Source organism: Neolamprologus multifasciatus, chromosome 9 (assembly GCF_963576455.1).
Source record: "Neolamprologus multifasciatus chromosome 9, fNeoMul1.2, whole genome shotgun sequence".
Classification (NCBI taxonomy): Eukaryota; Metazoa; Chordata; class Actinopteri; order Cichliformes; family Cichlidae; genus Neolamprologus; species Neolamprologus multifasciatus.
Genome location: NC_140447.1, coordinates 23,334,703 through 23,478,881, shown reverse-complemented (window position 1 = coordinate 23,478,881; position 144,179 = coordinate 23,334,703). Strand labels below are relative to the sequence as shown.

General features: G+C 39.3%; 1 protein-coding gene across 1 annotated transcript; it reads left to right on the top strand.

Moving 5' to 3' along the window:
* The first annotated feature begins 23,381 nt into the window (after positions 1-23,381).
* On the top strand, positions 23,382-140,133 carry LOC146511598 (cadherin-7). Its single transcript, XM_085172530.1, has 12 exons — positions 23,382-23,860; positions 28,948-29,523; positions 65,873-66,167; positions 74,223-74,342; positions 92,071-92,238; positions 94,106-94,293; positions 96,135-96,388; positions 97,413-97,549; positions 99,434-99,555; positions 118,751-118,868; positions 125,534-125,782; positions 136,046-140,133. The coding sequence occupies exons 2-12, from the start codon at positions 29,287-29,289 to the stop codon at positions 136,558-136,560; spliced, it is 2,403 nt and encodes an 800-aa protein (XP_085028656.1). The 5' UTR covers positions 23,382-23,860; positions 28,948-29,286; the 3' UTR covers positions 136,561-140,133.
* Positions 140,134-144,179: the final 4,046 nt, after the last annotated feature.

The window sequence follows — 144,179 nt, the reverse complement described above, 5'->3', positions numbered from 1 at the left end:
CTGCTTCCTGATTATGTTCCCAGTCCAGGTAGTGCAATTGATACGGGACGGGGGCCATAGCTTTGTTCAGGCCCCCGAAGGGAGGCTGGAGCAGACTCAAGCTGCCTTTTCCCTTGTCGCAAGTTTCCATGTTGCAGTTGATGAGGCAGGCAGTGAAGTCAGTCCCATTTTTTATACGGCGCAGGAACAGTATATATACTGACACTGTTTCACATGAACTGGAAAAAATGAGGTTTAACATAGATATTGTCTATTTTGATATTCATATGTGTGGTGTTACACCAAATCAGTGATTTCAATGTGGTGTAAATCTTTTGCTTATTCCTAAGAAATAAATAAAAAAGTTTGAGTAATAAAAAAGGAAAGAAAAAAAAATCAAAAATACAGAATGAATAAAAAACATATATTTTTCTTATTTTGGGCTATAGAGGTTTAAAACCGGTGAAAATTAGCTTATTGGATGGAATAGTATTTTGACCATGGGCTGTCTTTCATTCTTGTGTAATAAAGAGGCCATGTGCTTTAAACCACTTTGACAACAAAGCTTTTTGGAACTTTATTTAAACTGGCCTTGGAATATTGATGCTTTTCCTTTGTGTCACATCATCACAATAAGCATCTAGATTTTTAGAAATTCAGGGTGAAGCAGCTGCACAATACAATGTTTCTCTACTAACAATAGATCATTGAGCTGTTCGTCTTGCAGCATCTTTCAGAATTTTATTTTGGGGCTCCAATTTTATTGATTGGTTTTATCCTTCATCCTTCATCCGTTTTTTTTTTTTTTTTTTTTTTTTTTGACTGGTTTCATCCAGTGGATTGCAAAACAGTTGGAAGCATTGCTGTTAGCTGCTTATAACCATGAAGCAGGAAGCAAAGAGGTGAATGTAGAACTTTTAACAACTAAAATCCCCAAGAAAAAACAAAATTTACCAAACATCCATCTATCCATTTTCTTATCCAATTTCAGGACACAGGCAGGTGGGCTGGATCCTATCACAGTTGTCATAGGGTGAACTTTGGGATACAACTAGGACAGGCTGCCACTCTGTCACAGATAGACTGAAAACCATGCACATTAACAAGTGTTTACATCCACACCTAAGGCTAATTTAGAATCATCAATTAACCTAACAAGTATGTCTGTAGACTTTTGGAAACAGGAGTAGAGAGTGTTTAGTATCATTGCCTCACAGCAAGTACTCCGGCTTCTTCCCATAATCCAAAAACAAGCATATTTGATTAATTGGTGATTTTAAATTTCTTGTGAATGTGAGCATGAATGGTTGTCTATTAGCCCTGCATGGGGAACTGTCTACTCTCCCCCTGTGACATCACTTTAAGAAATATATTTATGTTAGGTTAAAATACAGAGACCATTCTTATCTATTTCTGAAAGTTACTACAAGCATTTAATTAGTATCTACTTGTTAAGTGATGATATATCAGCCCTAGTGTGTCTGCTCCGTTGATTGAGGCTATTGTTTTGTTGTAATCCTTTGTGTCTTGTTTGATTTAAACAAAACCCCTTGAAAAATAATCAGTGGTCATTCTTAGCATCTCCAGCTTTTAATAGCATTAGTTATGTGCAGCACATTTTAAAGCTTAGTTTTAAAAACACTCAAACCCATGGGCTCACGGTTTCACTCTCAAAGAATCACTCGACTGAAGATTTTCACTGAGGACATTTTTGAGTAATCCAAACAAGGCAGCAACATATTAATGACTAATCTCATGCTGTGGATGGGCTCATCTCAGATGTTCTCTTAAGTCTGGCACATTGTTGGTGTCATATTTCTGTCATATGATTATGTTGGTCTCCATCGGCGTAACTTTGTGCTAAACATTGGGAGGGTCAAGATCTCTGTCTAAATAAATAAATCTGGGTAAATTCCCAGATGATTAAACATGCAACTATTTTGCTGGTAATGCCTAAAATTAGAAATGAAAATCAACAGCCTATTTATGCAAGATAATTCATAATTTTATTGGGGGGGTTATATTGGATGGGTCTGATTATTGGGGGGGGGGGGGGGGTCATAACCCCCCCTGGAAATTACGCCCCTGTTTGTCTCTGCTGATGGGGACCCTTCAGCATGAACTTTTACTTTTATTTGACCCCATTCTCCATCTTGGCTGTGCTATTTTCTTCATATTAGCCTAGCCACGGCTCTGCAGCGACCCATGGGGTAAGACATCATTAAATGTCAACTAATCCAACTTCACTAACAATCCAAATGTTGCTGCTATTTAGATTTTCATCTTTGCTGGCATTCAGAGTTACAGCAGAAGCTGTGTTTCAGATTTTAGAAATCTTGTACCATCTAGATGGAAGTTAACTTAGCTAACTTCCTGCTAACTTTTAACTGCTAAACCCGGTAAGTTCTATTTTTCACAGATGCCTGGAGATTACAGTTGTTTCAAGACAAGCTGCTATATCCTCTGCAAAATGCATTGTGTAGATGAGTTAGTGAAATCATACAGAAGAATTGGTTTTAGTTACAAGGAAATTATTTCTCTTTTAGGACATTTACCACACAGTGTGGTGATAACTTTAAGGACGTTAAAAAGATGGTACAAAAGCTGCCTCTCATCAGAAGGAGAAAACACAGTTTGGAAGAGCTGGATTTGTACAAAGTTAAATGGCTGGCTGTGGACATATGCAAGGATACCAGTGATTACACTCTCTTGCAGTAAAGAAGATGTATGTTCTATCACAAGACACGATGAGACAGCTGATCAATTTCTTTCACTAAATCATCTACACAAGGCTCCCAATAATTTTGACTTCAATCTCAAAATGGACACAATTTTTTTTCCTAATGCGGCCCTAATACTCCGTAGGACACCGATTCCTTGGGGGCAAAAGAATCTGGACTATTTTAAATTTTCATTGTTGCTTCACTGTTTGTTTGATTTTGGTAATTGAACCAGCATTTGTACCCAAAAAATGCTTAACAGGTGGCTCAGTCACAAGGTCATATCCATCAAGTGCCAGCTGACATTTTTATTTTGATAAAATAAATAAATTGCTTCATTATAAAAACATAAAGTTTTATGGATCAAAGGCTGGAATTTATTGACCTTTCACCTTTCCTACTAATCTAAGCAAAGCGTTTCCTGACAATACTTCTATACAAATACAAATACTACTACATATACTGACAAAACTTCAAATAGCATGTGTATGTATACAAAGACAAAATATCACTGAGACTATTACAAGCTGGTTTGGAGCATAGAATCGCAGCATGTGTAATTTAGTGTATGGTGGGCATTAGATTGCTCTTTTCATAAATCTATTTAAACAGAGTAAGGAATGAAAAATATAAAAGCAGGGCAGTGTCTGCAGTAGCTCAAATCTGCATTCTGTCTCAATAATGAAATTTGAAAGAAAGCCCTTGAGAGATTAGGGATTCCCCTTTGCCAGCAGATGTTTGCAAAATGAAAGAGTTTCAAAGAGAAGAGACTCGGGGGAGGGGTGGAGAGGCAGGGCAAGGAAACAGCCCAAGTGTAATCTTGAGATGGGGGTAAAATGTTTGGGTTCTTTCAGCATATTTGCGCAATGAGGCTAAGAGGACAATGGATGAGGCTGATTTCTACATTGTAAATGTATTAGAGTGCAATCCCACAGCAGAGGAGTGCTGCATCAGGATCAAGACTTAAACAATGTTGCCTTTCCTTTATCTCTCCGCCACACTCTCCGACAGACCTGCTGGAATTGACTCGCAGTGTGTTTTTCCCAAAAGCCTGAATCCCAAACAGCTCCCTCTTGTTCGAGTGCGACTTCATTATTGCTCGCAATATGCTCAGAATCGAGTATACATTGCTCTTATATTCTCTGGCTTGTGTGACATTTGCATCATAATTCAGTTTACATAGTGCTGTGGTAGTTTTTATATCTCTTTCTGTGGCAATAAAATCCTTGTAAAGTTAACTTTATGATAACCCTGAGTACAAACTCTGACCTTCAGCTATGAAAAACCATCAAACTGCACAGAAACCTGAAAAAGAAATTGCTTCAAGATGGGAGATGCAATCTTCCATCGCCACTCTGTACAAATTCAACTAAAAGAACACTTGTTAAAGACCTCCACTTTATTGGGCCGGAGCTGTCACATCTGATAAAGCTCACTGTAACCGAGTGGGCGACCTGGGGACAGCAGGGAGATTGGGAGATTGGTTGGTATCAAGATCGTGTGACACTGAAATACGCCTTTCACTCTATTTTCACCAGATGATCATTTCAAGCAGCTGAAATACAAAAAAAAAAAAAAAAAAAAGAATCACAGTCTCAGAGGCAGCTGACCCCCAACTTAAACAATGTTATATCTGCTAAAAATCCTCTCTGGATGACAGACTTCATTCCAACCTCCTCATGACATTTGTTGGAACACCTTGGGATTTGATGATGACCATGAAACCACAACGAACAGGAGAAGATTTCCAGTGTGGAATCACGAATGAACACATTAGTGTGTGTGCTGACAGATGAGTCTTAATTGTTACCTCTGGCAAATGGGACTTCACACAAGTGAACAAAAGCTCCCTTCCCAGCGCCCTGTTTGATGCAATGTGACGATGACCTTGCTGCAATGCACCTTCCGCAAGATCCTTAAGACTTTATCTTGACAGACTCCCAAAGACTGTCTCTCAGGTGTCGCGCTGATAGACCAATTCATTTAACTCTGTCACGATCCGAGGCTTTAGAGGGTGCTGCTTGATGAATCCCTATTGTTCTTCTCCTTGTCTGGCTGTTTGCACTCCTTGAGGCGAGCTACATTACTGTTTCAATAGCCTTTAGACTATTACCGCATGAAAAATTGGGCTCTTTTCAATAAGCATTGTCCTCTCTGTCCTGTATGTGATTCCATGGTAACAACAAAAATATTCACTGCAGGATAAATGGGACTGGGTTTGCTTAACATATTCACAGTTAAGTACAGTAACTTCAGTGCCCACGTTCACGTCACCAAGTCGCACTGCCTTAAGTCTGTTTTTATGATTAAATTGTATTAAAATGCAGCGTTCATCATTTTTAGAGTATATGCCTATTTGTTTATGCAAGCATTCCTGTTAAATTAGAGAAACAATACTACTCCCATGTCTGCTAAATATAATCAGGAGGGAGCAGTGGCGATGCCACGAGCATTCTGCAACTGTCTCAGCTGACATGTGATGAAAAACCTTTACTTATGAACAAATGAATTGGTTTGAATTCAGACCTGCGTTGATTCTTTGTGACACAGATTCGCCAAGGTGATGGAAACATTCCTCAGACATTTTGGTCCATGTTGGGATGATCGCGTCACATAGATTTGCCAGCTGCACATCCTCCATGAGAATCTCCCGTTCCACCGCATCCCAGAGGCGCAGGTTGAGATGACGCGAGCTCTGTGACATGGTGCATTATCCATGCCTTCAAGTTATTTACACCAAGTTCTGACCCTACTATCAGAATGTTGCAGCAGAAATCAAGACTCATCAGATCAGACAACATTGTTTTATTTTATTGTGAGCACATGCTAATTATAGCCTCAGTTTCATATTCTGACAGGAGTGACACCCAAGTCTTCTGCTGCTGTAGCTCCCGAGATTCAATTTGTTGTGCGTTCAGCGATGCTCTTCTGCTTACCTCGATTATGAAAAGTGGTTAGTTGAGTTAGTTTCCTGCCTCTCAGCTCAAAGCAGTTTTGCCATTCCTCGCTGACCTTTGACATCAAGAAGGCATTTGCACACAGAGAACTGATGATCACATTCTCTGTACACTCTATGGATACTTGTGTGGGTAATTTTATTCGATTAGCAGTTTCTGAAATATTCAGACCAACTGATCAGGAACCAACAACCATGCAACATTCAAAGTTACTTAAATCATGTTTCTCATTCTAAAAAATATTACAAAGGCACAATACATCCCTCTCACTTTGGAGACACACATATGGATCCTACTGCTGTGAAAAGCTGCTGTTGCAAGTCCCATTAACCATCTGTGACAGGGTAGATTAATGAGTGTCACCAAACTTTCATTGACATGCACAAACTCAGTATATATGGACATGAAAGGTGTTTGGTGATTTTGGAAAGATTCTGTCAGACAAGGCCAGAAAAAACAAGACTTAAATAGGGGAAGAGGAGAGTTTCAGCTAGAGTTCCTCAAAACTGTATTCTTACATGTACACATTTTGTCCTTGTAGGTTCTTTGCTAATAGCCTCTTATCTTTTATGCTTCTAATACACTTTTCTGTTTTGAATGCAAAAAGTTAACTACCAGTGTTTAGGCCTTGGAGTTGTTTAACGGCACCTTGCAAGAATCTGAAGGGAGTAATGAGAGTAACAAATGATGTAACACATTACTTTGGTTGCTGAGTAGTGAAGTAATGTAATGCCAGCGATTAATACTGGCTGACTGTGCCGGTCTTTGCTAATGTCAAGCGTTTCTTTAAAGACTTAATCGATCTTTTGACTTGCTTTAATCATCATAACCTTACTATTGCAAATCTGCACTGTGGGGATGTGTAGGGAATACAGGGAATTGACAGAAAGGAACAATTAAGCAGAAATCCTGCCTTTGAAAGATGAATTCTGTGGGAGAAGACATTAACCGATAAGAATGATTTATTATCCATATATAAAGGTCAAACACAAATACAAGTTTACATATTTGAATTCTGCCTGAAAAGCAATTTTGCTCCGGTTTTATGTTAGGTTCTTGCTGCTTTTCCTTTTCACAGTTCTTTGCAGAACTATGATGAGGGGACAGTTTTTCAGCTTTACATTTCTTTTTTCATTAAGGACGTGTCCTACAATCACCGTCCTTGAATGCAGCAGCATCGTGAGTTCAATAAAAGTTTCCTTTTCTATGGCTGGCACTTGAGCTGAACTAGATTCAGTGAAGTAAATAAATCATTAGCTAATTTCTGCTCACACGGAGACAGCACGATTGGCATCCTTGTAGTGATAACTTAATATTTATAAATGGGTCTTCAAGGAAGGTTTTCTTTAAAGTTTATTTTGAATGTGAATGGATACATATCACTAACTATATTACAAAAGTAAGCTTAGTATGGCATTGATCCATATAAAAGGAGACCATAGGAAATAAATGAGTGAAGACTGATATGTCCAGCATTCCCTGGTTTATCCACTGCCTCTCTGCTGTGCCTGCATCTATTTTGATTTTTTGTCTTAATCTGCAGCTTGTTTTTATTAAACAAAAAAAAACAAGACAGATCATTTTAATTTGAATACACAGAAGGGATGTGATAACACAAAGCCAACTTTCCTCATTTTATCGCCACCCTTGCTTTTAATACATCAACAAACTACAACAACTGGTTGCCTCTGACTGTGCAAACTCATCTCTGAGCAGCTGGTTTACCTCATTGCCAGGCAGGGAGTGTGTGAGGGCTATGAGTAGTCTTGCCTGGTTCAGCAGTGGGCATGCGGGTGTTAGATGAGCCATTGATCCTTCCCAGCATGCTCTTCCACTAGGCGATTCCTCCTCTTTGCACCACCCCTCACCCACGCCATTGACTTTCTGCCATGACGTTCTGCTGCCACGCCAGGACCTGACATTTAATGATCCTGTGATGGAGTAACGTCACATTTATCATCTGCCATCACATGTGACTGGGAGGAATCTGAGGGGCATAGGGCAAAGCAAAACAAACAAACAATATAAGCCAGGGAGAAGAGCTGCACTGTGACTGACAGCACAAGTACATTAGGATAAAGTCTCTGAAATGACTGTGCAGAAGTGTCCTCTGTACCCAGAATGTACAATCAGGGACTGCACTCTGAGCAGAAAATTTCAGCAGACTGTTAACCTTTTTGAATCTCTTTTTAAAACCTTTCTATTGATGCAGCCTCAACTGAACAATCACCAAGCATCTCATAAGAAGCCTTGAGCCGTCGTCTAGTAACAATGACAGGCAGGTATGACAAAGATTTCACATTTGAATTGTGGTGTAATTAAGCTTTTGCAAAACTCCTGACTTTATGACATAAGTAAGCTTATGGTACACTGATTTTTTGTGTTATTTATAATACTGTGATCTCACTGTGTTTTGTCAATCATTTCCTGGGGAAGATGCTTAGTTTTTGTCTTAAAGCAGTTTCAGCCTTAGTCTAAAATAAAGCTTCTCTTCACTGCGCAAACAGTGCTGTGCAGAAGTCTTGAGCCAGAACTCATTTCTAAGTTCCAAGGAGCTACATTTTCTTGTAATTTTTGAAAGTGGCCTTGAGCTATAAGGCTTTCTGAATGATTTTCAAAGCTTTTCTTTGGACAATAGCTGGTTTTCACTCATTTTAGCTTAGTCCTTGTACCTGACCATTTGGATTTGTTAAACCACTTGACACTGACCGATGAATCATTTAAAGATTAAAAAGTTACCCAACACAAAAGGATGAACCAGTGTTGTATCTGTACCTATACATAAAAGATAACTTAGCCCAGAACCTAGAAGTTTTAAATTGTATCTTAATACACTTTCCTACTAGTAGTAAAATTCATAGTTCGTTGACCATTTGAGAGGCATAAAACTGTATTGGACCAATGGGGTGATTCCCAAGACCCATTCGCTATATATATATATATATATATATATATATATATATATATATATATATATATATATATTAGCGTGTGCAGCTTGTTCTGGAGTCTTCTGGAGGACAAGGATCTGAGTGTGTTGTCCTTAAGACATAGGGAAAATATACAGTAGACCTTACACAGAACGTGAGAGATGCCTGTGGCAGTTTCAGTGATACATCTATTGTTCACTGATGATTCATCAGAAATGATGTCAGTGTTAGGAAGCCACGCTTAAGGAAGGATAACAGGGAGAAAAGGCTGAGTTGTGCAAAATTACACAACAATTGGACTGAAATTCCAGATTTTAGGTTTTTGGTTCAAGTCATTGTCAGTATGTACAATGGATGTCAGGAGAATGGTAAAATGGTGAGTGCCATCTGGAAACCACGGTTCTGTCATGGTTTGGGGCTTCAATTCAGCCAGTGGTGTTGGCAAAATTGATGTACTACAGATTTTGATCATACCTGCATACCTGGATAAAAAAACACAACATGAAACACTATCAGTATTGAATTGTGTAGTAGTGTAGCAGTGTGGAATCATCTTAACAAAAAACAGAACAAAAGCAGGCAAAAATACAAAGAAGGGCTTTGTATGTCCTTCAAGAGGCTTGAAGAACTGACTGTGAAGAGTACTTAACAAAATGAAAGCTTACCTGAGAGAGTTCAGGCTGTGTTAAAGAATAAAGGCGATCATACCGAATATTGACTTTAGAATTGTACTTATTCTATACTCTTTATTTCCATGTATGTTTGCAATGTTTAAATTGCTGCACATATTTCCCATTTTCCTAGCAGCATATAGAAAAGGAGAGCTGGCTCAAGACTTTTGCACAGTACTTTAAGTGAACACGAGCTTGGATCACCCAGATATGTTACATCCTGATAAAACCTGTCAGTGTTGTCAGCTGTCATTCCATACACCAGCCACATATAAGGAAAGCCTCTGCTTTCCTGAAATCAAGCAGCGATTGTTTCGTAGGTGGCGTTTTTGCGGCTGGTCGATCGCATTTGAAATTAGACCATTTTAAAATTCGCAGAGTTTTCACTGCTGCTTTGACAGTTCAAGACCAAAGATGAAAGCACCTACAGCTTGGGCCTTTCACCTAACTGCTGTCTGTTGGAATACTAAAAGAGAAAATATTCAATAATAGATCAGGTGAGCTCTTTTTGGGAAGATATCTGTGACTCCGTACAAGAAGGCTCAAAATACACAAAGAAATAGTCATAGGATACAAGACAGCAGTCGAGACAGCTGAGACGAGCATGTGTCTTATTCCTATACCAAAGTACTGAACTGTCCAAAATGTAGTCCTAGTTTGGCCTGCGGTATTCTGAATATCATAAACGAGAGTCTTATATTCAGAAGTGATCCGCATACTATTTGGTAAGTAGAAAAAACATCCCAAGTGAGCTTTCGCCTCAAGCAAGCGGTCTGAGCTACATCTAAAGAAAAAATCTGCACTGTAAGTTAAAATAGTGACTCTAAGGTCGAATAATTATGCGTCCCTCCATGTGGCACATTGCTGCATTACAAAGCCGCCTAACTAATTTTGACTGGAAAAAAGAAGAAGAAGAAGAAATAGAAGAGAATGTGGGAGAAAAAAGAAAAACAATGTCGAAGGACACTGAAAGAGATGTGTTAATTTACAAAAGGCTTCAGGAAGAGTTAATTAAGCCAGTTGCAGGAATGAGAGAAAGTGCTGAGTCCTGGAGACACACAATATTTATTCATCAGCCCATTAATGTTTAATTCCCTCCCCCCCCCCCCCCCCCATTTCTAAAATGGAGGGAGAATGGAAGAAAGCTTTGAACATTTGACCTTATATGTAAAAGTGTAGGGTGAGTCTGAAGAGCCTCGGGGGTTGTCTTAATCATTAAGAACCAGCAAGTTAAAAAAAATAATAAAAAGAAGTACTAGCTCAGTGTGCTGTTGGAGCGGGCGGATATATATTTAAAATCAGATTATTGCAGCAACTGATTGTCCTCTTTGTTTTGTTCCGCGACCGTCGCACACGACACTCAAGGGTGAAAGCGGAGCAGTATTAAAGCCTTTGGACCTCGTGCAAAAACGCCTGTTCAAATTCCACACCAAATATCCATCGTGTCACACATGACGCTCCACTGTACCGATGGTAGCGCTCCTCCAATCCCGCCAGACGTTTCTGATGAAGGGATGGGGCCCCATCTGAGGAGGAAACAGTCATGTGCTTGATTTGTCTGCAGCCTAATTATATGGCAACAAACGGGTTGCCAATCATGAGAATATATTGTCTGGTTTTATCTCAGGAACTCATCAAGTCAACCCAATTAAAAGCTGCAATGAGAAAGACATCGGCAGTGAACAGGGCTCTCATTCAGTTAATTCATGATTGCCAATTAAAATAGAATAGCGTGCAAAGTTGTAAAGCTGTCAGGAGGGCCAAGCTAAATTACCCTTTTCCACTTTGAATGATGGATGCGTTCATTGCTCTCCCTTATCTTATTTATTCTCTGGGCAGAAAGGGGTGGGTGTTTTTATTTTTTCTTTTTGGATGTGGGGGGTGAGGGGTGGGTGGGGGGCTGGAACAGTTTAAAGAATGTGTCGCTAATGAAGACGGTCCCTCATTTCAAAAAACTCAAATCGGTTGGCGGAAGATTGTTCTGCTTTTCAAGAAGAAAACTTAATTAAATTACATTCAGTATCCTAGATCCATGCAGACAGTCCAATTCGCTCTCGCAATCACTTATAAAATTAAATCCAAAGACTGAGATCACGTTGCAAACTCAGTATTGATATTGATATTCCTCGGCTATAGCTGCAGGAGCATTAATATGCATATGCTTTACCGTCAGAAAGCACACGTTGGCAGCGCAAATTATTTTTTCAGAAGCAGTACAAAAAAAAAAAGAAAAGAAAAGTACTAACAATGCCATTTAAATGTGTCCACAACAGTTAAAGTGAAGGCAACTTATCCTGGTTGTGTCTCCTGGGCCATTAGCCACTGTTGCCATGCTATTGATGGCCTAATTAAGATGTGTCACACTGAAATATGTCACATTTTTTAAAGGCTGAAATTGATAGCTCACATTAATTTTCACTTTCTCAAAATGACCTTTAATTTCGCTCGCCAAATGCAGGCTTCTGTCTACGCCGGCACACCCTCTCGTTCTCGCTCCTGGAACAATACGTCAAAACGCTTTGACAACACACGGAGGGAGGCGGGCCTTTACAAGACAAGACCATCGAAAAGTTCAAATTGAAGTCACTCTTAGATTTCAAATACTAGTGGTGTGTGTTTCTCTTGTTTTGTCTCTTGTTTTTTTTTTAATCACCACTAACAACATTCACAACGTGCACCATTCCAGCCCACTACCTTTTGTAAAATTCCCCCTCCCTCTTGAGATTTTCTCTTGGGGAAGAAAACAAGATCCAGATCAGGGGATGTCACTGTGGTGAGGTCTTCCCGGGACAAAAAGTGATAGTTTCCATTTGGGCTCTGGTAGCCATGAGTTTGTTCTTATCCTCGGGAGACGGGCTCCGCAGGTCAAGCTCTTTGCAACAGATTAAAAGACAGTGTCACTAATGTCACCCAGCAAGGGGATCAGTGGCATAGTGTGGGAAATGAAAGCTGTGACGGACGCGCACGACCACATCAGCTCCTGTCAGTGTGTGTCTACGCGGAGCATTCTCTTCATCCTGGCAGCCACTGGGGCCTGAGGGGGGCCCTGTCAGCTGAAGCCAGCACGGCCCCAGCGCATTCCTGAACCAGGGAAAACCCATGGGGGGCTTTCTTGAAAAGGCTTGGAGGCCTTCAGAAACTCAGACCATCAGCTCAATCAGCTGCTGCCACTCTGCACCGATCTCTGCTGCAGCACCACTGGAGAACTTTTCCAATTTCAGATGTGGGTTTGTCCTCACATGAGAAATCAAAGTGTTAAAAGTTAGAAACAGACAGGGGAAAAAAAAATCTCTGACAGTGGGAAATGGTGGAGGAACAGAGCGCAGTTAATTTGTGACGTGCAGTATAAGGCTTTGTTTTTCGATCACACTGATAATCAGCTGAGCTCATTCTTACTTGATCTTTATTTCATATACTGATTGCACACAATGGATTTAATCACCATTTGTCATCCTCCCTCTTTTAGTTTTTATTTCCCTTTTTGTCTCCCTGAGCAGGAAATTTCCTACATTTAGATATCCGCTTACAAGAATATCTTGATAGCTGTTTCCATTCATGATTGGGGAAATGTATCTAAAGTGAAAGAGTGATGCTTTTTACCTTACCCTCTTGAATATTTCATTCAAAATAATGACAAAGTATAACAACAACAACAAAAAGATTCAAACAATGTCTGATCCCTTCTTGAGACACAGTGGAGAAAAGCATGTTTCATTTTTAGTTGGCAACCTCAAGTTACTCAGCTTGATAATTATGCAAATCAGGTTAGTGTGATAACAACAAACAAACAAACAAACAGAAACGTGACAAAAGATGTAGACTGTACACCTGGCAAAAAAAAATCAAATTTTTGTCCAAACAATGGTCGATAATGGCGTGATGATAGACTCATGTAGCTCTGCCATAACATTTAATAATTCATATGCAACACTGTAAAAAGTAGTCCCAGGGGTAAACTAGCTTGGCCTCTGAAAAGCTTCATGGGGTTGAAAAGAAAAAGAAACTATTGCACATTTTTCAGGGGGGCAAAATTGGAGAAATGTGTTCAACATTCAGGGTGATAAACTTGGGAAATCCTTTTTGTTTTAGCACCATTAATCAATTATCACTTCAATATGTGAGGTGGTATCTTAATCTCGTCAGTGCTGAGTGTGATGACTGATTTAGCTTTCTGCAGTGAGTCTCAGTAAAGCCTACAACATAACCTAAAGAAGTGACCAATGCCACCAGTATTCGTGCTCACGCATGGTGTTTTATGTGGTAATAACTTTGTGGTCATGTCCCAGTGTTTTATATGGAGTGCTGCTGCAAATCAAATGCTGGGATCCTCTCCCTCCTAGGTCCTCTTTGTCATGATCAGAATTTTTTTTTCTATGCACATTCCTTAAATTCCAATAGTTAAGACAATCTGCCTCTAGGAATTTGCTGGCATACGTAAGTCCTTTAAATGAGGCTATGATTGTTGATAACTGTGGTGAAAAAAGTAGTCAGAAATGCACAGGAGGAATTAACAGCACTGACCAGGCCAGTCAGAGTCACGTGTAGCCCACTTCCAGGAAGGTGTACATAAGTGTACATGAGTGCATGCTAACCCAAACCCATTAGTTAGAGCTTGAACATCTTAACAAATGCAGTGATGAGAAGCAGTTTGTTGCATTTTAGCTTCTGAAGTCATTTTAAAACATTTTGTATTCATTTTATGAGCTTCAAGAAAAACTTGTAAAAATGATTGTTATTGTTTTGGTTCTGTTTGGCCTCCACCCACTGGCTCAGCAAGTGCTCTTGGCTCATACAGTCCCATTCACATAAAGATGGAAAGAAAATTTAATGGGCAGAAAAGAAACTCTTGGAGTTAACGAGAAATCTTTGAAATATGCTCAATAAGAGGAAGAAGACTTGTTATACTTCTCTCGGCTTCATTATCCAGCGTATTCAGTCAACCCAGCCGCTCACCCGCGTCTGTGTGTATTCCCATTTGACACTTGTTGGTTGACCGATTCCATTAGATTATCACTGCTCATTTCCTTGTTTTGAGATTGGGGACTCACATTTGTCACCAGCAGGACATTTCAAGCACGGCGGGAGCAGCGGATTTGGTTTGATGGGAGAGCATTTGATTTTCAGGATCAGGAAGCTTTTGCTTGACGCAAACACCACCTGGGCTGCTGGCTGTGCTGCTTGTCTTCACCTGTGTCTTTGCAAGAAAAATAAAAAAAGGTGCTGCTTGTTTCCTTGTTACACGGTGGCCAGGAAAAGCGGAGGGGGCTTGTTGAAGCAAACAGAATGCAGATGCTTGGGGTGTGAGAAAAAGGGATGTGGAAAGAAGAGGCGCATGCAGATGAAGGAGTAGGGGGATAACAAGCTCTTTGCCAACCAGGCAACCATGAGTGCTCCTGCACTGCTCGAGTGAATGCAACAGGCCTGGGTTTTTCAACCTGACTACTGGAGCATGTGAACACACATCTTCCCCGCCATGGGAGAGGAGACTGTCATGACAAAGCCAGTGTCTCTGCCTTTTTTTTTTTTACTGTCCCTTCCTGTTCCTCATCTATACCTCTGCCTCATCCAGTCCTCATTTATTTTATTTTATTTGTGCTTGTTAGTTGCTCTTTCTTTCTCTTTTTCTCATTGTATGCAACACAAGGTGACAATATTTGTTCTCCTTTTTTTTTTCTTCAAAATGAAAGAAAAACATCCGGGTGACGTGCCGGCAAGGCTGGCTGTCAAAAGCTTGCGATATTTGTCACTTTTCAAAAATGCAAAACGAAAAGCCTGGTGCTGGAGGCACAACAAATGAAGTAGAAACTGATAAACTGATGTAACCTCAAGCAGTTTCCTTAAATGATTACGTGCGTCAAGGTAAAAGAGCAATTCCGCATGAGGATGGAGAGGCACCTTTACAGTAAGATTTATTAGTTAGCATCAAGTATGCACCACTTGTAGCTATAAAGGTTTAAGTTCCAGATTCCTTCAGATGCTGGCAGCTGGGGTGACTCTGATTTTGAATCATTTACGAAAAAAAGAGAATAAATTTTATAAAGTATCAAAACACTTCTGGAACTCCGTCTGCAGTTCATCTAAATATTGTCCCATTTTTTGTTTTTAATACCCAAATTCACACGTGTACATTTCAGGTGTGATTGAAACTTTTGTGACTCTTACCTTAGGGCAAATATTCGGTTTTGACAGTCTGACACGGGGGGAACAAATTCTCAGTATTCATGTGAAATCCTTAAGTGAGCCAGAAACATCACTTTCAGGCTTGGACAACGTGCCCTCTCCACTGAAATCTGCTGTTTAATTCTCAGCGTGTAGGTGTAGGTTGGGTCGGGTTGGTTTGACATGAAAGTTGATGTTTGCTCTTTCCAAAAGAGAGGTCTGTGGTGAAATCGCATATAGGTGCATGCAAGTGGACCTTCAGGGAGAGAGCCAAACATAGAAGAAACACTGGAACTCAATTCGTACACGTTTGTACAAAATGTGTTCCAATTTGTTCAATTTCTGTTTGTTTGTTTACACCAAGACAATTTTTCGCTCACCAACTGCCTTGCGTGCGAGAATTTAAACCTTTCAAATGTTGAGCTCATCCTCAGTATAAGATTTAAATTTAAAGGTGGATGTTTGTGGAGGAGATCTGGTTGTTAATTGGTCACAGCAGCACTTTCAGGGAACAAATAAAACACTGAGGGGATTCTGGGAATAGACGATAAACCAAATTTCAATCTGATGAAGGTTTTGTTGATGTCCCTTTAAGCATTCATTAGGCTTTGCTTTCTGAATCTTTGCTAACTCTGGCGACCCTTCATTAGTGAAAAATGAGTGCCTGCCTCTAACAGTGAGTCAATAACCATGTTACACCATATTAAATGGACAACTTTGCAGCACAACCAAGCGTGCTGGTACACAAAATGTCTTTGGTCTCTATAGCTAATTCATACTATCAGGTAGAGAGTGCAAAGTTGGCACATATAAGCAGAGATGGGCTGTAATCTGATTACCTTTTTTCAAGTAATGAGTAAAGTAAGAGATTACTATTGCAAAAAAGGTAATTAGATTACTGTACGCTGGGTTACTAAACTGTGATTTTGTTTGTGAGAGTGTCTCATGACAATGACGTACGAGCGTGCGACATGACGTGTGTAGATCAACAATGGATAGCATGGAGTGCGGGAGAGAGTACGACCGTGCAGCGTTTAAAGCTTGGACGTACTGACATTACTTTGAGTTTGATTCCATAAAAAGTGGCAAAAGCATTAGCGTACACTCTGCGTGGGAGGAAAACTTCTTTCTACAGCGAAAAATTTAACTTCAGATCTGAGCAAGTACCTAGCACGCTGCCACAGGAATGTGAAATTCACAGAGTAACTCCCCGGATCCCCCCACTGACATGACCGGCCCCACTCCTGCTAAACAGGTGGCAATAGATTTAAGAGCGACAGGACTCAGTGCTGCTGAATCTTTGATTTTATTGTTTTTTTTGCTGAGTTTTACCTGCATCTATTTGAAAGAGTGAGTGTAAACACAAAAAATTATTTTATTTTATATGCTGGAATAGGCAGAAAATAGGTTTAAATGGTAAACAAATTTCTTCAAGTCAAAGACTGTTACATATAATTAAAGTTTTGCTTGATGCAATGTGCATAAAGTTAAAAGATTAAAACTATTAAACAATTTTAAGAAAGAGACTCTTTTCATTTGATTCAATTTTATATGATAGATTATGCAAAAAAACAGAATTTGGCTGAAACGTCTATTGCTTTATTACATATTCAGGTTGTGTATCATGTTTTCAGTTACACGTAACTAAGTAATAAAGCAACTAATTACTTTTGAAAATGAGTATTCAGTAAAGTAATGGGATTACTTTCTTGGAGAAGTAATCAGTAATTAGTAACTAATTACTTTTTTTAAGTAACTTGACCAACAGTGCATATAACCAAAATATCCATAGCAATGCCGAGGGTGAAATAAGCCAGACGTTATTTAGATTTGTCCTGCACAGATTTAATAAAGCCATCAACCAGTTTTTCTACTTGTGATATCACAGTTATGCTTAAATCTGCATAATCAGAATTTTTCCTTCAAAACAGAATATCATAAATAATAAAGTTATTTCTGCTAACCAAGCAGTCACACATCAACTGGGAGTAATGTTTTGGGACTTGTAGAATATGTATTCACTCACTTTTGGAAAAATAGTTGATATATCTGAGTCAAGTTTTTTTTTAAAAAAGCAATGAAAAGAGGAAAAAAGCATCTATCTGCCTGCAACACCTCTGGAATAAAATTCAGAGTTGAAATTAGTGGTTGTACAGCTTAAACAGTAAGTGAGAATTTTTAAACAGCTGAGCTCCAGGGAGTAAAAGCAGCAAGTTGGCTAGAAAAAATTCTCTGTGGGTCATTAAAGAAAACTTTGTGTAGTCATTTGATCTTTGCAAATCAGCTAACTACCAAACGGCTTTCGATTCAGATAGGGATTAATAGCAAAGGTAGATCCCTGTCAACCCTTTTTTCCCTCATTTGCAGAGATTTTGTAGTTGCAGGCTGGAGTGTGAATTGAGAGCACACCCTAAGCTGCCATGGCTCTTCTGCTCTGTGACACACAGACCACTGAATGCAAGCAAGTGGGTGCGTGATTAGGATTCGGATCAGGATGCTGTCTCAGTCGACACAAACCGAGGTGAATGAACATGTCTGTCTGCAGCGAGACATTTCTCTTTCAGAACCTGCTGTGACGTGTCTGGAGGGAAATTGTTGAGAATGACCTCTGTACTTGTCTGTTATCTACACCCCTTCTCAATCTCGAGTATTTACCTTGATTTTTCTCCTCCTCTTTTAGGGATTCTCTATCATCTTAAGCGAGTAGTCCCTTTAATCCTAGATGTGCTTTGCAGAAGCGATATTGCCCAATGCTACGTGAAAGATGCTACAAGTCCATGATAAACTCTCAGTAACATTGATTATTCACACAGATGCAGAAGATTGTCCTTGAAGAATGACTGTCTCTGCAGTGTTGGCAGCCAGTGTCACCAACCACCAAGTCATAATTTTGCCTGCGTGCAAAATTGCATCTGCAAGCATGACAACATTTTCAACACACTGTATATCAATGAGGATTAAGACAATTTATGTATGGTGGATGCAAGAAGAGGAACTGAGCGCTGCAGAATCTCCCGGAGAGGAAATATGAGAAAAAAATATCGAAAAAGGGAGTAGGATTGATAAAAACTTGTTACGGTAAATTATTGGAAGTCTAACCCTCCGCAACACAAGTTCTAAGCTGCAACTCAGCAAGATTGACATTCTTACCCTGTAATCTATTTAACCCTCAGGGAAACAGGAGAGGCACGGGCTAAATTAGTGTAATCTGAATGAGGTTTTCTTGAATATGGTAGTTTCAGCCAATAAGAAAACGTATCCGCCGCAAGCCTCTGCGGCATGACAGACAATGAGGATATGGCCATCTGAATCGATACAGCCAATCCCCCATGATTAGGTCATCCATTAGTTCACTTGATCTTTCAGCCCTCTTACATTGCATCTGATGAAAATGTAATCGTTCAATACTTGCTGGATGATTAGTCTAAATCCTCGCTTCTCATAGAGTAGCAGCGAGGATGTTTTGATGCAGCATATGTAAATAAGCTCAGCTTTGTATTTTGGTCATGGTGCCAGAGTCAGGGGGACAACAACTCCCCGGTCTCATCCCTTGAACATCAAGGCCCCTCTGCTGTCTCTGATCCCCAACTCTCTGCAGCCTTGTGAACTCGAAATGCACCGCGATGCATGTCTGCGTATAGTTTGCTATGCAAAACCCATGCTGCCTGACCCTCACTGTGCGAAACACTGGCCCTGATGTGTCTGAGCTTAAAAGAAGAAAAAAAAATCAATCAACAGAAGAATTAAAATGAAATAAAGAACAATTAAGAGGGCATTTTAACTTGCGTGCAAATGTCTTGATTCAATTATGGAGATGGGCAGAAGTCAGAGATGAATTAGAACAACCACTAAATGGAATTGAGCTCGATGATAAATCAGGGCCCAGCTGTCAAGATCACGGTGTGAAAAGGTTACTTGCTTTGAATCATTGCTCTGCCAGAGCTTAAGAATGCGAAGGCCTGCACAGTGTAGTGGATTTCATAAACTCAAACATTTGCACATATCACTGCGGATCTTCTTAGCAGTGTCTACGCAGTGAGAGCCTCCAGATCACTTCACGTAAAGTTCCTCCTTATTCTGCTGTCTGCTGTGCTTTCTGCTCTGGCTGTTTTAAGCACGAGGTTTGGGCACCAGTGTTTTAAAAAGCTGACATCTGTTAGGACATCGCTTTAGATGTGCACAGAGCAACACCTTTTTTTTCTTTAAATGTCCACTGGGGAAATCAATACCTTGTTTAGAGGTGAAATTGGCCAGTCAGTGGTACAATCATCTCTTTTCAATGACTGTAAAAGGCAGTTACTGGAATTATAACGTCAACTATCTGAATTAGGTCAGAGACTAATCAGCAATTAACAGTCAATTATCCAATTTCTTTGCTGGTATAAGTATCAGCTAATGTACTTTATATCCATGCATTATGCATTATCAGTTAGAGCAGCGATTCTACCCCAACAACAAGGGACTTCTATCCCAGGATCCCAGGAGAATGTGAAAATGTTGTAGTGCAGCTCAACTAAAAAAAAAGAAAATAGTATGTGCACGTATATATTCTTGTTCAGTTAGCATTAATAGTGCTGTATATTTTGATGGAAACTGCAAATGTAAATGTGAAGTGAGTTCACTTAATTCACTTTGGGTCATTTCTGTTTTATTTGTATAACCCAATATTACATAGAGAGGGCTCAAAAGGTCTTCACAGGCATAAAAATACATTAAAATACAAGGTCACTTACATAGTAAAACAGGCATTTAAGCAAACAAACAAGCCATCACAAATACACACGCACACAGACATACAAATACATAATCCATACATGAGATCCAAACATGGAAACATGACAAAAGAAACAATCTTGGGAGTAACAAAAGCAGAAAGTATCTGTGATATTGATAAAGGAGATATGCATAAAGGTCTTATCCACCTGATTCCTAAATATGGCTGAACTCAGTGGGTACGACTGTACAGTGGTCCTGTTATTATTCTTATTATGAAGTGGAAGCACTAGTTCAGATGCCAGATGTTAAAGGTGTGTTTTTAAGAGTTTCCTGACATTATCTGTAGAGTTCATGAACAGGTAGAAACAGAGGCTTCAAGCCTGACTGCTCACCACTGTTTATGTTTGTCAGGTTTATCGTCGCTCCGGGTTCTTGGCTAGATCTGTGTTCAGATGATGTCTGTGCAGTGGTTACAACGAGCCGATGTTGTGTTTGCAGTATAATGCAGTTGTTTCTGTCTTGGACTCAGTTTCCACTTTAGGGTTGCACTCTTGTCCTTTTGTGCAATAAAAAGAAAATATCCACATCTCCACTCCTCAAAAGCGAGGTTTTTGAGTGAGGTTGTACCACTCCACCATTTTCCTCCTCCTCCCAGTATAGGAATGAAGTCACTTGAGTAAGTGACAAGGCAAGAATGAAAACAAAGTCACAAGTTTTTACTTTATGTCCACCTGACGGACAGACAACTGAAGAATCTTTGTAATGCCAGTAACGACATAATTGTAATTGATTTTAGTACTGTCATGTGTTACATTATTGCATTGCTGAAAAATGTAATGTGATTACAGTAATCTGATACTTCATAACAAGTTACTCCCACCACGGTGAGGAGTACTGTGTATCTAAAAGGGTTAACGGTGGAGGATCTAAGAGTGTGAACTGGGACATAGAGAAACCGACTGGTAGTGTATGAATGGTGAATACAAGACTAATGGATACCTTTGAGGGTGTTCTGTGATATCAAGCAACAAGACATTAGTAGCAGATCCTTAAGTCCTGTATGTCATTAGGTGGTTTTAAGTTTTCAGCACATACCAAAGAGGTTTGAGATTGAGAGCTGGGTAATTTAAAGGTGAACACTGTCTCACAAGTTCGTTTCTATGCCTTAGGATTTTTTTGCAGCCTGTTGAAAGAGGCAACGTCCACCAGGATTTACTGATTCCATGAAGCTGTGTATCTGGCCTGCGACAATGACAGTACAGTAAGTAGCATTCACATGAATACAGGGATCCAAGATTTCCCAGGAGAAAATACACAGACCTTTGCCCCCCATCCTCTGGCATCCTGCTGTCATCTTTTCCTGGATAAAAAAGTCTCATGCATTCCCAAACAAAGGTGGCATGATTGTGTAGTCATTAGCACTGTGGCCTCATTGCAGGATGGTCCTTGATTTGAGTCCACTGGGCACTAAAAAGCAGGAACACCTCTCTACACCCCCCCCCCCTTTTTTTTTTTTTTGCTTTCAGAACACACACTTTAAGAACTGACTGTAGATATGCTGCCTCTTCAATCCCACCTCTTTACGGGTTTAGCTGCACTGAAATACTGTCACTCACTTCAGCTATCAACGGTTTTATTGTTGCATTGTGACACATATTACTCGAAAATCAAACTCTGTCCTTGGAGGTCATATTTTAGTGCTCCACAAGCTGCTACAGTATCCCTTCAGTGTTTTTCTTGTTAGTCGGTGAACAAAAAGACACATCAAGGAGCGTGTCACAGGGGAGCAGATTACTGTAGGCCAGGTGAGCAGAGGTCAGAGCATCCTGATGGGGCGATGGAGCACCGAGGGTGTAGGATATGTAATAGAGGCATGGCGGTTAAACGCCGGGGTGGGCCGTGAGATCTAGAGGGAGTAGGACGTGGGCCACATCACCTCAGGCATCTCCTGAACGCGCGTGATTGATGGGGAAGAGCTGACGAGCCAAGCTCCCAATGTCACTCTCCAATTAAATAACTCTCACCGCTGAACTACTCCCCCGCGCCCCCCTCCTCCTGCGATAAACCTCCCTTTTCTCCTCCCTTTCACCTCTTCCTCTATTATCACACCCCCCCTCTCCCGCTGCACTCTGTCCCTCTACATCCTTTAAGTTGACTTCTTGATCAGTTCAGCTATTTCCTCTTCTTGGTATTATCCAACCTTAAATTCCCTTCCTTTTCTGCCTTTCCATTTGTCTCCAACAACATTAGTCTTCATCGTTTCCCAGCACACTTTATAGTAACTTATTTATATATCTTTTTTTTTTACTTGTTCTGTCTCAGATTTAGACTTTGCAAACTGCTCTTCCAGGTATGACAGACAGAGGCTGCTCTTTCTATTAGTTTGGGTCAGTGCTCCCTTCCTAAATGACTGAGCAGATAAGACAAAAGAGGGTGCACCATGGTAATGTGCCGTCCCAAAAATGCAAATAGCATGGATAAAAATGCAAAGAGTGTAATCCATTTGTTACTAATGTCCAATCTCTGTTTATAATTCGAAATGCAACGTGAAAACTGGCGCACAATCTTTTGAAAAAAGAAAAGAGTAAGTGTAAACCACCTGCTTCAAAACAAATACCAAAGTCCAAACACTGCCTAGGCTCGAGGAGAATTTGTTTTGCAAATGCATGCGTTATTATCTGGAAGGGCTGGCACATATAGTGTGTTTACTGTCACTAATTAGGATTGTAACTAATACTGGTTGGTCTCAGAGTTCTGTGACTGTAGAGGTGCCGTAGTTTAAGAGAGGCCAGCCTTATGCTGCATTCTTCTGTCACCACAGGAGCTCAGTTTGCTGCTAATTGGGCGAAAAACAAAACTCCGGGAGCACAAATGTGGAACTTCTGAAAAAGAAAAAGCTTACTGAATAAACATTGTGTTTTAAAAGTGTGAATTATTCTGGGGGAAAAAGAGAAATACGCACATGTGCCTAAGTGCAAAATTTCCCAAAATTAAAAATGAGAGAGTTCTTTTAAACATGTGGTAGCTCGCAAGATTTAATTAATTCTCAAGGTGAGGGGAGATGCTAAATTCCTCTCGCTGGTTGAAGGTGTCAATAATTTTGTATTGATTTTCCTTTCACTAGCAAGGCAATCATTTCACAGTACGCATGCCATCTGCTGCCAAAAACTTGGCAGGTTTGAATTTTGGTTCTTCGTCCGGTTTGCCAAAAACGCTGCGTGTGTCTCTGGCTCCCTCCTTGCCAACTTATTTTGGTCAAACTCTTTCGATAGGCTCCCTCCACTCCAGTCAGCGAGCATTTGGCTCAGATGAGAGCGTTTCCTGTCTCGCCCGGTGTTCCGATTCCGTCGTTGCCTTATGTTAAGAGAAATATAGATACGTACCCAAAACCCTGCAGCTGGGGTTCCCTGCACAGAGTCAGCACTGCGCAGGAGAGAGAGAGAGTGAGAGAGTGAGTGAGAGTAAAAGAGGGGGAGAGAGAGAGTTGGAGAGCGAGAGAGAAAGAATCAGACTTGCCACATCCCTGCCAAGGGTGAGCATTTACGCGCGATCCGGTAGCCGATCTCCAGCAGCCGTGCACCGCCATCAGGACTAATTTCATCATGAAAACTTTCAAACTCTTTATTTTGACATAAGCCGTTTTTTTCTGCGTGTGCTGGAGAGAAGAAGCCCAACTTCTACCACGGCACACCATCCGTGTCGCGGTGAAGTTATTCCATCTTCTTTGGGTGAGTAATTTTAATAGATTTCACAGCTGCAATCATGTTTCGAGTTTTTTCTTTCTTTCATTCCCACATTTTTTTTGTTAATGTATGCGCTACTAGGGCTTTGCTTTGCATTTTTTTGTCCCGTCGCTTATTCTGTGATTAGTATTCCGTGGACACGGATTTCCTGCGGCGGTCGCTCACAGAGATGTTTACTGTCGGCGCTTTCGTGCTGCCCGGTTCCCATCATGTGCTCATTTACCACCACTCTCCGTCCTCTCCTGCTTGATTTCTCCAAACCCTGAAGTTGTCAAGATGTTCACTCGATCTTTTCCTTTTTCTTCTTCTTTAAATTATCAAAACGCCGCTAGGTCGATTAGGGAACAGGTGCGCCGTGCGAACTTTTTCTGCATCTTGCAGGTGTTGGCAGCCAATGCGCAATTATTGATACTTAACAGCAGGGTCAAAGAAACCAGGTCGCCTGACTGTGCAAACCCGACCAGAACAAAAGGTCTCTATAGACAGGGATACCTGCTGATTTACACTGCAAAGGGTCACTCAGTATAGAAATGAGCTGCAAAATCTCATTTCCCCCCTCCATCAACCTACATAAAGGAAAAAAATGCCTGAAGCTTTAAAAATGAACTTATTTTCAATCATATTAGGAATTAAGACTTTTCTAAAATGAAAAGATTTGCCCTATTTGAGGCTGAGATACCCCCACATGCTTCGAGGAAATTCATGAAACTAATAACTGCAGTGGGAATAAGCGGAACCATACCAGAAATTGGCACAGCGTTCCACTTATTTAAGGACAAAAATGACATTTTGAATCAATATACATTAAAATGACTCACTGAGATGGTACTTTCCCCCCCCAAGTGTCTGTTTAGTTTCCAACAAAATGCCTCAAACTATCTGTGCAAATTGGTTCACTCGTGTTACTTTTATTTTTGTCCTGCATGCCACATAGTCGCCATAGTGAGAGGAATGAATATACAGTTCATCAGCTGCTTGATTTATTATGTTTATTAATTCGGTGCAAGCAATTAAAGATATGATTGTTTTGTGGGTGTGGAACTGAAGGTCAGCATTTTCACTTCTTTTAGAACACTGTCCTAGAAATACCTACACAAACCTTAATAAAAAAAAAAAAAACAGGTGGCTTTGCTTTCTTACAGGGAAATGAATAACAGAGAGTTTTGATTTAACATTGTTCCACTTGCTGTTTGGTAGACAAACAGTGATTCATTCTGCAAGTCTGACATTATTTTCAGAAGTGCTTTAATATAGGTGAAAAAGGCGATTGTCTTATTCCTGGCCCTGAGCACATCCATCTACATCTTGACATCTTTTTCCGTGCAGCGTATGAAGCATACAATGTCAGTCAGCTTCTTCCAGTGCAGGATGCCAGGTGAATTTAAATGAATGCGAGATGAGATGTTAGAAATCAGCGTGAGGGATGACCACCTTTCAACCGGAGAGCTCGGGTTCAAGCTCCTGCGTCAGCAAGAGTCTGATCTGTGTGCACTGTAAATATCCTTGAAGACCCGTCAGGTATATGGCCACTGTTGCTCTGCAGCTGACCCTGTGCTCTGATTTCTTTATAAAAAGACAAGCAAGGAGAGAAGGTCTAAGAAAAATCAATGAAATGTCATGATACTGTTATTTATATGAAAACTGCTCACATACAGCTCCTTTTTTATTACAAACAGACCTTTAAATGTCACAAAACACACAAAAAGGCTAGATCTTTAAGTTCTCCAGCGAATATACTGTACACCTATCAACCACAGCATTAAAATCACCTTCTCAATATTATGTAGGTTCAACTCATGCTGCCAAAAAGAAAAAAAGAAACTGCTCTGACCCATCCCACCATGTGCATAAAACCTCTGGGGGCGTCCTCTTATGTCTGGCACCATGATGTTGGCAGCAGATGCTTTGTGGGTTTTGGTGTGTGGTCCAAATGGTTCCTAATTTATATATTTTTTTCCTTTCTTGTAGTTTCTTGATATTGGGATCTGTGGAAACTGAAATATGAGTTTAAAACCGTCATCTTCAGCTGCTGTTGAGAGCCTGCTGTTGTTGGGTGGTACCATTGCCATCGTGGGGGGTGGGATGGAGGTGGGAGTCTGCAAAATTGTTTAGCTGATGGGGTGGTGTACAAGCCAGACATACACATGAATCACAGGACCCAAGGATTCCTAGAAGTCAAATGGATCGATCTTATTAAATTTACCTATCCAGTAGTTTTAATTGCGGCCGTATGCTTGTATGACACGGGAATCTGTCTTTGTGAAGTGTCCCAAACCATAATTGACTTAGGTTCACAGAAGTTTGTGTAGCGTGATCTGCCCCCCGGGGAGAAGACACTGCACGTTCCCAATGATGGAGGAGAATATGGATCAGGGGAAGCGTGTGACTGGTTACTGAGCGCTGTAGCACTGGTAATCCTGTTGTGAGACTGGCAAATGGGATTAGAGGACTGTGTGTAAGAGAAACAGAAGCGAGGGATGACCGGGAGGCTTTACATTCATGGCTTTATCTCACATTTTCACTTCATTTAAAGTCATCGCGTTGACAACGGCCAACCAAGAGTCGGCTTCTTCACAGGCAATCCTGTGTGTGCTTTGGCCATTTTGAAAGCCTGATGTTGCTAGACTGAGTGAGTCAACTTTGTGATTATATCTGAATATTTTTAAAGCAAAAGAAAGAGTTTTTTTTTCTGCATCGTTGAAAACTAACTGAAGCATTTAAGGGATATGGCACCAAACATTGTGAGGGCTTTCAAGCAGGATGACCCACCGTGTTTTTTTCGAAAAGAAGAAAAAAATGCTTTTAAATGAATAATAATGGGCAGCCTGCTATACTGAAGGTAAAGTGCCTGTGTGGTTTCCCAACTGTGCCAGTCTCTGTGTCCCTTTGCTTTATAGTATTCCTCCAGTGTTTGGTTCCACCAGCTTACTTACCAGGAGACAAAGCATTTGGCAGTTTTTTCTCTGTTGTTATACCATCATTGACCCCCCCCCTCCCCCCCTACAAAACTTAAAGCCAACTTGACATCAGCAGAAAAAAAAGAAAGAAACACCAGTCTCACAAAACGCTCTTGTTATGTTCGTCTCTGTTTGCCAGTAGTGAATTAATTTCAATCATTTTCAATTGATATAATACGCTTTAATTCTTTAAAATGATGAACAGCTTAACTGCATTGGGAAAAAATTGATTTCTCCTACTGCATGAGTTGGCTAATAACTTAAAATCAAACAGACAGTAAATCAACAGAAACTCATTAACTAAAAAGCCAATATCTGCTTTACTGAATCCACAGTTGCACCCACAGCTGCATCAGTGTTATCTCCAGCTTCCCGTCTTTTCGTGTTCGGGATTTCGCAAAATGAGAAGCATTAACTTGGCCGCTCGGCTCACACTGACCCTGTGCCGATATTCTCTCCTACAATACCACGGCTGCAACCTGTCTTCACAACTCGTGCTGCCCTGCAGCCAGATCTGCTCCACTTTCCACCTCTACCATTAAATTGTCATGTAGAGGCAGTGACTTTGAATCTGTGTATTAATGCATATGCACACATTACAGATTTAGTATACGTGGGTTTTTTTTGTTGTTGTGTGGTTTATTTCACATTAAAAGCAATAGCAGATCAGAATGTTATCATAGTGTTCTGGATAAAGCTGTGCCCTGTAGTGGTTTATGTGCTTCTTGCACTTTGACCAGAAATATTTATATAATATGCATTTTAAAAAAAAAGAAACCGTTTCAGATGCTTTTAGAAAAATAAAAGAACGTGTTGATGATGCTCCTCACATACAGCATACATATATGTGTCTGCAGAGGTGACAATCATGCTGTTGTCATTTCAGTATTAATTATTAGCGCTGGCTAATGACTTTGCTGTGGTGAGGTACAGCAAACGACTTCCACAGGATGTGTGGTGTGCTGTTTTTATTTTGCTTGGGGGGGCAGAGAGGAAGTAAAATGAGAACTGGAGAATCTGTGTGGGAAGACAGAGGTCACTGTATGCCAAAGCAATTACCTTCCTCATCCAGGGCCCTGCCAATGCGCTTGTAGAGGAGAGAGAAAGAGAGGTCAGTGAGGAAATAAATACATGTATGGTCAAACACTCAGTCTTCTGCACGTCTGCTTTAGAGCACCTGCTGAAGTTTAAATGGCATTCGTATCGCGCCAAGTTCATACAAATGTGCCCGAAAGCGTCGCTCCCGTGAGCCTCCTTCGCAAATGTTTATTGAGGGAATTTGTTGAAGTCCTAGTTAGGTGTCAAATTAGACAGACAAAAGCAGCAATATTACGAAGTTTATATAATTGCTCAACCGCCAGGATGTGTTGTGACATGAAGAACATTATCTGTCAGGAGCCGATGCTTTTCTCTGCTCTGACAAGTCTTCATGTTCTGGCATCTTGGGGGATCTGTCACAGAGCGAGGATGGCAGCGAGATAGATCCCCTTGCATGTGCTCGGACCGGGCAACAGAGTGCTCGGAGTAGAGGTCAGGAGAGCCCGGGCCATCATGCTGCTGACAGCTCAGATTTATTTTTAATCCAGGCGATGAGAGCTAGCCACACAGATCATGTGGCTTGTTAGTGTTGAACGGCGAGCCCCTCCGCCATTACACTGCGATTTTACACAAAGAAAATGTGACAAAATAATGACCTTGGTGAGGGAAAAACCCAGATAATTGAGAGCCAGCTGAATGGCGTTTGATTGTTATTCCACGCAGCGGCCGTTGTTTCTTTCGGTGTGAAATCTCTTGAAAAGCCAGGTCATTTTCCCTCCATCAAAGCCTTATTAACATTTTGACCTCAACCAATTGTTCGTTGTTGTGTGTGTAGGTTACAGTGTGTACATGAAGGGCGTTACATTGATTGCGTTTAACATATTTACTGTCTGCTCATTTTTGACCAATTTCTTCATGATTGGTGAAAAATGTCATTATCATTGCATCAGCAGCCACGTTACTTGCTGCCCAAAGTGGCTGCGGTCACAAAGCAATTTTGCTGACAGTCCTTCCTCTCTCCTCTCCTCTCTGTCTTTGTCTCTTTCTTTTTTTTCTCCTCTCTCTGTGTTCTGATAGGTGCCAATTATAAAGGCCCAGCATTGAAGCCTCTCCAGCCGCCAGTGACCCTGTTAGCTGGCTTTAATGTCAACGATCTGGCTCCAAAGTGGAGGGAATTACCTCACTTTTAGTCTCCAATCAGGCAAAAAAGAAGAGCAATACAGCAAAATGCAGAGCTTGACTCTTTTTCAACCCTTGTGCTCTTTTGAGGGTCTGACTGCTCTTGCTTTCTGGTGAAACACAGGGTCAGGACTGTGTGGATAAAACCCTGAGGGTTTTGACATTTCAGCTTTTCTGTCTTTTTTTTTTTAATTTTTGCTCCTCTTCTGGCCTCAGTGCTTTTTGGAAAGGGCCCAAATGATCTGGTGGTGTTGCTCAGGCATATGCAGAGCCCTGGCTCTTCTGGCGCTCCTGTTTCCCTTGCAGGAGAAGAGCTGCTGGGGTCTCAATCCCAGCTCTGGGGATCTGGAGAAGTCTCCACACTCTGATCCAGACCCCTGGGATGTCCCGCACAGAAACAGACGCAGCTGGGTATGGAACCAGTTCTTCGTATTAGAAGAGTACACAGGAAATGAACCTCTCTACGTTGGCAAGGTAAGCGATCCATTAGCACAGTTTAGTGTGTTGTCATATGTGCAAGAAATGTGACTGAGCTGCTGTTCAAATCAGCACCTACTTGTGTTTTTTATTTATTTATCATTGTTTTGCACGTCTGCTGCACCTGCACAGTAATATACATATCAATAACTCCTTACCACAATGACCTGCAAAATCTGGGACACAGCAGGGTTTCAGAGAGTTGTACATATTCCTATTGTCCTATATAAAATGCTGAACAAATGAAAACACCAAATGCAGACAGTGTGGGAGGACATTCTGCATTTTATTGCGACAAGGTTGAAGCATGTGCTTATGGAAACACACAGTTTTAGTTTGGAGATTGACAAGGTAATTTGCATTGTAATCAGTCCACAGAAAAAGGTATATATATTACTCAAATGTGTCTGTTTACAGTAGGTGTTTTGCCGAGGTCCAAGCAGATAGATCAAAGTAATGCCTGTTTTGGCAGGTAAATAAGTACAAAAACCTCCCAATGACATTTAAAGCAAGGCACAAATGGCATAGTTAACGCGAGGGTACACTGACAAAGTGACTAATCATGCTTTTATGAGATGTGACAACACTGCTGGTAGCATTTCCTTAGGTAAAGACCAATAGTGGCCGCTTAACTGAGTAATATAGCATTAAAATACGCCTTTATAAGAAATTTTCCAGCGTTCACATTTTAAGTGCGAGACAAAACAACGCAGTGTACATAATTATGTGCAATTACAATGCAGGAAGTTATTTAGAGAACTTTAAAATTCAGTTTGTAGTTCATTCATCTTTAAACGGTGTGGAACTAGCCAGTAAAGGCTTTTAAAGGCACTCTGAGGACATGTTTATATGTGTAATCACACACCTATAGTTTTTGCTTAGACACAAGTAATTGTACTTCAATTACTGACATATCCATTAGTAAAAGCTTGATGTTTCAACTGTAATACTTTAAATTAGTTTAATACATTGCAGCATTACTGTGAATATTGAACAGGCTAATCCCTTCGAAAGGGGATGTTTAAAAAGACTTACCAAAGTATCTATGCGAGGCCTTTTCTAACTTGGCAGGGAATAGGAAGATTATCTACAAAGCACATTTTATACACAGAGGCAATTTTGAGTTTTTGACATGCATTGCTCTGAAAGAAATTCAGTGCAAAAAAAGTACAATATCCCCTGTAAGTGCAGTAGATAATAAGTAGAAGAATTAGTTTGAAAAAGAGATGTAAAATACAGTGAAAGTAGCATAAAATCAACTTATTTCTGTTGAATGGAATCACTATAGCTGAAAATGAATCATTCAAAGAGATGCAGTCAATGAAAAAGTAACATTCAAATCAACTTTAAGGGAAAGCCCCTCATAATGTATTTTATTAAGAATTTTTCATCGAGGTGTAAAGAAGTAAATATACTGTATACTCTATAGGTAAAAGTTCCTGACATCTGTAGTGTAATACATTAATAAGTATCCACAGGTATTTTTAATCAAATACTAATGCTGAAGTAGCCTTCTGCAGAACCGTTAGTTTGCAGTGTGCAGAAGCATTGCTCCCCAGCTTTCAGCGCTACAGGATAAATGGACAGCTCCTGTTGGAAAATGGCTCTAGCGTGTGCAGTGCAAGCCAGATGGGTCTTGGATTGGTCTCCAGATCCCTGTTATCTTGGAGAATTTTCTGGTCTTATTATTAAATTAGTTTTCATCTTTCCGCTCGTCTGTAGGATAATCATTCTCATCTGCATGTATTTGCTAGTTCTGCTCTCACAAGCCCATTTCCTCGCTGTCTCTGAACTGGATTAGCGTCTCCAGCTGGAATTAGGATACATTTGACTGTCCTATTGTTCTCCGCTGTATTTTTTTTTTTTTTTTTGCCAGAAGGCTGCTAGAGGAAAGCATCTAAATCAGAATGAGCTTATTTGTGACACTGCTGGAGTTCAGATAAAGGTCATTTCTTGTCCGCAGTCATCTTAAATGCAGTTTTGTCTGATCTGTGTGTCCCCAGATATCTGTTACATCTGACTACTGAGGAGAGCGTTTTTGCTTGTGAACATCTGTGCCGTGTCCTTGTCCTGCGTTGCCCATTTGAAAGTTAAAAAGGAGAGGTCAGCGGCGCAGTCAGGAATTTCTAGTGCCTGTTCTCTTTTACACATTCTTGTGTCTGATTGCTTTTCTTGTTAGTAAATCCCAAAGGACACGAACAGACTGATTACTTATTCATAGATGTGTTGAGATCCGCTTATTCACATGGAATATACACAAACTCATTTGCAAGTAAGCTCCTGACTAAGAGGTCCTTTTATTTTTCCATTCAAACAGTGATTCATCCTTTATGCCTTTTTTTTTCTTTTCATTTTGTAGTTTTGTAGTAGTTCTTCTACCAATCCGGTGTAAAGACAACATAGCAGCAGGCATGTAAAAAATCAGACTGGTTACATCTTTGCATCTGACCTCATGCCCGAGCCCGAACCCTTTGAGAAATATCAAAAATCTGATTCATTGACTCCCTGCGGGCAGAACAGGCTGCCTGGGAGCTTGAGAAGCTGTCACATTATTTGTTCCCTGAGATCATAGTTGTCACGTAGTGTGTGTTTGTTTGATGTCGCAAGGGCACACTGCTGCTGTAAAAAAGCGTGGGTGGGACACCCTGACCTTGTGACTCAGTGTGAGTGACATGGAAGGTCCTGCCATGTCAAGAAAATGACCTTACTGGAAATGAATTCTTCATAAATAAAAAAAGAATAAAGTTACAGCACTAACACATGCAGCCCTAATATTCCCGGCAGGTTATAAGCAACAACACCAGAGTGGCACAACCAGTAATTGCTTTTGTCAGAAGTATCCGGATATCTAATATGACGAACAATAGGAATCCACGTCCAAACAATGATCCAGTCACAGCACAATTTGGCCATTTGTTTGGCTGGAAGCAAAGGCAAAAATGATATAGTCAGTAGGAAATAGGAAGTTATCACTTTGGCCTGGCTGCTCCCCGTATCTGCAGTCTTTTTGGCTTTAATGCATTCTGTCAGATTCTGAATTTCACAACCAAATGTCTCATTATGCCTTGGCACTCAGCCTCGGGTAAGTGTGCTGGCCTGGAATCAGCGGCAGTCAAATCAAGCCAGTGGAAATATACATTAAAGAACCTCAAACTACACAGCCTCCACCGCAAATTGTCAACACACTTATTTAAACAAGTGAAAACGCTGGAACAAGTCATCCACTTAACAAACGCTTACTGGTAAACATGATGTGATGCGCATTTCCTGCGGGGTGTTCATGTGGCTAAATATTTGCCTGTGTTGAAACAGCACTGTATGGCATTTGCTGAGTAAGCGATGTTAGGAGGTGTGAAATTTTTTTTAGATCTTTGTTTTTGTTAATGCATGAACATCACTCGCCTCGCAATTCGGAACACTTTCTCCATGTTCAATAACTTTTCTAAATCCACTCCCACATGCTATTTTTCATGGATCTGTTTGTGTTCGAGGAGCGAGAGAAATTTGCAGCCTTTGAGGCAGAGTGCTGCTTCACATCACAGGAGGTACAAGCGCACAGAAGCAGCCCTTATGCTGAACCGCACTTATTTATAGAGATGTCTTCAAAATTAGCCATCTAACTAACCATCCGAGTAATGGATGGACCAATTTCACCTTATAATTCAAGCGGCATTTGGGCAGCAGTAGCCGGGGCTCTTCGGCTACACTCAAAAGCATTTCTTTCAACACAAATAAAAGAACCGTTACAAAGAGCAAAAGACTAGAAGCCGTCTCTTGATGGAAACATCTCTGCCGCTGAGCTATCAAATGTACAAAGTGCCATAAATTCAACAAAAGAAACAGAATTTTCCGTTTGTTGTGCTTTTCATTTTTGCAACTTCCACTAGACATTTTTTCATGTGCGTGCATTATGAGTTATTTGTGACCCGACATCGAGAACTCAGTGTTCGGAATGACAGTAATTCAGCTTAATAATCAAACAATATGCATCGTGGGCAGCAGGGACAGTCCCACAGATAATTACACCAGAGTGAACATAATGGGTTACTACTCAAGCCACTTCATTAGCATTCTTTGGAGTGTTCACTGTCAAATGGGTTAGAATCATAGAGCACAGGCAACTTGCAAAGGTCAGCCTCACTAGCGTCTACTCACACTTGCTGGTGCCACAAACACCGCACAGCTGGGGAGTGGTGAGAGCAGCCTGTTGAGTCGGAGAGGAGGGTGATTCAAGCTGACAGGGGGGACATCATACACACTAGGGACAAGAGCTCACATAGTTGGGAGCTCGAGAGGCATCCTGGGGCCATCTGGGATAGTGGGAAAGCCATTATTCAAGCCAGAGAATCAAAGAGGATAAAAACAGCAGTGTAAACCAGACAATAGGGTAGTTATCAGCAGGTTAGGGGGAAAGACAGGATGGGAACATTGTTTACTCTTGGACTCTCTCACACATATAGGGCTGAAGTCAATATCAGCAGGGCAATTTTTAAAGCAAATTTGGTGAAGTTTGACTTAAAGTCTAGAAGGAGGTTGGGACAAAGTCAGGGCAAAGCCGTTTATATGAGGTCAAAACAGACGACAAGCTGCACATCCAAATCATCAAAGAACGCAGCTAATAATTTAAAGTAAGCTAAGTTGACTTTAGTGGCTGGGGTCTGACCAAAGATCTAGACATGAATTTTAGCAGCAAGGTTGCAGAGTTTCATATAGTTAATTTGCCAAACAAGGTAATTGACCCTTAAACCAAACACAGGCTGGCTGTGAATGGCAACAGGTTGGATGTCTGCAAACATATGATTACACATGGACAGGGGTTCAGTTTTATGCCCTAATTTGCTTTCTGGAGAGAACTTTTTGGTTTCACTTAAATATGAAGCTGCGGTCACCAGAATGTTTGCTTTGCGTAGCATAAACACTGGGAACAGAGTGTAACAGCTAGCTTGGTAGCCAGGTAACAAATTCCATTTACCAACACCCCTAAGGCTCACTAATTAACAGCTTATATCTAGTTTGTTTAATTTGTGTAAAAACTGAACTGTATAAACGACGGTTAGACAGAGGGTGATGTGCCAGGGTATTTCTTGGCTGTTAGCAGTTGCTTGGCAACCAAGGGAGGCTCTAGGAAGTTACCATGACTGGCCAAGGCCTATTCTGGTGAAAAAGTACATTCACCAAAATAGCATATTATTCATTTGCCACGAATAACCACACAGGTTCCAAATCAGAGACAGACAATGACGTGTCAGTTTTAGAGTAATACAATAATCAGTGCAGACTGTGCTGTAAAAAAATGTGTTTCTGTAAAGCTGAAGTTACTTTGCATGTCTTTGCATCCATTTTTGTTTGGGAGGAGGGGTGGGAAGGATTAGGATCTTGTTTCAACAAGCTGAAGTAGTACAAGGTTCTGCACTACGCTATGAGAGGTAGTCTAGTTCATTTATTTATTTAACTTTTGTCGATTCCGACCTGAAAACAAGTCAGATCAAGCTTTAAAATTAGGGAAATTAAGTAAGATGTCATTAAGTTTACACACACACTTGTGGACAGGTTTATTTGACTTACTTTAGCTGGTTACACCTCCAATCAGGTGCAATTTAGAGAATTGTTAATTCTGTGGTGTCCAACAAACTATACTAAATGAATTAAACGGTTTAAAGTAATGAAATCGATTAACTGTAATCACACAACAGATTAGGCTTCATTTAAATTTGATCTTTGATATTTGACTTCATGCAAATATAGACAATCTCTGCACAAAGGCTTTAATGCATAACATGGAAGAGCCAGGGCATTTTTAAAAAGGTGGCCAGCCCCATACCATTACTTACAGTACACTGCAGTAGCCTTAAAAGTGATGTCTTGCTCTTTTTATTTATTTATGTATTTATTATTTTGCTATAAGGTAGATCCTGCCAAACTGTCGTTCTTTAGGTACCTACTCTTATTAACATGTTGACATATCCTATTAGCATAATTTCCTCTGGGATTAATAAATTACTCTGATTCTGATTTTGATAATTGCTTATGGAGGCATGACGGCAATTTGCACCATGTACATTGCGAAGTACACCGTGAGGATTCTTTTGGAGGTTGTTAAAGTTGTTTTTTATCGAGCTGTTTATAAAGCTTACAGGATAATTGAGTTTAAAACAGGTGGCTGCGCTGTCTCTGAGGGAAAACCACAGTGAAAGGGTTCTATGAATATTTGTGCAGCCTATGATGGGCTTCACAGCTTATTGTTTGGTGTGGTCAGGGTTTTATGGTGTGGCCACCTCTACAGTTCACATAGACTATTAGAATATCTTTTACTTCTAACCTGCAGGACAAATGTTACGATTTGTTATGAAGCACACAATTTGGATCTGAGGATATTTAGAATAACATCTGATGTGAAGCCCTAAATGATCAATAGTGAGTTTTTTCCTCTTTGTGCATCTTGGCTGTTAATTTATGTTTTGGACATGCTTATTTTTCAGAGGGAGAACTCCAGAAATTGCTGGGCATGGAGACTGGTTTGATAACATTTTCTGAAGTCGGGATTAGAGTTTAACAAGATGCAAATGTTTTTGTTCCTGCTGAGACTGTGAAAGCTGTTGCAATCTGTCCATTTGACTTCAGCTTTTGAAACTGGTGCTTTTCACATACAGTGCATCAAATGAACCACAGGATTTAAAACACGGTATATTTTATTCATATTTATAAAAAAAAAAAAAGGGAGAGAGAAAGAAAATCAAGATGTTAAAACGTTGTTGGCTTTATTCAGAGTTTACTTGAACATTTACACAAGCTGTTTGTATTAGATGTTTGCCTTTTAGGTGTTGTATTTAAAGCCTTGATTTACTCATTCTCCTCTCGTCTCATCTTTCAGCAGTATTTTTCGGTTTGATGGTGAGTAAAAAAAGACGTATGTAATTTCCACATTAGGTCACTGCTGGTTATGTTTTAACCCAGTTAAATATTAGAGGATATTGTAGGCGGAGGGAAGTTGTTGTGTATTTTCTTTCTGTATCTTTTTATGTGCATTTTTTTTTGTCTGAATACAGTCTAGCTGAAGTTTCCTGAAGTGCTGATGTATTGAATTTTCGACATCCCCAACAGGTTTGATCTTGAATAATTCAAGAGAGGTCCTCAGCCTGCGCTCAGAGTATAGATGTATTATGAAAACCTACAAAAGTTAAGTTTTAGTTCTCTCTATTTTTCCTCTACTAAGTGGATAACAAGTGGCCTGGAGACTTTTGCAATTGGTAGAATAGGGTTATCAAGAATTCTGCTCTACTTCAGTGACTAACGCAAGCATAAACTTCATACAGGTAGTTCATGTATTACAAAAAAAGTTGGTTAACTTATGGTCTCTTGTTCCTTATAAAAGAGCTTGAGGAGTATGCATGGGAAGGTAATTCACCCGCCATGAAATATATAGATATACTGTTTTTATTCAGTTGGAAAGTGAAGCAGTCAGTAGGTGGACGTGTTAGTCAGCTATGCACAGAGCCTACTTGACTATTCTCCTCATAATGTAATGAAACTGTGCATCATTTTTATTTATTTTTTATTGACTGATCCATAGCTTTTGATACTGTGTAAAATAAAAGCATTTTTTTCTGCTTTGTATCTGGAGTTAGTCTGAAGGGCTACTAGGCAGAATCCATGAGGTCTTACAAATGTTTCCTTAAAGTGAGATTGTATATCGATATTGAGTTTTCCCATCTTTATCATATCTTCTGTACTCCAGATACCTTCAGAGAATTGTTCATTGTGTCAAGTGTATTTTGAGATTAATTCATTATGTATTAGCCCCACTTCCAGAAGAAGTCTAATTTCGGAAACAACATATCTGAGTCAAAAAACAGGTTTCTTGTTTTGGGTTAAGAGAGGAAGAATAATTAAGTTAACACTGCAAGATTTCTAAAGATGAAAGCCAATTACATGTACAGTGGAACCTTATCTGGGTGAGTGAGAGTTGCTGCGTGTAACGTCATGTTTGAAAGTACCACCTAAGGAGTACTACAAGGGGTACTTGTACCTCGGGGGCTACATAAAGTTCAGTATTAGCTTAGCTCAACAGAAAGTCTTGGCTGAAATCATTGTTGTCTCCTACTGATAATGATAGCCTGATAGGCTACCAGACAGAGTAGAATAAAGAGTTTGTATTTAGAGAGTTCTCCCTCCACTCTAAAACAACTCCGCTGTTAACAACATGTTTAAGCTCCAAATGTCCGTTGTAAAATAATTCTAGCAGTCTCGTCCAAGCATCTGTCTTACTTGTGAAACATCTTTCTTTACAGCATGTTGCTCAATATTTATCTTTGCCATTATTTTAGCCTAGAGTTTGCTTTGATGCGGCTGTTAGACACATTGTAAGCTGGCTACTAGGGTTCGTCTCCAGTAATTAAAGCTTTTATTGTGTTTTTGTCATATACCTTCATTTTTGGATTTTCTATGAATTTATTTAACAAAGAATTATAGCTTGCAGTACATTTTTTGTACTTGAAAGTATTGTATTTACATAATACTTTACACTAATTAACAGGTAGCTAAATTTGTTTGCTAAATTTTCTAATTTTCTAAAGGTGCAACTCTAGCTTTGGTGCGCTGAATTATATCGTACTTCTTCATCCAAGCCAACAAAGAGATGGGCAGATTTTATACATTGCTCTGGGAACATCGACTGTTGAAGAATAAACTTAAACCTGTCAATATACATTTGCATTACTGTATAATGAGAAATCTGTAATTTCTCATTATACAACTTCAACAACTGTGAATTAATTATACTTTGTACGTGACAACCTAGCTTACTTTTCCTCTCCTCTAAATATAATGATAATTGCCCCCCAAAAATGCTAAAATTGAGGACTTTAATGACCCAGGGGTTAATGTCACATTAGCTAAATCCATATTTTAGTCTATACGGTTAACACTAGAGCTAATGTAAAAATGTTACTTTTACAAATCACACCAACCACATTAAGCATTGCTATGTACAGTAGCAGATTATGAGAGCCAATTTAAATTTGAGTATCACAAAACTGTGATTAATACTGAAAGTCCTCTTACATCAGGCTTCTTTCTCTTTGTAAATGGCTGAAGGGATAAAAATAAACAACTTACATTACTTTCTCACCTTAACCTGATTACTCTCAGTAATCTGCTTTTTATCTCCCTTGTGTCTCTGTGTGTGTCCAAGTATGTGTGTTGAAACCGCAGCTCTGCCAGAGTAACTTGAAGTCCTCCACCTCCTCCCATTCTCTCCACACACTCAGTTTTTTCCCTACCCTGCCCCCACACCCTCCACTAGACATTTCCCATCCAATAGATGAAGGGACCCTAATATGCTAAAACCGGGGATGCATTGGCCACCTCTCGGTGTAATTAAATTCAGTCATAATGAATCATAGCCCTTAATCCTAAAACAGGCTATATTTCCACTGGGAGGAGAAATGACCTACATGTACTGGAAAAGCTCTTGGTATAGCGTTTCTATGTCTTCCTTTCTTGGCGTCCTTTCTGAAAGCATGACAAATGCTCACAAACCTTACTTTGAACTGTGTTAAAAGTAAATGACAAGTGGAAGCATGCCTATTTCCATATCAGTGCTGTTCATTTATATACATATGGCACAGGGCATACTTAACAAAATCAGGTAGCAGCTTCAAACACTTCATAACAAGTTATGCCACACTGCAGGTTTTTCTAAAAAATGTAGCCAAATCTTCTTTCGTGCATTCTTTATGTTCAGCTGATGGTATGTGACTTGTGTAGCAATTTGATGTCCAACAGCCCTTTAGCTTTATATAGAAGAATTTGTGCATAGTAACATGAGGCAATTAGGGTATTGTATGAGCCATCAGACTAATGTCGATGATTCACAATGGAGCCTGTATACCTTTGCTCTAAAAGGCGTATTTTATCATTTGCAGACCGTGTTGGTTGCGGCCCAAGATACTGTCAGTACACTGTGTAAAATATGCACTTGGTAGCGGGAGACCAGAAATAGAATGCGTACTTTGTTTGCCTACAGATAAGAAAGAAATGCTGAATTTGGTTGCAATGGAGAGAAATCCATTAATTATGAATTGCGTCTTTGTTTTTGTGGTTGAATCACCGTGTTCAAGTCATTAGTCGTTCTTTTTTAATTGCACATTGTCACTAATTGCATCACAGAATGTCAAATTTCACCTTTTAAATTCAGATTTTATTTTGCCTAATAATAGGGTTGCACTATCATTCATGTAGAACTGAGAGCTGAAAAAACTGGTCGTTTTTCATCTGTACAGATTGCATGGTGTTGTTGAGGAATCATATACTAAGACTAAGGCCCAATTTACACCTGGTGTTAACATGTGGTGGATTAATGACATCCGTGCACGCTTGTGCATTGACACCTGGCAGGAAAATGCTTTCTCATTATCTTGATTCTGTCTGCATTGTAATCAAAGATCACTTGCGAAATGAGGCAGAGTTAGCAGCAGTGCCACTTGCTGCTATAATTTATTTTGAATTCATTTTTTGTAAGGAAAGACTTGCGGTGACTAATAGGAAGGAAGCAGAAAGCAACAAGAGCTGGAATTATGTGACCTTTCAACTAGTTTCAACTTTAGTTGGTTTAAGAATGTGGTCACACTGCAATAATTGCCTTTACACCTGGGTAAAATACCATCACAGTGGAAACCATGCCACCTCCACATGTATTCTGAATTGTCCCACCTTGCATAGACACGATTGAATGAAAAAGAGTTGTGTGCAAGTCCAAGAGAATAAAGAGTCTGTATTTAGAGATCTGTACTTAGAGTACAATGCTAATACTTTGCTGCTTTGCTGGTATGAGAATCCATCAATGTTCAGCATTTTAGCATCAATTATATTTACAAAAAAAGCTGATTAGAAATAATTTGATAATATATTTACTCAGAATAATTTTTTTAAAATATTTATTTTTAGTTTTTAGCCTTTATTGGCAGGAAAGCAAGAGTAACTGGGACACAGCCCAGGACAGTCTCAAACACAGGCCTCTGCAGTAGACCTCTACGCCAGCGGTCCCCAACCCCCGGGCCGCGGACCGGTACTGGTCCGTGTCATTTGGTACCGGGCTGCAAGAGTTGAGGCTTGGGTGTGAAATTGATGGTTTTCAGGGTTTTTATCGTTAACTCGGTTTTCCTGGGTCTTTTCCCATGTTGTAGTTGTGTCTTATTTTGAAAGAAATGTTTGCACGTTACCATAGTGATCAGAGAGCATTAAGGGGCAGAGAGGAGGATGTTACTCTCAATGTTGTTGGCGCATTTTCAGGAGGACGCTGCTAATAAAGTTACTCAATTACACAGTGAATTTGGGTTTATTATTATATTTACAAAATACCACAGTTTTTGTCTTGGTCGTATCATTTTATTTTGTTGTATTTATCCACGACACCTTAAAGGCCGGTCCGGGAAAATATTGTCTGGCATTAAACCGCTCCGTGGCACAAAAAAGGTTGGTGACCGCTGACCTACACAACCAAGTGAGCTATACCAGCGCCTTAAGATAAATAGGAATTTTATTGCAATCCACCTTTATCCTACTAAAAACATACCCAACATACACTAAGACAATAAGCTGTATCCTTTTTTCCCCCAAAGGTATTTAATTTAAAGTCTAATCATAATCACCATGTTCCTTGCAATCTCCTTATCTAAGATGAAAATAAAACACAAAAACCTGCGTAGCATTTAGCACTCGGGTACTTTAGTGAAGAAAATGAACGCTCGTCATTACTGACTCCACATGACTTATTTTGGAAATTTGATGCTGTTAGGATCACACTTTCACAACCCACGGCTAATTTATAAAACCATAACAACAACAACAGCACTGAAAAGTGCTGTGGTTGAATCAATTCTCTTTCAATTTCAGGGACAACGGGGATAAGTGGATCTTAGCTGGTGCAGATAATGTTTAGTCGCAGTGTTTCTTCTTTGCATTTTTGGAAGTTTTTTTAATGCTGATACAAACCAAGGACATTGACTGTGTGTCAATTTGCTTTTAAATGACGTCTCTTGTGAGCGATCTCTTTCTTCTTTTTCCTTTTCCTTTTCTTCTTTTTATATAAATGTGAGTCTACGGTAAAAAAAATGTACCTTTACATAAAAAAGTCAACTGCTTTTATGACTGTATCAGAACTATGTGTATTAAATGGCTTTCGTTCAAAAGAACATCAGCCTTATGCTGGCAATTTGCTGTGGCCTATGGACAATGAAAGGTAAAGGTGCTAGACACATTATTTCCCTTCTTTTCAGATCAAATTCCATCCCTTTCAGTTCCTTTTTGCTTCCATTTTAACACACACAGCTGAAATTCTGTTAAATTTAGCTGCTCCATAGAAGTTTGAGGGATTTCTGTGAAGATATCCTGTTCTTGGAACCAAGCCCATTCATTTTCTATGGTGGAGATGAGTTCATAGTCTGACAGTGTTAAATTATGCTGCAGGGCTAAGGCTATGCAAAGACTATGGGGTGATTCAGAGATGGATTGGGCTATGATCTAAGGTTGTTATTGAATTTGGCTCCTGATATCCCTCAGAATGAAGAATGGAGTCAGGAGAGTGATTTGCTCCTTTTTTTTCTTGGTGCGAGACTAAATATATTCACTACTGGAGGGATTGTGTACACATCAAAAGTCTTCCTTCCCAAAGGCCCTCTCATGTTGGGGTTTAATAAGGTATTTTATTGTTTGAAGTAGTACTGCTTGTTTGAGTTGTTTATAATCCCTTTGGATCGTAGCAGCACAGTCGGTAGTGTAAAAGAGATGGCATTATTCTTGTTTTCTTTTCTTTTTCCACAGCACTGGGCTTTCGTTACATTTTATAAAGCACGTAGGCTTTTTTTTAATTCTTTCTCCAAAGAACTGGGGAAAGCTGGGGTCACGGGGCACATGCTGTACTTCAATGCCAGTTGCAGGTGATGGACATTATGCCTGACTATTGCATATAGGTGCTGCAGAGAAGAGAAGGTAAAGAAGCTCACGTAACAGTAACAGTAACAGTCCTTGAATGTATTATAGTGAATGCATTGTGTCTGGTCTCTCCACCTGGTTGAGGCACTGGAATCGTGCCTGTCCCATTTATGTCGTTCTAGCATTTAGCAGTCTTTTGTACTGCTGTGTATTCTCCTGCTTGAGCAAAGTTTCCACTCCTGAGCTTTGGGGGAAAAAAGCTTACCAATTTCTGTGTTAAAAATAGCATTAATTACAATCTTTTAAAACAGTATCAAACACAATTAGACATTGCATTATATCTAGTATTGTGAATTCTTTGATACAACTAAGCGTAAATTTTGTGACATTTTTCTGGCAAAACTATCTAGAGTTGCTAAGACAAGCAATCTTAGATTAGATAGAATAGAACAACAAAAAATTCATTGAGGCAGACTTACTCTCTGACTACACCTTCTCTCCTCTGGCAGCAGCTGATTATGTATTGCACGTATCAAGCACAGCATTATCAAAACTGAAGCATCCAGCGTCTTACCTGTTCCCAAGTCATATCCAGGGAGTGGAGACTGGTTTAGATTCTGTGCTTCATTACATTAAAATGTGGCTTTGCCACGTGTTTCTGGTATGTCACAGGTCTATACAGGTTTTCCAGGAAGGAAAAAAAATGCTCAAAAGGCATCAAATAAAAAAAAAATCAATTAAAAAGAAAAATCTGTGGTTTACTTGCAACTTCCATGCAAATATATATGGATAACAAAGAGCTCTTCTTTCAAGGAAGATCCAATTTTCTTGCATGATTAGTTGTAAATTAGATGCTTCTTTCTGAAGCAACAGATTCTTAATGAGTTCTTAATCACGCCAAATTTTAAAGCAATTGATTACAAAATATTACAAAATGCTTCTATGCTGCTAACATTTCCAACTGTCATTTAAAGACATGCAGTGTTTAATAATACAGAGCGAGAAATCTGTTCCTTTAGGTTTAAATCATGCAGAGGACAAGCTGTAGCACATACCTAGATGAGTGAGAAGTACAACTCCATTGTGGCCATCTGACAAGAAAGAAAAATTGGCACTCTGTGTGATACAGTATACGAGCACAGTTTGACTTTAAACTCAAGCAGAGAGATGTGTCATAGATTTGAAATAGACTGAGAACATACATATATTATACTTGACTCTGTTCCTGAGCTGAAAATTGGTTCACTTTTCAGTTGACAGCAGCAGTACAATTTTCTGTGCAAAAGCTTAGAGCTGCAGCGATTAGAAAGAAAGCGAAATAATGCAATATTATCTAGTCTGATTATCTATTAATCACACACACCAAAAAAAAAGCTCTTTCAGCCTCGCAAATACATCGTTTACCAGCCGTGTTTTTAGTGTTTTCCCCGTGAACAAAACAAGTCACCTGAAGACATTACAACAAAGAAACATTTTCATTTTTCTTTGGCATTTTCAAATTAAAACAAAGTGTTTGCAGATTAGCTGATTAGGTGCAGAGCTACCCAGGTTCACACTAACCTGAATTACAAATAAGAGTCATGTCTTGGAAATGAATCTGTATTGATTGCAAGAGCTTTGGCAGAAGAAAAAGGGTAGTCCTTAAACAAAAACCTGCCCCTATTCCAAAACGTACTTCAATCACGTTTATCAGTGTTGCATGTGTAGGTATGAAAGCACAATGTGATATAGTGTGTGTGTCGTAGTTATTTAACAGACGGGAACAAGCATACACAAATATGATATAGTGTGGTCATTGCTGACTGCGAGCTGTAGGCTTTCATGATAATTAGCCGGTGACTGTAATGCAGCTACGTAAATGCGCTGTGGGATCATTTGTGTCTGGTTTATTTGCTGTAGATGATCAGATCTACTTTACATGGCATCCCATTAATGTAAGTACATTATTTAAAGTACATGATTAACATGGCGTTCAGCCTATTCAATATACACATTTAAATGATACATGGGGCGTTTGAGTAAATCATTTGGTGTTTCTAGTCTTGTTAATTTTACTTTCTGACCTGAGACAAAATAGGCTGATTTTATTAGGTGTAAATTAAATTCTTTGTCTTCACCTTCCAAATTAGCACACTGGGTTAAAAGTTTGTCTGAAGCTGTTATGAGGTCGAACTTCTCTATCTATAATCTTGACAGATATTAATACTGACAGAATTTTCAAGCTACCATCAGTGGATTTAATTTACGACAAGGAAAATCAAGATCTCGACTTTCCCCAAGACTCTTGCTCTGTCCTTTTTTGATCTCCTTTTTTGTTTGTTGGGCTCCCCATCTATACATAAAATCAGCTGCTTTCCAGCCTCAGGTATGTTGTCTGTGCATTCAGGGAAATCAATTAGTGAAGCAGACCAGAAGACAAAGTCAGCCAAAATTAAACAGCGAAAACTCTTTGTACAGTGCTCGCACTGAGGATTAATAATGGATGGTAGACATGGTTTGACCTCTGTACTGAAAAAAAAATGAGCATAAGTAAATATATCTCATCCGAGTGAGTTACAAATGTGGTGCTCTTTCACCCGGAATCCTTTGTATGTCTCAGAGAGGATGAATTGACACATTTGAAGTGATTTATTAAAGAAAAGCCTGTTACAGTTACTCGCGTGGCACCGAGTGCTTAGAACGGTGCATTTTTCTGGCTGTTTAATGGATCATATTTGGGCTGTTGTTGCAAATTCATTGTACTTATCTCAACGGGAGGAAGTTACTTTTTCCAAATTAAATGGTAAATGGCCTGTATTTGTATAGCGTCTTTACTAGTCCCTAAGGACCCCAAAGCGCTTTACACATCCAGTCATCCACCCATTCACACTACATTGTAGCCACAGCCACCCTGGGGCGCACTGACCGAGGCGAGGCTGCTGGACACTGGCGCCACGGGGCCCTCTGACCACCACCAGTAGGCAACGGGTGAAGCGTCGCCCTAAGACAGCTGGGATAACCCCCTGTGACCCTGATAAACGGCAGAGAATGGATGGATGAAAATGTTGTGTAGATTTAAGACTTTTTCTGTCTAAAGAGCTTTGGCTCTAGGATATTACTGACAGAAAATGCCTCTGAAATTTGGCCTGTTTGTTAATTACTATATATTTTAGGTCTTTAATTTTGAAAACATACACTATCAATGATTTATAATACCTGGTGATACCTATTATAGTCCAATCAATACATGATTTGAAGCATGATGTTGATATTGATTGATTGATTTTTTTTCTTTAATTTTATGGTTTTATCCCACAAATACTGGCAACAAATATTTAACAAAGCCAAGTTTTATCAGCAGAAACTTCTATCCTAAGGGCGTATTCAGTTTGAAATGAATAGGAAATGCTTAGTTGAAAGAAAAATTCACATAAGACAGAAGTTCGTAGGGTAAAATGTGTAGTGCCTCAAGCAGCTGAAGAAGATTGAAGGGTTACATTTGATGTATATTCTTGTTAGCATGGGTAAGTTAGAGTCATCATGTTTTGAATAAACTGATGAGATGAAAAATAGGTAATTCTTGCCAAGTCATGCAGTTCTGGTTTGATTTCGAATCACAGCCCATGAAGAGTCATGACTTCCGCGCTCTCTCCCCAAACTTCTGCTGACTCCTCATCTCTTGGCCTCGGGGTCTTGTCAGTAGACGGTGGCATACACAGCAGAGTTGTCACGCTCATTCTTGTGCTGTCTGGGACTCTTAAGGCAATGGCACGGCGACAGGAACAACACATTGGTTTCCCAAAAGTGGCAGCTGAAATCAAAGTTAACTTGTTCTTGAGTACCAGATTCCCAGATGTCATGTGGGCAATAGATGGAATACAAGAACTGATAGTACAACATTTACACAAAGAGGAGGCACATCTACTCCACGGATGTCCAAGGTGTCTGTACTGTGAAGCTTTTCTTTCAAATGTAGTTTTCAGGTTCAACTCCATTTTACTCATTCAGACCGCATCAGATAATTTGAATAAATCTATGTAATCCCTGTAATCTCCTAGTCTCAGATGGTTTAATAGCTTACGAGGTTCAGCCTACAGAGATATTAACGAATTGTGTGTGGGGGGGATTAAAATATGGTGCATTGACTATATAACACAATATCCATTATTTTGGTTTCATGGCTCTAAATTACAGGCTTTAGCTAATCTGTTTGTTTCAGACTTTTATGCATTAGTTAGTTACAAGTTGGAATATAAGTTTCTTATAAGTAGTGACTGGAAAGTTTGGGTGAAAGCTGTATAGAAACTGGAAACTCAGTTACAACAAATCCAACGTGGCATGAATTCTGCATTAGGCCCTCAGCTAAATAGTCATGGACATAAATCTCCCACAAGCACTTGTAATTGACAACTTTCTGAAATTGTCTTAAGCCCTAAATAGCTTCCCCAGCTGATTCTAAATTTGCCGTGCTGCTGATTTGCACATGTCTAAATAAATACTTATACAAGTGTTTGGAAGTTCAGTCCTCAGAGGGCGAGTGTTTCTTAGCTGATGTGACTGATATATTGCTCTATGAACAAGCCAGCTGTCTTATTGGCCCAGACGATGGAGAAACTTCACAGGCTCATCAGAAAACCTCTTCACGCTTTAGCTATGACTTTTACTAAAGGCCACTTTCAATAAATGTCAGGCTCCAAACATTGGTAAACAGTTTTAGCTCTGATCAAATTCCAGAGGGGTGCTATACACGGTGAGGTTGCCATGTCTGCAGGATTACAAGGGTACCACTTCGGAAATGGCACATTAAACAAATGGAGCATTTCCCACTGGTGACGGCAGTATTTATTCCCACCACTGAGGAGGCCTGCCCTTTCACTTCACGTCCTGCTCAACCAAACTTTAAACCCCTCCCCATTCCTACGCTTTACTGATATGGACTTGCTTCATTCTAGTTACAAACTGCAGATTTGTGAGTGCCTGCAAGCCTGTCTGCCTTATCCGTGATATATTTCTGTGTTGTAGTAAGACACACAGGAATAGGCCATAAGTATAGTTTGACATTAAGGACATGCCAGGCCAAGGTGCTTTCAATCCACACGCTTTCTCAGACCATCATAGTTTGCCATTCAACATATCTATCGTCATACTACTTCCTCATTCATACATACATAACCTTATTACTGATTTATTACTATCTTTCACATTTCACTGATCTTTTTTGTTCATTTTATTTGTCTTTTATTCTTTGTTTAAATAAATTGGTTATTAATTGGCCTTCACCTCGCGTCTTATCTTTCTGTCACAGCGTACGAGCCCGGCTGTGTGACAGCTTGCACCAAGTTATCGGTACATTTTGTCTCCGTGATTTTTCCCATTTCTCACAAAGGCAAGTTTTACTTAAACATTGATACAGAGAATTTGAAATAAAAAAAAAAAAGATTGCATCAATGTTTCTCCTGCTCTTTCTTTTGATGTGTACCTGTGATCTCGCTGATGTTTTTCCCTGCAGTTCTGCAAAAACCTCCAACATAACTCCCATAAAGAAAGCAATGAACATGACTGTCAGCCTAACTTCACTTCTCAGTGATTGCCAACTTAATACGCAGTACTTAAAATTAAATCACCCATTATACAATGTTGTTATTATATCATCCATTTAAACGTTTGAGTTAAAGGATGCGGGGATTTTGTCATTGCCAATTATGCACTGATTGCTCAAAAGAAATATGAAATCCAAGTAACACTTAAGAAAAAAGTCATGCCTTTGTTACAAAGACATACAATATAAAACATTTTCTTTGTGCGCTGTAAAATAAAATACATATTTCATTAAAAACACTTTGAAATAACCCAGCTGCTGTAAAGTCCAAACATGGTAAAAGACGCCTGATGAATTAACATTCCATAATAATATGTTGGATTATGTTATATTTTAAAGGAATACCAAAATATAATTACTTATTTAAAATGTTGTTATTTATTTATAGAGCATGAGTCTCTACATGAGAGGATTTAAGAGACATGGTTTAAAATATCCTTCACCGATGGAGAACTATGAAGAAAATAGAGAGAAAATTGCTCTCATAGCTCTCATAGTATGTACCGTAAGCTTTTGGTAGCTAGTAGACAGCTGAGCGCTAAGATCCACAAATGAGCTGAAAGCAAAAGACAGGTAATTACAGAGTCTATAGGCCATGGAGGCCAGGATGCCCTGAAGACACAGTTTATCAGCTAGAGGCTTACATGACTAAGTAATAGTCTCTGCTTCTGGAAACTGTGTGATTTATGGCTAATAATAAGTTAGTTAATGTCCTCCTGATCCACATCTCCAATATTTTGATTGTTCATTGTCCTTGTCGGTCATCGTCATCTGCGTATTGGGGGTGACTAGCCTCTGAGAAGAGATTATTGATGTTACTGTCATCAGGCGGTCACCTCGGAGTGCTCAGAGCGATGAGTACTCTTCACTGAATTGGTTTTTAATCAAAAAATTGTGTGTTAAAAACCACTGAAGCCTGTTTGCTGTGAAGAGCCTGAGTGCATGTAAAAAACAGGAAAAGCAAAATGAGCAAACAAACATAAGCAATTATGTTTCTCCAAACATTAAAAAAATGAATGGCATGAAAATTGTGTCGAAATAAAAAAAAGGGGGAAGTAAATGAATAGAAATGAATTCACAGCTATTTATATTTTGATTGTGTCCCTTCATGTTATCTGAATACTGTACCTTATCAAATAATGGGACATTATTACATTTCATCTTTCATAGACGTGTGTTATGTCAGCCCAGCTGGATATTTATTGGCTGCACTCCATCAAATATGCACATATACTATAGGAGGCATGACTGAATATTAGCACAACAATGGCGAAGATAAATAAGAGGATGAAACTTTTATGAAGGATATTAAACCACCCTTATTTACCTTCTGTCACATTCCAATCAAGTTTCAAGTTTCCGTGACTTGTAGACTAGCAAAGGTCACCAATATTGATTGCATAACAACATCACTTTTGCCTTTATGAAAACACAAACACGTGTGTTAATATATCATGCTATTCTTTGTTTGTTCATCATATTACTTTACGTAGTGAGCGGGTAAAAATGGTTGTTCATAAATACCAAACAAATTAACTCTCCACCATTTGACCTTAGAACTGAAGAAGCTTCTCGGATGAGAGGTGAAACGTCTTCAAGCAACTTAAAGAAGTCTAGACGCTTTTCTTTGCAAGCTCCTTTGACTACAATGACCTGGATGACTGAGAACCTTCACAGACCAACAAATTAAGAATAAAACCATATGTTTATTTACTGTTCTTCTTTCTTGCAAGCTACTATACCAGTGGTTCTTAACCTTGTTGGAGATACCGAACCCCACCAGTTTCATATGCGCATTCACTGAACCCCTCTTTAGTGAAAAATAAAATATGATTTTTTTTCAAATTCAAGACATAGATATGTTTTTTATTGGTGCACAAAATGAGCCGTGCATGTCACGGTGGAGGCTCTGCCAAACCCCTGAGACTGACCCACCGAACCCCTAGGGTTCGATCGAACCCAGGTTAAGAACCACTGTACTATTCATATTCCTTGGATACAGGCGTGTATAAGTGTTTGATGAACATTTATGTAGAGATATGCATGACAACTAATTCCAGTGACACGTACCGTACACGTAATGTAAACAACTTTGTCAGTTTGTTACTTGTTGATCTTTAGGCTTTGGCTCCTGTGCCAGGATCTGCATACGCTCGGCTGTGTCATCAGTCTGGGTTCTTGGCTAACTTTGCGTTGGCATGCTTGCAAAATAAAATCAGCTGATAGTCGCAGTGTGTGCAGATGAAAACCTTTCTAACACAATGCATAATACATGTAATTATAAGGTGCAGTTAGAAAATGTAGATGCTAATAATCCAGGTACCCTAGGCTGTTTTTATAGGAAGTGTAATCCAGATTGATGAATGTGTTTAGGAAGAGTTAAGAGACATACATGCATACATTTGCTGCGATCATCATAGTTGAGTTCTTTGGAGGAAAACTCAATAATCCTGAACATGATCACTGGTTTCATGATTCGTCCTCTGGGGATCATGGAAGTCTAAAACTTTTATGACATTCCATTGAGAAGTTTTTGAAAAACTTTCTGGACTCAAAGGTGGTTGAATGATGGCTGAGTGACAGCCAAAACTGCCATGCACAAGCCGAGCTTCTATAGGGTTTGGGCTGTAATAATATATTATACACCTAATATATTAGGTGGAAGAATTATCGTCACGCAGAGGAGGAACCTTGACTATCATCTTGTGGATTGCGGTCCCCCTTCCCAGGCATCTCCACTCGACAATTTAATTAATGTGACTCTGCTGACTCCATGCGACCTCATATGTGCGATCTGAACTACCCCAAAACCAACTGTGATGATTTAAATGTCTGCAAACCTTCTGGCATTAGAACACATTATGTTGAAGACAAGCTTCCAGATTTATGAAATGGATTACAAAACCCACATTATTACGGCAGCTTTAACGTTATCTGTATACAAGGGGCAGATCTGTTGTTTCTGCTTTCGGAAAATACCGCTTTAATTTGTTTTAGCAAATTCCTAGGGCCTTTTTCACATGACAGCCAATGGAGAGCGGCTGCAAGACAGATGGAAGCAGCCACTTTGGAAGGGCCTGGCATCTTTGTTGGCGGAGGGGAGCACTTTCTAAAGTTGCAGAACATTTTAACTTTTTTAGAGTAGACAAACTGTTTTTGTTATTTAAATAATCACAAAGAATATGTGTAGGAGGTTTCACCTTACACAGCTGACACATTATAGCTGAAAGCATGGCGGTAGAGTTAAGCTAGAGTGCTCGAGTCTTTGTTTGAACGCTGCACACCTTTTGTCTACACTTTCTTTTTTTAACAAAATTTTAACATGGATAAAAGAAAAAAAAATCTTCAGAGAAACACATGAAGGTTTAGCCAATTCACGGTAACACACTGCCTAGCATTACTTTGGTTATGCATGATATATTATGGCTTTATCACGATGCCTAGCAACTGCTAAAATGACCCATTCGTAGCATTTATTATGTGCTTGCAACATCTTATAAAAGTATGGTGTGAAATTAATTTCATAATTGATTTCCACAAAACTTGAATTATGTATGATATAGTCTGACTTGCCTAGCGACCACTTGCCAACAAGCTAAAATGATCCATTTGTAGGGTTTACGCACCCACAACACCTTACAAAAGCACCATATCATTTCAATTTCACAACGAAAATATCTCACTTATGTCAGCAAAACTTAAATTATGTGTGATATATGTGTGATATAGTATTATATACTATCACCTCATTGCCTAGCAACTACTTAACAACAGACTAAAACCATAATACTGTAGATTCGAATATAAATAGTAGGTAAAAAAGCAAAAAATACACTTAAGCTAACTTGAAAGTGAAGGGAAGAATAAATTTGAACTATAACACACTTGAAATTTGTCTGTGTTATAAAAAGTCTACTTACATATCATAGATTTATATAAAATGTATTTAATTTTTTAGGATAGACTGGTGTTCCCTGCTTTGCATTTTAGTTCACATCTTATATGATCATAGAAGCTTGATATTTCTATAATTGCCGCGTACCGTCTTTGGTTTAACTTTTTCCTTTCTTTTTTTAACTTGAAAGTCAAATTCTACTGAAAGGCGTACAGTAACTGCTTCAATTAATTATGATATTCTTGCACTTCTAAAAGGAACTAAGTTGGCTATGCAAATGTAACTGAGTGTTATGGGCTTTACATTTTAAGCAGGCAGTCATAATGTCAAAATAGTACATGTCAGTTTGTGATAAATTAATAAAAAATATTCATGATTAATGACCCAGGGCTATAGTCAATATGAATTTTGAACGAACACAGTGTTGGAGTGAAGTCAGAGGGCTTTTTCTTCTACTGTAGATGAACAGAGTTGGAGCAGAAAAACCATGAGTCTAGGACCATAGCTTCAGAACAGTGTGTCAAGTGATATTTATAGCTCGCCGTAGCTCATACTTTGCTGTATATCCTGCATGTGTCCTTTGCTGTAAAAATGAGGTCTTTTGTCACTTTAACAGGTATGCATGTGTTATTTTTTTCATTATGTGAGTGGATGCCTGCAGCAGTGTCACCTAAACTTTCTTTTATCTGAAAACACTTTTCCGAGCAGTCATTAAAATTCTGAGCTGGACTTGAGGGCTACACACAAACAGACTGATCCAATATTTCACTGCCAGTAATACATAGAGCTGTATAAACAATGTGCATGCATAAAAACCTTGCAAATGCCTGTTCCCCAGTCGTAAGAAATTATGGCAAGGATGTGCATACCCCATGCTTACTTCAGATCATTTTAGCTAAGTAAAGAAAAATAAGAAGTGACACAATTTTGCATAAACCAAAACAGAGTGTGCATTGCTTATTGTCATTATATACTTCCTGTTTACACAATCAGACCTATGCAACACTTGACTATTGACTTTATAAATTTATAGTACAACTTTTTATTCATATATACTTTTTGGCAATTGCTGGTGATATAAAAAGCCTGTTCTTCAGCCTGATTTAATAGGCTCTGAACTAGTCTCTCATTTCTTTTTTTCATTATGTTTTTTTGTTTTTGTTTGTGATTCCAGAACAGAATCTAACATCTTTAAATACTTCATTGTTTCTTTCTTCACAAGTTTGATATTGTCTTCATAATCAACTCTAATTACTTCTTTTAAAATAGATTTTATATACAAACAATGAAATAAAGAATAGTTTCCAGCCAGTAAATGTAGAGTGTTTTTTCTATGTACAAAAAGAATATGTATATGCACAGTTTGCCAGTGTTATTAGAAACAGTCTCTACATAAAGGTTTAGACATGGTTCTCATAAACAAAATGAGCTGTCGTGGTTATTTTCAATGCTACGTTTGCACACAGCTACATTGTTGCCAAATTGTCTACAGATCTATGATCTATATGTCACATGTAGAAGCTTATGATCAATACAACTCTGAACACAGTTAAAACCAAGTAGAATGTAACTGCTGTTGCAAAGCAACATATTCTGTGCATTAATTTGTAGTTTCATATTGCTGATCCTTGGCATGTTGTAATTTCAGTCAAATCTGGAGACAGAGTTAAAATATTCTTTTCATTTTATCTTCCCCGTCACTGTAACAAATTTGGAGCATGAGTTTGTGGTTTGATAATGCTTCCTTTCACCGAAAATAACTTAGTAACCAGTCATTTCTTCACAAGTAGTGTAAACACATTAGACTGGGTGGGTTTTTTTTATACACAGATCTTCTAATTTATATGTACAAGTGTATGGTCATGGTAAAAAAGAAAGTGCACTCTCAAGGAAAACACACTGTCACAGAAGCTAAAATAACAGTTTGCAGTCTGGCACATTCAGGTGTTTGGCAACAAAGTGCCAATAATGAGGAAAATCAGTAATGATAATATATATATATGTATATATATATGTGTGTGTTTGTATATATATATGGCAGCAAAGTTGCATCATATCGAACCACAAAGACTTTTGCCATTATTCACAGCACCACATTCAGTGAAAACCAAGTACAACTCTGAAGCATGGTAGCGGAGTAGTGATGATTTGGGCTTGTTTTGCAGCCACACTGGGCACCTTGCAGTCACTGTCTCTACCATGAACTGCTCTAAATATACTCTAGAATCAATTGTGAGGCCATCAGCTTCACTGCGAGGCCATGCAACAGGACAATGATCCCCCAAATAGCAACAAATCTGCAACAGAATGGCTGAAAAAGAAAAGAAACAAGGTGTTGCAACGGCTCAGTCAAATTTAAAACCTCAACCTGACTTAAACACTGTAGCAGGACCTTAGGAGAGCCGTTAATAAAAATATCTGCAAAACTCAATGAACTGAACAAATGTTATAGAGGAGAGTGGGCCAGGATTTCTTCCTTCAGATTTAGCTTTTGCTTTTATTAAATAAATAATGACAGAGTATATTATATGTCTAAAGGTTGCAGTTACCTTTAGACATCTTAATTATTTATAATCTTCCTCATGTGTGAAACCTTACAACGCACATACTTTCTTTTTACTGTTACTATATATATGTGCATTTATTCAATATGCTCTTTTTTACTATTATACTATTGTAGGCCACTGACAACTACAGTATACAGCCAGGAAGGTTGTTCATACAGTCTAATTTCAGTTCATATTCTGTCAGTTCTTGTCAGTTTCAATAAAATCCTCACACATGTCATAAATTAACTGGATTTCTGTTCTTTGAGGTACTCTAATACTTGGCAGCATTCTATTAAAACACAATTGGCAGCAGCTTTTTTCTATGTAAACCTAAATTCTATAATCTGTGCATAAAGACATGTTAAATGCAGCTCTAATCTCCCTAATCACATCTAATAAATCTCTATTCAACCACTTGTAGCTATTTTTGAAAAATTAATTGTGCACTGTATGGATACATGAAACTAATGAAACACCTTAGGATAATAAAAACGTATTGAAAGGTTAGATGCAGATTGCGTCTCCACCATCTTTTAATAATGCTGCATTCATATTGATACTGGCCTCAACCTCAATGTTAAAATGGTTACCTTTATCGCATCAGGACTTTGATGTTTTCTTTTGAAACAGTGTCCAGTTTATTGGCCTCTCTTTTTTCTCTTTTTGCCTCAGATAACCTGCAGACGAGATGAATAATAAAGTCCAGCATGCCACGGTGATTCCTTATATCGACACCACCTGATATGGAAATACACTTTTCTTCTCACCTTTTCTCCTTTTCATTTAATCCATCAATAGGCTGTCAGTTATAGGCTGTACTCACTTGCACATGAAAAAAAAAGGAAAAAAAATGCTGCAACGATAGCATCTAAGAAGCCTTTTTGTGACAAAAGAGCTTTGATTCCCTCCCCCATAATACTTTGAAAAGGATGCCTATTCCTGTCTTCCATTTACGTGCATCACTGTGATGAGGGCAGCTGAATGCCACACACACATACACACACGTAAAATAAAAAAATAAAATAAAGTGAAAGCTTGCCATGATTGCTGGCTTGATTACTTTCATTGATGTGGATGACAAATCGGCATGGTGGCAAGACTGGCAAAGCAGAAAAGGCAGCAGGGCACCAGACTGAAAGGCCCTGGAAGCACTCCTGCATGTCTTTAATTAACATGTGCGTGTCAAGGGATCGTCCAAAAATGGCCTCATTGTGCTCAAGTAAATTAAGAAAATCTCTATCCCTGCATCTCTTTCTGTGAAAGGAGTCTAGTTTTTCATTCCTGTGCCGCTGCGTGTAAATGTATCTGTCTGCTTATTTATGTTTCGCATTTTCTTTTGAAGGGACTAGAGATTTGTTACATTCACATTAGCACTGACACAGCTGCTTAGTACTTCTGTTCAACAATCAAAATTTAATTTGTACGTTTTCTAATGCACAGCTTGCAGTGTTGATGTCTGTAGTATACTGAGTGCACTCCAGTGAAGCTGCGTTTCACTATAGCGAGCGAGCGAGCTTAGATTTTGCAAAGGCGCTTAATTTGGGATATCAAATTTACAAAGCTATAATTACATTGTCTAGTAACCTTTTAGCTGCTTGGATAATCTCATGAGACGTGAGGATATGCTAAGTTAAAGATACCTTCAAGCAAAAGGATTGTTCAAAACTAAATAGCAGATGGGGCGATCGTGGCTGAAGAGTTGGGTGTTCGTCTTGTAATCGGAAGGTTCGAGCCCCGGCTCGGACAGTCTCGGTCGTTGCGTCCTTGGGCAAGACACTTCACCTGCCGCCTACTGGTGATGGCCAGAGGGGCCGATGGCGCAATATGGCAGCCTCACTTCTGTCAATCTGCCCCAGGGCAGCTGTGGCTACAACTGTAGCTGCCTTCACCAGTGTATGAATGTGAGAGTGAATGAATAGTGGTGTTGTAAAGCGATTTGAGGGGTCCCGAAAAGCGCTATAAAAATGCAATCCATTATTATTATAAACTGAGTTTTGACTTTTGATAATTCAAATAGGCACGAGTCTAAACCAAAAGCAAAATAAATCCTTTGTCTTGTCATTCAGTGAATTAATGTTTTGTGTAAATTTATAAAATTATCAAAAAAATATCCGTTCTTGCTATATCAATATGATGCCATTTACTACTTTTTGATAAAGCAGGTGCTTTTTTGCTTTTTTTGATAACTTTCCCTTACACGACACAGACGGCTCCATCGTTTCCTGTCAGAACTGATTGTTTCATTTCGTCAAATGCAATGCTTCTTGTGCACCGCAGGCAATGAGTGCATTGTGCCTCAGGGTATTATTGTATTGTATTGTATTGTATTAGGCACAGACTAATGTGTGATTAAACGTAACAAAACCCGCCACTCATGTTAGTTTTTGATTTACTGCTTATTTATTCACAGAAACACGAATGACTGATCTAATAAGAATCCAGATAAGAAGCTGGATTTGAGACAAACAGAAAAAAAACAATGTGTGTATACGTTTTCTTTTTGCATTAGCGATCTTGACTGTAGCTGTTAAGGTCTATTTTTCAGAAAATCCCAATTCAATTTCCCCACACCGAAACAGAGCCATTATCTCTTTTGTGTCATGACTCAGCCAGCAGGTGCAGATATGAGCCACCGCTGTCTGATGGAAACAGAACGCATAAATGGCAGTCAGAATTCTGAAAATCATTTTTCTGACTTTGACTGAAAGCCGATTCTCTTATGAGAACAATCGCCACATCTGAGAGAAAGCAGCGAATCCTGCCGTATCCCTGAAAACTGCTTCTCAGCTTTTTTATATTTATCCTCTAAAAGAACTGTCTGCACTTGCTTTGTACCTGCTGTCAAGCCATCACATGCATCTGTTTGTACAGACAGAGTCTATTAAACAGCATTCTTGTACCATTTTGAATCAGCTTATTTGAAAATAGAATGAATGAAAAAAAGAGAAATTCTCCTAAATTACAAAAACGTGTATTGGGTTTTTTTCACGGAAAATAAACTGACACTTCAGTTACTTCAGCTTATATTTCAACTGCTGCCACTGCCAACATACACACTTCAGCTTTCCCCTTCAACTGACAGTGCAACTGCTTTTATCTCTTACACAGCTGGCAACTCAAACATCTTAAAAGTGTGTTCAGACAGAAAGTGAAGGAAATGTTTTTGCCTTTTGCCCTTCTTATAAATTGTATCTGATTGTGACGCCACTACGTATTTACTACAAACAGCCAATAGACCACCTTTATGCTAGCTGTGTTGTAACTAGCGAAACACAAGTGTACAAAAGAGAAAGAAATGCTAGCTTCTTCCATGAATCCAAAACTGATCCAACTACGAAAGCTGCGTGGCATTCTGTCTGAGTACGCAGGTATATTTCAACAAATGCTCCCATCATCTCAGCATATTATGTCAGTTTTTCTAATATTCTTCCTGAAAAGAATTTATTTTAGAGTTGAGTCATTACAGAATAGGATTAGAGTCATGACTTTTAACGTACTTTTTGCTCAGAATTTGAAAAAAAGAGAATTCTGAGATTTAAAAAAGTCAACATTTTGATTTTAATCTCAGCATTTGAAGGTTGTTTTTTTTTCTCAGAATCATAAAAAAGTGAGAATTTTGATAAAAAATCAAGGCATTTATCTTGAGTGGTGAGTCATACAGAACACATGTTACTGTCAGATTTTATCTTAGGTTTTTAGTCATCGATTTTTTTCTGCTGATTTATCAACAATTTTCTAATAATGAAAAGAGACTAATTAAAAAAAAAAGCTACATTTCTTTGCACGACTAACACTCACACAAATATGGTCTATGCACATGATAAGATGTGACATTTATTATATTCTTTCCAAGAGCCTTTCAGCTTGGCAAAATCAAATAAAACACTCATAAACTTGAAAACAGCACTAAGAGAATAAACCAAACTAATCAGAAATTATGTTAATAATGGAAATGTGTTAAACTTACACTAATATGAAGACACCATTTATTATACTTAAGCACAATAAGGAAACAACTTCAGGGGTGCAGATCCCATGCATCTGTACGCCACTGTGTGATAGCTAACAGTCTCTCCATGGCGATCGCTAATTCCCCACCTCGCAACGTGAAATGAAAGAAGGGAGGCTGCGCTACTGAACCTCTCTCAAAGTGCAGCACCATGGCTACTCATCAGAACATGGCCGAGTGAATAGATGAAAAGCCAAGCATGTCGAGAGCTGATGTCAGTGACAGCTACACTGAAGCCTCTGTCTACATTTTTAGCTTTTTTCCCTCCCAGAAAGGCCCTTTGTCCCGTCTGTGTACTTATTTTGAGTTTCACGTATGCTTTCATTAATGACTCTGAGCTCCTGTTAGTTTCACATATAGCATGTGTTTAGTGTCCAGACATAATGCTAATTTAATGGCAATTCCTGTTTTTAATTATGCTATTGTGTAGAATATGATTTGTAGTGGGTTAAGGCTTCATGTGCACCATCAGTTTCTCAACAGGAAACAATGTCAGAGCGCACCGTTTTCAGTGTTTCATATTTCTACTGTACTACCTTGCTAGAAGACAACCTGTTGAGCCCTGATCTTCAAGCAGCTCTGTGAAATATCTTGAGGGCGATGCCTGATTAAGGGCTCTTGAGCAACAGCTGAGGCTGTTTAAGTGTACAGGATTGAGTATTGCTCACAGGCTGCCTGTAGGTATTGATGTTTATATCCATTTTAGGTTGTTCAGTCCACTGAATAGAAGAAACACCTTCTGAAAAAACATCCAAAGCTTGAAACATGCATCTTTTTATTTGCATTTTCTTTTACGAGACTTTATATTTGTATTCTTTTCGTATCGCACACAGCTAAGCAAAACAGAAGAAGGAGGGGGGACAACAGGATTAAACATTATTGAAGCACTACATGCATTTTTTTTGTTTGACTCAATGGTGAAAATGAAAATTCAATAAATAATAAATAATTTGAAAATGTTGTGCAATAGTTTTAGTAAAAGGACAAGTGTGAATCAGTGGGTTGTTATGGGTTCTTTCATGCTTTTTACCCTTCTCCCTCGCTACAAGGTAAACAAGCAAACACAAAGCTAACAGGCTGGTCCCTGGAGAACTGCCTGCATACAAAGTGATGATAAGTGTCAGCAATGATTTCAGAAGGGTTCGTGTTCAGATCCCACCCCTCCTTCACAATCCCTGGGAGCGCCTTTGAGCTACGCTGCCGCGCAGCACCGTGCCGCATGCTGTGTTACACTCACCTCGGGGGAAGCGAAGAAAAGAATAACAGGAGTTTACATTTTAGCAAATATGGTGCTGAGGGAAAGGAACAAGAGTTGAAACTTCAAAAAGCACCTGAAAATTAGCAGCAAAATGGATTCAATTAATGATAGTGAAAAATGATTTGACTTGGCTGTACTTTTAAAAAACCTCACCAAAGTAATACATATTTTATGCAGTCTGCAGCTTTGGACTGAGTGTGTGGAGCCAAACGCTGGACTCTTCTGTCTTCTTTTGTAAACAGAGCTGGAAGGAAATGTTGCAAACCAAACAGTGCACTGAAAAGACCATATACTGCGCTTGACCCCCGACCCTGCTTGCATACTTTGTGGCCTGTCTGCTTTGTCCTTCTTGTCCATGGCATTTACCGGAAACAAACTGCTACGGATGGCTTCCTCGAGATTAAATGTTGACTCTCCCCAAGACTGACAATTTACCTTAGGTTTGTTCCTGACAGCAGGAGACGGTGAATAAACACAGTGGGCTCCATAAGAGGGGTGACATATGCATGCTTAGGCCTGAGGACACAGCCACTGCAATCATCATGGCCTCAGTGCTGAATCCATCAGCAGGCTGATGGATTCCATTAATAAAAGACCTTTGGTGTTATATCCTCTCTTAAGCTTATACTCCGTCAGCACCAGCAAAATAATATTGACCTAATCATTCTCTACCCTTGTGTGCTGAAATACCATTGTTATTTATACCGTAATGAGATGTTGACATTTACAGATAAATTGAAAGACGAGTTTCATTATTGTCTACTCAACTACGCTTATCTCTCTCTCTCTCTCTCTATATATATATATATATATAGATATATTAATATATCTATATCTATATATCTATATATATATATATAGATATATATAGATAGATAGATAGATATATAGATATAGATATATTAAGATAGATATAGATATATTAAGATAGATATAGATATAGATATATTAAGATAGATATAGATATAGATATATTAATATATCTATATATATAGATATATTAATATATATATAGATATATTAATATATCTATATATATATTAATATATCTATATATATATAGATATATATATAGAGAGAGAGAGAAATATAAGCGTAGTTGAGTAGACAATAATGAAACTCGTCTTTCAATTTATCTGTAAATGTCAACATCTCATTACGGTATAAATAACAATGGTATTTCAGCACACAAGGGTAGAGAATGATTAGATATATATAGATATAGAGATATATAGATATATATAGATATATTAATATATAAAAGTGCTGAAAAACATTTTTCTCTGTTGCTGCAGGGGAAAGTACAGTAACTGTACTTTTTCTGGTCTTAAGCTCTGGGTCAGGTGCAGTAAGGATATTAAAAGTTTTGTAGCATCAAAGAAGTTCTGGCGAACCATCAGACGGCTCTAGAAGGTAGAGGCCAGGCCTTTGCCCTGACTTTTTTCATCATTGATAGTTAGCTGCTGATCTCAGCTGGGGATCATACAAGGGAAGAATTCCTCAACCTACATGTCACGTTATCTAAGAGGAAGATATGCCGGGAAACTATTTTTGAAGCTTACTCATTTCTCTGGTGGAGTTTATGAAACTAGTAAAGAAGCACCGCAGGGGAATTTTGCTAAGCATGGAGAAAATTTCCTCAGGGATGCAAAGTGCTCTAGCTGTTTTCTGGCTGTCATTGGGAAGGTGCATTTTCAGTATCACTTTAAGGTCAGGCTCCTGGAGGAAACAGACCAGTCTGACAAGGATGCTGACAAGGAGATTTCACGTGATGTATCTCAGATTGAGGAGGAGCAGAAGTTGATCAGGTCATTGCTACCAAAAGTCACTGCAAGGAGTTTCTCTTTGGAGTTTGCACAGCCACTTTGTGAGAGATTTATATTGGTGTTCACTACATTTTTGGAGGTATTGCTGAATTTGCAACAAGCAGCTGTAAAGCTATTTAAATAAAGATTTAGTTCAATTTTATCCTTAAAATGAGGACAAAAGCTATGTCTTACTTCCAATTGGACAACAAGGTCTTAAAAGATACCAGTGTTCTGACATGAACAGCAAATCTGAAACCTGCTATATGTCTCTAGGAATTGACTAACACTGAAATAGAAATAGACAATGCTGAATAGTCCTTTTCTTGCACAAATTAACAGTCTTTTTTAATTTACTTTGATAGAGTTTTACCTGACATGAGATGTTTATGTCCAGGTTTCATTAACAGCAGATGGTGTACTTTTCAGTACCTGAAGATAAAACTGAAGCAAAAGAGACCTGCAAGTAAGCAACAGCTGAAGTTGGCTGCAGTAAAGACCTGGCAGGAGGAAACCAGCATTTAGTGATGTTGACAGCCTGCAAATGATTTTCATCCAAATATCAAAAATAATCCTTGTATTTGAAATTATGTTAGTTCCTTCATATTATTTTGAGCCTCTAATGGAGGAATGACATGAAAATTGCTGTGGACTCTTAATAAAATACTTTTTTTCCCACCCCCTTAAATTAAACATTCAAGTCTGCACTTCAATCACATCTTGGTTGCTTGATTTAAAAGCACTCTGCCAGTGTACAGAAACAAAATTTCACTGTCCATATACTTTTAGACCTAACTGTAGAAGGAGAAGGTCAGCACAGTAAAACGTGATGATGTGGTATATTGCCAAGAAGTCAAGTGAACAGCTGTTCTATCTCATGTCACAATTTTGATATTCTGTCATTTCAATACGGCTTTGGCTCTGGCTGTAAGAATCCAAAGTTTACTTCTTCCAAGAAAACCAACTCTACAGTATCTCTGATATATCCTGTAGCTCTGAAAGTAAATCTGATGTTATAGAAATACCATCAAGGTGGTCTGATCATATGCTACAAATTAGGGTGTGGAGTTTAAACGAAGTGAGCATTTCAAAGACCAGAGACATTAATGAAAGATACAGGACAGCTACATTAAGAGCTCTTGTGTTTTCAAAGCTCGAGTCCTTCAATTTTATATAAGTGCAGTACTCGCTGACAAAAGCAGCCGTTTATCTTGGCGAAGTTTATCTTGCAATCATTGCCGGTGTTTACCTAACACTTATCAGTTTGTCTCCAGTCTTTTGCAGGGGAAGGAAGCCGGAACAAAAACACAGACAGACAAAACCCAGACGTAGCTGATATTATTGTTTTCAAGATTTAGGTTGAGACTTGAAGTGCGTTCATTACTGCCACAACTTTTTCGTATACACTTTTAAACACTGAATGCTAAGAATCAGATGTTCTGTCATGTCAAAGATGATGAAGTAAAGGCAGAAATATCCACTGTCCTAAATACTTATAGCAAAAAAGGTCAGTCTGCCCATAACTAAACTCCAGCTAACTACTGCCTTCCCCTAAGATACACATCAGTGCTGTGTGGATGTGGAGTGGATGTCACACAGCTCTAACTTCAAACAGGATTATTCAGGACTGGTTACTTGTCCTGATAATTTGAATTTCTTTCTCCAGAAGTGTTTAAGGAATATTTTGTTGGAGTTGTACTTTGAGAAAGGGTCTTTAAGTCATCTTTAAAGTCTCGACTTGCTCTTCGGAGATTAAAACGCTGTCATAAGCAGAATGTTGCCGCGGTAACTACAAAGGTACCTTGATAAAACATGTAGTTTGTCTATCTTCTCTGTAAAGGTGTACAGTATTCTGTCTATGCAACGTCACAAAAAGTCCTATTAATACCCATTCTAGCTACTCCACCAATCAAACTTTCTTTTAGCCCACATGCTGTGAGGTGAACAATGCTTTGATTTAAAAGTATCGTCCTCAATGTTTGGTGCACGACTAGATTTAAACACGGATGGTTTATATGATCATTAAACAGGATGGATCTGACAGCACGACTCTTGGTACATGACCTCAGCTCTTGCTATTTATCCTCAGAAGACATAATCCTGTCAAATCCTTTTTGCTAGTGGATAAACTTAAAGCCACACTTTGTATGCTTTAAATGGCAACGAGAGGAACCTGCAAACGTGATCTAAGGTTGAACATCCAGATATCTCGTCACCAATTCCACTTAGAACAGTCACGTCTATAAAATCATCTGTCTTTGTTTTATGTCAAAAAGGAAAAAAAGATAGAAAGAAGCGCATAATGGAAACCCTGAGTCCTAATTTCACTCCATATAACTTTAACACGCTGTTGTTTGAGCACTGGAATTCTGGCATCTCTTCACCTGACATACATAAAAAGGGATTCGATTGGAGCGTCACAATTCCCCGTGCAGTTTCGTGAACCCCGTTTAGAGAGCTTTGTATATGTCTTTGCCAAAAAAAAAATGAGATGATTAATGTTTCCAGTGGAGCCATTCATCTCAGCCCTAATGACAGATTTTTGGTCAGAAAGTGTGTGAAAAACACAAATCCATTTGGTGCATCATTGTTGTTTTATTGATTCAACACACATTCAATGAACACATTTTGTAACCACTGTAGTACATTTTTGATGTCAGATGAGCTTGTTATTGCTGGGGTTTTAATGGAAAATTGCTAGTTTTGTTTGTAAGGACCATTACATTAGTTAGGAAGTCACACTGTCATTACAGTAAAAGGCAGCGTTTCATTTCGTTCCATTATTTGCAGCGGAATGCAAATCATGGTGGGATTTGGTACCATAATTCATGCATAAATGGTGCATGTTTTGATCTTTTGATCTGATTTGAATGTTTATCCAATAAACATGATGTGTTTGCTTGCGCTGTTTGTACATATTTGTAGCAACATGACAGTGAATATTTGTACGGATTAAATACTGAATGTTTTAAAGACATTTTATAGCTGCATTTGTTGTTTGTAAAGTCTAATAGAGGAGCATATTATGTGATTTCCACTTTTTAATTTTCTTTGAACATAATTAAGAATCCCAGACGTGTCTAAAAATGTACACGGTATATATTTATTTCCCTTCTCTACATATTATAAAGTGCGTCTCTGAATGAGCGCTCTGTGATGTCAAAAGGGACAAGAACCAGTCTTCACTCGTGGCTTAGAGACTCAGCCTTTTAAATACCAAACAACCAGCAGCAGCCTGCCTCTCTTACTCTAACTTTAGCGATGTCTCGGCCACAAGCAAAGCAAGCTATATGTTCTGTTGTTGGCTACAAGGACAAAAACAAGAGTTTCCATGCACTTGCAGCATCCGAGGAACTGAAAACCCAGTAGATTTATTTTGGGGTTTAAAGGCAGCATTATCAAATCTACAGGAATATCATTAGTATTTGTATGTTGTGTGGCTAAAGTTATCATTAGCTTTGACAGAAAGCCCAGATTTATGTGATAATAAAAGCGGTGACCAGAGGCAAACAGACCAATGTTTAGACTGATTTAAAACCATTAAAGAACTGGGAGTGATTTACTGTGCTTTCATGTCGCTGTTTGAACCTCAGTGCAACCTAAGCTCTGTTTGGTTCTCTCCTATTATCTGTGTTCACTGCACAGCTGTATTTAAATAAATAAATAAAAAAACCAAATTAAAAAACTGCTATCTACATTTCCACTTTTTCTGTTCCTGGTGCCAAACAATGTAATGAGTATGAAATTGTGATTGACACGCTGCACATTAACTACATGTTAACCACCAATTAACTTTCAAGCCACTTTTCAAGCTGTCAATCTGCACTGGAACAATGATGATTTTAAAGCCACGATGTAATCTGACAAAATCTCTTCGCACAAAGGGTTAAAGACGGTGGCTGTGTTGTGATTCTGGCTATTTTTACTCTTTAAAGGATCAAACGAGGAGATACTGTATCACTGTCTGTGTTAGCTGCCCTTTGATCAAATGCGTCTCCTGCTGCTATTAACTGCTATTTACTGGAGGTGGTTTGCATTTGAAACTATGGAAAGGGGAATGGGACATTTGTAAAAGGGCACAGGAACAAGGGAGTTTCAGAAAAGCTTAAAAGAAGAATGTTTCTATTTTAGGGAAATAAAATACTTGCTAAAAATGGAGAATGAAGCATCATCCTCACTTGTTTAATAATTATTGAATTAAAGATTTTATGTATCATTTAAACCAGAAGCGCTCACATCATTCTTCAGTTCGGCATCACCACTCAAACGTTTACAGTCTGGTGTGGCTGCATTTAAGCTCTGCTTCTTTTTCCTTTCGACAGCTACACTCAGATGTGGACAAAGGAGATGGCAAGGTGAAGTACGTGCTCTCTGGTGAGGGTGCCACCTCCATCTTCACCATTGATGAGAACACGGGAGACATCCATGCCACAAAGCGGCTTGATCGAGAGGCTCAGGCTTACTACACCCTTCAAGCTCAAGCTGTAGACCGACTCACCAATTTGCCTGTGGAACCCAAATCTGAATTTGTGGTCAAAGTCCAGGACATCAATGACAATGAGCCCAAATTTCCTGATGGACCGTACCTGGCAGGAGTACCAGAGATGTCACCCTTAGGTAAGTTCTTTTACACATAATCGATTGAAGGTTAATAACCAAAGTGTTAAAAGTGAAATAACATTGTGAGTAAGAATTGTAAAGTAAGTTAAAAGTGGTCACCTATTAATGCAGTACACAGTGCTTTTCTTTGTGAACAGTGTGATAGTTTTGGTTCTCCACGAAGACCCACAAGAGCTAATTATCCGTACACCTGTGTGGAGTCTATGAAAAATTCACACCATGTGGAAAAGAAAAACCTGTATATTGGATGAACTATTATTCGTCCCTGCAATACCGTAACCAAACAAGTCATTTCCGCCCCCTCTCCGCACACTCTTCAAGTCTCTCTCTCTTACTCTTGCTTTCTCTTTGACTTGTCCTTGCTCCAACATCTGCCTTTGATAATTTTCCACCTCACTGAATTCGTCTTCATCTCTCCCAGTGTTTAGGTCGTGAGGAGTGGGCGGAGGGGGGGGGGATTTGGAACGTGTGCAATATTAATTTGAGTCCAGCATGTTCAGTTTGTAAGACTGACTACATACCAATCATACTGAATATAATTTAACCAGTATGAAGCCCTTCTTGTTCATGGGCTCCACATCAAATGAGATCCAGGTTAAATTACCTTGATTTGGGAATACCTTGGCCACAGCGCACAGGTCTGTTGGCTTCCTTCTCCTTTTCTGCTGTGATCCTGACGAATAAGGTCATGGATGCCTCGCTGTATTTTTTTAAAGCTTCAAAAAGCGGGATGATGCACAAAGACTAAGAAACTAAAACCATTTCTCTTAGGCCACTCATTAAAGCTTGCCTTTATTTTTATATATTCCATAGGTATCACGTAGCGCTAAAACCAGCAGGTTTTAGCATAAACAAAATTTTAACTTGATGATTGCACAAGAGAAAAAGTCAACTCGTCACAAACGTTTATATGTAGAACCTGACAGTCATGATATCATGTTAATTAATCAGTGAAAACATTTTGATTAAAACCAAAAATGAAAAAACTCATCAATCCATCAGCATAAATCTTCTGGGAACCAAGGATCTCTGTACTAATCTGTGTCGCACATTAAGACAATTTTTGCTGATTTGTGACGCATCAGAGAGTAACCACTGCTGATATCACCGATCCTTCTGGGATTTAGGAATGTCTTGAGCAGGTTTTATTGAAATACAACTAATAACTATTGATGCTAGAAGCACAAGATTTTAAAAGCTAGAAAAAGGCTGCACATACTATCAAGCCCCCTCCCCACTCCCGATCCATTACCTTTTTCTTCTTCAGTGCTGACTTTTTTTCCCAGTCCTGTACATTTACAAGTCGAATAGTAATTGAGAATTGACTCCCTTGAATCTCATGGGAATACCCCAGAATTCCTGTAACCCCCACAGGATATCTGAAAAAAAAGTGTGCTTCTGCAGAACAGCTGACCAACTACAGTAGTCTGCAGATTAACAGACCAGCATTGCTAAATCTCAAGCAAGCACAGGTAAAAACATTATACTGCACAATAATACCTCTCCTAAGGACTCAGCAATTGATATTCTATTGATCACATTAGCATTTATTGCAACAGGTTTTCCTTTTATCTGTTTAAAAAACACTACTTGAGGGCGCTATCATATCAGCCCCTGTCTGTAAGCTGTGTGGTCAAGATTTCCTTCAAGGTTTCAGACAGGTCCTACTCAGGTTCAAAATGCAAGTAAATGCAAATGAGTGGCAACAACATCCTGAGGCCATTCATCTTAGCAGGTGTGTTAGGAATGCAGTAAGAAAAAGTGACCTCCATATATCTAATGTCTAGAGCATGTCTGATTTATACTGACCTAAAATTTAAAAGAATAATAAAATAAATAACAATAAATAAAAATAACATTTGGGATATTTAGGATTTAGAATATTTTTAGAGCTTGTTTTATTTCAGATATTCACATATTCACATATGCCAAAGCAGACCTCTAGGCTTAGAAATGTTGATGAGTGACTCATGTTTGAAAGCTAACTCAGGCAAACTTAAGGTCTGAATCAGGCTTGAAGGCCATAGGCATTTTTTCCACAAATTGGACTCAGAGTTCATTGCAGCCAGTACCTCCCAGTACCTTCCTGCTGAACATGTCTCTGAAAAACATCTGATCCTGATGAATACATTTCTGCCCAGCCATTACTTTGGCAATTCACTGTGGCAACACGGCACGCTTGGCAGCACAGTCACCCTTAACTTCCTCCAGCTTCACCTAGGGGTTCCCAAGGCACTCCAAGGCATGCTGGGAGCTGTGGTCTAATCACAAGTGAGCTGTGAGTGCTGAGATGGAGACAGAAATGAACCTGGGTGTCAGAAGACTGAAAACGGTGACCTGAGCTTTTCAGTTGATTAAAAATTACAAATACAAAGTTTGACATGATTTTATGACTAAAGTGTAAAAAGTCATTTTATGTCAAATTAATTACACAACCTGTACCTGCTTGAGAATGTGTTGGCCAAAGACTATCAACTTTTTTCAGTCAGTAAATTAAATGCAAAATTTGCAATAAAACACCATAAACCCATTTTAGTATCATTGCTACCAAAAGGGTAATATGGAGTGGCGGTTTGTGACCTTTTTTCCCCAGAGAAAATTGAGGAAATTCTGTATGTAATTAAAAAGAGTGAGCATCACACACTGGGTAGCATCACTGAAACGCTGTCAAGGCGGTAAGTAGGAGTGTTATTGTGCAAGCTGTAACTGCAGGCAGGTGGGCGAGAAAGCTCTGGGTTTTAATGCATTGTTTTTTAATATGTAGCGGACATGTTTCAGTTAAAACATGGGGTTAGATGGTTCATTAAATCTGCAATGAATTGTGCTTTTGGCCACTCAGGGGCACTTTTTACACCGATATGATTGGATACTTATACACTGCTGTACTGCTTTATGTCTGTTATCAGCTTGTGCTAGCATTTGTGCACAGTCGTTTTTAGAGTGTTTTCTTTTCTTTTTTCTCTTTTTGGAAGTTCAAAGTGTACAAATGATGCAATGAAAACTCTGAGAATGAAGCGCAGCAGTGAGCTTGTAGGCCAGATAAGCAAAATAATGAGCTGAAAGAAGCTAAACAGGAACATGGAGCTGTGGGGAGCTCTGGTGATAGCACTTTGTGGATTGATCACTTGGTTCGAGAACCCTTTCCCGTATGCTTTGCTGTATGTGATTGATATGTGATGGAGATTTTTATAGTTTTTACCTCGAGCAGTACATAGACAGATGAGCAAACTCATTGCTGGTTAGGATCACCTCAGTGCTTCAAACGTGCTTGTTGCCATGCAAATGTAAATTAGAAAAAAAAAACAAAGGCTATTTCCAGAGTGTTCAAAGTCAAAATGGAAATTTCAGAAGGCATACAGTGGCACCGGGAGCCGTTCCAAGGGAGGCTCTGCTTTGCTTACAGCACAGGCACAGAGATCTCCAAAGGATTACACAGCTGACTGTCAATGGGGGGTACAGAGCTCAGGCTTAAGGAACCAGAGGATTAGAGTACGAGGGCTTTGAGTCTCGTGTCCAACCGGTGATAACAGCAACTTACTAGAAGGATGTATTCACACCAGAATTGGTGAGCTGCACGTTCCACCCGAGCACTTTATTTACTCTGCCAGTTCCCGTGAAGGTCTTCATCACGAGTTGCGAGAACAACAGGAGAATAATGCTTTGCCTCCCTTTTGTAAATATCTGCTCAAAGCAATTATCAATGCAGTAAAGAACGGGAAAGGGCGAAGCACCTCCTGTCTTCAATAATTCCTTTATAGATGTCTTTAAATCATTAATGGTCACAGCTTTGCACCGCTGATGAATGGGTTCAATTTAGAGGAAATCATGAATTTAATTAATTAAAGTAATTAGAAGCAGTGCTCGTCCATGCACAGTGTGACCCTGTGGCCTGAGGATCTCTCAGGGCTTTTGTCTTAATCATGGCTGGGATGTCAAATAAAAGACAAGAGAGCTTGAGGACAGTTGGAGGTGTGACAATCGTGAGGCCTGGCTCTCTCCCGCTGCACAGCGAAAGGCCAAAGGAGCCGTTTGAGGGCTCATTACAAGCATAGAGAATGTAATGTCACCCCAAGGCCACAGCTCTTGAATTTACTACTCACCAGTCCTATATCCAGCTGTCACAGTTCCTGCCGAATTCACGAGAGCAGAGATCATGGATGGAATAGTCATTTTAATTCTTGAAATGAAAAAGGTGCTGCGGTTTAGGGAAAGTTGATTTTTTTTTCTTTCTTCTTTTTGTCACTGCAAGTGGAAGTGCTTAATTGCGTGGTGAAAATATTCACTGAGGTACACACGCTTAATCTTTGTTAACTACAATGCATCATATCTGTCATAATAACAGTTTTTACAAAGCTCTTAATGTTCATTTTTACTTGACAGTGACAATGTGTAAATTTGACACTATGTTAATTATTTAACTGTGAAGTGTATCACATTGTTTTTTTTGTTCTCTCCAGCAACACATATTAAGCAGGCAAAATATCAGAAACACCTCTAAATATAACACAGTCTCGTAAAATATAATAAAACAGTGATGAAAACTGGACACGTTGCAAATATGGTCGATATTATGGTAGTACAGCTGTAGAGGGAATGTAGGGGATGTATTTGCTTCCTAACAATGTTAAAACATGCATAGAAATCAGCAGGCACTCGGTAACTTTTAAAGTCTTGTACCTCATTTTTGCTTTTGCAGTTAGGAATAAATGTGAACCGAACTCTAATCAATAGTCCCTGCTCATCTGAAACAGTGGGGAGCAGGTGTGAATGTGCATGAATACAATCAACTTAATCAACTGCGGCAGCTTTGAGCACTCATGGAGGCATTGCAGAACGACTGGGCTTTAATGAAACATTTTAATATTGATTCTTCTAATGTCCTGTATGTACTTCCACATCGCAGAATTGGTTCTGATGGGTTTTTTTCACCTTTTCGAGTTAAATAAAAGTATATTTATATTCCTAAGACGGTCCTTCATTTGTACTAATGCAAAAGTTTCAGCACACGTTTTGGGTCACTGTCAAACCTTTGCATTGTGTGCGTGCAATCGGAAAGTGGATATTGCACTTGACAGTTGCTTGCAACCCGTACATGCAAGTGTCTGAAGAATATTGGTCTCCGCTGCAGATTAAGCACGCCGCATTTATTTTCATTACTGGCAGATGACAGTTGCTCACCGAGAATACGGAATTGATTAGGAAACTTGTTTTGTACACAGCTGCAGGGGATAAATAACAAGGGTGAAGATCTGATCCATCACGTCGATGAAGATGGACAAATATTGAAAGGACACTGACAGGGGAAAATTGAGTAGCAGACGACAGCCTGGTGGAGCTGAAAGAATCTGTTAAAATTTTCAGGGTGTTCATCAGGTTTTTTTTCTCCTTCTCTCTGACATCCAGCTCACCCAGATGATATTACCTTTCATACTGACATTATTGTTAGAACAGGATGTTTGGTGGACTCGCAGGGCAAACAAGCTGTGGAAAACATCTGAAAAAAAAGAGAGGAAACTTTAAAAGCGCTCCTTGCGAGTCCATATTGAAAGTTAATTTACGGCGGCGTCCACCATACCCTCTGTGAAGTGTTTTTAACTATCATCCTGTAATAAAGATTCAGACGTTGCCTGAGTTCTCTTTCATACAGTCATCCTTTGACCTTGGTGCTTTAAACTACCTGTAATATAACCTGTCATGACTAAGAGGTGATGATATAATCTAGGTGTCCTTCTACAACCAGCCTGGTGATAACTTCTCCAGCTTCACCAAGCTTTTTTTTTTTTTTTACTGTTATATTGTTCACATCCAGGGCCAGAGCCTGTTAATTCAGCTTTATGGCCAGAATGGAGGACTCTAATCTTCAATTTCCGTGATCACTTCATTCTGTAAAAGCCTGTAAAATACATCTCATGTTAGAAAGTGAGATTTTTATTAGGATGTTTGCTTCGAAGTAAAATATCACCAACTTGTAAGACAGCACTTTCTGTTTGCTACAATACAGGCTTTGCCAGATATGTTCAGCTAGCCATTAAAGTGAAATATTCAAGCATCAACCAGCTATTCATGTGACAAACTGAAAAAAGAGCTGCACTTGTGGAGAATGGTGTTTTTTCAAGGTTATTTTAACAATTTCTATTCTTGATGATTTCACCACTGCCAAGTGTGAGACTGCTGTAGGCGTCAGCTTTAAGACCAACACTGACGTACAGTCTAACAGCGAAAAATAGCCTGAACCGTAAAAGTTGTTTTTGGTAATTTCACAATTTATTAAATGCCTTTTCCTCTCCATTATCAAATGGATATCAATTTTTCAGCATAAAATGACTTTGCCTGAAAAAAAACAAAAACCTGCGCCCATTTAATGAGCCCAGTTGGAACAACAGGGTTCATTTATACCATAATGAATGACCTATTGAAATTGATTGGCACTGATTGTCGCTGATTATGTTTTCTCTGTGAAATCTTCAGACACTTTTCTGCTTTACCTCCCGAGCCACGGCTGTCAGCTCAAGTCACATCAACCTCGTTCAGTGGGCACATTTAAAGAAAAGTGCACAAGGAGTCGTGTGTGATGTCTTCTCGTTTGCCTTAGAGGAAGTGTGGGAGAGGACAATACTGTACTGCACGCAGAAACAACAGTTGTCAGTTGTCAGCAGAGTTCACAGTTGAGTTTGAAAACAAATGTCCTTCTTGTAGGCTGAACGGAAGTTTGGGGATTTGAGGAGGGCGAATTCTGGGCTCTGTTACAAAGTGAGGCTTTATGTCTGGGTGTTTATAACTTTATCTGCAAAACTCCACTGGATAATGTAAGGTTTTTTGTTGTGTTTTTAAGAATCACAGTCAAAAAATGCAACTTTTATAACACGCCGAGTTAAGATTCTCTACCCATATCAAACCTTAGCCACAGTTTTTACACAAAGTGAATGCAATAGGATTCACGACAATAAAAAAATAACAAGAAAACTCGTAAATATTGCACATGACTGCGAATAAATTGTGGGGTTATTGTGCAGGAGCATAATCACATATTGCATATGCATGCTGCAGCATGTAGGTCTAAGCACAGATGTGCAAAGTCAGTCAAATTTCAAATGAGAAGTGTAACTTATTTTTTGAATAACTTTTGGCAGTTGCATTGCTCAAACCTGGGGATTTACAGATAAACAAGCATCTGTTACTCAACATTCGAGTCTTAGCCAAACAGGTTCACATAATGCTGATTGAGCCTGTCAGCTACAGGTTAATCTCTCTGTATTTCACTGTATGTCAGAGCTTTAAATCTCGGTCATGAAATTTCAGCGGTGACATAGCGATAGCCACCATGCAACAAGGTCACCTCTCGCATGTGTCCTCTAGGCAGACTGCAAAGTAGTATATTAAGAAAAACTTCATGTCCATTATGTCCACAACCGGTCTTGAATGGAGCATAGGAATTTGACATAAATCCTCCAGAAATTGTTGTAAAATTCTTTAATGTACTAGGTGTCATTGAATCCTAATTAGTACCACAGAGAGGTACAGTGCCTTCCAATGACATTGCTGCAGGACAACTTTAAACTCCTTTCTAAAGCAAAAAAAAAAAAAAAGTTGCAGTTTTTGGATTGCTGTGGGATGATGTGAATAGCAATTTAGCTTTGTCTTTTTTTGATGGGGTGAAGTGCCTCTTTAACATGCACAGATGAGTTGCAGACCCCATTTGGCTGATGAATTAGAACAGATTGAAGTTACCAGGAAAGATGCTGCTAACTGAGCTGCAGCAGGCAAACTGAGAAAAAAAATGGCACTGAAATGATCTCTACAGGCTTGGAGTTACACTTTAATCTTGCTGCAGCATCCCTGCAAATTATGGAAATAATTAAGAGTGTCAGTTGTTTTGCAAGAGCCAGTCAGATCAGGACCCTCTCACCACCATTACCACCAACCCCCCACAACTCCCTTCAAACTGAGTTGGTCACAGGGCTGTTGATATGATGACTGTTTCCACATTTAGCTCTGTTTGTCTTGGCTTCTTGATGTTGTCTTGGAAACTAATGAAGGGCTGTCTGCTCACAGGAACCATGGTAGTGCAAGTGGTAGCCACAGACGCAGATGACCCAACATACGGGAACAGTGCCAGGGTGGTTTACAGCATCGAACATGGACATCCGTATTTCTCAGTGGAGCCAAAGACAGGTAGGAACAGACAAAATCCGTGAATTTATCCTGCTGGTTTGCATTTGTTTTACAGATATTGCTACCGTGCATCATTTAATGAAGCTTTTTCTCTTAATATATAAAATAATCTGTCAAAGTTGAAACTGTTTTCATATTTCTGTAGGCAATGTCATGCTCTATGCATCATGTCTTTAACTGCATTTATATCAAAAGTGAGGGAAGAGTTGGTGAGCTGTTTGCCTACACAGCTCAGCCACTGTCAGTCAAATGTGAGCAAACAACAACCACACAAACCTGATAACCAAATGTATTTTTATATTCAACTCCAGTTTTTATTTATTTATCCATGAATAATTCTGTACTAACAATAATACTTCACTCATGTGGCTTTGAACTCCTACAACGCTGTCAGAGTCAAGACTGACAATTTAAAAACCTAATCAGAATTAATGATGTAAAATAAGAGATGTGTTGTCTTTTTTTAGTTAATGCATTCTTCTTTCCTGTCAAAACCTGAATTTGGTGTTCATGTGTGTTATGCTGTAGTGGCTAATGAAGCCTTACCCTCAAGTGAGTTTTTATTTATTTATTGTGTTGTTGTTGTTGTTTTTTTGCTTTCTCATTTTTTTGTTTTTCCTTGATGAATGTACTTTTAAAATCTAAATTTAGTTTTCAAAGTCTGTGTTATGTAAAGCACAATGATTCTGTCACGAAATCGGATGCACTTATTTTTGTAATTTTCACAAAACAGTGGCTACTTTGCCCACATGAAACGTTCGCTTTTCCAAAGCTCTGTCTCTCTTTAGAGAAAATTTGACTGAAAGCTAATTGATGAAGATCAAGAGCATCAAATTTGTCTTTTGGTGGTGATTTGCTAAGTTTGCTCCTTATAAATTATTGAAAAAACTTTAAATAAACTTTCAGGACATATTTGTAATTATTAGCAAACAGGGGCAGAGAACATGTGTGGAGAGATAGCAGGTAGCAGTTATTGTTATACTTACTTTACTATACTTAAATGTTGAGACACCCTTTATTTTGTTTCATATTTTGCCAGAAAAGTGCTAAATGGGTTTATTGAAGTGCAAATATAAAACAAACAATATAAGGCACAAACAGAGTTTATACAACTCTAATGAGCTTCAGCACAGTCTGCACTCTTTTAGTTTACTTGTAGTTTCTTTAAGTAGTTTTCAGGAATAGTGCTCCAGGCTTCTTGAAGGACATTCGGAGCTCTTCTTTTAAAGTTGGCTGCCTTTTGTTCCGTTCTCTGTACAGATGATCTCATATTTCTTTAGTAATGTTGACGTCCAGGCTCTGGGGAGACCAGTCCATGACTAATCGTGTTCCATTATCAGTACGCGTTTACTGCGCTGATATTGTCATTGCTAGTCTGAAAAATGAAGCTGTTGTCGATTAAATGCTTTCCAGATGGTATTACGTCACAGTAATACAGTATTATATGTAATACCATACCCGATGATACCTTTCTGTATTCATAATTTAATCAGTTTTGGCAAGATCTCCTAACACCACTGGCTGAACTGCAGCCCCAAACCATAAAAGAGCATCTACTATGATGGCTATAGACACTGACTGTTGTGCACTCACTCTCCTGACCTGATCTGTATATATTTGCAAAAAGGTGAACTAAAAATTTGAATTCATAACTCCAAAGACCCGTTACCACAGATTTTCAGTCCAGTTCTTGACAGTCACCTTTCCACTGAGACCATTTCTGATGAGTAAGTAGGTGGATCAATCAAAGGGTCACATGTATCTCTCAAGTCTTTGCTTCTTTTTGTTCCCAATTTCTAAGGACATGAGATCCAGTTTATACTGTTTATCTGCTGTAAATAGTTTTTTAGATGTGCCACTTTTTTGGTACTCCACTAGTCCAGTTTCCGCAAATTGTTTAATGAGAATTTCACTCCATGCCGAGATATGCCAAGTTTTCAGCTAATAGCTCTTGGGAAATAGCGTGTTGGTGCAAAAATGTTGTTTTTTAGCACGTCAAGGCATTTTTTTTGTAGATTCAACCTGAGAAATGAGAACAAATTATGTGTTTTTGCGACAGGCTTGCTGGTAACAAAGTGCCTAAAGATACAATTTAAAAGTTGTCTGTTATGTGAAGCATTAAAACCCCAGAGTGTGTTGTATAACGGTGTGTGTTATTTCTCCTGAATTCCACTTTTCATTTATATAAAGAAAATGAGTGTTGAAGGATATATACACCTGATTTTAGCACCTAGATGCATGTTTGAAAGTTTTGCCACCTGTTATTATAAAAGTAACAGCACTCAAAATAAAAAGAAACCATTTAAAAATTCGGAGAAAATGGATAACGTAGCTTGAACCATAAGATGTGAGATAGCATGGTGACTTGTGGGGCATTTTATCCTGGGAAAGTGCAGCGGCAGCCCTCGCTACATCTTCATCGCTGGCTCATTAGCCACTGCCCTGCCGAGGCTCAGCTACTTCATGCAAAGCACTCTTGCAAGAAAACAGGAAAATATGGGCCATCCAGTAATACAGGCCTCATCCTCTGCTTCAAGAGCAACACATACACACATGCTACAATTTTATGAATGTAGTTCTAATTCATGAACTGCTGAGAGCCACTGCAATGCAGAGATTTCTGTCACTTATTTTTCACACTCGGTCAGACACAGAAATAAGAGGGATGCTCAACAAAACAAACTCCGCTGTGACCTGTAAGGTTCACTGTAAACATTCAATAAACCTAACCACCGGAAGAAAATGGAACGCTCCAGAAAAAACGAATGCATATCGCAAAAAAGGAAATCACTTCACACTGTGTTGGCATTATTGATGTGATGTCTTTGGAGGAAAATATGTTGGGTGCATCAAAATTCATCAGCACATTTAGCTGTGAAGCCTGCACAGTATCGCAGAATATCCATGTTGTTTTTCACTTTCTGGAGACCTTCAACTAATGAAGCCTCCTGCTGAAGCTTTCATTAGAGAATATTTCCATGTTACCATGTTTTGGGGTGAACATTTACATGTTTTATACAATCCAAATGAAAAAAGGAAAAAGAAAAAGTGCCTCATTGATACTCTAAGCTCCAGCAGTTTCTCTGGGACTACTCTGAAGCTGCAAATCTTTGATTATAAGTGGATTTTCTCATGTTGCTTCGAAGATAAAACTTCTGTGAGCTAATTAATCTGTTAAAATGCTGTGATCACCTTCCCTCTAGATGAGTTTTTTTAAGAACTTCTTGAATATATATTTAAGTATTTTCTTAGTTCCTTACTGGTGGCATCCATAAATATGCTGTGTGTTTTGAATGCAAGATTTCAAATGTAGTAGTGAGTGGCACAGCTTTCAATTTTAATAGGCACTTTAAAGTAGTTAACACAGTGTAAGTAACCCTCAGGTATAGTCTCAACATTAAAAATGTTTTGATGAATTGCAACAACCTCATTGTCTCATTCAGTTTCATTGACACGTTGCCAAAAATAAGTTTAGTTATGATTTCTGGCTCAAACAAGCATGTAAAGCTATAAGAATAAAAATGTAAGTTAAATCAATCTAAAATTAATATTGAATATTGATTATTGCCAATCTATCCATGTTCTTACAGAATTTAGGGTCACGGGGGAGGGGATGCATGCTTACGTTTACACCTATAGCTGATTTAGAATCACGAATCAACCTAACGTACAGGTCTCTGCACTGTAGGAGAAAGTCAGGGTACATTAAGAGAACAAGTGCAAGAACATGGGACAACATGCAAACTCAGTCAGCTGATAGTTTGAAAATAGAAGCAAGGCAACAGCACTAACCACTGGTACACCATACTGGCAGCACTGATTATTGTTTCTTGAATAATCATAAAGCCTACATTAAATATTACCTTCTTTTATATCTGATTTAAGAAGTTTGATGTAGCTAATATGTCTTCTCAACTTTTATTTTAAGCCAGATGTTACAATAAAACCTTGCCTAGCTAGCTTTGTTAGCATGCTGCATCTTTAAATGACTGTAACATTGAATGCTATGCTAATTTTGGCTAGCAAGAAAGTTGAAATAAAACACCCTTACTAGAAACGTTAAACCTGCCTGTGGACCAAGTGATCCTTAACTCTGTAACATTTTAAACCAACAAATGAAACAAATGAATTACATAAATATTGATTAACAACTATTATGCATAAAACCTGTAGCTAATAAATTCCCCAGAAAATCTGTAGCTGTGGTCTCTCGAGCAGAGTAATTTTCCTAGCTTAATTCATAGTGATTTCATATTAATGGTCAATTTAAGTCCAGTATTAATCTGTGAATTACCTCCGTTTTATGTCCTCTAACTCCTGACAAAAATGCCAAGGCTAATGCCAGTGTTGCTCAGCTACTTGCTGACACTGGCTTTCTGTGTGTATTCGTATTGCAGGTTTTTAAAGCTTTTTCACTAAAACATCTGAACTGTGAAGTTGTCTGACTCTGAACTCCAAACTGCTGTTAGGACAACATAAATAAAGAAGAAAGCTATATTCACAAGTACCTGCCAAGTGATTTTTAGGTTTAAGCATGAAAAGTTGCTTATTGCAGCTTTAAGCATAAAACTTAAAGAACAAAAAGCACACAGATAAATCCCAGGTTGGTACTCTTTCTGTAGGACAATGGCTGGTTTATTAAGCTGTCAAACAAGCATACACACACATAAGCACATACACCAAAATGTGCAGCCAGATACAGCCCTTGGGCCCCTGCCAGCACCTTGCCTTTCTGCTGCCCATCTCTGTCTGACCACGACTGATTATACTTGGCTCTCTTTTCATTCCCGCAGAAGGTGATTGGATCTCACGGTTATGAGATGCAATATTGGTGTCAGAATGGAATAGCGTGGATGGCCCTCAGAGAGGTGTGACTCCATGTGGGACTGGATGCAGAGAAGCATGAAGACATGTTCTCTTGTTTGACAGGGGTAACTTTAATAACATGAGAGTGGAAAAAAGATGACTTAAAAACTGTAACCTGTGTGTCAAGGGGGAAATCCTGCACTCTTTCATAGCAGCATTGTTGGTGTCTAGAAGTCTCTGTTGGTTTATTAGACTTTCTTGACACCCCCCACCCCCTTATCTTCCTCCCTGAAAGAGTGCAAACACACAACTGTAATGGAGAGAAATATTAGGAAGTGCTCAGTTGACTACCTTCATCTTCATCTTCATTTAGCTACCTTTCAAGAAGAACTATCTTGGGGAAATAAAAATTCATGCTGCTAAAAAATGCTCGGCTTGTTTACTGTAAAAAACAATCCTGCTGTGTCATCAGCTTTCAAAACTCTACAAGCTATTTACCACGTTGTATTTATTGTGTGCATTTGTGGGTTCCCTTTGATTTATCGCTGCATAAATTTCTGCATTTATCTCCTCGATTGCTCTTATCCGTCAAAAAAAATATGTTTTACATAAAGTGACTTGTCGGACTTCTTGTTCGTAAAGAACTTGTGAAAAGTAGATTGATTTATCATGTACTGCCCTGCAGAAATATTTAAAGCTGGCACAGAACTGATGAAAATTTGACCACTTTGCCTGTGGCTGTTCAACGATCTTTGACAAAGTTCGCAAGAATACTTGTACACATCAATGACTCTTGAATGAGACTTCGTAAGGCCTATGCCAATTAAAGTGAGAGCACGCAAGTGATGTTCAGAGAGTGCGTCTGCCCCATGAAGCCCTCATTATTCCCATATCGTGTTTATTTTCCCCTTTTTTTAATCTAAGCTCAGTGACCAGATCCCATACTTTCACAGCCTTGACTGATGATTTTCTTTAAGGTAAGTGGATTCTTTAAAACACACTTCTGATATTTCAGAAGCCTTACTGGGTTATAAAAACCTGTGGACTGTGATCCTCTACAGTTGACTCTGATGTTAACCAGAGATAGGTCCATATTTAAAGCTCACTAACAACATATTTAACATATAAGGACGTGCGAGAAACAATTATAGCAACATGTTGACCTAATTTTTTGCTTACAACATCATTAGTTTTATCACCACGTATCATAGACATAAGCACACAATGGTGTTTAACACTTGGTGGGTCCCTAGCTCCCTCTGAACATCAATATTTTAGAGTTCTGAGGGATCCCAAGGTATTAGGTAGAGTAAAAAAGTAGCATTAGTTGAAGTTAAGTCATGAAAAATTGAAATAACAGAATAAACTACCTGTGAGAAAAAGTATTCCCTTATAGTCTGTAGATACCCCAGTCAGTAGAATTAAGGTTATGTAAATCTGCATACTTTATTGAGAAGCCAGCACCACAGTGAATAAAAGCAGTGTGAATAAAAGAGGAGCCTAGGAGCAGGTCATCTAGGAATGACAAGGTTAGTGGTTTGATCCCTGGTTGCTTCAGTCTGCACCCCAGAGTACCCTTGAGCAAGACAGTAATTTCGGTGCATTTATCTCAGTGGACAGAAAAGTATCAAAAAGTGCTTGTATGAGTGTGTGTGAATGGTTGAATGAGACATGTTGTATAAAGTGCTTTGAGTGCTCAAGTAGGGTAGAAAAGCACTGTATAAGAACCAGTCCATTTCACGTTCATGTTTTTACACTTGCCAATCACTTTAGGTACACTTTGACGGAAGGGTGTGTTAGAACTCCCTTAATGCTTCATGATATTGACATCTAGTGACCGTGGAGGCCATCTGAATACTGTGAAATCACTGTCATGTTTGGGAAAACCAGTTTGAGATGATTTGAGCTTTGTCTCATGGTGTGCTCCTCTACTGGAAGCAGTAGGATAGCACACAAGGTGAGTACGCTTGGGTCTTAAAGAGATTGACATGGTCAGCAATTATGCAGAGGTAAGCTACGACATTCAAAAAATACATACTAAGGTGTGTGCCCAGAAAATATCCCACACACAGTTAGATTGCCACCACTGCAACTGCAATGAAAAGCAAGATGAATCCATGTTTTGAATCCACGTGTTATTTACAGCAAATTTTGACCCCACAATGTTGGTGAGCTTGTGCAAATTGTACCCTCAGTTTCATGTCATTATGTTACAAGTGTGGCACCTGGTGTGGTCTTCTGCTGCTGAAGCCAGTCGGCTGAGAAGCTTAATATTTTGTGCATTCAGAGATGCTCTTCTGCATATTTTAGTTTGAAGAAGTTATCAAGGCGATAGAGCGTTTGTAACTGTGGCCCACAGACTCTGGAACTCTCTCCCTTTGAGCCTGAGATCTGTGGACTCAGTGGTTTCATTTAAGAAACAGCTAAAAAAACATCTTTTTAAACTTGCTTTTGTTTGATTTCTGTTTTTATGTTTTAGCTTTTCTGTGAAACACTTTGTGATATTTGTCTTGAAAGGTGCTATGCAAATAAAATGTCACTTACTTACTTTTATTTGAGTTATTGTTGCCTTCCTATCAGGTTATTTCTGTTGGCCTGGACGTAGCGTTTTCAGTGGGAGAAAAGTCCCATTGAAAACGCTGTCCAGGTAAACAGAATCAACCTTTTGGAATTTACTTACCTGGATGATTGAACATGCACAAAGATATCAGCTTGAAGGTGTCTGGCCATCCTGTCCTGACCTCTAGTGAGGGATTTTCTCCCAGATAACTAGCTAGCATTAGATATTTTCTCTTTTTATAACCATTCTCTGAAATGCTCGGTGTCTAGCACCAATATCGTCCCACGTTTAAATTCACCTTAATCAGCTTTCTTCCCAATTCAGATTCTCAGTTCAACTTCATCAGGTTGTTTTTACTAAATGCAATGCGTTGTTGCCATGTGACTGTCTTAGTAAGCAGTTGACTGTAGTCTGTGTTGTAACAGAAGATCACTGGGTATTCATGTACAGAAACGTTTTTAAGAGCTGTATCAAAAACATTCCCCAAATGGTTTTTAAGATACATTTATTTCTGTATTTTTACAATAAAGAATCTTATACTGAAAAAAACCCCAAACCACCTTGGTAAGTTCAGTGTAATCAGAGGTTTCGCTGCAACATCATCACTTGTTCTGGTATGACTATGTGAGTATGAGCAGCAGGTTACAGTCACAGCAAACACAAAGTTCACTTTCCTTATAAATCATCTGTAGTTGTGCCACAAACAGAAACATTTCTTTTACTTTATTCTTTTGTAGTTTTTTTTTGTTGTGTTTTGTTTTTGTGACAACACTTGTTGCAACAATGGCCGCTGGCAAACATTAAACTTCCACTTTAATGAAAGTTAGGAGGACATGCATCAACTATGGGCCTAAAAGGCAGTCAGCCACGAAATTGATAGCGTGATTAGTGTTTGTGTTGGAGGACCAAATTGTGTGATCTTCACAAAAAAAGTACTAGACAATTGATGGTTGTCAAAAACTTTAAACAAGAAATACGCTTTTTTTTCTAGAATACTCGTCAAAAATAATTTGCTTGCGGAGAAAATAATTTGTTAAACTGAGAGGTACTTTGTTTAAAAGTGGCCACCTCTTTGCAGTGCAACCGTATAGCAGCAAGAAGTGCGTCACAAAGTAAGCAAACTTAGTAATGTTAGGAACACAACGACAATCTTTCCTTGAGACGGGGTGCATTTCTTTGCTCATCTTCCAGTAATTCTGGTTTAGTTCTTTCATTTTTACACCTGGATGACATCCAGGTGTAAAATATTCTGCTCACCTGACTGTGAAAGGATCCACATTGTTTGTGTTACTTATCAGTTTTTAACACATTGTCAATATCATGTATCTTATGGAATACACTGTGGCGCTGAGAAACTAGCTTTTAGACACCAACCTGGTGCTGGGTATTGTGGGATGAGCACTGTGCCTCTGTCTTTGTAAGTTACTAATTAGTCCCATTTGCAGCACACGCCTGGGCCATAGCAGCAGGTGACTTTGACAAAGTGCCGAGTCGAACACTACACTTGCTCCACACTGCAATACTGCGCTTGCGATTAACTGGCAGAGTGCTAATAGCTGGTGGTGGGGGAAGCTGCTGGAAGGGTGGAGATGTGTGACCTGATGTTAGGTGGGTTGTATCCTTGCTCTTTTTCGTCTAACAAGTCTTTTACTTTGGTTCTTAATCCCAAATGAAATCTACAAGGTGCCCTTGGGAAAAGTACTTAATCCCAAATAGCTCCAGTAACTTCCAAGCAGTGCATAATGTCAGCAAAATACATACGTTACTGTGCCTAAAGAGAGGATTTTGTAATATATATTGACTGATAGCTCGTAGTTTAGTTTGAAGGTGACGCTTAAATGGTAACGCTGTTCAGGACTGTGTTCTAATTGATGGCAAGCTCAAGGAGGTTTGAACAGCTGCCCCAAAGCCCTGCGCCATACACCTCGTCGATGTGGCCATTCCTTTAGAGACAATTATCCATGCACATTAGCACTGTTAAGCATGCATGCATGGTCACAAACTTAAATAACTGGAATAACAAGAGCAGAATTCAGTTAGTAGAAAATGACAGGTGCCTGAATGAGTGGATTAATTGCATGAGGAGGGTGGGGTGTTTGAGATGTGACATAGCATGCCTCTGAGAAAGACACGAGTATGACATCTGAATACGACAGCTACTGAAGTACCAACATATGACAGACTGAGCTTTGTCTCTTCTCGGACTAAGAATCTAATTAAACCGATATGGCTCAAATAAAAGAAAAGGCCACGTTTAATCCTTGTGTACTCTGTAGCTGTGAAGTTTAGACACTGAGGTCAGTAGACGAAAGGTTTGCCGTGATCAGGCTGTGATTAAGATATTAACATGGTCTTTTTAAAAATCTTGTGTGCTTTTCTCTGCCCTCTTCTCCGAAAAGCGTGTGCCGCTGTGGCTTTGCACGGGTTCTTTTTGTGGTGACTGCACTAAATCGAAAAACATTACAGCTGAAGGCTAGATATAAATCTGGCTGTCTCCTGCGGTTCAGGCAGGTAATATCGAGAGAGCGGGGAGTGGGGGTGCCATTTTTTAATTCTAATCACAAACAACACGCACGCAGACGCACACTCGATCGTGCGCACACGCAAGCACATTTCCTTTCAGCTTACAAATAAATGGCTCCTGTGCCCTGTGTGTAACTTGTTGGACATAATGACTTATTTGTGTAACACACACCGGTCTATTGTACTGTGGCATCATGTGGCCCTTTCACACTCTTGGGTACCTGGGAAGCTATAGTGACCCATGATTGGAGCATGATGTTTGAATGTCACTCAGTAATAAACTACCTAGGCTGCAGATTTTATTCCCTGTTTGTGTGGCCTGTTTTTGTGTTATGGGATTTTTTTCCTTGTAAGCTGCCTGAGGGGTTCAGCAAATCACATACTGCGCCCTTCATGTTTAAGTGTTCATCACCTTCATCAGTACCTCTCATAGCTGCACGCAGAGCCAGAGGGTTCCTCCAAAGCCTGCACTTTTATTTCCTCTTCGTAAGACAAATGTCAAGTATCTGGGCTTTAGCAGGGAGCGTGGCCCACCCGTCTGCCGCCAGTGGTGTGGAGACAGCTAGATAAATGCATGGCTACAATGCGTCTGGCTTGCACCGGAGGCAAGGAGTCACGGCGCAACGCTAGGCCGTGCCGTGATAGCGACAGAAGGATTTTAATCATCGCCTCTCCCCAGGAATGACACCAGCGCCGGATGGGGTAACAGAGATAGAGAGCGAGGGGGCTGGCACCCAGCAGACAAACAACAGCCTTGCAACAATGCCGTGTGGATTAGCAGTGTCGCTCGGTGAGAAGTATGTGTGCTTCTGGCCAGGCGGGAAGAGAAACATGTTGCTTCTTTTCTTCTTCTTTTTTCTTCCTTCCAACTTGCTAGAATCAGGATTCACAGCATCATTAACCACAGCCAATATCTCTCAACCTCCAACAAACCAAGCTGATATTAAATAAGTATATCAATTGCGTGTGAAGTCGATCTATGGTTTAGTGAGAACATTCATTTGTCTCACTCCTGGCTGCACAAACTTAACATATTTTGTTCGTTTTTTTTTATTTCACCTTTTAGGAGCCATCCATTGCCGCTGTTATTATAATCCGACCATTATCCAGCTTCCGTCTCAGTTTTACTTCTTGTGAATCCTTAAAGATGCCTCTTTCAGGTCTGCCCATGCATTCTACGTCTCTATGGTGATGTTATGTGGAGCAGAGGACAGAAAACTTTTGTTTGTGTCTAGCTAGTATTTAGGGAGCCTTGCTGGATTGAAGGCTTGAAGTAACCTTTCTGATACAACTCAGTAAACAGGGTTCATAGGTGTCACTACAGCAAACACCAGAGCACTGGCGGTGCTCTTTAATTGGCTACGAGCTGACATTGTGCACGAACCAACAAAAAAGTGATGAATGGATGGATGGATGGATGGGGAAAGAATGTGAGAGATAAACCGAACAGATGGGTGAATATCCACACACAGAGATACAGAGATAGATGCCTAAAATCTAAGCATAAAAGCATTAGACTAAAAAAGAAAAGAACAGAAACAAATGACACGTCTTAACTTTGTGAGAAAGATAGCTCTGCTTTTTTTGCAGCACTGTTCATTATTATACTGAAATGGCATGTTTTGTAGAGCAGCAGCTAAAGATTATTGTTTTATTGACTAACGTCATCCCACCGTAAGCCCTGGAGCAGGGACTTTAGAGAAAAGCAGTGGACAGCTCAGTATAATTTAGCTAACTGAGCCATTTACTTAGAGCAGCCAATAACACTTTTCTGCTGGAGGGACTGTAATGACATTAATAAAGGATGGCAGAGAAAGAAAATTAAACACTTAATGGAATTGTTTATTTTCGAGTACAGCCACGATTGACGGTCAAAAAGCATCTTCATTTTTTTTCTCTTTAAGTCTTGTGACCCACTTTTCTTGATTTGTTTGTCCTTCCCCCCCTTTGTTTTTGGGCTGAGGTGAATTGTAAATTCTGTGTGTGCGCGCGTGTGTGTGTACCTTTATTCTCCCGAGAACCCGAGCTGCAATCCTTGCTTGAAGAAAGGATGAGGATTAGGTGGGGCGTGAAGTGATGAGAGTTGTAGTTTTGAGTTAGGGAGGAAAGGTCTGTGTGTATAGCATTTTATTTGATTTTAGACCTGTTTGGTCCAAAAGATGCTTTATGCTTAAAATAAACAGCACACAGTCCTCATACATAATATTTAAATGTGGCAGGGCATAATCATCTTAATGACAGCACTTTATCAGATATATGTTGGAAAGAAACATTCATAAATGTGTTCAGAATTATTAAAATAAGGAGCTGAAAAGCTGCTGAACTACAACAAAAAATGCAGCATGCATATTAACTAAATGGAACAGCTTCTTTTCACAATATTATAACATTCAGGTTGTGTTTGAACTGTTTAAATTTGCACATCACTCAAACAGAGAGGAAGGTTATTATTAGTACTAATTACAAATAAAGTCATGTTTTTGGCAGTCTGATGAATAGCCAATATTATAGTCTTTTTAATTCTGTTTTGGCCTCCATCCTCCAAAGGAAAACGTCTGGCTCTGTCATCTAAATGCTCGATTATGTTCACCAAATAGAGTCTTCCTTTTGGTGCAGAATAGGTACCACACAGGCTCTGAAATCAAAAAAGAAATTAATAAATAAAGGAGGGTTAATGAGACTGTAAGAGCCTTGAACTTGTCATCACAAAAGCGGGATAAACATGGAACATACTAAAACTCTGGGCAGGCTGGCAAACCTCTGTAATCTATACAAGTGCCACCTTTCACATTACACTCTAAATGAGCCATTGTGCAAATGGAACTATTGATTAGCGCAGCTCTGAGTAAACATTGGTCCAAATCTATGTCTGTGAAATCTGCAAACTATTTTTTTTAAGTCTAAAGACAACACCGTTTGCACCAAGGGAGACAGCATTTAATGAGCAAATGTGTGCATTTTTTTCATTTTTATTTTTTATTTCAATGTCATAAAACTGAACCTCAATTGCGTGCCATTTTTGTGGGTAATTTAAAGGATTATGGGAAATTCTTCAGGTGCCAGCGCTAAGAAAGAGCACCCTCTTTGATCTGCTTCATCAGCCTGTGAATACGATAAAGCAACCAAAAATGATTCATTTATTCAGGAACTGTATGCTGTGGCTTTGTGTGGTTCTTAATGAGTAATCTTTCAGGTTCTGTAGGAATCTTTAATAAGTGCCATTTAATGAATGAAACACATTGTGTGGCAAGTCATTAACTTTGAAAGCAACAGTGATTGCTTTTGAAGGATTAGGGCACTTTTCTTTGCATTTAAATGTGTCGCGTTAATTTTTTTCTGGAATTATCATCTTTGTAGTCAGGAGATAAAGCTGAGATTAGAAAAATGCTGTTAATGAAAAGATTTCTCCATACGCTTTTTAAGAATTTGTGCTTGTGTTTAATGCTGTTGTGGTGATTAAAGTATACACCACACAGCGGCACTAATCGCATGAGCCAGTCATTGGATGTCAGTGTTGACACATCTCTGATTTTTCTGATACAGATCAATCATGACAGGGGGACAGACAAATAATGCCTCCCCTGGCAGCAAAAATGTCCCCTGGTATGTGTTTGCTTTTCTGACAGCATCTTTACATTATCCTCATCATGCTTCAGACCCCTAAACTATTTGGAGTGACGGCACATTTGAGGGCACAAAGGAGTCACAAATCATTGCCGGTGTGTAAACAAGGGACCAGTCATTATGGACAATTACTCCATGTCAAAGCATTCTCATAGAAAAGACTAGATGATTGATGTGATCAGTCTTTTCCAGTCTGAATTCAGCATCTATTTCAGCACGACTGGAGTCTTTTTACCAACTAACTTCAAAGCTGAAATCATTTTGAGGTTGACGTCATAGTTTGTAAGGTGGTGTATAAGTGCTTTTTATGCTTTCATGTTAAAAACACAAGCAATGGATACGAGACAATTAAAGCTTTGCATCAGAGAAAGGTTCTGAGTAAATGAATCAAAATGAACATGAATGAGAAAAAAAGGCATCAGAGATGAGCCAATTTTTGATCTGTTACTTGAAGAGTAGGTGAAGGAGTACATAACATACTGTTATTGTTGGATGCTAAACTTTAAGCAACTGGATAAACAATCGATATGCTTTACAAAGAAGCCAAATCAATAAATGACTGTTATAGATAGCTAGATGAATAAATGTCCAGAACTAGGGATGGGTACCGGTATCCGGTGCCATGATGGCACCGGTTCTGACATAAACGGTAGTAACCAGACCGAAAAGCAGCGCACATTTCGGTGCTTTATTTCGGTGCTTTTTTTCCTGAGCTGTGATACACTTTCTTCTTCCTTACATTTGTATTGGCGGTTGGCAAACAACTGAAAGGTGCATTACCGCCACCAACTGGTATGGAATGATACACTTTAGATTCTAGCCAATCATTTTAAGTTTCCGAGAATAGTAGGCGGGTCCAGGTACGTACGTTCTTTTAGAGCAGAGCTACAGATTAAAAATGTCCAAGGCGAAGCGGTCAAAAGTCTGGCTGTACTTCACAGCAAAAGATGCAAACTCAGCAGCTGCAACAAGTGCTTTAAGCTGATACTGTGATACTGTCAAAGAAGGTAACACCTCAAATCTGATGAAACACCTGGCGACGCATAGTGTTTTTTTTTAAAGCCGAGAAATGCGCCGTATTTGATAGCTTGCTGCGAGACCTCACACCGAGCACATCTACTGCTTGTGGGTTGCCTGTTATCGGACCCGGAATTAGCAACATCCCCCAAAAACCCGAAGAGGAGAGTCCTGGCCCCTAGCCCTGCCAGTGTAGCAGAAATGATGACGGATGATGATGGCAGCAGCAGCCGTTCTTACATTAATTACATTAATGCATGTAAGGTGAACAGCAAACACCATCATAGCTACATGCAGCTGTCTTCTTGTTTGATGGCAGATACTCCCTTCACCCTGGCCAAAAAGGCTAAAATGACCAAAGAAAAAGTGGAAAACAGTTAAACATGAGAGGTTTTTGGACAAAGTTTGTGTTTTTTTCCATTGTTTAAGCACTGCTTCCAGCCAAGAATGATACCATATATGCCCCATAGCTGCAGAAAAGGCTAACATTGTTATCTTTTTACAAAAAAACAGCTGAACATGAGAGGTTTTTGGACCACTTTTGTGTTTTCCATTCTTTAAGCACCGGTTTGAGCACCGTTTAAGCACCGGCACCGTTTCAAAAGTACCGGTTTGGCACCGGTATCGGATAAAACCTAAACGATACCCATCCCTATCCAGAACTGTGCTAAAGTTTTTTTTTTTTTATGATCAACATTTTATTGATTTAAAATGGGGTTGGGGGGGGGGGGGGGGGTACAGACATATACAGCACAACTGTAAACTGCAGTAGCAAAGCAAACACTGGTCACAAGGCATAGGGACAGCAAAGAAAAAACACAAAAACACAAAGTCAAAACCAGTTATTGCCTCTTCCAGGAGATAACTTTGGATGAGAAGATTTTCCAAGCTTCAACAGTCGTGGGTCGAGCTTTATTTAATGTTGCTGTGGTATGTTCAAAAATTAATAACACGGATAAGACATCGTCTCCAGAATGATTCCATACAAATGTCAGGACTGAACCATTGCTTTGTAATAGTCTTCTTTGCTGATGTGAATCCAGCGAACAACATTTTGCATTGCATTTGTCTTAAGGAGATTTCAGAGGTATCATTAAGGAGACAAAGACCAGGATTGGGAATATAAAAAACTTCCAGCACCTCAGATAACACAGATTTCACAAAGACCCAAAAATTGGATACAACAGGACAGTCCCAAAACATGTGCAAAAACGTGCCTGGTGACGAATCATTGCTGATGTGACAGTGATACGTAGCCTGTAGTTTCATCTGGAACCTCCTGTAGGGTGTAATGTATGTTCTGTGTATGGTTTTGAAATGAATTAATTGATGCGGCAGGTTCTTAGTACTGTGCTAAAGTTTTGAGTTACCCAGCATTTCATTATATTTAGCTTTCAAAGAGCCAGACGTTACGTCTGTGTAGTCATCCAGGTCATGGTAGACTAAGGTTCTCGGAAAGAAAATGACTAGACTTTCTTGAAGATGCTTCACCTCTTATCCGGGACGCTTCTTCAGTTCTAAAACCAAATGATGAAGAGTCCCAGATATTTAAAGCCAGGTGGGGGCTGTTTGATAAGAGGATTGTTAACCTACTATTAACCATGTCCCTCGTTGCATGAGTCAAAGTGTGGAAAAAAGGCGTGGATAATTACAACCAAAGGTTTCGGGTGAAACCACCAAGATCTTGTCTCACCTTGTCATGTGACCTATTGAGGTCACCTCACTCAAGATATGACTGAAGGTCGAGACACTTGAGGCACTTCTCAAAACTGCATTGTAGGTGGCTGACAGTGTCGTAAGCTGAAAAGCCAGACTTTCTTGTAATTTCAAAGCAGTCTTGAACAACAGTTCTACAGGTTTTCTGAAGGTCTTTCAAAGTTAATTTTTGGAAATTGGCTGCTTTTTCTCTCATTTTCAGTTCAGTATGCCAAAAACCACAAGGTTTTTGTTTGTTAAACCACTTAACACAAACCTATGAATCATTTGAGCACAAAAAAGTCATCTAGCTCAAGGGATAAATCAGTGTTGTGTCTAAACATAACAGTAACAGCAAAAGAGCCAATTTTAAATTGTATCTTTAGGCACTTTGTTACTAGCAGCCTGTCACAAAACACATAAATTGTTCTTATTTATTTAGTTGAATCTATGAAAAATGGCAAAGATAACACAGTTTGACGGGAATAAAATAGGATTTTTCCCCCATCAAGGTAATTCCTAAACAGCTATTAGCTGAAAACTTGGCATATCTCAGCATGCTGTGCCCTTGTTTGAGGAAAATAGACAAGGACAAAGGAAAGAGTGGCATGCCTAAAAAAGAATTTACAGCACATAGACTGTATCTTAAATTTATTTCTCTATGAATTAGGAAAAATACAACAAAGACCTGACACATACATACTGTCCTTCTCTGAAACCTCATCAGAAATGGTCTGAGGGGAAGGGTGGCCTCTGAGAAGCCATCCTTAAGAAAGCGAAACAAGAAGAAAAGGCTGAGGTATGCCAAATCCCACAAGAACTGGACTGAAAATCTGTGTCAACAGGTCATTTGGAGTGATGAATCCAAATTTGAAATTTCTAGTTAAATCATTAGCAATATGCATGGATGAGGTCAAGAAAGAGGTACAACAATGAGTGTCTACAGTCATCTGTAAAAGGAGGGTGGAGGGTCTGTTAGGGTCTGGGGCTACATTTCAGCCAGTTGGGTCAGAGATCCGATCAAAATTGATGGAATGATGAACATGGAAAAGTACCATCAAATTTTGATCCACCATGCAATACCATCTGGATTAGCAACAGTTTCATATTTCAGCATGACAACGATCCCAACCCAAAGACATTGCCAATGCAGTAAAATCAGTCATGGATTGGCCTCCCCGGACCTCAACACTATTGAAGCAGTGTGGGATCATCTTGACCAAGAACAGAACAAAAGGGCGACATCCAAAGATGATCGAAACTCTGTTTTTGCCTCATATATTGTATTCCATTTATGTTTGCATGTTCCACCTTTATCCCATTTCTCTCACAAAGTATACATAACTATAACATAACTAAGTACTATATTGTCTAAATATTTGAAACCCTTCAGCTTAAACTGAGTATTTTTTTTTCCTCAAACTTGACAGGCAGTTCTGGTGAAAATGAGACAAAGGGTTATATATACAAACTTGGAAACATCCTCTCTGGTTCTTTCATCAGGTGTCATCAGAACAGCTCTGCCAAACATGGACCGGGAGACGAGGGATCAATATGTTCTCGTCATCCAGGCCAAAGACATGGTTGGCCAAATGGGTGGCCTCTCCGGCACCACCTCTGTAACGGTCACGCTCACAGATGTCAATGACAACCCGCCTCGGTTCGCTCACAGTAAGACTCTTTTCCTGATTGTCCTTACTGGGTTGATTAAGCTTGTAGCCCAAATGCCATATTCAACAGCTACTCAGCAATCAGAATATAACCGGCTCCTTTCTTTCTTTTTTTTCCCCTCCTGGCTGAATGAAGCGTTAAAGATCTGTCATTATTACTGAAAAACTTCTTGAACTTAGAGAACCAAATGAGGGCATACTTTGTAATGTATGCAATGAATGCAGCGGTGCAAAAGGCTGGGATGTTGTTTCACCCTTGGAAAAAAAAATTCATTTGAATTTATTACAGTTGCTGTAACAACAAGCCGTAACGAGATTTCTTTTCTTTTTCCACAATGTGTGGTAAAATAAAGTTGGATAGAAAATACTCAGACCTCTTACAAGCAAAACACACTCATTAAACTTCATCTCACCAGTTTCCAAGGTTATTTTTAAAATCTTTCTTACCCTAGTGTCTCTTCATATTTCCAACTTGTATTTTCAGCAAATATTTGGACTTTTAATGCCAAATTAAAAACCAACCTTCCTGCAAGGTGTGCACCTCTCTGCCTTATTCTTCATCAGAGCTCGTGTTTGCTTCAGTGTTGGATACCAGGATCAATCAGACTGCCTTTTTTTTCTCTTTTTTTGTTGTCAGCCTATTTCACGGGCTGCTAATGGGTTCCAGGCCGAGCTTTAGGATTCAAAGGCATGCAGCGCTTCTCATGATAATCCGAAGCGCCAGCAATCGGTTTACTGCTGATAGCTCAACCGCTGTCTGGCTGGTGCTCTCACCACTGGACTGCCATGAAGCCGAGTCAATTTGCTGGTCCCTGGGGGGAAAGAAAGGTTCAAGTTTGCACAACAAGTCGTCAGTGTCGTTTTAACCCAGTGCTGTCACGCAGAGAAGAAAGAGACTTTGGAGTTCTCGATTTTGCTCCAGCAGTCGAGCTCACGGGGTCATGGGTCAGAATCGATACGCCATTACGGAGCATCGGAGCTGATAGAGTCCAAGAGCAATAGCTAGTCCGAGGGGAAAGACACCAAGGTTAGCTGCGTGAGAGGACAGGCTTTGGGAGAGGAAAGGGCAGGAGGTAGGTGAAGGGGCAGTACAGAGGGAGGAAAGCAATTTTTTGGTCTTTTAAAGAGCTGCTGCTCCACGGCAAATTAAAAAGCCATTATAAAGATTACATGGCAGCAAACAATGTCAGGGAGATTAGCATTTAGACGGAGGCTGAGGGAGACACTGTGAGGAACACAGAAAGGTCTGGTAATGAGCTCTGCCATGGTGATTGGGGAGATTATGATTATGAATATGATTCCCTTCTTTATTCTCATAAGAGTACTTTAAATCTAGAGGGTCACACAAAAGCTCAGGGAACACAATGGATAGTTTTGGAGTAATAGAATCTTTGAGTGGACATTTCATTTCATAAAAAAATGTACCACAGAAATCTTAGCGTGACTCCAGTTTTCTTTCTTTTTTTTATTACTTTCTCTTTTTCGCATTAGTGGAAGGATAACCTGTTACATTCAGACAGCCTTTTCAAAGTTTTGTGTTTTGCAGATGATATTGTTACAGAACCCGAATTTAAAGGACGGGGAAATATAAAATTAGCCTTTGACGTTTTTAATTGCATATTTTAATTTTCCATTGCTTTTCCCCGCAGTCTATTCAGAGCGCCACCGTGAAGTTGAAACAAAACGCTTTATTTCATGTGTGCGACTGCTGCTGCCTGTCTGTTTTATGTAACGTGAATTCATCGAGGAGACACACAGTCAAATCAAAGCTGAAGGGCTACAGCACGAGCCGTAGCTGCTCGAAAGCGAGTTGGCGGTGAAATGAGCACATCCATTACCGGCATCCACTTCTGTCCTTCTCTTTCCAGAGAACTATCAGTACACGGTGCTCGAGTCCCTGCTGGTGCAATCTGTTGTCGCCAGAATAAAAGCAGCGGATGCTGATATAGGCTCCAACGCAGAGATGGACTACAGGATCATGGACGGCGATGGGCCCGGCGTGTTCAACATAACGACAGACGAGGACACACAAGATGGGGTCATAATGCTGCTGAAGGTACAGCTTGAACAACAGCCTGGTTTTATTACTTAAGAGCTTATTCAGGAACCCAACTCAGTCAGATTGTGAATAGAACTGCTGAACCAAGACTTGTTTGTACCAAGACTTTGTAACCACAAAGGGTCCTGAACCTTCACTCTTGAAAATCAGTGAGACAGGCTAACATTTTAAGGCTTTGTACCCAAGCTGGTGAGACACTGAAAGCTGCCTGGAATCCAGATTGGAGTGGTGTGGGTTTACAAGCAGTGTGCAAACCGATCTTTTTTCTCTCTTTTTTTTTCCATGCAACTATTTAACATTTAATTAATAAACATTTAGATGAAGTGGGAGAGAAACTTTATTTTATATTGTTAACACATAAGCCACCTGCTGCTTTAAGTATTTACTAAAACTTTACTGATCTCCAGCAAAAAATAGTCCCGAACAGCTGAAATATTTCACTTCTCAAAGCTGCACTGTCCAGCTGTTCAAGTTTTGTGTGCTTTTTTACGTTTAGCATCCTCGGTAGGACTTCAGAGCTAAGTGGCTCTAGGACTGTTAAGTGTTATGAGACAAGCTTAGGCTGAGTTGGCATCAGTCAACACAGCAGTTGCCAGCTAGAAGAAAAGAAAAAAGAATAAAGCCAGATGTTTCCTTTAATTAATTAAATGCACCCATGTCACAGATGAATCACGCGTTTCTGAAAACAGTGATATGAAATTCTACTACCACACATGGTGATGCAATATTTTTATATAAGAATAATGACGGTGCCACTGAATCTCAGTGCACTGTGGTCTCTTTGTGCCAGACAGCAAACACTTGTTTTATGAAGGATATTAGGATAAGTTCCTCTCCCTGGTTTTCCTTTCTCCGCTTTGTCCTTCCTACTGTGTTTTAAATGTCAGCAGAACCTTTGGATTAAGTGCTAATAACTAATGACAAATCAGCGCTGACTATTTCCACCTCTTGTGATGAAATAAACATCACGCGGTCACTGAAAACTCAAGAAAAGACCCAAACTCAGAAAAATAACAGCGGCACTACTGGCACCAACTACATAAATAAAGAAAATTGTCAAGTTAAATGTAAAAAGTAATTTATTCATTTCTAATGGAAAAAGAAAATGTTGTGCGTTCCCAACTTAGTTTTGCATGCTCCGTAGCACATGGCTGATACATCACATTTCAGGGTTTCAAAGGGCTTGAAAATGGTCTCCGCGGGCCACATTGATGTGACACTTCATTGCTGGCACTCTTTTGTGGGAGAGGTAGGGCCATTGTTGGCCACAAGCAATTCTTGTCAGATGGGCCAATTTAATCCTTTGTTTGTTTTGCACCAAACTCAGACAATTACAACATAGGAGAGATTCACAGACAATGAAAGTGTCAAATCAATGTTCTCTTGCAGTATATTATACGTTGCTATGGGGAGTTCAATAAGCCAGACAAAATGACAAAAATGTTTCAAAAGCGTTCATTTCAGCGTGCTTTTCACCATGTTGTGAGACTTGCTTGAAATCAATATTACTGCTTTCACAGCACAAAGTAACTATAATCCATCACCAAATCACTTTGTTTAAGTCTAACTGTGTGTTAAATTGTAATGGGTCTTTAGAGTCCACGTCTTTAATTGTGATCAATATCTCAGCATCGTCTGAATGATTTACAGATTTACATACATAGTAACTGTTCCTCTAACTGTGAATGGGTGAAAATGCAGAGCTGCAATCCTGGTGTAGTTTTTATTTCTCAAATCTAAAAAGAGCTAAACATTTCCGACACCTCTCATATTTTGATAAGGGAAGCGAAAGTCTCTCTCAATGTTTTCTGTATTCTCCCTGTCTGCCTCTCCTCCAGCCTTTAGACTTTGAAACAAAGAGCATCTTTTCTCTGAGAATCGAAGCCACAAACAGGAATATCGACTCCAACTTCTTGAGCTCGGGACCATTTAGCGACACGACATCGGTCAAGGTGACGGTGGAGGATGTGAACGAGCCGCCCGTCTTTTCCACACCGTTGAGCAAGATGGTCGTTTCAGAGGACGCCAAAGTGGGCACCTCCATCGGGAGAGTCTCTGCCCATGACCCAGATAACTCCAACAGTCCAATCAGGTGCTAATGATTTATTCACCCGATTCAGACGTTAAAATCCCAATTTGTTTAAAAATGTGTTTAGTCCACATTATCGACAAACTCAGAATCCGTAGACCCTTCGACCTCCCCGCGTGGCGGTCACAAAGACAGTGCCAGATGGTGGTAGGGATGAGGAGTGCAGCATGTGCAAAAGTGAAATGCCATCTTGAACAAGAGAAGGGCATTCCTGCTGGAGGGTCAAGGCTCAACACTTGTGCCGTGGCATTTATGGCTCAAAACAAGCACTCACATTGTCAGTCTGCGTGGTGTCACTCACAAGATCCCCCCACCAACCCCTACCTCCACACGCACCCCCACCCTGTTTTGCATTAATTGAATGAATATTGTATGGGATTCAAGCTTTGTCTGTTCGGATTGTTAGCAATCTTAATCAGAAAATCAAATTACTGCACCATTGTAGCTGTAAATTGCTTCTTTTTACTCCTGTGACTGCTATCAGCATCTGCAATATATCACACCAACTGTTGAAATTAAAATTATTGTGGAACTAATGCAGCCACAAGAGTCAAATTACATTGCAATAATACCCTTTGGATGTACGCTAATTGAAGATGCAATTTTCTCTAGAAATATGAGTTGCATTGTATTGAAAAGGTTTGATCCTGCGCTGAGTGCTGAGGGACAAGTAGGCAGTCTTCAAGCTTATCAATAGTTAATGTGCTTTTGTTTTGCTCGTGATATAAAGTTCCAAATTGCTTCCACGTTTCTGAATCTAATCCTATCTATGGACTGGTACTCATTAGTTGTAATATTTAGAGACAGCTTGGACAACATCATATGTGTTCTATAAAGTGTGAAGATAATGTATGTATTTATATATGAAACCGAATGCAGCTCTTACCGCTGATGGGAAAAAAAAAAAAACATGATCATAATCTTTCCTTACAAGTAGAAGAAACTCTAAAATGTCAAATCAATACCACTATCCAAAAGCAATTTCTAAAAGTGTGTATGTGCGTTGTGTGTACTGTTGTGTGCCCAGGTACTCCATTGACAGGAACACAGACTTGGAGCGCTTCTTTAATGTGGATGCTCTAAGTGGGGTCATCAGCACAGCCAAACCTCTGGACCGAGAAGCAAACTCGGTCCACAACCTCACCATCTTTGCCATCGAGAGCCGTAAGTTTCCTTGTGGGAAAAACTTTCACAACTACTATGTAGTCCACTATTGCTTTCTTCATCCTATAAATAGTACTTTATCAGCTCTAATATCAACATTGTGAACCAGATGCTGGCGCTGGATTCTGTTTAATTAGGGATGTCTTCTATTGTGTGTCCAAAAGTAAGAACCCACGAGTGACTGAGCTAGATAGCTTGTCTGCTGGTTAATCAACCAAGAAATAACTACTTTAGTTTACAGGGTTAAAAAAAAGAAAAACCTTCGCTCACAGCTAGCAGGTCCTTTGTGGACTGTGAAGAGAGAAGCCCGTTGTGCATACTATCAGAGTTTAAGCCCTAAAACCGAGTCTGTCCTCCTCCTTACTGGAGGGGAGACAACATTACCTCAGAGAGCATCACTTTTTATATACACAGTTTCTCTTGTGAACAAGTAAGTTATCCAAGTCCTCAAAAGGGTTATATCAGCAGGATGCATTTTTCCTAAGATATACTGCAATACTGTTGCTGGCTTGCAATATACATGAAGCTTTAGATCCTTTCTGGCCTGTTATCCACTCTGTAAGCTGTCTGTGCTGTGGACAATGCAGTGTGGTGTTGTTGGGGTTGTTGCGGAGCTGTCGGGGAATGTTAATTCACATACGGGAGGGTCATTCTGACCTCCATGTCTCCCTGAGCCATGGGACGAGATGCTGACTAAGGGCGGGTGATCTCGCCCACGGGTGAACAATGTTAATGTGATGTGAAGAAGTGCCGTGTGCCTTTTTTGTTCGTCTGTCAATGGCTCCAAGGACATAAACACCTTTTTTTGTTCCTTCTTCTTTTTCCCACGTTGCATTCCTATCATTCCGCACAATGGACAGCAATCATCAGCACGCTATTCACTGAGCACGCCAAACAGCTGCGTCACACCGGTATAAGTTAAAAAGACAACCAGTCTGTCAGCCCAGCACTTCTTTTGCTTTCACATCTTCAGATCGAACACTGTGTGAAAAAGGTCTTGTTTCTTTTCCTTTTCTCAAAGTCTTTTTATCCGTCTTTGCTTCAAAGATGTGTTTTTATTTACATCTAACAGCACACAGATGCGCCACTTGGTTGAATCCCGAGTGTGAGTGCTTGCCTGATATAGCAACAAAAAGAAAGCAGCATATAATAATAGCCATATGAAATGTCACAACAGTCCCTCATGCATGAGGCACTGACTTCTGACACATAGTGACACTTGGTCGCTGTTTTCAGCTGAAAACATCTTCGAGTTCATGGACTGGCAACAAAATCTACTGTCCTGCCTTATGACAGTATTTATAGTAAATGGGTTCTTTGTAACTGAAGAGGGTGCAGGGACTCTGTGTTTGAGGGATGTTGTGCACTCGAGCTGCAGTCACTCACATTTCATCCACTCTGGCCAGACCACGCCAATGACAACAAGTCTGTGGCCCGAGGCTCCGCACGTCCTTTTTATCACCATCAAATCAGCCGGCCCGAATGTCACGGCGTCATCTCTGGCCGGCACCGTGGCTCCACCAGGCTAAATCATCATCTTGCACTCAGACACAGCCATTTAGCCATCAGTGTGTATCAGGCGGACAGAGGCGTGAAGCCCTCCGTGCGAGATGGCTCATTCGCACACGCAAACAACAACCCAGCCCAGAGTCTAATCACTGTGGCTGATCCGCAGCAGAGAGGGCAAGAACGCCAGCTGTTTGAAGCACACTGCATATTTCATTACAGCAGCACTTTTTTCCCCCCTCCCTCCACCTCCTTTGTGATTAATTATAACACATGAGAAAGATCAATATTCCATAATTTGGCCCAGTGCAAAGTTAAGGCAGAATCAAAGTGCTTTAAAGAAAGTTTGACAGAGTCTCTTCTCTCTTTCCCTTTCAGATGACCCAACCCAAATCGGAAAAGGCATCACTTTGATCACAGTGCAGGACATAAATGATAATGCTCCGGTTTTTGCCATCGACTATGAAACACTTCTTTGTGAAAATGCCATACCAGGACAGGTAAGACCCAGAAACATCTCCGCAGTCGGTCTTGCTTCCCTTCCTTTTTTTCTCTCTTTCCATACTTGCTTGAAGTTTGACTCACAAAGACAGCCCGCTGACTCTCAAAGCCATTAAAACCCTTTCTCTTTTGTTCCTCAAAACAAGTCCACTGTGTGCATGCAGTATCCACTTCACAGCTCGAGGTCACTCCAGGGAGACAGCATCATTAGTATGAGACACATCCTTAAGATTTAATAGCAGGTATTGTAGTTCTTATCGTTCATTAGAAATGTTACTCGCATTCAATACTGTCAAAGGCAGCTAAATTAATGACAGTGCACTATGCCTGTGGTCTTAACAACCTAATGCAATGGCTCATGCTGGGGTGGAGTAGTGCTCGGCGTCGGTCTGATTTTCTATTCTGAAGTCCTGCGTAATTAAATGGTCGCCATGCAGGGCAGTGATGTAGAAAATGCGACACAATATGGTCGGAAGGTAACTAGAGAGATTTTAGGAAGAGAAGGAGGGGAAGAAGCTGATTTTTTTTCGGTGCTTTTAGCATTTGGCCTCATTGTTGCTAAATGACTTGCGTGTCAGTGGCGGCGATTCATCTGCTCTTGGCATTTGGAAAATACAATCAGAGGCGAAGGGTAAAAGAGGCGTGTAGACTTGAATAAGTACAATTGATCAGAATGATGCATTATATTGGGAATGGCCATTAGGCCCTTTTAAATATGTTATTTGCATTCATATTTGGGAGTTGTTTGTCACCAGGCTCACAGGAGGGTGAGCAGAAATAGCAAATGATTTCATTTGCAAAAAGTGAAAGACTACATTTTCTCTGTGTGTATTTGTTTTATATGCACGGAGCGGCTCATTTTCCATCGAGGTTCCAGAGACTAACCCTCGTCTGACCGACATATTTACCATACATGGATTACCGGCTGAAGTTTCTGGGGAACTGCTATTATATTTGCTAAGAGCAAATATAATAGCAAAACACTAATAATGGCAAAACTTGTTTCTTCTCAGAGAGTTATTAGTTATGTAATTAAGGGCATCTAAAGATAAAAAATGGAATTAATCTTATTACTGCAGAGTTACAACTAATTTGTAGTTTTGTAAAATGAAAAATGTGTCTTTAACGCATGCACTTGCAGATGTTATCTGAAGTACAATCCACATTATTACTAAATACTTATTTATCATCCTTTTATTCTCAGTAGTTTTAAGTAAACATCACTTTTGTTTGCTTTATATGAGAAAAGCAATCGGAATAAATATAAAATAATAGCAATAAAAAGACAATAAAGGCAGCCCAAAGTTGTCATTAATGAAAGGGTGACGTCTCTTTGGAGGCATCTCAAAGGCGTCCCGATCAGATGCCTTCGCCACCTCTGCTGGCTCCTTTCGATGTACAGGAGTAGCGGCTCCACTCTCCATCTCTAAAGGGAGAGCCCAGAAAGCATTCAGAGGAAATTCAATTCCGCCACTTGTATCAGTGATCTCATTCCTTCCGTCACCACAGCTCGTGACCATAGGTGAGGGTGGCAACGTAGATCAACCTGCAAATTGACAGCTTTAAACTCACACTCACCTCTCTCTTCAGCATCCACACCAATCTGTCAATCTCCCACTCTACTCTTTCCTCACAAGACCGCAACATACTTGAACTCCTCCACTTGGAGAAGCAACTCCATCCCTGACACAGAGTGGGCACTCTTCTGGCTGAGAACCACGGCCTCAGATTTGAAGGCGCTGCTTCTCCTCCCAGCTGCTTCACATTCAGGTGCAAACCACCCCAGTGAAAGCTGGAGGCCAAGAGAACCGCATCATCTGTAAAGGTCAAAGACCAGATCCCGAGTCCGCTGAATCTGATGTCACAACAATGATAACATCATTAGGCAGACCTAAAAAATGAGAGCGATGGAAGAAAACTCCTGTGAGATATGACATAATACACCTCCAGGGTTTGTACGGATCCCAGGATGAGTGTTAAAGTGAATTTTCAAATTTCTCATTATGCTGCCATGTTGGGCTTTTGAGCCTGTATCTTTTTTTAATCACAACTAACTAAGTGGAGTTCAGTATACACAATTCAGCCAACCTTGAGGTATTTTAAGATATTACTCAATTTAATGTAATTCATCACACAGTAGCTGTAAGGCTTAGCATTTGCAGGAATAAACACTGCCTCTATATTAGTTGACATCATTATTGAAAAATGCATTCTACCAGAGCTGAATGTCTATTTTTGGTTAATGATCCCGCCACTTATCCTCAGACGATTGTTGTTCCTCTGCGATATTAAAGTTAGCGCAACATAAAGCAACCATCTTTCACTCGTCGATATTTCAACTTTTAAATTCAGGAGATAATTTGTAAACTTCTTCCCACTAGCACCTTATAAATTATGGCACAGAGACTGAAACAAAGTCATTCTCCAACAATCATACCAGCCTGCAGGACACAGCAACAGCCATTGCCCATGACAGCATCATCAGCAGGAAAAGGTACTGCAAATCTGTAATTACTCAGCTGAAGCAGACAGATTGCTTACTCAATGCCAGCGATAGCTGAGCTGCGTGGTTCCCCCCTAGGTGTAGCTAGAAGCTTCTTTGCTGTAAAGTGAGGAGCTGGTGGTGACTGAGGCCTCGGTTCCTGTCCATCCAGCGAGTTGAAGCGATCCATTCAAATTATGACTGCACAGTCATAAAATGGTGCAGTTAAAATGAGCTACTTTAGCTTGGAGCTGGTTTTAACCTTATAATAGTTAAGACACTTACAACACAAAGTAGTGAGTATGTGTGGTTGTGTGTGGAAATGTGTTTGGATTTTACTCAACTGAAGTGAAATACTGTCAGCCCAGCGCTAAGTACCTGAAGCATGCACGTGATTTCATATTTTTACACAAATAGCTACATTCAAGGATTTAATTAGCTCCTCAATTTACAAGTTAGGAACTGTGACTCATCACATCGCCTCAAAAGAAGGAAGACAAAGGAACACAAAACAAATAGGCGTAAATTGTGTAGAACAGGGGTCTGCAACCTTTAACACCCAAAGAGCCACTTGGACCCGGTTTCCATGCAAAAGAAAACACTGGGAGCCGCAAATACTTTTTGAAATCTAAAATGAAGATAACACTGCATATATTGTTTTTTTTACCTTTATGCTTTGTGTGAACAACTAAAGTAAGTAAGTAAAGTTTATTTATTAAGCGTTTTTCACAGACAGGCAGTCACAAAGCGCTGTACACAAAGATTAAAATAAACAATACAATCAATAGACATTATACACAATGTAAAAGATCAAATGTAAATAATGTAAAGAATCTAAAATACGTAGATCAACAAAAGGCTTGTTTGAACAGAAAAGTTTTTAACTGGTTTTTAAAAGAATCCACAGAGCAACTAAAGTGTGTTGCTTATGAAATCCATGAAGTGCTACAGAGAAAATTACATTTTATTTATGTAATTAACACATTTTGAACTCTTAAAGAAATATAACAAAAGGAAAGACACCCAGCTGAACTAAAATGATCCAGCAAACAAAAACTGTTGTGAGCTACCACCCTTATATCGCATTTGGGCTTTTGGAGCCTTGACCTGACTTTTAAAAAGTAATTGGAAAAAAGCACTATGTTGCTAAAAAAGGAAAAATAGATATTTGCAAAATTCCGCCTAAATATGTATTTTACCTGGTTAATGTGTGTGGCGGGGCGTGGTCTGCAGCGCCACTGGGAGGCGGACGCACCTGAGCTGCACCCGCAATCACGCCTCGCTGCCTTAAAGTATGTGCTCTCTTTGCTGTTGTGCTGGTATGTGTCGGGCTGTGAGCTGAAAAGCTACAGCCGGCTGTATGCGTACAGCAACAGTGTGTGAAAAGTGGTCAGTAAAGAGATGCTGAAAAGCATGTTCATGGAAACATCGTCGGGTCTGCCGTGATATGTTTACAATAAGACTTATGGTCCCGACTGCTGCGCACAGTATCTGCAAATCGGGGCTTTCATCTTTACGCAGGACTTTAAGCTGTCATCTGTGAGGCGTGAGTGGTGTTTGTTTTAACATAGTTCATGGTGGAGCTGCTGACATAATGTGGATCCGAAGATCCATAGCTGGCCTACCTGGGGTCAAAAGTCTCAATAAATGCACGGCGTTTCGGCGGGTATACCGGCTTCCGCGAGTGTGACGCTTATTTTGAGCGGTGAAAAAATAATAAGATGTAATTTTATTTTTATATTTCAAAATCACAATAATCTTCCAATTTAGAACTAAACACAAATAAAATACACTTCAGCTAAATACTTCTAATTTATTTTCCCAAACCACCAGGAGCCGCAGTATAAGGTAGTGATGGGATTTCCGGCTCTTTTTAGAGATCCGGCTTTTTCGGTTCGGCTCACTAAAAAGAGCCGGCTCTTTCGGCTCCGAACCGGCTCTTCAGGTTGTTTTGTTGCTTTAATTAATTTATTATTAACAATAATATTAAATTATGCACAAAAGGAATTACTAACGTAAAAAAAGTGGTTTTATTTATATATGTTTATATATAAATATATGCGGTGGCCCCTAGAGACAAAACATGTACAAACTCCAAAACACATTTCTAGCATGAACTGAACTTCCAAAGCAGAGCTACTAGATCGCTTAAATTACACAATTGAAAGCATGTTTGTGTATTTATACACAGGCACTCATATATATTCAAATAATTTAAAAACAATGTTCATTTACCTGTTACTACCACACACCAAATCCGGTCGTTGGTACTTGCTGGCTTGTGTAGTGTTGAATTCTCCCAGTCCCACATCTCCCAGGCTGTGCTTACCTTTTTATGTTTGGACCGTCCTCTGTTCGCCTCGCCCCACGATCTCACCCCACAGGCCAAATCTGCCCCTCCTCAGCACACCAAAGATCCGGGTCACGGCACCAAGTTGTTGAATTCTCCCAGTTCTTTGAATCTTTGGGCTGAAGGAAGGACAATACTCGGTGTATAAATGCTCAATCAACAATCCTTTATTTCCATACAATTTTCACACAATGAGCATAAAAACCATCCGGATGGGGAGAGATGCCTGAAGAGGGTCACAGCAAGTCTCAAAATGGCGATGTGTTACACAGCTTTTTATACTTTCCTCTAGCCCCCACCTGGTCGTAAACCTAAACATTCACACTCTCTTATCTGTCGTGGCGCCTAAGTTATGACCTCGGGCTCCCTGTCTTTCTACCTCCTACAAGGGTGGGGGCACAGAATGTTGTCTGCTTTTGACTGGACCAAGGTCCTTCACACGCAACCTTCTCAGAGAATGATTTAAGCAGTCTGACATGACAAGAAAACAGTGTAAAACATTCACAGCAGATAAATGGTGGCGCCCACCTGTCTAACAGAACCCAAAGGATGGTCACATTCTTTTAATCCCCAGAGATATACTTGAACTTTTGTCTATCCTACTACCAAAAATATACTGAGACATTTTGTCTAACATACTATAAGAATATACTGCGAAGGGGGTCATGTTCTTTAACCTAATCTCACAGTAGCCACTAGGTAACACAAGCTCAACAGTGCGCCTAGCATTCTGGAGCACTTCTGTTGACTTTTGTACGTGTTTTGAGTTTTTATGTGCTTCTGAGTTTGTACGTGTTTTTACATGTTTTGGAGTTTTTACGTGTTTTGGAGTTTGTACGTGTTTTTACGTGTTTTGGAGTTTGTACGTGCTTCAGGGTTTGTACGTGCTTCAGAGTTCGTACGTGATTTGAAGTTTGTATGTGCTTTGTCTCTAGGGGCCACCGTAAATATACTTTTATTCATTCACTCCACATAAAATGTAATAAATAAATCATATAATACAAAAATCAACTATTCACATTTCAACTTTTAACTATTTAAATTTTCAGCTTTTTCCTTTTACAAATTTAAAGTGAAACAACACAAAACCCTGCAAACCACAACACAATTAAATATAAATTAAAATATGAAAACAAAAATAACATGCATATTCTCTGTCATATGGGCCCGCATGAATAAACTTTCTGAATCCTTTATCATCTGCAACTGAAAATAGTTGTGGATGATTACTATACCTTTCTAATGTGACGTTGTTGTCCCTGGCTTTCTTTCTCTCCCTCTGGCTCTGTTCCTGTGCTATTGAGTGTAACTACCGCCCCTCCCCCCTCTGCCCAGCGTAAAGCACAAGGCTCGCGTGCTGAGTGAAGCAGAAAAAAAGTGCGAGAGAGAGAGGCTGAGAGAAAAAAAAAACAAAAAAAAACACGTGATGGCTCGCGATAAGGACCCGGCTCGTGTCGTTCACGTCAAAGAGCCGGCTCTAAGAGCCATTTCGTTCGCGAACGACCCATCACTAGTATAAGGACAAAAGAGCCGCATGTTGCCGACCCCTGGTCTAGAATATATTTCACAATTAAACTCACCTAACGTATCTTTTATCTACTTATCTAAACACTTTTGAGAAAATGTTTTGTGAACCGTGTGGATTTATACTTGCTAATTGATCATCATAAATCACAATTGAATAAAAAGACAAGAAAAAAAAGCTAACTAAACTAACTACACACAATTCCCAGGCGATCCCAGACAGTCATTCCCAGTCTAGGCTTGAAAAGGTAAGCAAACCACCTTTGCTAACAAAACAACACTTGGAGCCAGGTGTTGTGATGAGATTGGAAGTGTGGGCTGATAATTAAAGGCATCCGAAGTCTGCACTCACAAAGTGTGTTCTTCTCATGAAAGACTGGTTGTTGTGAGCCATGTCTCAATCGCAAATCACGAAAGCTGGAAAAGACTCCAGAGCATCTTTAAAGATCTAAACGTCCATCAGTTCGCAATAAGACAAGCCATTTCCAAAGAGAGGGGCTCCGAAAGACTGATGGTACTCTCTGTAGGAATAAATCTCCACTAGAAAAAAAAAAGGTAATGAATGAGAAGGGTGTTGATGGAAAGACACAATGAAAGCACTGTTTTTCTGGGGAAAGGAAAAACGTGCTGCTCTTCATTTCCTATTAGTTTAGTCAGAAGACAATCAGATCAGAAGAAAATCCTCATTATTGACAGTGTATATAAGGTTTCCACATTAAAAAGGACCATCTAGCTGTTGTTTCACATTGAATTTCTTTGAACAGTTAAATATGTGATTTATAGTCACAGGTAGACATTTTTTTAATGTAGCATTCCAGCCATCATAGCTACAATTTCTTTGATTTCTTTTTAAATACACATAAAATAAAGAGGCAAAATAAATTGATGTGGCCTCTGTGCAATGTGTTGTCTGTCTCTGTAAATTAACGTCCCGGAGGAGGTTACGTTTATAGCAACAGCCCATTTATTCAGTGAATTCTCTGGTTCGCTCTCGGTTTTATCACTTAGGAAATGTTGCCAAGTGGAGTTCCACTGTGTCACGCTCTGAATTGGAGATTGTTAGTCACACCTTTATTTCATCACGTCTGGATTATTGTAATTCATTGTTCGCTTGTCTTAACAAAGCTTCCTTTGAACATCAGCAGGTTGTTCAAAACGCCACTGCGAGCCTTCTGGCTGAGTTTTCCAAGTACTCGCATGTCACATCGTTGCTAATTTAGTTGCACTGGCTCCCCATTAACTTCAGTGTCCATCTGTGAACCTTTACATCCATGCAGCCCCCATCCCCCGCAGGACCCTGAGTTTGTTTACTGACAATGACAAATATGTGTGCGTAAAATGTTGAGTTTAAGTAATTTGAATACATGTAAATCTGTAAAAAAATAAATAAATTATTGCAATAAAATCTGATCATATTAAATATGTTTGATTTGTATATATTTAGTTTAGATGAAGCATATTTTTCTTAATGATTAATTATTTGAATAAATCTTTGATTTTACATATTTTATAGAGCTGTCAGTGTTAATCTCATTTAAATGCCGTTAACGGCATAGCTGCATTAACGCGGCAAATCTTCGAGTTAACGAGTTACCGCGGATCACCTTGTGCGTGGAGCTGCACAGCATCAACACGTTAGCGCCTTTAGCTCGTTAACGCGTTGACGCCATCCAGCCATCCAGGGCGATCCGCGGTTACTCGTTAACGGACATTTGCCGCGTTAATGTAGTTATGGCTTTACCGTCATTTTAATAAGATTAAAGCTGACAGCATTAATATTTTGAGCATGATTTTGAGTTCTAAGGTTTTTTAATGTACAAAACTGAAAACAGTGGCCCCCTGACATGGGACCACTAAAATGTCATCACATGAGAGTTAGCTAGATTTAGTTAAGAGGCTCTTTGCTGGTAGTAATCTGCTTTAAAAAGAGCAAGTTAACAAAAATGTAACCCACAATATTTCAGCCAGCAAACATATATTACAATTTACTAACTATACATGTTACAAACATATTACCTCTACAGTGAATCCAGTAAATACAGGCTGTAACTTTCCTATTTAGAGATCTGTTACCGAACCTTTTTAAACTGTGTGACATTAACATGTAGTTTACGTGTTAACATTTTAGATTAGCGTTTTCTCCCACAATTTTTTATAAATCATTTGGAAATACTTGAGAGTCACATATTGACATGTCACATCCCGTGCAGTATTTTGTCTGTAAAAATAAACCTGTGCTTTCAGTAATGTAACTGCCATAGCAATTGCCATGATTGTCTTTGTCACATCTTGAGGAATCACAAATCTTTGCATGCTGCGCTAACCTCACGTCTTTCACATGGGATAAATTTAGATGAGAAACGTGCTTCTTGTACTTTCTGTAACCTTGTCGTAGGAGTGAATGACTACAACAGACAGGAAGTGCTTGTTTTCTTACTTTTTTTTAATTATCTGCTAATTCCAATTTTATTCAGTCCCATTGAAGCCCTCTCTTGGGCAAGACTGAAGTGTACCAATGGGAATGCACCTTCAGACTGAATAATGAGGGCACAAAAAAATGGAAATTTCATGATGAAATTTACACCCAAAAATACAGGGCAAAGGGAAGGAGAGACGCTGACATTTGAATGTGAAAACACAGTTTGAATTACAACGAGGTGTCTGCTGTCTGTTACTAGACGGACTAGGTGGACTCATAACCTGTCAGATATGCGCTCCACCACCTCCCTGATTCCTTATTAATCAAAATGCCCCTGTTGTGTACTATATGTCTGGCTGTAGCAGTGAACCACTGGCAGTACTAACTGTGTCTGCTTTTCCTGTAAAGCATTGTTTAAAAATCTCACGCCACCCACTGGCTGTCACGCCCATTGGCTTATTCACAGCTGTGACAAAGATGAAATAATAATAGTTGCCAGTTGGGGCCAGGGTTGACTCTGTGGCTCTGTAGCACAGATTAAGAGGGAGTGCAGGGATGGAATAAGCTGCCATTTTTCAGGCCTAATTAAGGCCGTCTCGTGGCACTGGTTCTCTCCAGAGATGCCACTTGTTACGGATCAACGGTGCGTCTGTCTTCTGCCATAATATTAATTGATATTATGATGATGTGGAAGGGGCAGGGCAGCAGGGACGGAGGAGTGGGGGGTCACGTTGTACAATCACTTCAGTGTAACCATTACATACATGAGTGGACTTGGCATTCAGCTGCCCCCAATCTGCTCCCTGCCCCTCCCTGCAGTCCGTAGCGTCCCTGAGGGATTTGGGAATGTTGGGTAGTCATGAACTGAGGTTTTCAAACTGCAAGGTAAAAGAGTTGAAAAGAAAGCGGTGAAATACAAACACTGCTGAAGTAGCTGGTGCATGCTGACGTTTGAAAACGTGTTTTTATGAGGCTGTGAGGCTAAACCCTAAGTGGCTAATTCTGCCAAATTTACATCAAACTTTGTGCTCCTTCTGAGCTTTCAGTCAAAAGTCAACACAAGTTAATACACTGATTTTTAAATTTGCTGTGATGTTCACCTTTTAAGGATATTCTTATCACATATGTCACATTTAGCTTAGAATTTACTGACAGCCCCCCCCCCAAAAAAAAACACAACAACAACAAACAAACAAACAAACAAAAACAAAAGATCTTAGATCTCCAGGAGTTTCCTGCAAAGTAATCCAATAGTTACACCTGTCTTTCCATCCACAGGAAACCTGCTAACAGCAACAGATGAACTGCCGTGACTGTATATAAAATGAATGTAGCAACCATAGCATCTGGTTTGTGAAGCCTTGCAATTTTAGCATTCTGAATGACACTTTGCAGCTAGGTGTAATGATATTTGGAAGAAAGACAGGCATGCTAAGTGTTCAGCTAACACTAGCAAGCTTGTTTATCAAGATGCATCTACAGACTGTAAGGTTGCATCACCTGGGTGCAAATAGCAGCTAATGTAACATACAAAAAAAGCAATACAATTGTATTTACCAAAACTAGAGAATAGCCCCATTGAACCTATTCTGTTTATCATATAATGTCATGAAAATCAGTGTCTTACATTATTTACTAGAAGACAGCTAGCTGTTACAGCTGACCGTGATCACCTGTCAGATAAAGAGGTCACTCCCAGGTCTGTGGCGTTTGCATGTCTTCTCCGTGCTGGCATGGCTTTACTCAGGGTACACCAGCTTCCTTCCACAGTCCACAGATGTACATGTTTGGTAACTTGATGATTCTAAATTGGCCCTATGTGTGAATGTTAACATGAGTAATCAGGGTTTAGAGAGCTAGACTCCAGGCTCCCTGCAACACTGAACTGGAGTTAAGAGTTAAGACGGTGGATGGATGGATGGATGGATGGATGCAAGTTTTGGTAATGTGAGGATACATTTTTATTGAGGAGGCTGTAAACATATTTATGTCTGCTTTAAATCTGGGCATTTCAACTGCAGCAACTGTGTGGTTTACCTTGCTGCTGGAGTCTTCTTCAAAGCCGTTTAATGAAGTGCACTTTTGGTAGTTCCCAGTTGGCTTCACTTTCCAGCCCCAAGGTTTCCTCTCAGACTACTTCTTGTTTTCTTACAACATACTAGCGTGCTGTAGTTCCAGAGTGTGTGTGTGAATATCTCCTAACTTAAACAATGAATAGTCAGTGAAGATAATTAATGTTGTCCAATAAGACATGTATTTACATACAAATTTATATCCTGGTTTGAAGTCTGCCCATATATCTGTATGTGCCATTATTTTTTTAAGGTTTTTTTTTTTTTTTTTACCATTCCCTAATTACTGCTGCCTCACATCAATAAAAAATTATCTTCGCACCTCTAGTCATCGCTCAAATTATCAGTTTATTATGGGTGTTGCATCAAGGTGAGAGATGAAAACAGATATGCCAAGGTGCTAGGGGCAGAGAAAATATTAGTGTGTGGCAGCACACTGTCTGTTCTATAAAAAGACGGAACAAGGAGCAAGTTTAATCTCAGATCTCACCAGGAGATGACTTTAGCCTCAGCAGTTTCGACTTGTCAGGATCATGCCAACAAACACGCTTATGACAAGTCGAGTCTCAGCGAACAATTCAGATTGTCGATGTGGAATGAGAGCGGCGGGATAAAAAAAAAATAAAGGGATTGAAGGATGACATTTGTTGAATGATATTGATTGGCAATATGTGTGGGGGTGGGGCATCCGTACGTATGTCTGTGTGTGTGTGTCTGACAGCAGGGTGAGATGTGTGAGCTGGTGCTGTTAGTGAACAAAGTCATGGGTGTCACATGTGGGTGATGTTTAGGGCGTCTATGTCATAGGAAGCCGTGGCAGAGTGCCGCAGAGCGAGGGGTGTGAAAGCGGCAGGCCCACCACTTCCTTCGTCAACACAACCCATGGTGACAGCTGTCATATTGCCATGGCAACGAGTGCCACCTATTTGATGCGATACTTATTTATACTCTTGGTTCAACTTTGAAGTGGCTGTCTTGATCTTATTGTATGACTAATCTGCCAACAGGGCTTTAGGTGGCTTAAATGAAAGTCTCTTAGCTGTACAGCCAGTCGTATCCTACTCACAATCTGATAATTACACTATAAAGACAGTATAACACTAGACTAGACCCTGAAGAGTTTAAAATGCAGTGCAGTGTTTACCTCGCTGGTGTCAAAGTGTGATTTGCTCATTATTGCTTGGATTCTTCGTCTTTTTTTTTTAACTATATAGTCAGTCATTCTAGTTATGCTACTTTACCAAACATTACTTTTTTCATTATAGAAGCCACATTTCATGTTCCTGTCTCCAGTCAAAGTCTGAGTCAGTAATGCAGCAGCTCAAGGGAGCACAGATGCTTTGTGTCATAGTTGAAGTAAATTATGGCCATTGTAGTTCGCTAACGTACTTCCGGTGTTCGGAAGAATTAAATCTTGATTGTTTGAACTGCACGGCGGCGAAAACAGATGCGTTTTAGGCAGCGGGGTGTCATTTGTAGAATTATTGCAAGTGCTGAGTGAAGAGGCAGGATTTGGCCTGTGAAGCTGCAGCTCAATCAATCAGGTGGTGCGATGTCTGGGGATGGGTGGATTCAAATAACTAGACACCAAAGAGTAGAATCTTCAATGAAAATATCCAGAACCCAGAATTTGGCTTTGGATGAAAGACTGAAAACTGAAACTCATTTTGAAGCCTGTGCATAATTTTTTTTTGTACCAGTGTACTGTTGTGGATAATATATGTAAACAAAAGTATAATTCCCTTTGATCAAAGAAAAAGAAAAACCAAGAATAACTCTAAATAAAACATTTCACATTTCTTATTTTCTTTTCATATTCAGATCTAAGATCATATTTCATTTGATATTTAAAAAGTATTTACATTTATTTTCCACTCACTTAAAAATACCATTTATCTTTGCATTATTGTTTCACAAAGTCAACAATTTTTGTTTTCTAATTTTCTAATTAAATCAAGGAATGTGAGCACAAAGAAGTTACTGAGACTGACAAACTGTGTAGCACTTTTCAAAACTGTCACGCAGACACCTTTGTGTCAAAGGTTTGGCTGCGCAAAAATGTCTTTAAGTTGATGTTTACTTATCAGTTGCCACTGCATGCATCTTAGTGAAGTGAGGTATAGGTTTAAAATGCTATTCTTAGACTTTTAATTAGAAGTGTTGTTCGCTGTCAGCTGTCACCTTTCCTGTTGACACTGCTGCTGCCTTCTGACTTTATAGTTACTTTCTCAACTGATGAAAACAAAGTAACACAACTTCACAATAAAAAGATCTGTCACTTTCCTTTGAGTTTGAATATGCTAAAAGTTTTTGCTGTTGTAAAGATAAATCTCTAAATTAAGAGGAAAACGATATGTATTTTGGTGTGAAAATGATTTTTCCTTAAAGGGTTTTCCTAAAATGCCCCAGCAGTTTTGTATATCACTTCTTTAAAACTGGGAAAATTGCCAAAGGTCGATTAGATTAAAAAAAGGTCAAAAGCAGCGGCTGAGATATCTGGCTTTTTATTTCCCCACGTTGGTTAAGGTCCAAGAAACATTAAATCATACATTTCCTGTAATACTACAGGATAGTGTCATTAGATGTTCCCTGCTTTCCAAATTTGACTTCTTGAAAATTCTACACCACAGGCTTTGCCTTAATTCTTCACCACTTGGAACTTTATTTCTGTGTTGTTTGTTAAGGTTTTCAGTACATTTAATACTGATTTAGTATTAAATGCAGAAACACATCAGTAAGCACTGTTTATGTATTTTCATGCAAATAAAAATTACAGTAGAATCCGAAAAATGCTTTGGTATTTCTAATAGCCTTTTTCCACTGTTGCATTTTTATTAAAGTGCAGTAGATTTTGTAACTAAGTTATGATACAGATAAAGCATGAAGGGATTTCAGCAATCACTCAAGCGTTCAAAAAGATAGTAAGGCAACAGTAGACTAAACTCATATGCAGTCAAGTGAAAAAGAAAGTCTTCACAGGACCTTAAGAATTAAGAGGGTGAGTAGCAGCCAGGTGCTGCTAATCAAATGCATTTGATTAACTGATTATCAGAGAGTGATCACCTCTATGAAAGAGGAAGTTTTGTCAGTTTGCTAGTCTGGAGCATTCAAGTGCGTGTGTTAACACAATGCTAAGGAAGAAAGGCATCAGCAACTATCTTAGAGAAGCGATGGTTGTTCCTCATCATTCCTGGAACTTTTATAAGGGAATTTTTAAACAATTTGAAGTCCACCACTCAACAATGTGGAAAACATTCAAGATTGTTGGCAATTTTCCCCAAAGTGGCCACCCCTACACAGTCGACCCAGGGTCAGGCTGTGCAGTGAGCAGAGGAACTGCAAACACCTCGAGACATTTCAGAATCTACAGGCAAGTTAATTGTAAAAAAAAAGACTAAATAAAACACTTCTTGGAAGTGTTTCCAGGCTAAAACCTCTACTCTCCAAAAAGAACTCCAAACAGACAAAAGTGTAGCTGTTTGGCTATAATTTACAACTAAACATAGCATAAAGACATCTAAATGTTCTCCAGCACAAGCTTCACATACTCATCCTCTCAAAAGGAAATCACAGAGGTGGAGGGTTAATGATTTGGGCTTGTTTTACAGGACCTGGGCACCTTGCAGTCATTCAGTCAACTGTGAACTACTTGTATAACAAATTATTCTAGAATCAAATATGAAGCCAGCTAGGCAGAAATTGGATCATATCGCAGCAAAAATTTCTGGCACAGCTTTACCTACTTCCAAGGTGCATGGAGAGGATGAAAATCTCACAACGCAGGAACTCTTAGAATGAAAGAGGAACAACTTTATTAACTGACCAACCCGTTTCAGCTTCTGGCCTTCATCAGGGTCATAGTAACACAAAGTACAATTTGTGTGTAAATAAAAGACAAGAAACAGAAAAAAATTCTAATTAACCAATCACATCTTCATAGATAAACCAGCTGACATATAACAGGTTGGTATTGGTTAATAGGTTAATAGGTTAAGTCACGCCCAAGTAAAACTGGACTAGACCATTAACGATAAAGACAGGGGGGAGGAACCGTAATCCAGTCTTAAAATAATACATGTGAGAAATACATAAGAAGAAAAAATATTAGAAATATACAGAAAAATAATAAAATGATTACAAAAGAAAACATTTAATTAAAAAAGAAGTCAGTGCAGCAGTTTGATTAAAAAAGAAGAAGATACCATAAATTGGATCACACAAAATTCCAGATTTCAACCTGACTGAAATGGTGTCGTGAAGAGAGCTGTGCATGAAAAAAGGTCCACGAATCTCAATGAACTGTAGGCCAAAATTCCTCTATAACAAAGTGAAAGACTTTGTCTTTGTCTTTCAGTAACTTAAATGATTCATTTAAGTTAAGTTAACTTAAATGAATCATTTAAGTTACTGCTGATAAAGATCTAAGTGTTATAGGTTATAGGTATAAGTTGCTGATTTATTGGATGTGCTTAGTTTTTCACAGCACTGAATAAACTCCTATGAAAACTTTTCTTTTTCATATGGCTCTAAATGTCATTCTTCAATCTGAGTTCCTTCTGTTTTTGTTTTCTGTTTGGTTTTTTTTGTTCATTTTATGGATAATTTGGTTAAAATTTAGTGAGTTTGAGTAACATCCCACTTTTACAATACAAATGCGCATACATTCCTCTTTGTACTGCACATTCTCTTACTTCCCTTTGAAGGCAACAAACAGAGACACCTTTGTCCTTTAATATCCGGTGTGGTCTGACACTCAGCCATGTGTAAACTCAAAAAACCCTTTAATTCGGTGATTCATAGGCCTCCTCCGCCGTTCCTTGCGACAGGCACCAGTCGGCTGCAGCTGTTAATGTCTTTGAGCGAGAATTTATGTCCGCAGCCATGCCTCTCTCCTCCTGTCTCCTACTCAACCCAATTGAGGATTCCCCACCAAAGGTTCAGTGCATCCTTGCATCAGAGCCACATTAATGAAAGGCATTATACATTACAAAGTGTTTGATTTAAGAATGATTTAGAGTCCTTTCCCTCAGCCGTGAGGAATGGAAAGCTGCCTAGAGATAAGCTCAGAATCCATCCGCAACATTCAAAGGACATCAAAGGGTTCAAAATGTGTATTGGATTCATCGGCGGTGTAGGAACCACAAAGAAAGGTTTCTATCAGATGTGAAATTTCCATAACAGAGTGAGAGGCATGTGAGTTATTATGATCCCAGGATCAGTGGCAGCTTTGCCGATATGCAGCCGAGCATGCATACGCTGCATGTTTAGGTGCTCAATTGTTGAGTTTGCCTGTCACTGATCTGCCGCTGACACAAACATCACTTCTGTCTGTATATACAGATATCCCAAATGTTCTTGAGAACTAGCGCAGATAACCTTTTTGCATTTCTGCTCCCCGTATAAATTCCCCTTGCACTGCAAAACTAAACAGCAAACAGAGACACTTTTTTAAATACTTGCTGATGCAAATATTTTAATTTTGTTAAGAAATAAGAGTAAAATATTCGTGGTATTTCACCCCGCCTGCCAGTTTTAATAATTGGCAGGATGTCGCTTACCACCTACACAAATCCCTAATACCTGACAGCTTGTAACCAGCAGCATTTAATCTCAGCTGACAACTGATAATCCATGTCTCAGCACTGATGGATCATTGGGGTTGTTTTTATTTTTTTTCTACTTCCTCACTCTTTTAATTTTTTCATCTTGTTTTGCTTTTAGTCCTGATGTTCGACTCAGAGCTGTTTGGGGCTGGGAGATGTGATAATTTAGTGTGAATTGCTTCTAAGGATCTCTTGGATCCTGTCCACGGGTGTGAGTTGTCACAGGGTTGAGTTTCTCGATTGCCTACAAAGGATTCGGGAGGCTTGATCTAAATTTATACGGACACTGCGGCAGTAACACCCGCTTTGATGGCCGTTGTGGTGGCTATCATTTGTCGTCCATATGGCATCTCGGTGTTTGATGTGCTTCTCATGTACAGCGTGTACTGTGAGAGATTTTTGCTCGTTTTTTGTTTGTTTGTTTTTTTTTCTGCTACTAGATGCTGAAATTAAAGCCTTGTCTTTTTGCTTTGATTTTTTCTTTTTAGCAGAGGGGGGCTAAAACAAGAAATTGATTTTCAGATAACACGTTTGTATGAATAAATAAAAACAAAAACAAAAAAAATCATTACAGCCTGTGCTAGTGGGTGTAAATAAATTGTAATCTGATTTCCTGCATTATTTATAGTTCGATTCAAGATAGCAAGATTCAGTTTAGTTTGAGGTTCAGAGGCAAAAAGTGAACTGAAACAAACTGCATTCATTTTTAACCCACAGATGTGAATGCTTCTCTTGGATTGCCTCAAGCTACATCAGTTTTCATCATAAGTTATTTTCATGCTCGTAATAATGAAGTAGGAATGCTTGGCTGGATGGATATATTTTGAAGAGCATCAGTAATACAACAGTTCAGTGCGCTGACCTAATATTGTCTTCATTTTTTAATGCGGTGGCCAAGGTCAGGTCAGATAGATAATGTAATAAGAGGGATGTGTGTATTAGAATTGGTCGGTCGTATCTGTATATTTCCTTTCATCATATTGTCATTACAAGATATCACTGATACACAGTCTGGCAGCGGAGGGAGATTTTGACTTTTAGCTATGATTACAGCCAATTTTATGACACGGTTGCTCTTCATACCTTGCAATTTCTCTTTATTAAACTCTTGATAAACCCTAAATAGCAGAATACTTTATTAACTAAATCAGAAACCTCTCCCATAGCCAGACACAGGTACATAGAGGAAAATGTTTGCATATCAACAATGGAGAAATACAGCTTTGCATATTGCACCTATCAATATTGGCAAATGGAAATAATGATCATCCTCAAAGTGAGTTGAAAAGTTGGTTGAACGAAACTTGCAACCTGCATTTGAGAGCAAAAAATAATCCCTAAATTTTAAGATGCACAGTAGTTTGCAGAACCAGACAACACAGTAACAGGATGTGTTGAAATATCCCATTGCGGAAGTGCGTTAGCTAAAATTTAATGTCCATTTTTCCCATAGTTAAAGCCCACAATCTATGTCAATCCAATGGACCAAAGGACCACATGCATTTGCAAAAGTATGACTTTAAACTGATTTTAAATGAATATACATATCTTGCAATACAGAGTTAATAGAAGAGTCTTTCACAGATGGTTACCACTGAAATTTAAGAAGCTGCAATTTTTGATGAAACATTGAGTGTCAAGATTTATTGTAATATGCAGTGATAAAATAATGTAGGAAGTATTGTATTTTTAGTCCTTAAATATTATATCATAGAGAATCCTCTTCAAAGAATATATTTTTATTTTATGCATAGACGTGTGCCTTTGGATTACTTAAATTTTTGAGTCTAGCTTTGTCATATAAGTCTTTCGATTACTATAATTGAGAAATATCTTTCAGCTCTGATAAACCTACTCTTAGCACTTCTTTACATTACAGCTTGATAATAACAACAATAGTCATAGGTATTAGTGGGGCAGTGAGTTTTAAAGGAAAGTGCTACCAACACACTTTCATAGTTAAAGAACATAGTATGGGGGAAACTAAGTACATCCTTAGTTGATTAACTGTGAGCACCTCTATTAAAGCAGATGTTTTTCCTGGTCTGGACAATGCATAGTACATTATTATTACTTTCATAAAAAGTATTATATTTTGTTTTTTGCCATTACTTTAATTGGATATCTTTACTGTCAGACAGCGATCCACTTTTACTGTGATTTGCCATCTCTACAGTTAAGGCCATGTGGTTAGTTGACACTTGGGAATAGCATTTTCTTTCCTTTGTAGAATCATCAAAGGGTTAAAATTGAACACAGTAAATGTGTTGTGGTCTCTACACTGACTGCAAAACTAATCTCTGGACAATGTTTTGCTGAGAGAAATCACTTCCCCAAAGAAAACACTTCATCCCTAAGAGGTTGCCAAGCTCTTGCCAAATAAGCACTTACTGTACTTCAAGAGATAAATGACACAAAACCACAGCCAAACATTATAAAACAAATCCTTTCCATCAATCAGAATCAAGTTGGTTTTCTCCAGTTCACTCACACTGTTGCCTGGCCTTTTAAACAAGATTTATGCCTCCGTGTACATAAATTTATGACAGAGTGAAAAGTGATGCATATACAAAAGCCTTGATGACAATGCTTTCCTCAAGTTGAGGGAGATTGTGAGCTTACTAACTGCAAACCCACATTAAGCATTTTACACCCTGATTAACGTCTATTTAGCACGAGAGATCAGATAAAACTCAGCAAGCTAACTGATGCCGAATGTCTTTTTGTGTTAACATTCTCCTCAGGTGATCCAGACAATCAGCGCAGTGGATAAGGATGAACCTTTGAGTGGTCATCGCTTTTATTTCGCCCTGGCAGGACCTGCTGCTGGTAACCTTAACTTCACTCTGCGAGATAATAAGGGTGAGACAACCTTTTGTGGTATTCTTTGATGTTATCTTCAAGCTCATATGATTTTACTGTTTTTCTCTGTGTGTGTGCATGTGATTGTTTGTCTATACTTCTATACTGAAGTGTAGAGAATTATTAAAAAAAAAACACTGATGTTTGTTTCCTCTAAAAATGTTTTAGAGGGTATTAAAAAGCTTTAAAGTTATATAAAGTAGAATTTGTAGTTGTAAAATGTTGCCAACAAAATGATCTAAGGTTTTTAAAATGATGCTAAAGGGGGCAGATCAGTTCTTTTATGTGGATGATCTATTGCTATCTTACAAAAAGCATTTTTGAGATTTCATATTTTAACTGGTCTATTTTTTATATCATGATTTGTCTCTTTCTGCATTTTTATGCATTGCAGAATTTCCCAGTCTATAGTCAAACGCTAAAAATTATATTTGATTCTATAAAATGCAGCATGTGGATAACCTTTAATTGACTTGTGTCAAACATAATTTTTCTGGTTTAATTCTACGGTATTAGAGATTGATTTAGGTCACCCAACTCCCATTTTTAAGCCTCAGTTTGAGCATTTTGAAAACGTAAAGCAATGTCACTATATCACAAGTGCTCTGAAACAGTGTGAGAAATGATCAGGTGTGCCGTGGAAGATTATCTGGTTACACGAGATTGGTACTCTAAGCAATCAGCATGAGTAAACGGCCGAACTATTACATTCTCTTCCACTAGAGGGCAGTACAACTACCTGCTCTAAATAAATGGGTTGCCAACTGCCAGTAAAACTAAAGAAGACGAAGAAGAAATTGCATAAAAGTCATGCGGTGAGTTAGACAATGCAGCATATAATAGCAATAGATACATACTTGGGGAAAAAAATAGTCAATATAACCTGGGTCCTGGAGAAAATTCGGACCCAGATGAAGGCCCTAGCATGAGTAGTGGTCAGAAGAAGTTATACTTGGGACAAACCGAACCAATTCCGCTATAATTCGTGCACAGGGGAAAATTATCAACATGCTTTTTGTGATATTTTTGTTTGGTGGTGTGCCGTGTGATTTTTCAAATGTGAAACATGTGCTGTGGCTCCAAAAGGTTGGGAAACACTTCTCTAAAAGACACCAACACCACAAACATTGAGTGATATTGAGTTCAGTGACTCGCATTAGCTCAGATGAAGCCTAATGTTGATTGAACAGCTGGTGGCCTAGCCTTATTTTTATACGCTGATGAGAAATTTAAAAAAAAATAGTTTGTACATACATATTGGTAGTTGATACTTGTGTAAAAACTAATACATGTTATTTGGGAGAATTCAGTCAGAGGTTTAAACTGCTTCTACATTACTGTCAGAGTTCAGTCAGATTAACTTTATTTCATGCAGATACATTTTTAAAACAATCCCTTGAGATAATTGCTACTGGCCTTTAAGAGTCTGTAAAAGGTGTTGCTCAAGTTAGGTATGGTCTGTTTGTTGTTTATTCCTTCCAACTGAGCCTGGCAGCAATGCAATTGACACTTTAGCCATTGCTCACTCAGCTCCCTATATCTGCCCTGTATCTGGCTATAATACACTCTGCAATCGGACTCAGGAAAAAAAATAGTACAGAGTAACTGGTGGCCCCCGGCATGCCCAGCACTGCCAAATGAAACCATTATTCTGCCGTGACAATGCCCCCTCTACTTTTTTTTCTTGGTAATTGTTCATCAAAACGAAATCCAGAAACAAACTTCCTCTGTAACTGGAGCACATCCGAGTGAGAACTCAGTCTTGCTATAACTTTGTTCAACTTAGTGCGAGGTGTCTATGTGTCGAATCAAGGAATAACTTTAAATCAAACACATAAGGTGAAAACTGTCTTTGTGTCACGATGATTTGTTATCCACCTACAAGCAAAACAGTGGGTGGATGTAGGAAATTAGTTGTTCTTATAGAAAAGCCTAAGTGGTAATTTGCATATATTTTAAAGATGTGAGAACTGTGTCTGACTCCATCATTACTTACTTACATGAATTCCCACTGCTTTGAAAAACATCGCATGTGCTGAGCTGATGTGCATTCTGAGGTGATGGCCCTTTGTCGAGTGTTTTGTTCACATGTGTGGGAGCTCGGCTCAGGCAGCAATGTTAGTTTGTATAAAGAACAGCAGCAGCAACCAGGTTGTGCCACAGTAATCCTTCTGAGTGCAGACATGTGTTACATCATGTACTTGTTCTTTTAGTAACACCTTAGCAGACTAAGGGCAGCTTGAATAGAAAAAGGTTATCTGAGGAGGTATTCTATTAACCTCATATTCAGTATGTTGAGTATACTGAATGAACTGTATGGACACATTTACAAATGTTGCAACAACAACATAGTATGTTCAGTGGTGTCCAGTGTAATGTGTATTAGCATGTTAATATGTGTTTTTTTCCATGGTACCCAAATGACTCTTAATGAATTCTGTATGAGGTTTAATGATTTAGTATGTCATAACGAAGGAAATGCAAATCAATGGAAATTAAACAAAGAAAACACAATAATCAATGCAAGGAAATGTTATTTTGTTTGCGCAGTTATACAATTTAAGGTCTGTTTAAATACATTTTTAAAGAAGCAACCTTAAAAAAATAATACCCTTTTACAGTTTAATTCACAAATGTAAAACTGATCAAAATGTGAATATCTTTTCAGAATCAGAATCAGAGAAACTTTATTAGTCCCCGAGGGAAATTGAGTTGTCATAGCAGCCAATATATAAAAAAACAACAAGCGCTCATATCGAAACGGAGTTATGATAGATACTAGGGGTGCAACGATATACAAAATTCACGGTTCGGTTCGATACTTTGGTGTCACGGTTCGATACTTTTTCTATACAAAAAAATGTTCATGCTTTTTTAATTTGTCATTTATTAAAATTATAAATATATATTTTAACTCAGAAGTACAGTTTTTAAATTTAATGTTGCTGAAAGAACAAAGGAATAAAATAATAAATCTATCTGATCGAGAAATCACTCATCTTTGGAAAAGAGAGTTTATTACAGAGAAATGGCTCTTTCCAAAATAAAAGCTATACTATACGCTTCTTCTGGGGTATATTCTCAGCAGCATATTAAACATATCAGGTCCCCATAAGGAGAATCATGTGCTAATGGCTGTCTAAATGACTCGGGTAAAGTTTGTAGCATGTGTGCTTGTTGTTTTTGTCTGCTTCCACTTGTCTTTGCACTAGGATGCTGTCAGAGTAAATGTGCAGTCATATTCGTTGTGTTCCCACTAGTGCTGTCAGCTTTAATCTCGTTGAAATGACGTTAACGCCACAACACGGCAAATCTCCGTTAACGAGCTACCGCGGATCGCCCCGTGCGTGGGGCTAGACGGCCAACACGTTAACGAGCAAACTGTGCTAACGCACTAGTTCCCACCCATGTAATTGAGCATTGCATGGCACATCCGACATACTGTTTTACTGTTGTCCATGATGCGCTTACCATCAGGGTCATACGTCACATGAAAACCAAAATAGTTCCAAACGCCAGATCTGAATGAGGGTGGGGGAGGTTCAATTTGCCATGTTGCAAAGAGAGCTTAACTTCTGTCTTGCTAGCTTGCCCTGTGGTCAGTGAATCTGCGTTCGACTACTCCGCCTAGGCTGCACTGTCGAGCGCAGATCCACTGAGCTCTCAACACAGACAGCATCATCAGAAGAAAAGTTGATAGAATAAATTAAAAATGTTGTATTGTTCGATACATATGCGTACCGAACCGAAAGCACTGTATCGAACGGTTCAATATCGATACGAGTATTGTTGCACCCCTAATATATATACATATTAGGATAAATAGATAAATATAGGTATAAAGAAAAATATACATATAAATATAAAAGTACAAGTATGTGTGTAAATATGTCGTGGTGTACAAAAGTGACAGGGTGCATTGAGGTGTGATTAATACTGTTCCACATGTGTGGATCTGACCCAAGTGGATGAATTAAAGAGCCTGATAGCAGCAGGAAGGAACAACTTCCTGTAACATTCCCCCAGACAGCAAGGTTGAAGGAACCTGTCGCTGAAACTGCTCTTCAGATTGTATAGTGTGTTATGGAGGGGGTGGGAGTTATTGTCCATGACTGCCAGAATTCTGTCACTGATCACCTCCTCCAGGATGGCGAGCTTCATGCCAACAGCAAACTCAGCCTTCCTGATGAGTTTGTTCAGTCTGTTTGCGTCCTTTGCTTTTGATGCATGCACCCCAGCATGCCACAGCAAAGGAGATGGGCCTCACAACAAAAGACTGATAGAACATATAGAGCAGCCTGCTGCATACATTGAAGGATCTGAGCCTTCGTAGAAATTAAAGCTGGCTCAGACCCTCTTTGTAGGGAGCATTCATGTTGGTAGACCACTACAGCTTGTTATCCAGATGAACTCCTAGATACCTATAGATGTGACTATTTCGATATCATACGCACCAATGCAGACAGGAGAGGGTCGGGATCTGTTTCAGCTGAAGCTTCTTTGTTTTGGCCACATTCAGCTGCAGGTCACTGAATGTCTTGCACTGTCAAGATGGCCAAAATAAAAAATATATATATATAAAATTGAGTTTTGTAGCCTAAGGGATGAAAGACGAACTTTCAGTTATGACTCTTTGACGCTTATTAAGTAAATATTTCTGGGATTAGTTTCTTTTGAACTTAAAAAAGTTCAAAAGAAACTAATAATAGCATGTCATGCTCAAGATGCTTTATATTGACCCTACAGCGAAAACCCCTGCAATCGAACGATCCCCTATGAGCAAGCATTTGGTAACAGTGGGAACGAAAAACGCTCTTTTAACAGGAAGAAACCTCAGGCAGAATCAGACAGCCATCTGCTACGACCAGTTGGGGTAAGGAGAGTTAGACAGGGCAAAAGACAAAAAACTCATAAAGACCTCTAAATCTAAACGTGGTAACTGGTTCCTTCTACAATGGATGGTGTTATAGAAAAAGTTAGAGAACAACAGCACTACTGGTTAATAAAATGTAATTAAAAGTGGGCCAAACATGTTCATGAATATGACTGAAGTAAGCTGAGCAGCAGTCTTCTCCAGTGGGTGAGCTGAATCAGCAGATAAAATAAAATTTGTAATAAGATCAGTTGCTGCCTGATGTTTTATTAACTATTTCTTTCAAATATGTTTGATATGTGCAGCCAATGCAATAGTTGACTTGTCCGCTGATTAAAGCCCACATACCTGTGGTTGGCTGCAAGCCATTTTGGCTCAATTCTAACTCTACGTATTAAAGGCGCAAGACATCAGTGATTTTTTTTACTAAAAGAAAACATGACAAATAGCACTGTTGTGGAATTTCGGGTAATAGATCACTAGAACTTCCAGTTCTAACAGGAAGTACGTTTACAAGTAGTTTATCAGTTGTACAATCAATGTGTGTTATTGCTGTCAAACACTAAAAGACTAAAATATGAGTTGAAAAAAACATTTTGCACTTGTTTCTTAGTCTTTTGGTTCTAGTGTTCAGGTGTGCCAAGTAAAATACTCAGGGATATGGAAAAGATCCTGTCATTTTTCAACATGTCAGTTTCCCAGCGCACAAAACCAGTTTCATAAAGAGATGGTTTTTCCAGCATGTTGTGGAGGATCCTGACCAGCTTGCACCGAGCCCTAACCCCATCCAACACCTTACTAGATCACAGACTGCAAATCCACACTGGTCAAAATCAGACTGTACTCGTGTTTACTTATCTATTTATTTATTCATGGCTGAATGGCACCAAACGACTGTAGTTAGCTTCCAAAATCTAGGAGTGGAGACTGTTGTAGCAGCATGTTTAATGATCAGTGGTGGGACAGCATGTTCGGTAATCAAATACTGGCATAACATTTGCACTTTATTCATATGTGTTTTCCACCTTCCTGCACACAGATGTCCCTTGAGGACAAATACCAGGCACGGCCACATGTTTCACATTTAGCAGCAGAACATATTTATTCAGCTTTTTAAGTGTGCAACCCATCTCAGTTGTTACTAACCAGCTGTGTGTTTTTTATTCATCCACGAGGAGACTTTTCTCCCCTGATTTTACTAATGTCACATTTGCAAGAGAGCTCCTCGGTATTTTCATTTTCTCCTTGTTCTTGGGCTTCTGAAAGCAATCTGAATATCCCCCAGACAAACAATGGAGTTGTCCTTCAAGGCAAAAAAAAAATCTACATTTCAATCATGCACTGCTAAAATTTGAAAGTGCATTTCAATCTATTGATATAGCTGACATGAAATGGCTTTTTTCAGCTGATGTAATGGCACATTGTTCTCTTCTAGCCGCCTCTTTCTCTTTCATGTGCTGAAATTTCATATAAGATTTTACCATCAAACCAAAGTTGTTATTAGCCAACAGGTGGTCAGAGCAGGGAGAGATGCCACAGCGTGTCATATAATGAATTGTGTTAATGACACCATCTGTTGGCATTGCTGCTTTTAATACTGTAAAATCATTTCAAACTGCACAACCAAAGCACAGCAATCATTATAAGATAGAAGTTAAGCCCCTGCTAGTCACATATTTGCAGTTCATTGTTCATTTGAAGCCAACAAACTTGATATGCAGATTAAATAAAGCTTCCCATGTCTTCTCTTACAAGTGATATGATGCTTTCATGCTTTAACTCTACTTTGCAGACAACACGGCATCCATATTGACAAAGAGAGGTGGCTTCAGGAGACGGGAGCAGCCTGTGTATCGACTCCCTGTGTTGATTGTGGACAGTGGAAGTCCTGCTCTCAGCAGCACAAATACACTCTCAGTTCGAGTGTGTGACTGTGACTCTGACGGAGTGGCCTTGTCTTGTGGAGCTGTGGCCTATACAGCAACTGGCCTCAGCACAGGTGCCCTCCTGGCTATTCTGGGCTGCATCATCACACTTCTGGGTAAGCCCTATATGACCTTAGTGTCACGGATGCAAGTCCAGTTAACAGCAGCTTGTGTGGATATGTGTGGGTGGGTGTGTGTTTGTTTGTTTCTTCTTCTTTTTTTTTTGGTGGCTCATGGGATTGGTTGGACAGCCCAGAGTGGACCGTCTTTATTGCAGGGGTGAAAGACGCTGTACTTCTACAACCTGGGCTATTTTTTTTTGTTTGTTTTGGATTGTTTTTTGGGGGGTTGGGGGGCATGCAATTTTGGATATATTAAAACATTTTACACTAACTTTTCAGTCAAATCACCTAACTGCACAACCATATCGCTATTTGTGTTGAAATTTCGTTTGAAATCTTTTGACGTTCTGACTCTGACTGAATGTAAGTAGTTTCTGTTGAATGTTGAATGCCAATTTCTGTGTGTGTAGATGGCTGCAGATTTGCAACAAGCAAGAGGTGTTTTTTTTATATTATCAATAACAGATTCTATACAATTGCAATTTTACCCCATTCAGTTAGAAACTCAGTCTGACTCTGTTTTGTTACTATCTTATTACCTTAAGTTGCTTTGAAGACGGCAACCGACCGTGAGTGGTTGCAGACCCATTCCCTATTTTTGAACTAACCATTTCAGAGGCAACACTGTCACTAGCAGCGCTGCAATAATTCTACTCATGCTTCTGGTCTTCAACTGCTGTTTTCCCTAATGTGGCTATAGCACTAGCAGCTAAAGATTTTGTACAATACCTCGTACCATTGCTCACTGACCTACTTAAGCAAGTGCTTCATGCCCTCGGATTTCTCCAATTAAGAACCAATCATACAAAAATGACCTCAGCTCTTTATGAGAACTTAAAATTAAAGCCAAATCGATACTAATGCAATTACGGGCAGATGGGTAGATGGGTGCAGCATGCAGCACAGCAGAAAATCATACAGAAAATGCTAAAACTCTGTCCAAAACCAGATCTCTAGAAAGCCTCAGCAACTAATGGCTACTGATGGTGCACAAACAATGACTGAACAGAGCCAAGGCATCGGCTGTCATTGTAGAGTTTACCACAAGCAGCAAATATTTAACTTGGTGAAGTGAAGCAGTTATACCCTGAATCTCAACAAAGAACAGCGGTCCCTGAGCTGTAAACTTCAGCTTGAATTGTGTGTTTGTTGCCAAGCTGCTTCGCCTTAATTGCAAATATGACGAATGACAAACAAGCCAAATCAGTGAATGCAAGAAAACAGCAGAAGAAAGCGCGATAAAAACATTGTTATGGCTCCACACGGGTGTCTTGAGTTCTCCTTATAAGATTGTTTGTATCTGAGTACTACTGCAGCCTATTCATCAACTAATTCTTTGGTCTATAATAATACATAAAATGTGTGAAAACCCAGTAAGCAAATAAGCATGAAGAAGCAGCAGCACTATAACATGTATATGAGTGTGATCTGATAATGTTATAGCCTGTGAGATTACATCAGTAAAACAGCTTGCATGGCTATATAGTGTCATTTCTTTCACTAACATCTCTTGAGCATCTTTTTCTCAGCATCACAAGAGCATAAAGAACGTACGTGTACCTACACACACACACACACACACACACAAATTATACCTGTCAAACTGTGCTATCTTTGGCATTTTTGATAGACTCACTGTAGCAAATTACTGCTTTTGCAACAAGCTGCCTAAAGACCCAATTTAAAAAGGTGACTGTTATATGTAGACACAACACTTTTATGCTTGGCTTTTATAATGACTGGACTGTAAATGAATGAAAAAAGCAGCGATTGTCCAAAGAAGAACTTTGGAAGACTTGCTCAAGATCACCAGAAATTGCTAAAAAGCCTGGCTGCTTGTAAGTAAAATAAACCCTCCCCCACCTCTGACCTTGTCAACTCCTATGATAATTAAGCCCCTTAGCAAATCAAGAGTGGGCAGGAAGCTGAGAGTTTCTGTAGACTTAAGCATTTCTTCCTAGTTGTCTGGCTGAACAGCATACAAGCTTAGCTCCATTTGTCTGTTAAGTTGCAGTGGGGATATACTTAAGCTAACTTTAAACCTTGCAGTTCAGGAGTAAGTACAGAATTAAGTGGTGGTAATGTAGCTTTACAGTCGTGCACTATGTGAGAACCACAGCTCACCTCAGCATCTACAGCACATTTAGACCGTGCTTGTTATGCATTCTCCAGGCAGCTGAGTGTGCAAGAGATTTCTTGCTAAAATAGAGTTGCATCTTCAGGTCTTGCAGAGGTCAAACCTGGGGGAGATAGCTGCCTCTCATATTTGCTCTTTGGTAAATACACGTGACCTCAGTCAGTCAGCCCTGGATGTTTACAAGTGAAATACAACTGAAATCTTGCCAACAGGATCAGTTGGCTAGAGTTAGTGTAATGGTTTTTGTGCTCATCTTGTGGTAAAATTCTTCATGTCATTTTTTTACTGAAGTAAGTCAAGAACAGATAAAAGATCACCTTGATTTACTTCGTCTGACTTTCGCGAAATAGGATTAATTTGCTAAAAAAAAAAAAACTTGCTTAAACATCTGTTTAAAAAAATGTAATTGTTATAGTCTTTATTGTTAAATGCATATATTGTACCAAGTACCAAGGGCTGAGAGAAGAGCTCATAAAGATGAGGTGAAAGATGGGTGAAGGTAACAGTGGTCCCAGCAGAGCACTTGATGCAGTGACCCCCAAGCTGGGCGAGTGGCTCCAGCAGATCCCAGGAACTATATATATATATATATATATATATATATATATATATATATATATATATATATATATATACATATATGTATATATATATGTATATATGTATATATATGTATATATATGTATATATATATATATGTGTATGTGTGTGTGTGTCATTTTTGCTACAGCCCAGCACTCTTGCATTTACGTTAAAGAAAAAAGAATCCAGTGTAATAATGTGCATTTTTATTGAGAGAAAGCAGTGCCTGAAGGCAGACTGAGTCAGTGATGAGATTTTAGATTTTAGATCATTTTTTAGAGAGCTCTTATTACAGCTTCCCCCAGATATATGTCAGTGTATTTTATTAACCTAATAATAATACAAGGAGGTCATATAGATAAGTACTGTATGGAATACTGCATTTCAAGGGCACTCTGTTACTGTTTTTCTGTAACACCATATGTTAAGATATTAGTAAAGACACTTGTAAATGAGAATTCATTAGCATGCTCTTATAGATGATGCAGCAGTGAGCCGTCAGCTCCTGGCTGCATCGTTACTCATAAAACCCACAGATAAAGCGTTACGCCATCAGGGCAGAGTCATACTTTAACGCTTAGATGCTCTTCACTGAAAGCCGAGGTGGATCTAAACAGCATATACAATAACTGAAATGAGATCTTTGATGGGGTCAAACTTTGCTTATCATCCTAGTCCCCTTGAGGTCTGCCTTCTTTTCATTGCGACAGAGAGCACTTTCTTTGATAAATGAAAACTTCAAAAGAGCAACAGGGGGAAATACGTAGCAGTGCAACCCTGAGCGTGGCACCTCTAATGAAAGCTGCCTCTATTCTACACAACATGTCCTCAGGCCATGGGCATGGAACTAATGGCCTAAAGTTTAATATACCTCCAAGTTTCTGTGTTTGTGTGAATGTGACTGTGTGTCCTTAGCTCCGTAGCTTTACCCATCAGTCTGTTTTGCTCAACTGGCCTCTGTCCTGTTCGCTGTTTCCTCTTTGTGTCTGTTTGTCCCATCCACCCCCACCAGAGACCTCTAGTTTCCCTCGTATTAACAGCCCATGCGTGCCCACGTTGCCCAATCCTTTATTCTGATCTTCCTTGATAGTGTTCCATCAAGATCTTTTTCAATCTGCAGGTAGCAATTGAGGCTGTGATTGCGTGTGATTGTATTGTTGTGGACGAGACATGAGCCGGAATAAGACCGGAGCTGTCTCCCTGCTGTCATCCTCAGGTGCCGTTAGTCTTATGTCTTCTTTTTTTTTTTTCCATCCCTCTCCCCTTCTTTTCTTCCATCAATCTCTCTCTCCCTCTCATCAGGTGAGTGGAGCACGCACTTCCACCAGTAACGCTGATTCTAGCTATCTGTCCTCATGACAGGTCTAAAAACTACAATGCATGTTGCGTGTGGAGGGCTCTTCGGAGTGTCACTCCTCCACTTTGTCTGGGAGCTTGGAGCTTCACGGGAGCTTAAGGAAAATGCGGCGTTTTTGCTGGTCTGCTTTCAAAGCCCACAGAGCTGTGTGCATTAGCTTTAGCACTACATGCTCATAAGCTAAGTGGCCATTAATCATAGGCTGATATTTTTAGATTTAATTACTGAGCCTGTTCTCTGCTTCTTGCAGTTATGTTCCTGAAAACATCTCAACACAAGCATTTTTTTTAAGTCATTTAGAATCTTTTTAATGACAGTCCTTTTTGGATGATGTATCCAAATAACTGAGAGGATCATTATCACATTAAGATCCAGTTTTTTTCCCCCAGTACAGGTCAGATATTGCTCAGTCCTCCAGAGGGCCAATTAGAACATTACGCAGCACTCCAGATCTCCAGACAGTTATTTCTGTCTGACTATTTCTTATCAGACTCATCCTTTAAATCACCATGTCTACTCATCTGTCTCTTATTTTAGTCTATGTCCCCTGTGCAAGTCTTCCGTCTGTGTCTCTATTTATGTGTCTGCATTCACACAGCAGACGATTTCTTTCTCAGATACCATCTTTCAGCTCGACTGTGCACATTGTGACATGAAAATGGCCGCGTTGGCTTTGACTGTTAAAATTGCGAAATGTTGTTTGCTATCATTACAACGCTGTGTGACGTGCAAAAAAAGAAAATAAAGAAAATAAAAAGAAGAAAAGGAAATTAGCCCTTTATTCAGCCGAGCAAGTCAATTAACTTCAAATTTGTCTTCGTTATGCTTGGCAAAAGCTGAAAAGACCTCTTGTAAGGATTTGGAGAAAAAGTGGCAACAGCTTGGAGGAGGATACAGAGGACGCAAATAAATACATAAATGTTGATAAAACAGTAAATAAGCGCAGGCGCATAATCGGGACAGATGCACAGTTAACAGTGTGACAGATAATATCAGCAAAAGCACAGGCGACATAAAAGCCATTTGAAGCGTTCAGCAAACACATCGCAGCTCTGATAAATAATAAAATGTGGCCAGTCAAATGGAGGTTTTGTATTCGATGATTGTGATAGTTTCCCTGCTCTTTATCAAGTTGTGCAGAATCTATTTGCTTCTACAGACAATGTCATCCCCAGAAGAGAGCGACATCTGTTAGGTTTCTGAAGCGGTGTGACACCTCCTTGGTTTGACACTGTTATTTTCTGTCCCTTTCCTTTCTTGTCTGTTCTTTGTTCTTGTAATTAGAAATCATGGGTCTGTCACTATTAAATATCACCTTCAGAAACCCAATCAGGCGCTGTTTTGAAAATCGCTTAATTGTGTCAGTCGTTTGCCAATCATCTGCTTCTGCAGTGCGAGGCTGTGTTTTTTTGTTGTTGCTTTTGAGTTTTGGTTGGAGACAACAAAACAGATCACTTCAAAACTTTACTTTGGGGCTCATCTCTGATTTTAAATGATTAAAAATATCCAACTTTAAGGTCACGGTGAGTGAAGCTGTGTGTGGATGGCATTTAAGTCAAATCCTTCAGACTTGATTTGCTCTCTGTTTTGAAAAACTATGTATAGACACTGGAATTATTATTTATTTGTACCAAGTCAGATCCAAACCTACCTCAGTCTCATTACAACAACCCACACACTAACAGTCAAATGCTGTTTTAATCCCTGTCTACATGTACAAAGGTATTTTGTAGCACAGAGCTTTTTCTATGGCCATCTCAGTTCACTGATGAAGGTTTTTGTCTTGTGTGTGCCTTTATCTCCTTTTTTGACATCAGACTGTGCACGATGATATAGTTTGTATGCTTCTGATTAAAGAACATCTCTATATGGTTAGGGTTTCATCACCACCTGTTGCTCTTAACAGTGTTTGGCATCATTTCTTGCATTTTCATGTTGATGGGGGTATTTTTCAGGACAGTGGATGTCTTACAAAATACCAAAAAATCCCCATTTTACAAAAGAAATCAATAGTAATATCATACAGCAATTCTTTTTCAGGCGTTGCTGTGCTTTTTGGCATAAAATAAAAAAGAACAGGCTCACTGGCTCTGAATCATTAAAATATTAGAGGTGCAAAGTTGCACATTCAAAGTGCCCTCTGACTAGAGAATTTACAATGATTCAATACCAAACTGGCAATAATCTCGTGAATGTTAAGAAGGTGACTCATCCATGCTTGGTCTTGGGTCCTGCTTAGGTCTTTGGTCCACTGACTGCTGTTTGGTCTCTGGATCATCGCCATAAAGGAACTTTCAGCGACCAGCCTAGACATGATTAGAATATGTTGCTATCTCATCACTCAAGAAAGCTGATGTTAGTGATTTCTCATGCCTATATAGGAGCTTGACTGAGATAATAATTGGGTCACAACATGTTTTAATATGATGTTCTTTAGTTTATCCAATTCATCTTTGAAAAGAAAAATGTTGAATAACTTTTAATAAAAACCAAGCCTGTGGCAACACGCCATTATGATGCCAGGATTTTGATCCATTTTTAATATTACTGAGAATTTTGACTTTGCTGCTGTTCTCGTGTTTTTGATTCTGGTGGTGTTCTCACTGTGTCTGGATCAGTACTCCGGCTTCCTCCCACAGTCCAAAGACGTACGTGGGGTTAGGTTAACTGGAGATTCGAAACTGGCCGTAGGCGTGAATTTGAGTTTGAATTGTTGTCTGTCTCTCTATGTTGGCTCTGCGATAGACTGGTGACCTGTCCAGGGTGTACCCAGCCTCTCATCCAATACCAGCTTGGATGGATGGATGGATGGATGGTGTTTGCGGGCTTCCTCATTGTTTCCCAGTCTGTTTCATGTAGTCTTCCTGTCTTAATATTTGTCTTTTGGTCATTTTCTGTTTTACTATGAAGGGTTGTTTTCTTTTGTATTACTCCCTGCCTCTTTCTTCCTCCCTCCTACCATTACCTGTGTCCACCAGTGTTCTGCCCTCACCTGTTTCTTGCTCCCTATTTAGGGTTCTGTGTGTATTTATTGTCCTGTGTTTCATTTTTCTATTATGTTCCCTCATTTGTACTCCATATGTTATCCTGATGGTCTTTGTGCTTCTCATGGCTATTTTGGATTGGTTGGCTGTGTGGATTTTTAATCACTTCAGTAGCCTCTGTCCATCCAAACCTTGACATAGTGGACTGCCCAGTCTGGCAGAAGGTTTTAAGTGGCCTTATCGAAACGACTGATACTAAACAAAAATGATATTGATACTAACTAGAGTGAGAAAAAATAAACTAATAAAAAAAAAACTTAGCTGTTCACTACATATGATCTATGTAGATGTAGCTTGGAGAGATGTACCAATTCAGTATGTTTCTAAATTCTGATTTAGTGCATGCAAGCAAAAAAAGCACTCAAAAGCACACAGAGGAGGTCAGAAAAGTAGAAAGTGCTAAAAGTTGTCAGAAAATTGTCTTCATGCTGGGCATCAATACTCATAGTAGGAGTAATAAAATGGGTCTTCAGAGTCCTTAATAATTTAAAAGCAGTGCTTCTTTTCTTTTTCTTTTTTTAAATATGAATAGCATTAACAATTGTCTGTGTACCATTAATTAGTATTTAAACATTGAGCTTCCACTCATGTCAGACAGCCTCACAGCTGCTGATTAATACCTCTCATAAATTACATTGCAACGAAGAGACATAGATTGTGTGTGGGTGACAAAATGAGTAAATAATCAGTCCTGGCTTCACCAGAATCACAGCGCATAGAAAAATACTCTAATGAGAAAGTGATGCTTGCTGGAAAGAAAAGGGCAACACTGAAAACTCACCTTGTTTGCAATCGATTGTGTGGGGTAGATCATTTAAGCAATTCAATTACAGCAAAAGCCTTTGTAGCACTAAATTGATCTCCTTTTTGTCTATTTGTGATTTAGTATACATCTTCAGTACATGTGCTATGAAAAGTGGGGCCCCTGTCATTTCACGGTTGTGTTTGTTAAATTGCCTCGGCTGGAAATCATCTCTTACAAGACCCCTGGTACCTGACACAGACTGACTATTTGTATGCCCGACCATCCACCTGCTCATCCTTTGGGTTGTGATTGGATGTTGGCCCGTTTCCAGTCTGTGATGCATCGTGGCTGCCTTCTAGGCATTAAAACCTAAAGAGCTTTGCTGGATAGCACTGAGAATATTCTATTTCAATGTGCCACTTTGTAATTCACTTTGGAGAAGCCTTGCTGATTTGAATAGAATTTAGAACGACTCGAGTTGCTTAAAATCTTCCACATATATGTTTGGCATTCTTTCCCAAAGCGCTGAAAAGTATCATGGATATTGGTAGCATTGTTTGAGTGAAGGACTAGTCCAAATATTTCACAAAATCTGGTTTATATACTACAACATAGTGCTTTTGTTATAGGGTACACGCAGTCACCAAAAAGCCCACAGAGAGCTGTCCATTCATCTCCTGCAGTGTTTCCATGTGACACTTTCCTGTCTTCCATCTCTTCCATTTGCTCCCTTATTAGAGGGTGTGAAGTGGTGTTTGAATTTGGATCCAGGGCCCATTTCTGTGTTGCCTGCAGTAGCTTGATGCCGAGAAGGAAAAGAAATATGGGCCCACGGAACGATATTTCACTGGCACCAGCCTGACATTGATGGATAGAGGATCATTAGACATTTGCCAGTTTGCTTGGGCGTAGAGTTATTTTCAGCAATAATGTATGGGAGAGGGAACAGGGGCTGGAGGAGGGCTTCTGGCAAGATCTCAGAGGACCAAGGATTTCAGTTTGGTGGAGTTTTGTACAAGTCTTGAAGCAAAACGTAGGAGGTGGAAAACACAGAGGGACAAAATACAGCATATTACATAACAGTTTTAGCTTTGTAACTAATAGAATTTGCAAAGCACTACCATTGAACTGATAGGGCGGCAGTTTCCAAGCTATTTTATCAGACATGCTCTGACAAGCCCTGAATGAATCAATACCCAGTCAGTGAGGAAACACATCACCCACCATATGTGTGCATTTTTCATTTATTGACTGAGTTTATAGGCAGCATGGTGGTTAGCGCCGTCTCATCACAGCAAGTAGCTCCCACTAAGGGTAATCTGGCTTCCCCTCAGAGTCTAAAGACATGCAGGAGAAGTTAATTGGTGGCTCTAAATTGGTCATGGGTGTAAATGTGAGTGATGCTATCAACCTGTCCAGGTTGTACCCCAATTTTCAGCCCATGACAGCTGCAATAGGCTCCGGTCCCCATTGACTTTGACTTGAATAAGCAAACAAAACGGATAGTAAATATTACGCACTACAGTTGCTGGTCTGAAAGTTGGGTATGTGATGAAGTTTGCACTTGTGCTCTATTTGAACAGTTACCCGTTATGTGTAACATAATCATACATCATTTTTTGGACACCTTGATTGTTTGTCAGTTTCCATCCATTGTTACTTTACCCAGCAGCTGTTTACCCGTTCAGTTAATGTTAGCTAAATATCAGATTTAGCTAACTACTTTTAGCTAACATTTATTAATTACTTTGATCACCCATTTTGAACCTTTATTAATTTCTTTTAAGAGCTTTTTCATTCAGTTGCTTTTGTTAACTATTTAGCTTTATTGCTTTTAGCTTATCACTGGAACAGTTTGATATTTACTAAACTTATTTTCAATTACTTTTAGCGAACAATTTCAATCATCTATTTAAGCTAACTGCTATATTTCCATGCTTGAACAACCATCTGAATAATTTTCCCTCTCGGGACCTTTTTCAGCCATTTTTGTTCAGTTGCTATAAAGAGGTGTTTTGCTTTGTTTTGTTTTGGTTTTGTTTCATTTACTTTTAGCATGTATTTAATTTACCTCAGACAATTTAGATCAGCGTAGATTCTCATGATCTCGTGTCTCATGTCTAGTCTTGATTGTCTTAAGCACTTCAGTCGAATGCAATCCGATTCAAGCGCTTACAGTAAGATGATAATTTGTATCTCTTACTTGTTTGCCAACACACTCAATTGCATCATGCCTCTCTGTAAGCTTCCTACTTGTTCTATGTTATGAACTCTTAAGGTACAAGCACTCTTAGGTGGAAATTACTTTTTTCATCTGTTCTTGCATCTTTTCAGCTGATTGGAATGGAAAGAATGTCATTTATTTCTGACTGATTTCTGCTTTTCTTCGCAGTCATGGTTCTACTAATTGTGACTATGCGTCGGAGAAGAAAAGAACCTCTGATTCTGGAAGAGGAAAGAGATATCAGAGAAAACATCGTCCGTTACGACGATGAGGGAGGGGGCGAGGAGGACACAGAGGCCTTCGACATGGTGACCCTGCGTAACCTCAATGTCATCAGAGACCCCAATGTACGACGAGACGTCACACCAGATACCCCTACTTTCTTTCATTACCCCTCAGCTTCTCGCCCATCCTATAAATCCCTACCAGACAATGTGGTGTTTCGAGAGTTTATTTGGGAGCGACTGAAGGATGCCGACGTGGACCCATCAGCTCCCCCGTACGACTCTCTGCAGACGTATGCTTTTGAAGGTAGCGGCTCTGTAGCTGAGTCGCTAAGCTCACTGGAGTCACTAAGTACAGACTCAGATCAGAACTATGACTATCTCAGCAACTGGGGACCACGCTTCAAAAAGCTGGCCGACCTGTACGGCAACAGCGATAGCACCACTGTCTTGTCATAGCCACTAAATGTGTTTCTTAACATTTGTGGGACTCCAAAAAATAATAGTAATTTATTGTCAGAGAAAATGATTTTGTCTGCCTTAGTGCATTGGAGGAAAAGATTCAAAGACAACACAAGAGACTGAAAGAAAAACACTTTGACTTCAAAGGTTTTTTTGGTTTGTTTACCTCCCTGTATGGATTTTGAAAAGCGTGCCATGGTGAGTTTTGACACGGACTTCAAAAGTGGCTTGACTGAGGAGGAAACCTTGTGTGCAAAAGACATTAAAGGTTTCAGATTTTGGGCTTGGGTCCAACCATTGACTGCAGAATGCATACATGTTGGAGCATTTTTACGGGGAGGCACCTGTCCTTTCATTCCTGTGATGGGCACCGGGCCCAGCACTCTTGCTTTGAAGCATTCCTTTGCTATCTTTGTGCTAAAAAAAATAAAAAATTTCTCATGAAAGGCTGTGTCTCTAGCGGCTAATCAGTAGTCACTTGACTGTTCATATGAAATTTGACAGCAGTTTATATGGGATCTTTTTTTCTTCTCCTTCTTCTATCTTTGGGACGGGGAGCAGGGTGATGAGGGGCTGTTTTTCACAAACACTGAAATCTGGAGCCACATTATTCACGGACTCAGAAATATCCTTCTACACTATATGAAGTGCAACTGCACACATATAATAAAGTATAAACAAGTATTTGATGTGCTAAGGAAATGATGTGAAGACATAAGTTGTGCAAATCATAAAAAGAATGACATGCTCGTCATTTTGATGTCTCCACTGGGTGAAACAGGAAAACATCATTTCTCTTCTTCTCCCAACAATACATTTTGCAGAAGTTGCAATGTAGTGTTTGTCTCAGTCTGTTTTTTCTTCAGCCTTTCTATTGCAAAGTCAAATGTATAATTTCTGAGGTATAATCTGTCAGGGTTTAGTTGTTTTGCTTTTGTACAAGGCAGGTTGGGTCTGGGAATGTTTGCTACACCAGAAACTGTCACTGATGGATCTGTCCTCGCTGTGCTTGATTGCAAATTCACACCACCTAGACTAAAAAAAATAAATAAATGTTTCTGAGGTGACGGTCCTAACCTGGGTGAAGTTGCAGTTTGTAAGTAAATGACTTTTGCTTCTGTAGTTTGCAGATTCCAGCATATATTGTCTTTCAGAAATGAAGTAAATAATGTCAGTGGTTTGAATATTGATGGTGAAAGGACACACTGTATGATAATCATTTTGTGCCAATTTTCTTTTCCAGCTTAAACAAATTATGTTACAACTAGGTGTCCACATGTACACTGATATGTATTCTTATTTATTTTGAAGAGGCAGAACTGTGCAAATGATGTTTTTATCTTTTGCTGAAAATAAAATTGACATTCAGTTCCTTAAAATATCGAAGCACTTTCTTTCAATCCTTCTGAACATGTGTACAAATATATAGACATGAACTCTGGGTTAAAAAAGGAAAACTAAAATCCAAAAGAGCATCTAATTAATGACTAAAAAAATCTTGACTTTATTCTCTGCGCATTTGGGGATCTCAAGTAACTGGGGAGAAGAAGGAGGAAGAAAGGGAAAACAGAACTTTATTTTTTTCATACTTTTTTTGATGTGCTTTTAAGTAGTTGAAACGCCTCGTAGTGACAAAGCATTCACACTCCACGGAGGCTTGTGTGGTGATTGCAAGGTCCATGTTTGGCCATTTGAGAACTATTTTTTGTAAATTAGCCAAGCTTGAACAGTAAAGTAAAAAGACGATTATAGGTGGAATAGGATAAATGGCAAATAAACAATGTGCACTACTTTCTGTTGTCATAGGATCCCCAAAACTCTTTCAAATGCATAATTTGGCATTAAAACTTCATGTATACATGCATACATATAGCAAAAATCATGGTCTACAGTTGTCAAGCAATTTATTTGAGGACAACAAGATGTGAGGATGTTATTTACGAAGCAATTCACAGTAATTTGTGAAATGTGAGGCAAGGTTATTCATTAGTTTTTATCCTACATTTTGTTTTGTGGAGGACGCGCAAATACCGCTCCATGAGGTTTATTGATCAAAAGATTTTGAAAAGATCAGGGTTTGGTTTAAAGTAAGGCTGGTGCATGTTTTATAGTTAGTGAAACTGCAATATTAAAAGGATATTTTACCAGTGTAACACCACCAAGTCATTTTTTAGACATCAATGGTAAAAGGTACTTACCATACAAATTCAGTCTTTATAAGTGACCATTTCCACAACGTTCATCACACTGACTATGAAAACTCACTCTCCAGATATACATATAGATGGACAGAGAGAGAAAGAGAGTCGGTTTGCAGTTACATGAAGTCACAGAAGCAAATGAGACAGCCTAAGTTCACAGAAGCCTGATCAGTATTCCAGATTTTGTGTTTTTTTGAGTAAATATTTTCATTTTTTGACTTGATTTTTACCACACCGTGTGAATTTTATTAGTGGAAACTTTCAATACCACAGGTGTCTGAACACTAAAACTATAAGGCAAACAGATATACATATTATATATTTCTTTACATTTAATTCCAGTTTTGTCATTTCCTTAAAATATATTTTTGCCAGCTGTGTTTATAGCCTGCAGCTTAGAGGCGTTAGTCAAAATGTAGACAACTAGCATCTCTTTCCATTTAATGCACTCAGAGGTTCATGAATACAATTGACAGTATAATTTACAATGATGCAAGAGATTGCAATGAAATTGTTATGCATCTTTGGTTGGTAAATATGCCATCTCCTTACAGGTATTGACATACTTTCTAAAGCTTTGAACCTGGCAAAAACAGAGCATGTAAGATTTTTCAAGTGTTAGTCAGGAGTAACCAAGGTCACCATATGTGCTCATTGTCATGCAGTTCACGCAAACCTACAAGCGAAGATGTGGATAGTATTCTTCTTCACATATTTATGGGTTATAATGCACGATAGCTTCTTGCATACCATATTTAAAAGCCCCCAAAAATCACTTTTGAGAGCTACACATAGCCCACCAAAAGGATGCAGCTAAAACCTGTGGATGAAAAACTCAAGTAGTGGAAGAGAACTGAGGGAAAAACATACAATCAATTAAATGTAAAAAACAAAAAGACAACTATAAAACTACCCTGAAGCGTGAAAGAAAAGTGTCTAAAAAGGGTTAAAAAGTAGAGTGAAATGAAACATAGGTAAAATATTAATATATAATTAATAAGCGCAAAATTTATGAAACAGACAATTGTCCCAACACAAACTGAAGTAATAACATAGCCTGACGTAGGGCTGCTCAATTAATTGAATTTTAATCTCGATTACGATCTGGGCTTTCAACGATCATTAAAAATGACTGAGCCGATTATTAGCACCTCCCTCGTGCTTTACTCTCGCGCTGCTCCGTGTGGCAAATCGAGCGGACCTCTCTTCATTTCGAACACGCTTCACAACAATTAAGAGGACCCGAGGGAAGCTCGGAAAGCTAAGCAGAAGTTATTTGGAGAGGAGAGTGACTGCCGTTGGTTGAAAAGAGAGGTAAAAAAAAAAAACTTCAGTGGTGTGGAAACATTATGGGTTCGCGGAATCAGACGTGGATCAAGTAGACACAGTGTGTTGTAGCTGCACCACAGAGCAACACTGCAAAGTTCACTAAACATAGATGTTTACATTTTTCATTTATTTCTTGTATTGCAAACATTTGCACTGTTATCAGTATTTGCACACTATTTTATATTATTTTTTAAAGTCATTATTCAATACATTGTTATTGTTAAATAAATATCGTCAAATAATCGAGATCTCAATTTCAGTGAAAATAATCGTGATTATCATTTTTGCCATAATCGAGCAGCCCTAGCCTGACGCAGTTGTCGGAACACATAAAGTGTATGAGATTTCCTTTATCAAAGCAGAAAGACAGCGGCTCAAGCAAAGACACCTGATGTAATCTCCAGCACTGATAGCAGCAGCAACAAGATGTGGGTTTTGATTGACCAACTGTCAATCAAAATCACCGGAAATTGTTTTAAATGGGCGCTGCCTTGGGTACTTATGAGCAATCAGAGACCCCGTGTTATCGGGGGCTCAATCTGGACCTCGACTGATTACTTGTGTTGGCCCTGCCGCCTTGGCTGGCAAGGCCCTGGGCAGCCACAGACACTTCACTCAATTCTTATCATAACCATGCATCATCAACAAATTGCCCTGACAAAGAGGTGCCCATTTTCAGAGACTCTCAGCGAGATGAGGAACATGCTTTCCTTCAGATTGTCGACTGGAACATCGCTAATAGTGTTTGACCTCTTGGCTGCCTGTTAAGGAAATCATTCCCTGCGGATGGCTTTTAGCTTCGCACAACACAGGTGACAAAGATCATCTGTCGTGCAATTACACGGTTCTATTTTTAGTGCTTCTAACAACAACACTTCATGTGATTCAAAGCAGAATTTATTTAATTGTGATGCTGTTTAGTCGTGTAAAGTGAATATCTATAATCAATTCATAGGTTCAGGTGAGTATTAACCATAAAATGCGTTTTAAGTGTGCTTTTTGCCAGGTTTTAAGGCAACCAGCTGATATATAGGCTTACTTCTAAGCCAGTTAGAGACTTATAATTATGCATGTGAGATGTTGTTTATATCTGAGAGCACCCAGCATGAAACAAACTCCAAAGAAAGTGTCTCTCGGTTTTCTTGCTCTCATATAGAATAAAAATAGAAATAAATAATCTGCTGGCCATCTGTCCCAGGGTGTCTGTTGGTGGCAGAGAAATGGGGCCCCCGCTCTGGCATCAGCTGGACAACTCCACGCTGGTCCTTTGAAAAAGAGAAAAGGAGGGAACGGAAGATCAAAGGCCATTGCAACACCATGTTTTATTCTCTGTCTCGCGCCGCAGCACTCACAGTTCTCCTGCCTTCAGCAAAAGAGATCTCAGACCTGAGGTTTGTGTACTCTATAGCTTCACCAAATTAGACTGGTCCCAGACCTGGGCAATATAAATAATTCTCTTGAGAGGTATGTGTGTAAGTGGGAGTGCAACAGCTTGCTCCTTGACTGCCTGGGGAATTGGGAAGGAGTGGAAAAGTAGGTCATAGTGGCAAGATTAGGGTAATGAAGTGTAAAAGAAGAGAAATGTGGGATTATCACTGGGAAATGACTCAAAATTGATCTATCATTCATACATCGGTGTCCACTGTGTGTACAAAACTGGACAGCGTGGAAGAGGAAATGTGATATGAAATCAGTAAGATTGGCAACTGCTTCATCTTTCACAGGCTGCCATTCGTCTTGGCTCGCAAAGGTCAAAACAAGATAATTTAGAGAACAATGAAATTGCCACTGATAAAAATTGAGTTCCTGGAAACTTATCTGAACATTTCCTGGCATGACATTCGATAGATATATACAATATGGTTTAACAGGTGCTTTGTGCTCTTTTCAATATTCCTTTTCTTGGTTGGGTGACTGCATTTACAGATTTTGTTACATCACCATATTTCTTCATCATGGACTATTTGAGGAGAGATTTTGTGAGAAAAATACGACAAGATCTGCTTGTCAGGCCACTATGTGCAAAAATTTATTTTGGGTCATTTTTTACACAAATTTCCATTTAAATATTTGACCGTGGAGCTGATGTGAACTCGCTTAGAGCATCAGTACAATGATGAATTAAAGTAATTAGAAAATGATGCACTGCAGCCCTCTCCAGTGATGATTGGCAAAAACATGTCAGGGCAACATCAGCATTAATGAGCCATAATCGACATAGGCCTAATTAGCAGCACTTTGTACTTTTATGTAGGTTTATCATCATTAGCCAAGCCAGGCTTGATATGGCACTGAGTTTGTGGGTGGCATAAGTGTTTGTTTATCGTGTAGACATGGAAAATAGTTACATGCTACAACAGCCTCGGTGGAGGGAAGTGTTTCTGTAGGCCTACATCTCCCATCAGGAGGGGCTTTTGGGCTAATTAGATCTCCAAAGACTTCGGAAACTGTGGAAGGAAACATGCATATTAAAAAAACAAGGAAAATTAACGGGAGTTGTTTTGGGTTTTTCATAGCTAGCTCAGCTCAATTAGACATGCTAATCAAAAAGACTAATAAATCATCTATCACTGGGACTATTAGAACCAATCAGCGAAGGTTTAACACCACTTTCTTTGGAATTTTATTACTATGCATGGCAGTCGTACTTAGTCTGGACGGTGTTGTTTATTGTTATTCTGCCATTTCTCTCACTGCTGATCATAGGGTGTTTGACATTATTAATAAAAATATGAATCAATCGTGTCTTCTGCCATCCGCCAATTTACATATCTTTACATGGAGCAACTGAGCATGGAGCCAACTCCCCGCTTAATAATTCACAAGATGTTTTCCCTTTCTATTGTCGTTTCAAGGCGTGAGCATGCTGGGTTTATTTTTCTAATAAAACCAAATGGTACAATGAGAGGATGAAATTATCCTGGTTGTATTTAATTGAGTTTGACCAGGTCCCCGCTCGGTGTCGGTCTAATCTCCCCGCAGCACTGTAGTCTCTCTCCCAGGGAGACAGGGGAGGCCGATAAACTTTGAAGCTTGCGCTGAGAACCTGCTCGCTTCACCCTCTGCATTATTCATGATGCAGGGACTAGAGCATCTTCAAATGGCCTGTCATTTCCTTTTACCCTCCATCACAATGGCCATATGCTGCACACACTAGAGGAGGGGATAGGGGAAAGCAATCTGCAGCTAAGCCTAGCCAAACAGGAACACATACATACTAACAGATACATTCACAGGTAAACCCACACAAGGAGATATGTACAAGTGGGGAAGCTGGGACAAAAAAAAGTCTGCTGTGGCATATTTCAATCTTGTGCCGTTCAAAACTAACCTCCTCCCACTGCTTCATCCCCCCCCCCCAAGACAGCTACTGCTGCTAAAGTAAACACGATGGTACCCCGTATTGCTGCCAAACTGGCATTTGCAGAAAAGTTATAAAAGGGCAAAAATGAGAACAATCAAAAGTTTTTGGCAATCTGTTCAAAGATTTGCAAGTCTTGTGACATTTTTGGAAAGGTATGAACTGGCATAATTGTTCTCTTAGGAAACACAAGATGCAAATCTCTCATGATGAGGTGCGGTTAGCTTTTTTTTCCCACAGTTAAACAAAGTGTGGAGGCGTACTCAGTGTTTGAGTATAAGTTGTAAGGATCTTGTCTCAGATCGGTGACATTTTGTCAGCCGCTGCGGAGTCCCTTCAGCCAGTGTTCCGCACGTTATTTGTGTTTACAGAGTTTGTTTGCGTGACAAAACCACACAAGGCACATCCCTCGGAGGTAATTGGGATTGCCGTCATTTGGCCTCCCTAATGTCTGCCATTCAGCATTAACATATCATTAGCTCTTTCTGGGACCGTTCACTCAGAAAATTAGAGGTCTCCATAGACCCCCGGCTCCATCAATATGGCAAAACCAGTTGACACCTTCTCTTTGTAGTTTTCCTGAGAGAAAAGCAAAATGGAGATAGGCGTGGGAGTAAGAATGGCAGATCAAGTGGTACGTCATTATATTACTTTATAAAACTTTGTATTTGTGACCGCAGCTCATGAAATGTAATTTGCTCTTCTCAACGAATATAATTGAAATT

Coding starts and splice junctions, on each gene's coding strand:
- LOC146511598 (XM_085172530.1), top strand. CDS start 29,287: ATGATCTGGTGGTGTTGCTCAGGCATATGCAGAGCCCTGGCTCTTCTG. Junction 66,168..74,222: donor ACCAGAGATGTCACCCTTAG/GTAAGTTCTTTT, acceptor GTCTGCTCACAG/GAACCATGGTAGTGCAAGTG. Junction 125,783..136,045: donor CTGCATCATCACACTTCTGG/GTAAGCCCTATA, acceptor TTTTCTTCGCAG/TCATGGTTCTACTAATTGTG.